Genomic DNA, 144,179 nt, shown 5'->3' on the forward strand with positions numbered 1-144,179 from the left:
TGTGGCAGTAAACTGCGCATGCAGGCCCCGCGCTAGCATGCCTGACACAGGTTTGAGAGGCTACTTCTGTGGGTGGTGCAAGCAGCGTTGCAGGCCCACTAGTAGCATTTAATTTACAGGGTATAGAGATACCACTATACAAGGGACTTACAGGTAAATTAAATGTGCTAATCGGGTGTAAGCCGATCATACCACGTTTAGAAGGGAGAGCACATGCATTTTAGCACTGATCAGCAGTGGTATAGTGCCCAGAGTCCTAACATCAGCAAAAAGGGCCATAACAAATAGAAGGAGGAAGGCAAAATGTTTGGGGATGACCCTGTAAAAAGGGCCAGGTCCAACACCAACAAAGTTCCTAAAGTGAATGATAGAAGAAGATAAGACTGTGAAGATCAATTGTGGTTGTAATTTGTTGGAACTAAAATGAGTAATGTTTTTTCCAGCTGCACCAGTGTGCTGGATATAGCAGCTGGTGGAGGGGGAGAACCGGTGGCAGCAGGGACGGGCACTGGTAAGTCATATTGCTCTTGCTCATTGACATTTACTAATATACTCACTGCAAGGGCTTTGCTTGTGAAGCATCTGGTTTAGCAGGTGCAGCAGGGATTGAGTTCCTAATGGCCTCTTCTCTCTGCAAATCAGCAAACAGAAGCTCATGCTGAACACACGCTACAAATGATGGCTTAATGGAAACGAAAGATGGATGGCTAAAAGAAAGAATGGGTGAAATGGTATATGAGTGAATGGAAGTGTGAGTGAAAGGAAAAGATGCATAGGTGAGTGATAAGAGATGTATGGGTGGGTAGAAGGAATGATGAAAGGGGTGATAGGATGCTTCAGTGGGTTAAGGGTGGATAGGTAAAAGCTGATGCTTGGAAGGTGTGGGAGCTAATAAACAATATGTGGGTAAATGGATGGATGAGTGAAAGCAGGGTGTTTGAAAGGGTGGATACTGGATAGGTGAGTGTATGTGTGGGCAGGTGGATAAATATGGATGGCTGGATTAGAATAGTGAAAGACTGGACGAGAGAGTGTAAAGCTTAAATGCTGTGTATCAAAGGGTGAATAGCACAGATAAATGATAAGATGAATGTATAATTGCTTGGATCAAGAAATAAGGAAGCTGTTGTTTACAGGGATGTGTCTGCTGTTCACCTACTTCTCTTGGTTTGCAAGGTTATCAAAGCATTGGTTCAAAGCCAGGTATTTCAAAGAAAGACAGATATGTATCCTCCCACCCATCATCCTACCTCCCTCCCCATTGGTCACCAATGCTACTATAACTTAACTGCAGCATGGTTCAGTACAGCAGTACAACAGATTTTTCTGTGCAATGTGTATCTGCTTCAGTTAATGCAGCATTAATAAAGTTGTCAATGCATTGCAAACTTAAAATGTGTGTTCCCCTTGCCGCCCATTGACCGCTCTGTCATCTCCTAGTACTTCTGTCCTTTATCCTTTCCAAAATTCTGTCCCAGCCATCCAAAAACAAATTGAAAAATCCCCTTTAGCATGCACTACATTTATGTATAATTGATTAATATTTCATGGCTTACATAACAGATTCATGCCAGTTCAACTTGTACCCTTTTGTCATATGTTAGCTACAATGAGGCATGTGTGGGTGAAAAAATACCCCTGGGACATAATCAGCCACATCAAATTCCAACAGCCTTAGGGGACCTGCAAATTACTGCTACTATGCCACTGTACTTTTTGAAAAATTGTTTGCACAGAGCGCCATTTATAATTTGTCATTTTCCTTTTTCTTACTTTTTGTAGGTACTCTTGGTAGACCTCAGCCAACTCGCCAGGAAATAGCAGTCTGGCTATGGCAGTAGAGGCTGGTGGGCATCCAGAATGAATATCAGTGGCTGGTGGCCTTTCAGGAGGAGGCAGCAGCCAACATGGCCACTGGCCTTAGCTCCTCCAGCCAGCCGCCAGCACCTCTGGCCTCCCAGTGGCACCACCATCACAGCTGCCAGTTGGCATCAGGCCTGTCCCTGTTCTACCACTGCTGCCCCCCTCACGCTGGGACCGCATCTTCCAAAACCACATGCTGCAACACCTTGCGTGCCTGGACTGATGGGTGGCACACTTGGAGGCAACCCTCGACAATCACTGGGCCCATGTTGAGAATGCCCTCTTCTGACTCTTTTTTAACTTTTTTTGTTTTGGTGGGAAGGACACTTGAGGGTGGAGAGGGTGGGAAGGGATTTGGGATGTTCTTTTTTCAAGAACTTTAAATTTCAGACTTTTCGTTGGACTTTTTGGGGACGGGGCTATTTATTTGGGGAGAGGGTTGGGCCTGTTGTGGGTGGAAAGGTGGGTTTTTGTATTTGTTTAACCGCTGTCTTTTAGTGTAGCCTGTTTTTTAAATCTGCTGAACAAAGTGTATGTCATTTAGTTATACCCTTGCTCTATTGTCCTTTGCAACTATATTGACCACTAAGTGATTATTGCCATTGCCTATTTTCCCTACAAAAACATAGATACACATAGACAAGTAAGACAACATCTTCTTCAGTAGGAGTTAATTAATAACTAAGCAAGTTAAATTCAATCCATAATTCTTCTCTTACCTGAATAGATAAAGCGGCGTAGTCTTCTCACTGCAGGGTTTTTAACACAATGGAATTATAAGAGGGTGATAGGTAGTAGTAGCAAGCTAGCATGCTAACAGGGATGACAAAAGGTGCCACTCCCACCCATAGGAACTGCAGGTCTAATCAAAGGTTATCAATCACTGTCAACTAGATTGAAAGAAAACAGAGAGTTAGTGGGTCATAACTTTAGGAAGACTAATACCAGACTACCACAATGACAGTTTTTGAGACACAACAAGGAAGACCTGATATTTTAATAAAAACTAACAATATCAACTTCTTCTGAGCAATGGTGGGGAGCTAATATTTGAAAACTAAACTTAGGAAAGGAAATCATGGATTCAGGGGAAGTGGTCTCAGAGTCAAGAGTGGTTGGACAAGGTCAAGCGTTTATGCAACACACAACACAACAGGCCTTAAGGGTGATGCTGATGGGGCCAGTGTGGAATATTGCTCAGGTAACAGAAGGTCATGCAGTGTTGCTTTCACGACCTCAGCCCCAGCAAATGTTTGATCCATTTATGGTGTAACATTAAGTCACAACTAAATAACTCACACAGCCTAGGGGAAGAGGGTTAGGGGCCTTGATGAATGGATGGAAAGGGGATTTGAGGAAAGGTGTGACAAAAACTAACACTACACCAAAGAAACCATGACAATATTCATTGTTGTACCAATCGGCACAACATCATCAATCTGTTGTGGAAGGAAACGATGAAGGGATAAGTATGACACAGTCCAGTTAAATGCATTGCAAACAGCACTTCTACGCCAGAGAGAACCAAGATAGTATATCTCTAAATGTTATGTCTTCTAGGTTTGAAAAATTCAAACTACGGGGAATTGAAGTTAACCCACCTAGTTCTAAAAAATATGATTGTTAAAAGAAAAATTATACCATAATGCCTAATTGGGCAGTGTATCTTCATTCTTCTTGGAGTGTCTCTCACTTTTGGGTGCCTGGCTGAACCTGTCTGGTAGCTAAGCTGTAGTCTTGAGCTTTCACCAAGTTTTGTTCTTGGAGGATTAGCAGAAAAAAAGCACTAACTGTATTATAGAGTAAAGGAGAATGACAAAAGGATTGGAAGCAAGGTAAGCCTCATGAGGATTCAGGAGTGTACCAAGAAAACTCAGAGACAGAGCAAGAACATAAAGAATAGTTTCACATTTGAGCTAGCAATGCAGCAAACACACACACTTAGTATTGCCAAATCAACGCTCCTCTCCCCAGTCCACAGTGAGTACTAGGCCTCGGAGTCTTTGTCATCATTATGGATGTCTTTGAAGTTGATAACTTTCTCTTTCTAGCTGTTGAGGTAGTCACCCCCCTGAGTCTTTCCATCCTCCTCCTCCTGATTCTCAGGAACTCCATCCCAGTTCCAAACCGAGCAAGGTAGAGATGTGTAGACAAGTGCACTGATGTTGAAGAACAAATAGAGAAACAGAATTGTGGTATTTTGTGTAGATTTGGGTTTGGTTACTACAGTGACTGGTCTGGTCTGAGGAACCCAAATAAAGGGGTGGACCCTGTAGGTAAAATTCACGAAGTTTGAAGGACCAATCACATTCAGGAACAATTATCACCCATCACCCCCTAAATATTTATATTGCAAATCATCATATTCAAGTTTACAAATGTGTTGAACTCCCTTCCTCACTGCCAGCCACTACATACATCATCCATCATCACTCACAATCACTTCACCACTCATTGGTGCAGTAATTAGCAGTTACCTCTTCCAATCCAAGCATATGGTTGAACAAACTATTATCTCCTCCATTGGTAGCAAATAGCAACACATTGGAATTTGGCATTGGCTGTCTTTTGGGGCAGCCCTGTTGGTGATGTAAAAAAAAAGGATAGACAATGGCATGTGAGGGAGGCAGGCATCATCTCCAATGCCTTGAAGGGAATGTGGGGGCTTCTTCTCTGCACACGGGTCCGACTCCAATCCGGCCATATAATATGTGACTGAAAAATGGTGAGGCAGCATATATCCGACACAAACATAATATTCCATGAGCAGATTTTTGGCAAAGAAATAAAGAAGCTCAACGAGAAATAATGTAAAAGTTCTATGGTGGCACTGGCATACTCAGTCTGGGAAGTGGAATATGTCCTCAAACTCAGGTGGTTCACCCAGAAGTTGGTCAGCAAAAACACTTGATTCTGACCAATTATCCTCTTCTCCTCTTCCTTCTCCTGTGGTGTTTTAGGAAAAGTGTAACCAAGTGGTAAAAAATGCTGGTTCATTTTAATCATGGCTAAACTATCCATATTTTGAGGCAAGAGACTGGCCCTTCTCGCTGTAACAACTGCACCAGCTGCACAGAACAAACATTCAGCAGACATGCTGGCTACAGGACAAGCCACGTACTTTATTGCCAGCCTGCTGAGCTCTGGCCATTGGAGCATCTTCCCATACCAATACACCAATGGTTTTTGATCCACATACACCTCTTTTGGGTCATCCAGATACTCCTTGAACATCATCCGAAGTGTCATTGGTGCTGCCACATGCTCAACCTCTTTTGCCTTCGACTCTCATTGGACTGAAGACCTGCCAGTTTAAACCAAGCCAATGCAGACGTTGGGTCTGATTCTTCTCATGCTGTTGTTGCGGGTGTTCTTGTTGCTGGTGTTGGCTACTGTGCGAAAAGACTGCCCTCTCTGGAAGTTGAAGGCAGCACCCCAGAACTGCAGAGTGGGACTCAAAGTTTCAGCCGTTCTTCTTCCAGTTCTACAACGTGCTCAACAATCTACCTGTTGTATTTAGAAACATCTTTGAAAAAAGGAATGTAAGTGGTAAGAATGTTTTGTAGCGTGGATCAAGTAGGGTGGCACAGATGTACTCCAATATAATATCATTTTGCAGCTTTGCATCACAAGCCAAGCGATAGCTTAGGCTCTCAACCAAGGGGTTTTCATTCACACCCCTGAGTGCGAACCTTTCAGACACCTTCTTTAGCTGGCCCTGTAGCAAACGCAACAACGGGATAGCTTGGCCCATCGTACTGTCCTCCTTGCTAACATCCCACGTGAAAACCTCAAAAGGGAACAGCATCTCCATCAAGCATTTGACTAGGCCCCATTTGTCCCCATTTATGGTCATAGCTTTCCCAATTGCATCCCCTTCTCTTAGAATGACATAGTCATTGATCTGTCTGTACAGCTCAAACAGATTTTACAACATATAATAGGTGGCGTTCCAACATATTGGCACCACCTATATCAGTGCTTTAACTGGTAAGCTAAATAATCCGCAACTGGTTCCGGGCTTTAAAAGAATGCCTGAAACTAGTGGAGATTCTTCTACAGTTGTTCAGTATGTTCCTGACTACCCCTTATTTTTGAGAAAGTCTTGCACAACCAGCTTGATGCAGTGCACCAAATGCAGGACCCTCAAATAGCCACCGCCTGCCATGGCCTTGACTATGTTACTGCCATGACAACAAATCCAATTCAGAGCCCTCTGGGTCGTAGTCATTCAGACACCTTGCTATTAAATTCCTTTGAGATGTTTGCAGCTGTGTGTGATTTCTCCATGGCGAATATGGCTACCGTTGCATGCCGCTGTACGCTCTTAAGGCTTTCTTCAGGGCTAAGACTTGTAGATAGCTTTTGCTTTACCCCTAAAAAAGAGATCCAGTGTGTAGTGATGCACATGTAATCCATCGCCTGACAACTAGTCCGCATGTCTGTCGTCAGGTGGATAGCTTGCTGCAAAGCTTGTTCAACCAATTGCAGCACATCGTGATGCAGGGCTGGAACAGCAACTCTGAAAAAATAGGTCTGACTTGGAACCTTCCATTTCGGGCAGATAGCTTTGACCAGTTGTAACTGATGTTTCCTGGCTCTCCTCACCTTCACTACCATAACCATGTTCAGCAATTCTTTTAAGGTGCTGCTCCAACTTGATTATGTGATTTTTTTTCATATGGGTTGTCTGGCCTCAGGTACCATAATGTGAACCAGGCTTACCTCAATAAACACTTGCATGGCAAATGGAGCATATTGCAATGTTCTCCTCCTATTTGCTAATCGTAAAAAAGTCCCAAACTGGGGAGGAGTACCTTCTTTTTGGGCTATGCCAATGTCTGAAGAAGAACTGGAGGTAGGTGGGTGTGTCGATTGCCTCTCTGAGGTGCATACTTATACTGAGGTATGGGTTGGTGCAGGTCTATGCTGGTGCCTTACGCATAAGGGAACTGGCGGTACTGCCTGTGCCACATCCCTTGGAGCAGGTTCGATAGTAATGATGAATTTCTTCGTGCCAGCTTGCACAATGACTGGCTTGTCGTCATCATCCTCCTCATTCTCATCCCCTTCCATGTATCTAAGGCTTTCTAGAACTTTTCTTTTCTATTGCCTCTCCTAAAGCCTCCCGGACACTGCCGGTGTCTACTCCATGTCCCTATACTCGTCATCAAAAGTGGTGTTTGGAGGAGATGGTGGAGTAGTATTCTTCCTTTTTCTTGCTAGAGATCTGAGATACATTGATTCTCAAAGAGGAGGTTCTTGCTCGGCAGGAAGCTTGACCTCCTGTTCTGCTCCAACTTCAGAAAGATCTACTGTTGCTGGCTGCTGTCCACTTTGCTCTGTTTCCTGAAATGTTGGGGTACTACTTTACAAAAGGGACAAATCCAATTCACAGTCACTGCTCGTCAGCGTTGCCATAATTGCAGTGGCTGTCTCATTAACAGACATGGTCTTGGGCTTAGGTTTGGGGTGGGACTGTTGATGCAGGAGTCCAGGTTCCTCCCCACAGGCTGGTGTGGCAGGCATTCGTTTCCCGAAAAAGGTTGTGGTTGGCAACCCACTGGTGGAAAGCTGCTTCTTTTCACTGGCCACTTTCTGGGGAGCAACTTTCTTTGGGGTCATCTTAAGCTTCAAGTTGGCAGTGGCACTAAGATGCACAAGTGGAAAAGTTTGGAGGACCAACGTAACTGTAAAGCCTTCTCTTTGGCAGTACTGCGGGTGATGTGAGGTTTCTTCTCTTGTGCACTTAAAAGCAACCAAGCAAGAAAAACATGTAGTTAGTGAAATGTGGCATTGTTGCAGGGTGAAATAGTACAGACAAATGCAATCTTAGTGTGGTTGGTTACCTATGTAACAAATATCAATGTAATCAAACATTTTAAAGTCAAACCATGACCACCACACCATAAAATTTAATTTCAAATCAGGCAGCACTTATAGCTCTTTGCTTTATCTCCATCTGTTTTAAAGGGGACTCCTGGGGTAGTCGGAGAGGGGTGCCTGGGTAAATGGAATAATCCTTTAAACAACCTACGGTGGCAAGGTGTTCAAGGGGAAATTGGATAATCATTAAAAAATGAATTATGCTGCTGATTTGTCTGCAGTGATCTGCAGCCAGGGTATCCAGGTGGAAATGGAATTATTATACAGCTAAAGAAACCAAATGTAGTACTGCGGCTGTGCGTCTTTGGTGGATGGATGGAGGAATAGATGTGGATGGATGTATCAAGGCAAAATGCAGAATTAAATAAAATTAAAAAAAGTAAAACGTTTTTTTAAACAAATACAAATGTAAAAAACAAGCAATTAAAAAAATAAAATTAAAAAATAAAATTAAAAACTACGATAAAAAAATTTAATTAGATAAAAAAATTAAATTAAAGTAAAATAAAAATGAAATAAACAGCTGAATTACAAAACAATAGAATAAGAAATAAGAAATGAAAATAGAAAAAAAAGAGAAACAAAATAAATAAATCATCAGCAATTAATGTTTATATGTAAGTCTATGGTACAGACACGCTAGCTGGATGCACACATGGTCAAACAAAAACAACAAGGATCAGGGAGGCATGGGGAACAAAGAAAGAATACATGCAAACCTACTGCAAAGGAACAATGGTTGGGTGCACAAAATGACTGCAAGCCACATGGTCAGACAACAAGAAGGAGCAAGGAGGCATGGCAAAGAAAGAACACATGCAAGCCTTTGGCAAAGGAACACTGGCTGGATGGACAAAATGGCCGTCTGCTACATGGTCAAACAACAACAACAAGGAGCAGGGAGGCATGGGGAGCAAAGAAAGAATACATGCAAACCTACTGCAAAGGAACAATGGTTGGATGCACAAAATGACTGCAAGCCACATGGTCAGACAACAAGAAGGAGCAAGGAGGCATGGCAAAGAAAGAACACATGCAAGCCTTTGGCAAAGGAACACTGGCTGGATGGACAAAATGGCTGTCTGCTACATGGTCAAACAACAACAACAAGGAGCAGGGAGGCATGGGGAACAAAGAAAGAATACGTGCAAACCTACTGCAAAGGAACAATGGCTGGATGCACAAAATGGCTGCAAGCCACATGGTCAGACAACAAGAAGGAGCAAGGAGGTATGGCAAAGAAAGAATATGTGCAAGTCTATGGCAAAGGAACACTAGCTGTATGCTCAGGATGGCTGCTAGTCACATGGTCAAACAACAATAAGGAGAAAGGAGGCACGGGGAACAAAGAAAGAACAAATGCAAGCCTATGGCAAAGGAACACTGGCTTGATAGAGAACATGGCTGCCAGCCACATCGTCAAACAACAAGAAGGAGCAAGGAGGCACGGCAAACAAAGAACACATACAAGCCTATGGCAAAGGGACACTCGCTGGATGGACAAAATGGATGCCAGCCACCTTGTCAAACAACAAGAAGTAAGGAGGCATGGGAAACAAAGAAAGCACACTTGCAAGCCTATTGCAATGGAACACTGGCTGCATGCACAAAATGGCTTCCAGCCACATGGTCAAACCAAAAGAAGGCACAAGGAGGCATGGCAAACAAAGAACACATGCAAGCCTGTGGCAAGGGGACATTGGCTGGATGGACAAAATGGCCACCAGCCACATGGTCAAACAACAACAATAAGGAGCAAGGAGGCATGGCAAACAAAGAAAGAACACATGCAAGCCTATAGCAAAGGAACGCTGGCACCATGCACATAATGGCTGCCAGCCACATGGTCAAACAGCAACAACAAGGAGGCATGAGGAACAAAGAAAGATCACATGTAAGCCTATGGCAAAGGAACACTGGCTGCATGCACAAAATGGCTGCCCGCCACATAGTCAAACAACAAACAGGAGCAAGGAGAACAAAGAAGATCATATGCAAGCCTATGGCAACCACACAATGTCTGGTTGCAGAAAATGGCCACCAGCCACATGATCAAACAAGGAGGCATTGGGAACAAAGAACACATGCAAGTCTATGGACATAAACTACACAAAGTGGCCACTGGCCACACAGCATGGAGAACAAGGACAAATGGTGGACGATGACACACACACACACACACACACACACACACACACTGGCCATTAGGAGGCATGGTGGTAATACGGAAGAAAACACTAACATTAATTCAACAATGCAAAAGATGAAAATTAACTCAGCTATAAAAATACTGATAAAAACAGCACACACATCCTCTAATGTGATCAAATACTACCCCACAACATATACACTTTTTGCACACAAAAAAAGAAATGCAAAAAATAGCCAAAATGTGTAATTTAACCCAATGCAATCCCTTCTCTAAATGAAGTTTTAGAAATATATATCACTGAAACATTTATTTCATGCACTGATGACTACTAATACTGGGCCTACTGGCTAGATGTCCCTTTGGATATCTAGGTCACATAGTCAAATAATATTGCAAATGTTACAAACATGAAGAGAAGGTACTGAGCTGTACAACAATTTTCCTTTACAAAGGATGAAAAATCAATGCAATGCCAAATAAATAACTCAGCCCATCCTTAAACTTCAGGCCACCCACCACTATAACAATTGTAAAATAAAATAAAAGTACAAAGAAATAGTGGTGCATGCCCAAGCAAACAAACAACACCCTTATTCAATATTTTTAACTGTGTGATTTCACAAAAACAAAGTCCTTAAATCCAAAGGTAGATCCAGGAGACAAAGGGAGTGATCATTCCACCTTGGAATTCTAGTGAAAAGTGACCAGGAGATGGACATAGCATGGGGAGCGGCCTGCTGGACAGGAACACGAAGTTGGAGTCTCTGGGGTACTTCCTTCATGTTTGGAAAAAAAAGAAACAGGCTTCTCAAGCTAAAAAACAATTTAAAGGGTCCATTGGAGAAGAAAATCCACTCAACACCCACTTCAACTGCATTTAGATGTATCTGGAGGAGAACATCTACTCCAGGTGCATTCGCACTTGCAAGGGGGTCTGTTCAAGCCTGTGCTCATTAGCGGCCAGGGAGTATTGTGGCTCTCGCAAGAGAATGTCAAAAGCCAATTTTGCGCATGTGAGTGAATTCTGCTCTGTGACGAATTGTGGAATTTGGAAATTCTGCGCTATTCCGCAGAGCGTGAAGTGCCCGAATTATGCAAACTCCAACATCGGAATGGATTTCTATGCCTGGGCCTTTTCACCTGTGTAAGCCTTATAACTCAGTTATGCTGGTTTATTTCAGGGTAATCTGAAGATGTAGGTATGGAAACTGCAAAGGAATAGGGCACAATGTAAACCTTCATTTTGAGTTGTGTAGGATTTATGACATGTTTTTCTACAATAAATCCTCTCCATACAATTACAAGTTTACCAGTGCCTTTAGGCTCACACATGCTGCTTGCTGTAACTCAGAACCTGGATATTTTGTACCGAGAGATACTGCATCCAGTAACTCCACACTTGGAGGTACAGAGTGTGGCAAATTGAATTGCTATTAATCTCTGCAGTTGAAAATGCCTAAATTGCAACAATATTTTTCACAAGTGGTAAATTATAACAAATCCCTCCAAATTAAATTTTAATAAGAAAATCTAACCAAACGAGCACTATTCATTGTAAATCGAGTGTGGTAAAAAAGGTTGATAAGCCACTGTTTTTAAAAAACATTTAAAACAACTCCCACAACACATTATCCCATTCCAACACAATGACAGGGACTATAGCACATGGATCATAATGCATGCAGGTGAAACAAATCATTCAACCTAGCCATTATACAAATGCATGCCACCACTGTGTCAGACACAATGACAAACCTCATCATGGATGAAGCACAGGCTCTGCTTCATGCCAATCTTCAGCAGGATTTATTGGTTATGCAGTTAAACTAGCAACATATGCACTTGGCACACCATTGGCACAGGCTGTGGACCAATTTGATCAGAAGATCCCTGAATCCATTGAAAATATCCAGTAAAAAAAAATATATAGCCTATCATCTGGACCTGGACGCTATCCACAGACTGTTGGATAAACCATGGAATGCATTTTATACCAATATCGGGATCCATGCAGCCATCCCACCCTTCATCAACATGATGACAGTGCTACGTTTTTGTGCTGCAGGAAGATTTTAGAGTCAGGTGGGTGGTACATGCCATGCCACAGCTGATATTTTCAAAGGTGTTAAAGCTGGTTATAGTTGCCCTTCTGTGTCAGTGCCACAGTACATCATCTTTCCACCTGAATATCAAACAGTAAACATTGCTAAGTCCACTTTTATGCATAATGCATTTCCTGATGTAGCTGGTGCTCTGGACTATATACACGTGGCATGTGTAGCAATGAGCCATGGAAGATGCAGCACACCATAAATATGCACATGCAGCTTGATGTTGGCCTAAGCACTACTCACTGCTGTGCCCATTTGTTTGGGTCTACACATATTTCAATGATTCTCTATATCAGCACAATACCGCATACCATGTCACACCACCCACAAAAGGAATGTTCGCTTGGTGAGTACAAACAGCTCTCTCAACAACCTTGTTCTATGCCTCTGCATGTATTTTGCACACATGATGAAAATGAAACAGGCATTATGTAAGAAATAGAATTGGCGGTAAATACCCTCCTCAAACACCGACCACAATTCTTCTCACGGTGAAGTTACAAGCCAACCCTGTATTAACCTGTGCTCAACCTTCTGGTAACTTAGCATAGAGCACTCAGGGTTAACTTAGAGATGTTGTATTTGTGCATCACTTCAAACAGCAATAAAGTGAAAAGCACCACACAAAAAGGATCCCACACCTAGTTAGAAAAATAGAGTTACGCTTAATAAATAAAACAAGACCAAAACAAGGTATATGCATGTTTAAGGTTTATTTTTTAGTAAAAGCAGTGCCAAAAGGTACCAAGCACCAACTGTGGAAATCTAGTTGTACCGAACCGGGATAAAAGTCACAAGTTCAGGCCTACCATGATGGAGTGTGGGCTGGCTACTGGGACCTAGTTAGGCCCGCTGAACAAAGTATCTTGCGTCCTGGTTTGCAGAGCGTTGCAAGGATGTGTTTGTCACGGTCTGCATAATGCTTCTCACCTTTGCCTGAAGAACTTGAAAGAGCACCCGGTCTTCTGCTGGTTCTGGACTGACCTAGATAAGGGCGACCCTTTCTAGTAGCCACGATGCTGCTTGACAGGAAACGCCTAAGCAGACCCTACCCTCCAGAAGGAGTCCCAGAGGAAAAAACCCCAAAAATGCGGGAAAAACCTCTACACAGGAACTCCTGAAAAAGAGGAAAAACAAAGAATGAAAAAAGGGAAAAAAGAAAAAAAAAAGGAAAATCTCAATCAAAAGCAGCAGGAACTGGAGAAAATTACGACGAAATAGGAGCGAGGATCACCACGGAACGGAAATGTTTGCAACGCAAAGAAGGCCAGGACTGAATGACTTATATACCAGGAGATAGGAAGTGACAAAACAGGAAAAGAGAGCGACACCATCTTGAAATGGGAAAGGTCCATAGAAAAGAATAGGAAAAAAGGTAGCAGTATAAATGAAAAGAGCATGCTGGGAAAAAGGGACACAAAGAAGACAACATGGAGACCAGAAGAAAGAAAAGGCAAAGTGAACAGAGAAAAACAAGAAAAAAGAGAAGAAAAGAAGAGGAGTCCCCCCTCACCAGGTAGAGAAAGAAGATTTGTCAGGAAAACAGGCAAGGGTGGCGTGACCGGAAGCACAACATATGCTTCCCGAAACGCGCTGTCAAAGAAATGCGAAAATGCGGGCAGCGGTAAGGACGGCGCTCCGATACTCGAAGTTGCGGTCTGACCCTGGCTGGCAAAAGAGACGCTGCAGTTAAGCGCAGCGTCACAGTAGGCCCCCTTACCGAGGCCCCAGGTTTATCAGAAAAACAAGAATAAAAAAGACGAATCAAACGGGGTGCATGGACTGATGATGCATCCTCCCAAGAGCAGTCACTGAGAGGAAAACCCTTCCAGTGGATCAAAAACTGTAGTCTGTTCTGAAAAAATTGAGAATCACAGATCTCTTGCACCTCCTATTCAGGATGGCCATCCACAGAGAGGGGAGGAGGTCTTTGAAAACGTTGGTGATACAGATCAGGAATGAAAGGGTTTAATTGGGACACATGAAAAAATGGATGAACTCTCCAAGTATGAGGCAACTTTAGCTTAACAGCAACAGGATTCAACACTTTAATTATCTGAAAGGGGCCATAAAAGTGAGGCTTGAATTTGTTTTGAGAGAAAATGAGGGCAGAAATCTGGATGAAAGCCATACTTTGTGTCCTGGTTGATACAAAGGTGCCTCCTGACGTTGACGATCCGCCTTCCTTTTCATTGCTTGTTTGGAAGCCAAAAGGGTGGTATGGATAGTTTCTGGATATGGCCGATTCGTCGTGCAAATGAAGTGACTGCAGGAACAGATTAAGTTTTACGAGGAATAGTGGAAAAAGCCCTAGGATAGAAACCATAGGTGCACTAAAAAGGTGTTGCTCCAGTTGTGCTGTGTACTGTATTGTTGTAGGAAAATTCAGCAAGAGAAAGAAAGCCTGACCAGTTACTTTGAGTGGCATTACAGTAACATCGTAAGTTTTGTTGGAGTTCTTGATTCACGCGTTCAGTCTGACCGTTGGTTTGTGGATGAAATCCTGATGCCAAGGACACATCCATGTTTAATAAAGCACAAAAGGCTCTTCAAAATCGTGACACATATTGTGGACCTCTATCAGAAATAACCTCTTGTGGAAAGCTATGGAGGCGAAAAATATCTTGCATGAATATACGACTCATTTCAGAAGCTGTGGGTAATTTGTTTAGGGCTATGAAATGCGCTATGTTGGTAAAGGAATCCACAGTCACCATGATAATATGATGACCTTAAGAGGATGGCAGAGAACATAACAAAAATCTGTGGACAGGGTACACCATGGTGCTGAAGGAACAGGTAGGGCATCAATAATCCTGCATGTTTAGTTCAAGGTATTTTAGTTTGAGTGCATACAGGACATGCCGATACATACGTTTCAGTATCTTCCTTAAGAACAGGCCACCTTGTACTCTGATTTAACAAGATCCAGAAAGGATTGAGTGACCCCGATGATTCGACTGGATTCAATGATGTGTGGAGAGGAGATATTGGCGCTTTCAGATTACCGTCGGGATAATGCATCAGCCACAAAGTTCTGGGATCCGGGTATGTAGGTTATTAAAAAAACATATTGACTAAAAAAGAAAGCCCATCTTGCTTGACAACTGTTACGGCATTGGAAACTTCGAAGACATTGTAAATTATGATGGTCAGTCCTTGCTTCAAAAGGTTCTCTTGTGCCCATTAAGAAGTGTCTCCATTCTTTACATGCTACCTTGAGTGCAAGTATCTCTCCTCCTAATAGTGAGTAATTGCGTTCTGCTTCTGTCAGTATGTGTGAGAGGTAGAAGATAGGATGTTCCAATCCATCGCTGTCTTGTCTTTGAAGTAGAACTGCCCCTATGGCTCTTTCCGAACCATCTGTTACTACTATAAATTTCTTTGTAGTATCAGGGTGTCACAAAATAGGTGCTTGGGTAAAGGACCTTTTTAGATTTTGAAAGGCCCGTTCTGCACTTTCGGTACAGACAAATCCCTTCTTTAGATTGTATTTTTTAATAGTCTGGGTGATATAACTTTGTTGAAGGGCAATGTCCTGAATAAATTGTCAATAGGAGTTTGAAAACCCAAGGAAACACTGTGTTTCTTTTTCAGAAGAGGGAGAGGGCCAGTCTAGGATGGCTCTTACTTTGTCTTGATCCATGGCTATTCCCGTCTAATTGATACAGAACCCTAGATACAGTACTTCAGTCTTGTGAAATTCACACTTCTCTGGTTTACAATATGATGGATTCTGTTTAAGTCTTTCCAAGACCTGCAGTACATGTTCAGTATGCTGTTCAGGGTTATGGGAATATATTAGGATATCATCCAAATAGATCACCAAACTCTGATTCAATAAATCAGAAAACACAGAGTCCATGAATCGTTGGAAAATAGATTGCATTGGCTTTAGCCAAAGGGCATGGCTCGATATTCATAGTGACCAAATGGAGTACGGAAGGCTGTTTTCCATTCATCTCCTTCCTTGATATGCAAAAGATGATAGGCACCTCTTAAATCTTACTTAGTGAACATCTTGGCTCCTTGGATAGCGTCCAGTATATCCCTAATTAAGGGTAAGGGATAGAGATCTTTGTTATTTTATTAAGTCCCCAAAAGTCAACACAGGGACGCTGATCTTTCATCTTCTTAGGAACGAAGAAAAGAGGAGCCTCAGCGGGAGATGAAGAAGGAGCAATTAACTCATTCTTTAAATTGTCATGTAAGTATTCTTTGAGTACCTTCCTTTCCTGATCAGTCAAGGAATACATCTGACCAAATGGAACCACTTAGTCCGGAACCAATGGAATAGCACAGTCATAGATACGATGAGGAGGTAAGACGGGGTTGCAAGGCTTCTGGAAAACGTCAGAGTATTCCTGAAAACAACTGGGTGCACCCTGAACGTATTAATAGAGTTATCATTATTCTTGGGAGAATGATAGAACCCTTTGGGAGACCAATACGAGTTGGTAGAATAGCAATTTTGTTGACAAAACTGAGATGTCAAGGATATGGTTCTTGTTCCCCAATTGATATATGGGTTGTGCTGAGTTAACCAAGGTATTCCTAAAATCATTGTGTGGTTTGGCAAGGAAATGAGATCAAAGGCGATATGTTCTTGGTGTCTCCCAAAATGCAGACAAAGAGTAGGAGTAGACTCCACCACAGGTCCTGAGGTTAAGGGGGAGCCATCTACAGTGTGTACTTGTTCTGGTGTTTCCTTTAGACCATGTGGAATACCTCTGTCCTTGGCCCAGGCCTCATCCAAATAGATACCACTGCCTCCACAGTCCACGAGAGCAAAGACCTGCTCTTCTTGAACTTGTGAACATTGTAATGTAACAGATAAGATAAACAAGGTGAAAATAATTTGTCTGGAGGAACATATTGACAGTACTTCAGCTCCTCCCGACCCCTTCCTCCTCACAGGGGGCGTGAGTTGGCATTTCCCAAAGGCCTGGAAGGACAGACAGGACAACTACGAATCAGATGACCAGCCTTGCCACAATAAAGGCAAAGACCCTTTCGCATCCAGTCCTCCTTTTCAGAATCAGACAGAGGACCACAGACAAGATCAATCTGCATGGGTTCTTCCTCAGTAGACTGAGATGCTTCAGAATGGGCTTCGTCAGATCGTCGGCTTGTGGTACGGAGTTGTTAGACTTTTTAGTTTATGCAGGGTCATCCCCAATCTTTTTGCCTCCTGCCTCCTATTTTATGTGACGACCTGTTGCTGTTGGCTTTTGAACTCTGAGCACTTTACCACTGCTAACCAATGCTAAAGTGCATATGCTCCCTGTGTAAACTGTATTGTTGATTGGTTTATCCATGATTGGCATACTTGATTTACTAGTAAGTCCCTAGTAAGGTGCACTAAAGGTGCCAGGGCCTGTAAATCAAATGCTACTAGTAGGCCTGCAGCACTGTTTGTGCCACCCACATAAGTAGCTCTGTAATCATTCTCAGACCTGCCACTACAGTGTCTGTGTGTGCAGTTCTAAACTGTAAATTTGACTTGGCAAGTGTACCCACTTGCCAGGCCTAAACCTTCCCTTTTCTTACATGTAAGGCACCCTAAAGTAGGCCCTAGGTAGCCCCAAGAGCATGTGCAGTTTATGGTTAAGGTAGGGCATATAATAATGTGTTTTATATGTCCTGACAGTGAAACATTGCGAAATTTGTTTTTCACTGTTGCAAGGCCTGTCCCTCTCACAGGTTAACATGGGTGCTACCTTTAAATATGATTAAAGTGTAGATTCCATTTGGGAGCGGATAGACATGTGGATTTTTGGGGTCTCCGAGCTCACAATTTAAAAATACATCTTTTAGTAAAGTTGATTTTGAGATTGTGTGTTTGAAAATGCCACTTTTAGAAAGTGAGCATTTTCTTGCTTATGCCATTTCTGTAGCTCTGCCTGTTTGTGGATTCCCTGTCTGAGTCAGTTTGACAGTTGGGCTGGTTGCACCTCACACTAGACAGTGACACAAAGGGAGCTGGGGTGTAGCCTGCATATCCTGATGAGCCATCTGTGCTAGGAGGGTGGGGAGGAGTGGTCACTCACATCTGAAAGGGCTGTGTCTGTCCTCACACAATGCAGTCTCCAACCCCCTGGTGAGTATATGGGGCCTGGCCTGGGCAAGGCACGATTTCACAAACAAGAAAGACTCCTGCAGAGATATCCTGCAGTTGCTGCTTCTGCCAGAGTAAGAGGGCAAAGACTGGAATTTGTGTGTCTTCCATCTTGTGAAGATCTCCAAGGGCTTGATTTAGAGCTTGCCTCCTGTTGTTTGAAGTCTCAGGGACAGCAAAGACTTCTCTTACCAGCACCTGGAGTCTCTGGAGAGACTCCTACTCTGCCAAGTGGTGCCCATCCAGTTTCCGGGACCCTGAAAGGAGAAGCTGGCAGCCTAAGAGGAAGAAATCCACATACAGAACGCCGTACTGGGAAATGATCGACGCGACTCCGATCTACGGCTGAAAAACAATGCTCACCTGCAACGTGACCCAAAGATCGATGCACGGAGCTGGAGAAACAACGCGCAGCACCGCTGACGGAGGCTGGTGAGATCGCAACCCGCGCTGCGTGGGTTTGGGATCATTGTGGGGCTGGATTTCCTGTGGAGAGAAGAAATGACGCGCCTGACCCGATGAAAGGAGAAACGACACAAGGTCTCGCTCGTGAGTGAAATCAACGGATCGCAAGCCCTTTTTGACACACACTTGCCCGTACTGGGTTATTTTTGATGCACCCAATGTACATTTTCACTCAAACAGTGTTAGTGTGTGTTTAAAACTACATGAAGACTCTTTTTGCATTTTCAGTAATAACTTGACTTGTGTATTGTGGATTTTTGTCGTTTTGGTCTTGTTTTGTTTAGATAAATACTTCCTATTTTTATAAACCTGTGTTGTGTCATTTTGTAGTGATTTCATTAAGTTACTGTGGCGGTCATTCTGACCGCGGCGGTCGCCGCCCGCCAAGCGGTTCCCGCCGAAAGACCGCTCCGCGGTCAAAAGACTGCAGCGGCCATTCCGGCTTTCTCGCTGGGCCGGCGGACGACCACCAGAAGACCGCCGGCCGGCCCAGCGGGACAGCCCCTTCAACAATGAAGCCGGCTCAGAATGGAGCCGGCGGAGTTGAAGGGGTGTGACGGGTGCAGTGGCACCCGTCGCGATTTTCACTGTCTGCACAGCAGACAGTGAAAATCTTTGTGGGGCCCTGTTAGGGGGCCCCTGCACTGCCCATGCCAGTGGCACGGGCACCCGTTCCCGCCATCCTGGTTCTGGCGGTGGACACTGCCAGAAACAGGCTGGCGGGAAGGCGCTCGGAATCCCCATGGAGGTGCTGCAAGCAGCGCCGCCATGGCGGATTCCCTGGGCCAGCGGGAAACTGCCGGCTCCCCTTTTCCGACCGCGGCTTTACCGCCACGGTCAGAATCGCCCAGGAAGCACCGCCAGCCTGTTGGCGGTGCTTCCGCCGCACTCCGCCATGGCGGTCATGGACCGCCAAGGTCAGAATGACCCCCTGTGTGTGTTTTACAAATACTTTACAGCTAGCACTCTGAAGTTAAGCCTACTGCTCGTGCCAAGCTACCAAGGGAGTAAGCAGGGGTTAGCTGAGGGTGATTCTCTTTCCCCTGACTAGAGTGAGGGCCCTGCTTGGACAGGGTGACCTGACTACCAACCAAAGACCCCATTTCTAACAGGTGTGCTCTGAACTGGTATGGTAATCGTGTTCTTCGTCTTTCCATCTTGCGTTCTCATATTCTATATTCTATGTTCATTGCTTGTGTATGCAGTAAAAACCTCTACACAGGAACTCCTGAAAAAGAGGAAAAAAAAAAAGAATGAAAAAAGGGAAAAAAGGGAAAAGAATTGAAAATCTCAATCAAAAGCAGCAGGAACTGGAGAAAAATACGACGAAACAGGAGCGAGGATCACCACCAAACGGAAGTGTTTGCAACGCAAAGAAGACCAGGACTGAATGACTTATAACCCAGGCGACAGGAAGTGACAAAACAGGAGAAGGGAGCGACACCATCTTGGATTGGGAAAGGGCCATTGAAAAGAATAGGAAAAAAGGTAGCAGTATAAAAGAAAAGAGCATCCTGGGAAAATGGACACAAAGAAGACAACATGGCGACCAGAAGAAAGAAAAGGCGAAGTGAACAGAGAAAAACACGAAAACTGAGAAGAAAAGAAGAGGAGTCCCCTTTCACCAGGTAGAGAAAAAAGATATGTCAGGAAAACAGGCAAGGGCGGCGCGACCAGGAGCACAACGATACTCGGAGTGGTGGCCCGACTGTGGCTGGCAAAAGAGATGTCGTGGCTAAGCGCAGCATCACAGTGCTCTGCTGCTGAAGCAATGCGCCCGTTCAGAGATGAGACAAGGCTGCATCGTCATCAAGGATTCCACCGATGAGGGCTTGCAATGCAAAGTCCGGTGCAGGAGATGCATTGCGCAGCTGCGGTTCTGATGAGATGATGACCTGCGATGGGGTTCTTAGAGATGGTTCTGATCCATGCAGTGGTGGTGATGTGTCTGGTCAGCGCAGGGTTCCGTCACACAGCAGAGGAGATGCGTCAGTTTTGCTGGATCCACAGAGGCTGGCAGAGCACTTTAGGCCCACTCAAAGGGTCCAGGACTGGGGTGGCACTCCTTGGCAAGGTAGGCTCACAGTTGATGGGTTCAAGGTTGTTGGAACATTCTGTCCCGAGGGTCAAGTCAGGAAGCCAGCCAACTAGCCCTTGTAGTCACTTTGGGGTCCTGGGTTGTGTGTGGGAGTTTAGGAGGAATACACGAAGCTCAGCTGTTAGCTACACCCAGTCATGTGACCCAGAAATAGGCTACAGGCACCAAATGGCTAAGGCAGGAAAATGCCAACATTCTAAAAGTGGCATTTTCAAAACTGTATTTTAAAATCCGACTTTACCATAAGGATGAGGATTTTCCATTACAATTCCAAAGACACCAAACATGAACTGGTTACCTGTCCCCATTTGGAAATTACAGCTTATTAAATTTAACATGGTATCTCCCATGTTATTCTATGGGAGGCCTTGTAGTAGTGAAAAAGTCATATAAGGGTTTTTCATTACCTGGACAAATAAAATTTAAAATGACATGTCCTACTTTTTCAATACCCTGCACTCTGCCCTGTGGGCTATCCCAGGCTTATTCTAAGGGTGACGTGTACTGATAAGGAAGGTTTGGTTCTGGCAAAATGTTGAGTTTGCTACGTCGCAATGGCAGTTTAAAACTGCACACACAGGGTGCAGTTTCAGACCTGAGGCATATTTAAAGGGCTACTTAAGTAGGTGGGACAACCATTGCTGCAGGCCCACTAGTAGCATTTAATTTACAGGCCCTGGGGATATGTATGCCACTCTACCAGGGGCATACAAGTAAAATAAATATGCCAAATATGCCTATTGGGGATACGCCAATATAAATTGTTTTAAGGAGTGAGCACATGTACTTTGGCACTGGTCAGCAGTGGCAAAGTATGCAAAGTCCTAAGGCAAGCAAAACAAGATCAGCAAAAAAATGGAGGAGGAAGGCAAAAGGTTTGGGGTAAACCACCCTAAGGCATACAGGTCTAACACATAAACTTTCCTTCTCCTGTAGATGGCTCTGGGTATAAATTGCAGGACTGGTTAACTAAACCCTTCCATCTAACAAAACCATCTTAATTAGCCTACAATGAGGTACATTCCAGAACACAGAATGTCATTGAACAAGCATTTAGACTGCTCAAGAGTTGGTTCAAATGCCTGCAACAGAGTGATGGGATTATAGCTTATGCACCAGAAAAGTTGTGTAAAATCACACTTCTTTGCTGCATGTTGCACAACGTGGCAATAAGGCATTGTGTGCCCATGCCCAATGAAGAAAACCACAAACATGATGTTTTAAGTGATGACAAAGAAAATCAATAGGATTGACGTGGCCAACAGGAGCAAAATGGCAGTGGTGCAGTCATCCATGATGAACAAATTCTGAATTATTTTTATAATACCAACATTTGTCAAACAACTACAGAGGAGCAGTCCGGACCGCCAAATAATGAAGCAACTGAAACACAGGCATCCTAAAAACCACCCAACACCAGCAGAGGAGTGCCGACAACGACGGCAGAGGCCGCCCACAGGCCGACGGAAAGGCCCAACCTGCCCATTAAATAATGAACCACTAGACCACCGTCAGTTCTGGTGTGGGAACAAACTAAATATAAGGAAACACTCACCGGAGGCTCACACAACATGCTGAAGCAGACATGGATAGAGAGCTGCAGATCATGCCAGCCCTGCTCCTTGCCATATACCTCCACAACCTAGACCACCGACGAAGACGACGACGGTAAGTACCGCAACCTACGAAAAAAGGGAAAAAAGGGCACAATTACATACCCACCCACTCCACCCACCCTGCAAAGCTCCCCCAACCCTTCACAGCAGCACAAGCCATACACCCCACAGCAAGAGGTACTTACCCGGCACCAGGCAAATCCAACATGACCATGGTACATACAAATGTCCCACACCCACAAACAATGAAACAAGAGACCAGGGATCCAGAGTGTGCCACCAAAACACAGGCCACACATGCACTTTTAATGCAGCTCTCTCAGCAAATGATTCTCAAGTTAGGCCAATGGCCAGTCCATAGTGTCATGAGTCCCATGGGCTACAATGGCCCAACCTGACTCCCACAAGGGCTACAGGACTCCACCTTATAGGGGCAACAATGGGGCATCCAGGCACCCCAGGGAACAGGGGCAGGGAGGGGTGGGGATTTACAAAGAGGGTGGGCCTTGGATTTGCGTTCCGAAGGTGGGGGGGTTTGGCTTTGGCCTTGGAAGGTGGGGGAGTGTGCTTGGACTGGGTAGAGTCGGATGGAATTGGCTCAGCACGGGGCTTCTTCCTCTCTGGGTAAGGGGCATGGGAATGTGAAGGGCGGACAGGGGCGGGCTGTGAAGTGGAAGGAGTGGAAAGGGCAAGGAGGTGTGCACGTTTAGGGACGAGACGGGGTGGGCCAGTGGGTTGGAAGAGGTCAGCACAGGAGAGGGATTTTTTTTTGGAGCAATAGGGTTGGACCTGGAGGAGGGCGTGGGAGGGGAGGCAGAGGGTGTGGATGTAAGTGGTGTAGGGGTGCGTGTTGTGGGTGCAGGTGACTGGACAGTATGCTGAGGTGTGGTGGATGTGTGATGGGTGGGTGTTTTGGTGCGTTTGTGGAGGAGGGAGGTGGACACACTGGGAGAAGACAGGCTGCCAGTGTGAATGTATGTGGTGTGGGTGTCTGCAAGTCTGGTGAGTGTGCTGCATGTGTCCACTAAAGTAGTTGTGGTGAGTGCAGGTGTGGTGTCTGGGGTGCATGTATGGATGTCTGCTATTGTGGTGAGTGCAGGAATAGGCTCAGCAACAGTGAATGAAGGTGCAGTCCCTGGGGGATGTGCATGTAGAGGGGACAGACAGGGAGGCAGAAGAGGTGGGCACACTGGGGCAAGTGGATGTTGCTGTGTGTGCATGTGTATGTTGGGTGTGTGAATGCTTGGGGTGGGAGGTGCGGTGCTTGTGTTTAGGAGTGTGCTTCTTTTGTGTTGAGGTGTGTGCCTGCGTGTCAGAATGTGTGCTTTGGACGGGTGAAGGGAGTGGGGTGCTGGAAGGGGTAGAGGAGGTTGGAGGGAGGAGAGAATTGCCAGGGACACTGGCTGCCATCAAAGAGGAGACCAGAGCCTGAAAAGATCTCTGTAGGCCAGACAAGGCACCGTGAATGCCATCCAGATAGGCATTAGTCTGCTGCATCTCTGATGCTAGCGCCTGGATGGCATTGACAATGGTTGTCTGCCCTACAGAGATGGTTCTCAGGAGGTCAATAGCCTCCTCCGGGTGGGCAGCAGGGCTGACTGGGGCAGGGGAAGAGGTGCTCAGGGCAAAGGAGACGCCCACCCTTCTGGGTGAGTGGGCACGGGCAACTCGGTGGGGAGCAAATGGGAGGGCGTGATGGCATGGGGATGGCAGAAGATGATACAGTAGGTGTGGGCCCACTAGGGTCCGCCACCGCCAGGGAGTCCCCATCGGAGGAGGTATCGGAGTCACTACCTCCAGTGGTAGTTGCCTCCCCCGTGGTACTCCCCTCGCCCTCCAACCCACTGGTTCCCTTGGCGTTGGATGACTCGGCCTTCGAGGATCCGTGGGCCGCTGCATCCCCACTCACCGGTGCCTCGGCTCCCTCGCCAGATGATGCTGATGTACACAGACAACACAAGAGAACAGGGATGTGGAGACAAAACAGGAGAGACACTTGTAAATAGCTGAAAGGAGTGAACATAGTGGTTCATACACACACCCACCCAGAAGACCCTCCAACAGGCAGCAGCTTCCACTATACCCATGGCCATGCCCCTTACTAGTGTCCAGAACCCTGCTCTACACGCATTCCCTAAACAACTTAAGGACCTGACGTGTAGGAGACCTGACCAAAACGCCCCTACTCCATAAGGGGGCCATCATGTAGATGGACATCAGTCAGAGTCCCTGCAACTAAGCAGCATAAACCTGAATGCACACACAGACATCCATCAAGGGTCAAACATATGGTATGTGTACTCACCCCCTTGTGACTGCTGTGCAGCCTTCAAGTGCCCATCCAGGTCTGGGTACGCTACCGCCAGGATGCGTAGCATAAGGGGGGGGGGGGGTCAATGCCCGACGGGCACCCCTTCCCCGTTGGGAGGACTTTCCCAGCTGGACCTCGCAGATTTTTCACACCCAGCACCGCAGGTCCTCCCACCTCTTCCTGCAGTGGGTGCTCCGCCGGTTGTAGACCCCCGGGGTCTACGCCTCCTTGGCGATGGCATGCCAAAGTGCCCTCTTCTGGTGGGCGCTGAACTAAAAGGGACACAATGAAATGTAACACAGAGGTCAGGCACTTGGCAGACATATACAGCTGGGTATATGTCCACTATGGGACGGACAGTACAAACAGACTAACAGCACATACACACGCAGCATTTCAGGAACCATGGCCCATCCATGTTCAGAGGTGCACACATATATGCTGGCAACACCATCCATTACACACAACCATTGCCCACAATCCCCCTACTCACCTGTACCTTTGGCCGTCCGTAGAGCTTGGCGTACAGGGGCAGGACCTCGTCCACAAACCTCTCCAATTCCTCTTGGGTGAAGGCCGAGGCCCTTTCCCCTGCAACACGAGCTACTTTCATGACGAGAGGCATAACACAGCAGTACATTCAGTGGAGTACCTGCTTGCACGAGATCAGGTAGTCAAGTGAAGTTGGGGTGACGACTTTGCGTACGCATCGAGGCGGTGTGCACCATCACCGCCGGCGGCGATCATGATACGCTAGGATTCCCCATTGACATCCATGTTAACCAATGACTTTACGCCCGGCAGTAAACACCACCTTAGGCTGTTACGTCAACCGCTAGCGGTATGAGGTTACTTCCACCGCGACAGTTCGGGATTACAGGGGGCAGACATTTTGGCAATAACTATGCATTTATAATACTGCCATCTGCACAATGCAGGCCGTAATGTTCACCAAACACACATATGTATGTGACCATTAACATTACCACACCTGACAAGCCCTGATCAATAATTGTGGTCTAGTTGATGTTATGTCAAACACATTATGCATTTGTGTCCCTACAATCAAGTCAGCAGTGCTCAATGATTGACAATGTGTGCCAATGTATGTGTGTTCCTCACACGTGTTTCCAACTCCCCCTAGGTACCGACCGTTGTGGCGAGGAAGAGCCCCATCGGTGTACAGACAACTTGTGGATATGGGGACCATGGTGGAACGTCACATCATTATCAATTACAGACTCACCCGTGCATCTATTTTTTAACTTTGTGCATTACTGGATCCTGCACTGACTCCGGCAAATCGTAATCAGCATGCCATCCCTACTGAAGTGCAGTGCTCTCTGCACTCCATTTCCTGGCCACGGGCTCATTTCAAGTGACAGTGGGCATGGGTGCTGGATTTTCACAGCCAATGTTTAGCATGATACTGACAAAATTCTTGAATGCATTTGTATGACACCTGCAGTCCTATGTGAGGTTTCCCCAAAGTACTCACCTCCCAGCCATCAAGTCGGACTTCTATGCCTTTGCCAACATACTCCATGTGATAGGTGCCATTAATGGCACCCTTATACCTATAATCCCCCCAAGAGTCAGTGAACAGGTGTACAGAAACAGGAAGAACTTTCCCTCCATGAACATTCTGTTGGTATGTACTGCAGACCAGTACATCTCACATGTAAATGCCATGTTCCCTGGTTCAGTCCATGATTCCTTTGTGCTGAGGAACAGTAGTGTGCCACATAAGATGGAACAACTACAAGAGGACAGGGGGTGGATCGTAGGTAGGTGTTTCTGTCACTAACTGTCACCTAGCAGACAGCCAGGCTGTCTGCCTCTGAGGATTGTCAATGACAGTTCTGTTTTGCACCTTTTTTTAGGTGATTCTGGCTATCCCAACTTGCGTTGGCTCCTGATACCAGTGAGGAATCCTGGGACAGATGCAGAGAAGAATTACAGTGAGGCCCATGGACGTACTAGGAGGTTGATAGAGTGCACAATAGGTCTCCTGAAGGCTAGATTTCATTGTCTACATATCTCTAGCGGTTCCCTGGCCTATGTGCCTGAAAAGGTGTGTAGAATAGTGGTGGCCTGCTGCATGCTGCACAACGTGGCTGTGAGAAATTATATCCCCCTCTTGGAGGTGGAGGGTGCTGTTTATCCAGACCAGCTTCCTCAGAGAGGGGATGAGAGTGATGGTGATGATGAGGAAGGGGAAGATGTAAATTCCAGGACCCAACTGATACAACTCTACTTCCAGTAACTATGTGGGACTAAGGGCTGAGATTGGTGTCTGTGAATCATACTGTCAGTGTGCCTTGTCATCTAGGGGGGGTTGGAATGTACTAATTGCCACTGTGTCCAGGTCTGTATAGGACAGAATACAATGTTGTGTTTCTTTTTCTAAACATATTTATGCACAACAACATGTAAGGCGAGTGGGTCATTTCATGCTACGCAGGTACAAATAAAGTAGTTGTCAGACAGTTGCATCCATACTTCACTTTGTTCACACATTATGAAAGAGGACAATGTTACAGGTGTGATATGTGTTTTATTTGGTGCAGGGATTGAATCGTGCAAATTACAGTGATGGCAGTGGGTCAAGGGTGGTTATCCTAAACGCCAACATGGTGGCAGCATTGTTGTAAGTATTGGTAGGTCCATCAATGCTTACATGAGTTCTTAATTATTGTTAGCACTGTTTGGTGATTCATTGTGTGGGATAGTTGGTGGATAGATTATTGCAGAGTCACTTCTTTTAGGGGACCTTGTTCTTGGCAGGTGTTCCAGTCCCATATCTTGGCCTGAGGGTCAGTTTGGGCGCCTGTTGTTGGCCTATAGGGGATGAGATGGATGTCCCCTGTGTTTCCTCAGAGGGTAGTTTGTGTGAAGTTGCTGCTGATGCTCTCATTGCCTGGTCTGTCTCCTGTGCTGTAGTGGGGGCTTCCTGTACTGTGTGAGCCTCAGGCTGGGTTTGTACAAGCTGCAGCAGCCCACCTGCTATGGTGGCCATTGCGGATTTGTGCATTTTCCACTGTTCCATGGCCTCTTGGTGGTGTGCTTGCTGCATCCTCTGACTCTGCTCCAGGGTGGATACTATCTTGGCCAATCTGTCATGGTTATGCCCTGTAGGCTCCCACGTCCTGGGCTGCAGCATCCATCCTGTGGCCTCCCTCCTGGGCCAGTGATGCCATCCCACTGGGCCTAGCCCCCTGTGCCTGTGTCCCCTGCACAGGTCTGGCGGTGTCACTTGTACTGGGGCCATCGTCTTCCTGTCTGTTGGTTGGGGGCGACTGTGGCCTCTGTACCTGTGTTCCACCAATCTGTGGCCTGGATACACAGGTGTGTGGACGGTTGCCCTGGGCTGATGTTCTTGCCTGGGTGGTAGGGGTGTCAGTGGTATCCTGGGTGGGGATGCTGGATGGTGAAAATCCAGGACTGTGTCAGTGTCCAGGGTTCCATCCCCAGTGTCCTGTGAGGTGCCTCTGTCTCCCTGGGAGGCACTGGCACTCCTTGTCCTGTCCGTCAGGATGGCATGGGTGGTAGTGCCTGTTGGGGGAAATAGACATGTCTGTTACATTCGCATGGTCGGATGGGGTGCAGAGGCCTGGCGGGTTTGTGCAGCTTACCCACTTTGGGACCATGCAGGATGCTTTAGTGGGGTTAGCATTGCTTTTGGCTTTGTATGTGGAGCTGCACTGTGGGTGTTATAGGTCACTGTGTTTCCTTGCAGGGGTGGGTGGCTGTGCAGAGTGGGAGGGATGTGGGCCTGTTAGTGGGTTTGTGAGCATGCAGGGGTGGTGGATTCAGTGCCTGTGGGCTGGGTGGGGGTTTGGTCCTGGTGGGTGTTGGAGGGGTGGGATGGTGCATGCATTCCAGGTGTGATGGATATGGGGTAAATGTAGACAACTTACCCGAGTCCATTCCTCCAGTGAGTCCAGTGAGTCCCTCAGGGTGCAGGATGGCCAGTACCTTTTCCTCCCAGTCAGTGTAGTCGGGTGGTGTTGGTGGAGGTCCTCCCCCAGTCTTCTGGACTGCAATGTGGTGCCTGGATGCCATGGCCCTGACCATCCCCCGCAGGTCATTCCATCTCTTGCGGATGTCGTCCCTGGTGCGTGGATGGTGTCCCACTGCATTGACCCTGTTGACAATGGTCTGCCATAGCTCCATCTTCCTTGCGATGGGTGTGTGCTGCACCTGAGCCCCGAATAGTAGTGGCTCCACCTTCAGGATCTCGTTCACCATGGTACTTAGCCCCCTTTCTGTGAAGCGTGGATGTTTGGGGGGTGACATGGTGAGTGCGATGAATGGTGTCTGGGGTGGAATCTCGGTGAGGGTGCTCTTCTGTGGTTGGGTGTGAGTATCGTGGATTGTGGCATTCGGTGTCTGCTTCAGGTGGTCTTTGTCTTCGTTGGCCTACTTTCATTGCAACGATTGTGGGGTGTGTCTGTGAATGTTTTTATGGTGTTGTGGATGTGTGTCAGGTGTGTGGGTTTCTGACTTATCCAGTGTGTGCACTTCTTACTGTTGGGTCCACTTGCCGCCTGTGGCGGTCTGCACCGCCAATGGTCGTTCGGCTTCCACTGACCGCCAAGGTGATTTGTGCATCATTATTTGGAGGGCGGGATGTGGGTGTGCTCGGCGGTGGCGGGGTGGGAGGTCCAGCATTTCCGCCGACAGGGTCCTGGGGGAGACTGGTGGACTGGTGATTTTTGTCGGAAACTGATTTTTGGTTCATTATATGGTGGGTTTCTGTTCACCGCCAACGGCGGTCTTCTGTTCACCGTCACCATGGCGGTCAGGAGTGTTTACCGCCATGTTCATAATGACCGCCTATGTATGATATGAAAGACAGTGCCTGACCTACATGTATGTTTGGGTGATACATACGGTACACCCAATAGGTTTTCATTATTTTGTATATTAGTGTTTATTGTCATATAATGTTATGTATAATATGTATCCTTTGTCCTTGTTATGTAAAGGCGGAAAATGTTTATATATGTTTAGCTGTGGATTGTGGTATCAGATGCATTATATTTTTATGTGTTTTTGCATTGCAGCCCTGAAGAAGTTCACAACAAGTGAACAAAATTGGTTGGGTGTATGCTATATACTATTGGTGAAAATGATATGAATGAATAAAGGATTTATGAATGTACACTATGGGGCTCATTCTGAGCCCGGCGGGCGGCGGGAGCCGCCCGCCTGGAGGGAGCCGCCAAATGGCCGCTCCGCGGTCGAAAGACCGCGGAGGCCATTCTGGCTTTCCCGCTGGATTGGCGGGCGACCGCCAGAGGGCCGCCCGCCAGCCCAGCGGGAAACCTCTCCCCACGAGGAAGCCGGCTCCGAATGGAGCCGGCGGAGTGGGTATGTGCGACGGGTGCGGTGGCACCCGTCGCGTATTTCAGTGTCTGCAAATCAGACACTGAAATACAAAGTGGGGCCCTCTTACGGGGGCCCCTGCAGTGCCCATTCCATTGGCATGGGCACTGCAGGGGCCCCCAGGGGCCCCACGACACCCCTCACCGCCATCCTGTTCCTGGCGGTCAGAGCCGCCAGGAACAGGATGGCGGTGAGGGGGTCGGAATCCCCCATGGCGGCGCAGCTAAAACCGGCGGGAGACCGCCGGTTTTCCTTGTCTGACCGCGGCGGAATGCCCTGCCGGGCACCGCCAGCCTGTTGGCGGTGCTCCCGCATCCCCGGCGGTCCTTGACCGCCGGGGTCGGAATGAACCCCTATATTTGGACTTGAAGTTGAAATCAAAAGCAGTTATACCACATTGGTGCACCATCAATCATAAGGATTTCAATGAAATGTTGTTTTCTGGAATCACATGTCTTTTTTCATGCAGGCACGCACTTCGGGTGAACAGTCTTGCGAGACACCAGCAGGAGACTAGTTTCAGCCAAAAATGTAGTTTAGTGAGCTGTTTTCTGTGTGAACAAGTCTTACACGTGCAACAATTATGTGAATCTGCATAATGCAAAGTTTCACATAAGTTCTGGAATTTTGCCTAGCACTAAATTAGAGAATTGCAATATTACAAATTTCACATTCCTAATTATTAGATATTACTTCCGTTATGAACAGCCACTGTTTTGAAACTCTTTTGCATGATATTTTTTTTTATTTCTCAAGATAGTAAATTTATACAAAATACAAAAATGCAGGAGCTACAAATACACAAAAATATTTACAAAACATACATTGGGCCTATATTAAATATGCAATCATCTGTTATGAAAATACAAATATATATTAGTCTCTGGAAATAAAATAAGATTTGAAAAAAGAATCAAAACAGAACCTGAAATAGCAAAGAACACAGTGTGTACTTCTGATTAAGCACACATCTCTCTTTCTGATATGATGTTGTCAGTATTTAAGAAGATGAGAACCACTTCAAAAATGAAGAATGGCTTGTCACTTCTATTGCTGCTAACAAAAATCGTTGTTCCATGTTTACTGTATCTGAGAAGGAATACAGTTTCCTCGTGTCTCTCTCACTTATCGGATAACAGGAGCCCATCGTCTAGCAATCCAAAAGCCTGTTCCGGTTTTATTTCTTTTTGAGCGCTTCAGCAATGCAGATGGAAAGATGATGAGCAAGAAATAAGAAGATGTTAGTGTGAGCAGGAATACTTGTTCTGTGCAAGTAAACTCCCCAGTAAATAAGGTTCTCTGTCCTCCCAGCACGGCCATGGAAAATGTGATGATTTGTATGAGTGCCGGAATCTTACAATGTCCATCTGCACAGGCAGGCCATTAACGCTGACTATCTTGTCTCAACTGGTCCCAGCAGGATTTAAAGCTATCTATCATTTTCTTGAGTACACATATTTTCTGGTTGCATTTGTCCACGCTTCTTTTTTTTGCCTTGCACTTCCTCTCAGAAAGTTTAACCTGTAAAAAAAAACACAAGAAATCAGTGAAACTGTTAGAAGGGGATGGAGTTTTAAACCCCAAAAGATTTAACTGATCGTGCAGTAAGAATTTGTGATTTTGAAGACCGCAGTTGTAGCGTGTTTACTAGGCTACTGTTTAATTAAAACGTATGCACTAAACGGCATGCCTATCACAGATGTAATGATGACATCTGTAATTGATCCTATGTTCTGCAACTGTTTTATAATAAATAAGACTAAGGATTGCACTACAATTTAGGGGTGACCTTAGGAAATGAGGGACTCGATCTATCAAAGTGTCCTAATTTATGTTGGGTACTATTTGAACAGGTGTTGCCATCAATGTGCTGATTTACATTACAGTTCCAATGTGAAGTCCAGGGATAGAGCGCATTTCAAGAATGAAAAGCTCGCAATCGCAACTAGAATTTAATTCCATTTCAGCTGCAAGAATGTGTGGAGGGGAGAAGGCATTGAAATATCTCTATGTTGAGTGGAATTTGCTTCCGATGGTCCTTGTAGGCCCAAGTCTGTATATACTCAGGATTTACAGAAACAGCTGAGCTGTCAGTCGGATAGAAGATGTTCATTTACAGCTGAGATTCATCCAGTTAGACATATTGAGTGGCTTAGTTCAAGAGATATGGTATGAAGTTCGAAATCAGCTGCAGAGAGAACGGAATTTTGTGGTACTCCTTATGTGGCAGAAAATTACTCAGATGTAGGGTTGCAAGTTTTTTTTTGTTAGCTGTTTTCTTGCAGTAACAGGACAGTCATTTAACAACCAATCCGTCCATTCCCATAATAGTTGAGGATTTAAGACAAATAGAGTGATTAACTGTATGAGACATAGGTAATAGGTCGTCATAATCGTGGAGGTTTTAAGACAAATAGAGTGATTAACTGTATGAGACATAGGTAATAGGTCAAAGGAGGATCTGTAAACAAGAGTTACCACCATCATGACTACACTGTATGTTTTGTAATATTTTCAGTATGTCATTCTAAGTGCTTGGTCCAGCTCTGAAGCTCAATCGAAGGTCATGGATAAAATTATTCTCCGAAACTAACTATTTCAGCTGAGTCAACACAACTTTTGAGAAATTTTAAAAGGCACTACACATAAAGTTTCGTGGTAGAGCAATGCTGACAACTCCTAATATCCCTTCTCTGACTCTCCAGTCTTTAACCTACTAGCTACGAAACATCCCTGCACCCTCCCAGAAAACATTTCAGTGTGTGGGCGGGGAGTCCATGGCAGGAATTACACCCTGAGACACCCTGAGACTCTCTCTTTAGCTCCGGATCGGTATCCTTAGACAGAATACTCACCATGCAGTCCAGCACTTCCGGTGTGGACACACAACCCACACCAACGATTATGTCTCATGCCACTCTCTATGTAATGCAGGGGTCTGCCTGGTCCAGGGGCTCTTGTCTCCTGGACATCGCAGGCAGCTCTTCCAGGACAGAAGTGGACTCAGCAGTGCCAGTGTTTGGGTCTTCTACCATCAGAGCAAGTAACACCTGGCCCACTGGTCCTCCCATTTTCTAACAGCACCCACATCCTACAACTTACTTTCCTCTTGTATCCTTGTACCGTATCCTTATGATGATCACCCAACCTCCAATGGGTCAACATGGATGATTTCATCCACTCGTTCCCTCCCGATGGTGGTAGTTCACCACCAAGAATGCAATCTGTTGGTAAATGGTGACATACGGCTATCTTCCTTTGGGCAACTATCCCTTCCACTCTGAGGAGAGCATCACCATTGGATGGTCATCCCCATCCTCTTCCATGGCAATTACTTGCCCTACTGATCAAGTCACACATCTATCATACTCGGTCTAATCCATTTCATTTGTGGACTACACAGAAATACTATTCTCAGGTCTCAAATCTTTTTCAGTCAGTCAATGTGCATGTCACAAACGTATTCTTGGGTTCTATCAGCCAGCAAGGCCAGCAAAATGTCTCTGGTTAGGTACTTCTGACTTGACATTGTTCACTTCAAGGACAAACACACGGAGTAGGTATAAAACATCGTAGTGCACGGTGCACTGCTGATAAGTGTCAGGAAAAATGCTGGTGCTGCAGTGAATATTTTTACCAGTTTTTAGCTTGTGAGCAATGCACATTACATGAAAAAGGATCAAAATTCTATAATTGAATTTCTATTTATTGCCAATCTTATTCTCGAGTTATGTGGGGATCTATATTTCCATATGTATGCAGTGAATGCGAGATTGTGAGATGGTATTGTGGGTCCATGCGACTTTGAAGCTCCACAAAAAGAAGACAAATAGTCAGTATGCAATGCAAAACTGTGGTGAAGCTACATGAAGGGGCAATGAGAAAGGCTGCCATGGACTTTATGAGTCTGATGAAAGTTTTTTAATAAAAGGAAAACTTGATCTGATTTGGTTGAAGCAGAAATGGGAATGTGTGGGCACAAGCATCACGTTTTGAGGAGGATATATTGATGAGGCTATGTTGGAATCAAGGTACTCCAAATGAGTTTGTTATTGACAATGTGATACAGTTTTTCACTTTTGAAATTTAAGATTGTTGGGAAAGGTTCATGTGGTGACTCATCCTACCGCACAGTATGATCTCAAAGAGAATAGTGAGGTAAAAATTACAGCTGGAATGAAGTAATAGGATGAAATACAGAAAGATGTCAGAAGAAATGTAATGGGCAGCTTGATCAAACAGGAATATAGTTACATGTCAAAACAGACAACATATTGATTTGTGATACAGGGCATAAGAGAAATACAATAAGGTATGCAACGTTTAGAAAAGTGTGAAACCTCTCGGGATAAGGCTAGTTCACTAGGTGGGGATCACAAATACAAAGAGAGTAATAGAAACAAACCTCTAATTTCTTGAGGGAAGAGATGCTAGTAAAAATAGCAGGAGGTCATGCTCAACTAGTGGATGATCTTGTCAAACAAATAAAGACTAGTGAAGATAGAACTTTGCTAAATATGGTAGTTACGCAAGTGATACTGGGTTTACTACGTACGCATTTTGACAAAATGCTGAAGGATGTCAAATGGCCCAGAAGCAGAGATCGTTGCCAAACGAAGGTTCTGACATGTTCATATTATGCTAGGCCTCATATAGTGTTACCAATAATGAAAAGTCGTCTAATTTGTGGAGGAAATTCTAAGTCCGTGAGAGAATTCAGATGTGAAATGTATTGACAGAAAGTTAGTATTATAAATGAAATGCAGTGTGCAGATTCTCTCCTTATTAAGTATGTCCTCCACAAGCTAGAACATTTCATGATACCATACATCTCTCAATCAGGCCTTATGCAGTGTGGTGCTTTCGCTCAACATAGTTTTAGACTTTTGTTCTTTCCATACTCATACGGGGAAGTATGTGTTCATTCGGTTCTCATAGCATAAATATATAAGCTTCATATCATCTGGGAGAAGCCTGTGAAAAGTGTTAGTTGCAGATACCAATCTACGTTGCTGTGCAAAGGATGCAAGTCGCGAAACAATTTAGAAACTTACTTCGTTTACACATCTGCAAGACAGGAGCTCTTCTGTCTCAAATGAAAGTCGGATTAAGTTGCATTTTATATCTTGGTTCATTTTAGTATCATCAGCTAACTTTCGAAGTGCACATCCCATGTGACAGAGGGAATTAATTTCCTGAAAACGAAACAAACATTTTTAGTGATCATCAGTTTTCATGTATCAGATCATTTCAAGTCTAAGAGCTGAATCTTAAAATTGGTGCTGTATTAATTACCTCCCCAAAAAGATTACACACCGTGTACTTAACAGTGTTACCAAACTATGATACACTGTCAGACGCAGAGATAGAATGGTGGAGGGAATTGCACCAGTAGGTCACATTCTGGATTACAGCTCCTTGAGAACAGGAGGATTTTCAGTCACAACCTATGTCTTAATCAGCTTCAAAATCTTAATTTCAGGAGATTAAGGCCCATATTTATACTTTTTGACGCTAAACTGCGCTAACGCAGTTTAGCGTCAAAAAATTTAGCGCCGTCTAACGCCATTCTGAAGCGCCATGCGGGCGCCGTATTTATGGAATGGCGTTAGCCGGCGCTAGCAGACTGGCGCTGCCTGGTGTGCGTGGAAAAAAAACACGTAGACCAGGCAGCGCCGGCGTAGGGGGAAAATGGCGTTAGGGCGTCTTAAAATGGGGCAAGTCAGGTTGAGGCAAAAAAATCACCTCAACCCGATTTGCGCCATTATTTTCGACGCCCAGACGCCATGTAAATGACTCCTGTCTTAGTAAAGACAGGAGTCATGCCCCCTTGCCCAATGGCCATGCCCAGGGGACTTCTGTCCCCTGGGCATGGTCATTGGGCATAGTGGCATGTAGGGGGGCACAAATAAGGCCCCCCTATGCCACCCAATTTTTTTTAAAAAAAATAAAAATTATACTTACCTGAACTTACCTGAATGTCCCTGGGGTGGGTCCCTCCATCCTTGGGTGTCCTCCTGGGGTGGGCAGGGGTGGCAGGGGGGGGTCCCTGGGGACAGGGGAGGGCACCTGTGGGCTCATTTTGAGCCCACAGGCCCCTTACCGCCTACCCTGACCCAGGCATTAAATAGTGGCGCAAATGCGGGGTTTTTTGACCCGCCACCTCCCGGGCGTGATTTTTGCCCGGGAGTATAAATACGACGCATTTGCGTCGCCGTCATTTTTTTAGACGGGAACGCCTTCCTTGCATCTCATTAACGCAAGGAAGGCGTTCACGCAAAAAAATGACGCTATTTGCCCATACTTTGGCGCTAGACGCGTCTAACGCCAAAGTATAAATATGGCGTTCGTTTTGCGCCGAATTTGCGTCGAAAAAAATGACGCTAATTCGGCGCAAACGGAGTATAAATACGGGCCTAAATCTCATGATGCAGAAGAATCAAACGTCATTTCTCCTCATGAATAATGCATTATGAACTGCATTTCATAAACTACGCCGAAGACCACCTGCAGGCGAAAGGTACCTTACAGAGATTCCAAAAGTGTACCCAATCATGTTGCTCACACCTAGACCTGCAGTGCAGGCACCCGTAATCAAAGTGTGCACCAACACCTTATAGCCACTTGTGGCACCTAGGTTAGTGACCCTCTATCCTGCCACTTACTTGGGGTGTTGCCGCTGGTGTGGTATGGGGATTCCAGATCAGCCTTTAAAGATGGTGGCACACGTTGCATTGCAGACCTAGGCAGCTTGACTTCGCTGAGGTGCAACTGTAGGATGCACTGGGCGAGGAGAAAGATAATACTTTCTCTTAAGTTTGTTGAGGTTATCAGTAAAGGGTGACACTGAAAAGCATTACGGCAAATAGAAGAGGGATGGCGCGTCAAATTTCACTCCAAACAAATGTTAGCAAAGCATGTGAATGGGTGACAAATGTAAGCAATGCATGTGAATGGGTGAAGGGAAGTCCTTGTGTTTTTTTGTCAAAAGAATGTCTAGGCAGGGTTAGGCTTTCTCCTGGTTGCAGGAGTTCCAACTGAAATGATCAGCTTCCATATGTTGAAAAATGGATGGATATATGACTGGAATACCTAATGTAGGTAGCAAACTCAAGACCCTATGATATTTTCAGATTGATTGTCTCATGAAACAAGGAGGGGCAATACTAATTTGTCAGCCAGGGCAGGAGATGTGTATGAAGCCTAGCAAGAATAATGCTATCTCCTCAATGCTAGAGATCTCTTTCAGATGGACCACTGAGCTGAGGTTCATAAAAAGTGCAGTGCAGGTGAGATTTACTTCAGATTCTTGTGGTTTGTTGAGGAAACTGTGAAACCTCTTCATCAGCCAAGTGGAAAGCCTTAGGCCCATATTTATACTTTTTGACGCAAAACTGCGCTAACGCAGTTTTGCGTCAAAAAAATTAGCGCCGGCTAACGCCATTCTGGCGCCGTATGCGGGCGCCGTATTTATTGAATGACGTTAGCCGGCGTTAGCCGCCGGCGCCGTCTGGTGTGCGTTAAAAAAAACGACGTACACCAGGCAGCGCCGGCGTAGGGGGAAATGGGGCTTGGGCGTCAAGAAATGGGGCAAGTAAGGTTGAGGCTTTTTTTTCGCCTCAACACGATTTGCGCCATTTTTTTTTCACTCCCAACCCCCATAGAAATGACTCCTGTCTTAGCAAAGACAGGAGTCATGCCCCCTTGCCCAATGGCCATGCCCAGGGGACTTATGTCCCCTGGGCATGGCCATTGGGCATAGTGGCATGTAGGGGGGCACAAATCAGGCCCCCCTATGCCACAAAAAAAAAAAAAAAACACTTGCCTGAGCTTACCTTAATGTCCTGGATGGGTCCCTCCAGCCTTGCGGTGGGCAAGGGTGACGGGGGGGTCCCTGGGGGCATGGGAGGGCACCTCTGGGCTCCTTCAGAGCCCACAGGTCCCTTAACGCCTGCCTTTTGCAGGTGCTAAAAAAACGGTGCAAAAGCGGCCGTACGACATTTTTTTTGACCCGCCCACTCCCGGGCGTGATTTTTGCCCGGGAGAATAAATCCAACGCACATGCCTCGGAGTCGATTTTTTAGACGGGAACGACTACCTTGCATATAATTAACGCAAAGTAGGTGTCCACGCTAAAAAATGACGCTAACTCCATGGACTTTGGCGCTAGATGCGTCTAACGCCAAAGTATAAATATGGAGTTAGTTTTGCGTCGAAATTGCGTAAAAAAAAACGACGCAATTCCGGCGCAAACGGAGTATAAATATGCCCCTTAGAGTCATAAGAATTACCACATTACTCGACGGTAGCGTTCTTTCCATGATAAACCATGTTTGGTTTGATGTTTTTATTCAAGTAATAGGTTTGGTCCATCGCCATTTTGAAGTACCTAAATTAGTGCTGGGCTCGACGAGCCACCAAATAGAAAAATCTAATCAGATATCAGGATATTCACAATGAATTACATACACGGCTACCTTGCATATGATGAATTTCAACAGAGATGTACTTTGTTGTGTCATTCAGAAAACCCCACAGGATTTTACTATTTAATGCTGCGATGAGCCTGATACAAAGTCATACTCAACTATTTACTGGATTTGATATTTGCTTCCATGCTAGTTCCTCCATTGCTCTCAAATCTCTGTTTAATTTTGTTTAGCCAAATACACCACTTTTTGTCTATTAATTCAAAATTCTGGTTAACAGTGTTTTTGCGCCCGTCCAATTATTTAATGTTGCAAATGTAAGCTTGTCAATGTGTATTTAACTCATTGTTTATGTTTCACACATCTGACTGAAGCCTTATACTTGGCCACAAAGAAAGTGAGGCTTTTGCTGACTTGAGAAGCCTCTTTACTCAACTAGAGAAAGTCTAAGCTTTTTTTCTACATTTGTTATCGGGTCCTTCTCACGTTTTCTACCTTTAGATTGTCAAAACTTCTCTCAGTGCTGAAGTGATTCCACTGATATTTGGGACTGTTCCTTTAGCCCAATATTTCCACTAAGCACAGTTCACTAAGAATCAAAATAGTAACTACAACCAAAAGCTCACACTGGCCCATCATCTCCATTAACATTAAGGGCCCCATTACAAGCTCCCTTTAGGCCTGTGGGGAGATAACGGGCCTGGAATTAATTAAATGGATGGATTAACTGGAATCATCAGTTAAACTCCCTAGAAAATTAGAAAAAAACCTGCAATACCATGAATTACTGAGGTCCCTTATGCAAGTTTTACCCGATTTTGGGGGATTTAACCATGAGATAATGGGAATCTTTCCAGAATGTGGAATAACCTGCTAAACTTGGTAGACACAATACTACTTAGACAAGATTTGCCCAATTCCGTGGGGTTTACAATCATCATTTACCTTATTTTGAGAAGGTGGTGAATAGCAAAGAGGGTCAGTGCAGGGCGGGTAGCTGGTTGTGGCTTTGCCAGGCTCTTGCCCCATGGTGCTGTCACAGACAAGGCAATGGTGTGCCTCTGTCCATAGCCCCAGCATGTTTCAGTCTTTGGTTTTAGCATGTGCAGCTCTGCAGCAGGAAATACTAAGGCCCATATGTATACTTTTTGACGCAAACCAGCGCCTGCGCTGGTTTGCGCAAAACAATTTACCGCCGGCTAACGGCATTCCTACCCACAAGGCGGGCACCTTATTTAAGGATTGACGTTAGCTGGCGCTGCAGGCTGATCAGAGTAAAAACAAATTACTCTAACCAGGCAGCGCCGGCGTAAGGGAAAATGGGGGTTGTGTGTCAAAAAATTGTACAAGTCAGGTTAGAGTAAAAAAATCATGGCTCTAACCGGACTTGCGCCATTGTTTGACACACAAGCCCCATGGAAATGACTCCTGTCTTAGCAAAGACAGGCTTCAAGCCCCCCTGCCCAATGGCCATGCCCAGGGGACTTCTGTACGCCATATCTAAGATGCATTGCACCATAGCGGTAGTTTGGAGAACTAGCGTCAACATTTTTGATGCTAGTTCGGAGCTTTGCCGGACGAGGGTCAAAAATGTTGATGCTAATCCTGCAAAGCCTATTGAGGCCCATTGAAAACAACGGTGTGTCAAAATGACACAAATACATTTTTTACATTTCTTTGCGCCCGTTTTTCAGCCCCGCTAGTGGGGGACGCCCCCTTTGACTACATTATGCCTAGTGTAGTGCAAAGAGTTTGTGCCACTTTGTAAATTGGGTGCAGCAATTTTGGCCTTGTTGGGCCACATTAGCGTAAATAAATTACGCTAATGTGGCACAAGGAGGCTAGGGGCTCTGAAATCCGCCCCTTAGTTACTAAGCCATTATTATATGGCACTACATGTAATCAGGGCTTGGAAATGTCTGTAGGGCAGGGGACATTGCATTAAAGAGTAGAACATATATTTTAAATGTTTTACCTGTCCTGAATGTGAAAAACCTCCAAAGTCGTTTTTCACTGTCAAGTTGAATTTTGCATTACTATTATGAAAATTACACTTTCAGAAAGTTGCCATATTTCTCACTAAAACCAAAAGGTTTTACTGCCAGAGTCCAACTGTCACCTGACCCCTGAGGGCTTCCCTGAGGTGAGATGTGTATTGATCCTAGACAGTGAACAAAGGGCTCTGGGTGTTGGAAGGGGGTAGATGGACTGGGGCTGTGCCAATTCCCTTCCTGAGCTTCAAAGCATGCCTAGCCTGTCAATAGCAGATGAAGTTCACACCTAGGTCTGCCTCTTTTTTGTTCACTAGTCAGACTCACTCCAAACCAAGTGGGAGGGGAGGAACTGAACTGAGCTGGTTTAGGGGGTAGAAAGGCTAGCCCTGCACCCACAAGCTGGCACTGCGCATAAGTGTGGAACCCAGAGATGTCCCAGAATATACCCAGACCTGTGAGGAGTCAGAAGAAGGACTGCCCTGCTGTCTGAAGAACTGTAAGGTAGACTGGACCAGCTTGCCTTGAACCCAGGATCCCAGAAGTGACTCCAAGTGTCCGTTGACTGGCCTCCTGTTTGAGCTACAGGGACACAAAAGCTTCCAGCTGCCTTTTCCTGAACTCCAGCTGACTAGTCCCAAATGGCCCTACACTAATCCCCTCTGGTGGCCCTTGTGGGTTTGACTCCTGACCCCAAGTATTGTTTCCAAAGTCCTGGACCCTAGGTTGTGGCCAGAGTGTACTCCTCCCTGCCTGACTGCAAACTTCATCAGATTTGATGCTTAGCATTGAAACAACAACCTTTGTCAACGTTTTACTGGATTCAATGCTGAGTAGCACCCGATCAATGGCTTCACCAGACTCAACGCCCAAAAAGCACTTCATCGATGCCTGCAACCTTCACTGACAACTTCAGCAGGGTTGACACCGAGCAGCTACTGATTGACTGTCACTTCGCACAGCAGCTTCCCTTCGTCAAGCCATTCCTCACACCTAGCTTGCTCTCCTGGTGACTTGTTGATGACTTCTTTTCCCCCAAAAAATCTTGTGAGTCAGATGGTAGACTTTCCACCATAAGGAACCGAGTCCCTGTATCTGACCGGTGGTCCATCACAGTCTGCTTTGCCATCTAACTTTGACACGTTCTAGCAAGACCAGATACCCATGGTTGGTGCTCAGAGCTTGTTTGCTCTATTTTTAAAGCAAACTTTAAGAATTCATACCTTTGGTTATACATATTGGATTTTTGCTGTTTTGCTGTCATTTTATTTATTATAATATTCTAAATTTTTCTAAATTGATTTGGGATTTTTTGTATGATGTATTTTCACTTTATTACTAATGGAGTACCGCATAAATACTTTACACATTGCCTCTTATTTAAGCCTGACTGCTTCACACTCCCTTCAACTGATACTCAAAAAATTAATGAAGCAAGCTAATGAGATGGGGTAGAAAGACAACCAGTGGTAAACAATGGGGTGGCCCAAAACCAACTGTAAGATTTGTTATTGCCCACAATAGGTCTTTCGAAAAGGCAAAACCTAAAAAAATTACATAGAGTAAGGAATTCTTATTAAATATGCCAATCATCTGTTAATTAGAGGAGGAGTTTGCTGATGCACTAGGATGCCAGCAGCTCAGTATTCCAGGTTGCTCACCAATAAGTCATCAAGGTTGTACTCAACAAACAACGTTGTTCCATTATTTGCCATTGGATTGCATGAATTATCGATTTGGAGCTCAATATGTGAAAATATAAATTATTAATAACAATGTTTTGCATGCTGTTAAATTAGAAATCTACTAAATTTAGAAGGTTGCTAATTAATATGCTACATTTCCCAACCTCTTGGAGATCCGACCTGCTAGACAATTGCAGGGTCAGTGCGTGGCCTGGAGGTCTGGAGACTCCCTGTGGGAGCTGTGAGGATGAACACATAGCTTTTGGCCCATCCATGAAACTCCTGATGACATAGGAGGTTATTTGGAGTTTGCTCGAGTGGAAACATCACCATAAATCAGTAATGTTTGTACCTTGCTAAGCATGTGACATCACCACTCATAAACTGGATGTAGAACCTCTGGGTTTCCATCAGCGGAGGTTTAGCTGGCTTTCCTGGAAGAAAACATTGAGTTCTTCTGTCTGACACAGGGCTGCCAGATCACAATACTGCTTGCTCTACTGTCAGTAGGACAGGTCAGGTTTCACTGTTTTTCCTTCCTAGGGTGCATGGGAAGCATAGCAGTCCCAACAAGGGAACTCACAGAACGCATGTACAGGAAGAAAGCTCCCTGGAAGTGATTCTTGTTTTTTTGCTTGGATTTGGGGGTTAAATGTTGCAAAGCAAAGGAGAATTGGAGTGACTAGTTTCAATATGGTGACTCACCCTGCACTCAAGGATAATTAAGCTACAGGCATGTGGGGATCTATAAATATGGAAGGCATGCCTCTCTCAGGGGAACTGACAGCCTACTCAAAACAGTCTAAATGACATTAAGGGCCTCATTCTGACTTTGGCGGGCGGCGGAGTCCGCCCGCCAAAGTACTGCCGTCAGAAGACCGCTGCGCGGTCAAAAGACCGCCGCGGTAATTCTGAGTTTCCCGCTGGGCGGGCGGGTGACCGCCAGAAGGCCGCCCGCCAGCCCGGCGGGAAACCCCCTTCCACGAGGATGCCGGCTCCGAATGGAGCCGGCGGAGTGGAAAGGGTGCGACGGGTGCAGTTGCACCCGTTGCGATTTTCAGTGTCTGCTATGCAGACACTGAAAATCTTGGTGGGGCCCTGTTAGGGGGCCCCTGCAGTGCCCATGCCATTGGCATGGGCACTGCAGGGGCTCCCAGAGGCCCCACGACACCCGTTACCGCCAACCAGGTCCTGGCGGTCAAAACCGCCAGAACCAGGCTGGCGGTAAGGGGGTCGGAATCCCCATGCAGCGCCGCCATGGAGGATTCTTCAGGCCAGGGGAAAACCGGCGGGAAACCGCCGGTTTCCCTTTTCTGACCGCAGCTTTACCGCCGCAGTCAGAATTGGCCTGGATGCACCGCCAGCCTGTTGGCGGTGCATCCGCGGTCCCCAGCCCTGGCGGTCCATGACCGCCAGGGTCGTAATGACCCCCTAAATGTCTTTGAGCCAGACAGTTTCAGGTCCATGGCTGTTCTGAAACTTTCAGCTGGAGAGCAAGTTGCTCAATAACAGCAGAGAACCCTAAATAACAATGGGGAAAATAAGGGAGGGGAGAGGCAGGATCCAACACCTACAAGTAACAAAGAAAAATATTATATTGAGAACTTTTTTTATGGAGAGCAGAACAGCTTGGAATGAAATAAAGCTCCATAGAAGGCTCTATGAGTTGCAAAAGTTTGGACAGGCCATGGAAACTGGTTGCACTGCTAAGTAGCCTACAGAAGGGTCTAGGTGTAGAAGGCTCTTAGTGAAAATGGCAGGACAAAATGTTAGTGCAGTACGACTTTCTTAGATAATGGGTCTTCTAACATTATTCTTATAACCGTGATCAGGGTTTAGGGCCTCTGTGAGTTATTAGAACAGTGAGTGAGGAGCAACCTTAAGGGGAGCATTCAAATTTAGTCTTGTGGTCTGGAAAGGAGTAAAGTCTGTACTGTCTGATGTAAGCCTTGTTTGGGTTTAGGTTTTTAGGGCCTCAGGTTTCAGCTTCTTCGGATCTTTCTCATGAGCCATGTTCTTGCCAGCTCATTTTTCTTCACAGTAAGTGTTTTCTTTTGATTGTTCATTGGGACTTTGGTTCAGCCTACTTTTTCTCTTCTTTGATACAGCTCTTCTCTACTATTTCAAGCCTCATGCTTGTCAGCTCACATAACATTTATTTCCGTAATTGGTATGTAAAGTGGTGGCTTTTGACAAAATACCACTATGTAGATTGATGACATTGTAGGCAGATGCCTGGAGAAATTGAACCCTACGTTGTAGAGAGTTGGATCATCTAGGTGGAAATTTAAGATCTGATTCTTATGGAGCAAGGGGTCTATTTTTGGTATTTGTATGGAAGATTTGGAAGTGTGCTTTGAAGTCTTATTTTCAAAGTTGCCTAGTTCATTTGTTTCTTCAGACCTGAACAACGAGCGTTCTGGATCTGAACTCTATCATAGTTGTATGTAAGAATACTGTTTACTAAAATATTGACTGGTATATATATATATATATATATATATATATATATATATATATATATAGTGTCCTAAATATAATTTACAAAAACACCATCCTACTGAATGTTGGTTTTCTATTGTTAATTTCAATGAGACAAATTTTCTGTAAGCAATATTTCAGGCACAATATTTTTAATAGACAATATTTAGTCCACAGTGTTCTAGTAGCATTACTCCAGAATGTAATTTGACTTTCCTTTGAGGATCTAGGTTAAATCGGTCCTGAGCGAGGTGAGATACATTAATAGATAACAGGATTTGTTTCAAAGAACACTGTAAAGAGGCCCTGTGTGATAGGAGATGGTGTCCTCAAACTTAAACAGCATTTGGCTACTTGATGATTCCAGCCCTAAATGTTTCACTATCTCCTTTTTTGGTGTTTTGAAGTAACAAATACATTTCAATAGTATGTTCTTGATATCAGGCTCTGGCCAGTTTATCGTGTAGAGGTAGCTGTTGCAATGGCTCTTTCTATGGACCTGGAAGTAGTTGCTTTTGACTGCAGCTGTGGTATGATGACAAAAGGAAAATTCCAATTAGATCCATATGTGGAGTTGTTTTGCAGCTTTGGGAGGTATCACCATGTCACATAGACCTTCCCGCCAGACATGAAGAAAACTCTTACAAGAGGATTCTCTAGCTCTAAAGATTCCATTCTTTTAGCTGTTCAGGCTAAGACAGTTCTCCTTTGTTTAATGGTAAACCTGATTCTGGCATGTTTTGTATTGGTTACTCTGACTGCCCAGACACATACGAAGCTGGATCAGGCGAACATCAATGTAAAAGTATAGGCCATATTGCAAGAACTGAGCCAGGGGTCAATTGCATAGGATGAATATAAGAAAGGTTGGCTGAAGGGGTCTCTTTAGGAACTCACATGAGAAGTAGTGTTAACAGTTAAAAAGGAGCAACCAAATCTGATTTAGTAGCTGTGTTTTGACAAAAAGTATGACATGATTGGAGATGTGTTTTGGAAACCTCAGCCAGTTTTTCCAGGCACTCTAATAATGAATTGTGATCCATGGTGTCATAAGCAGTAGACAGGTCTAAGATGGTTAGTATTTCTGTGTGATCCACATGCTAGATGGATAGCAGATATTTTCTGAGTTCAGTGATTTCTATCCAACACAATGGTCTGAAAGCAGATTCTGTGTCGTTCAGAATTGGGTTAGGCTCAATACATTTGTGCAGTTGATGCAATAATATATTCATAATATTTTACTGATTCAAATTCATGAACAGTGTATTGCAAAGGAGTGAGATATGTTGCTTACCAAATGTCTAATTTACATATTTGTTGTGGTATAGACGTTCAGGTTCATTTTGGTTTTCATAGCTGTCATCAATCATTAGTGGGGCGGCTCCTCCGCTAAGGCGCAAGAGCATTGCCCCACTGGACCTTAAGTTATTATCATTTTATTTTTCCTGGGAGAAGGGATGGGCAGAGCTGGGCTGGAGGAAGGGGGGCAGGAGGAAGGCTATGTGTACACAAAGTGTGCATGTCTGTTTGGCCGCCCTGTTGGGCTGGCCAAAAAGACATGTGCACTTTGCATGTTCTCTACCCGGCTGTATAGTACAGGCAAGTGAAGAACATACGCAGGCTCCTAATTCTAGTCTGAGCGGGGAAGCAAGCCGCTGAGACCAATCACAATGCTGCTATTGCTGGTGACAGCAGCATCATGATTGGCTGGGAACCTGGTAACAGAAAGAGGATGAGGACGGAGGGGAGACGAACGCGTCTCCCCCACAGGTAAGCTTTTTTTCGATTGTTTTTCACCCCTACCACCCTCGTTGGGTGGCAGCCCCCCACTTGTCTCTTTATAAATGATGAACTACAGTGACAACATTGTGTTAATTGGCTAGACAAGTAAGTACAAAGTCACTTTGCAATTCACAATAAGTTAATGTGCTGTAACATTTTATTTTATTAGTTGAAGATCTAAAATACATATATAAACTACTTTACTTTTTTTTTTTTTAAGTTTCATAAACCTTAATTTTTTTCTTACATTTTGCCATAGGGAATTTTCTGCCCTCGTGGCAGAGATCTTCACCTACATTTGAAAGTTCAAAGGCGCTACATTGCATTCATAAATCCTGTTCTAGGATGCTCCACCAGGGGGTGAAGAAATGTAAGTGTAAACAAGGAGTAACATTACGTATGAAAAATATTAATATTAATAGCAAACAAGTGTAAAATTACTCCTATGTAAATTTACCTTGCTGTGATGGGCCCTAAATGTCTAGTATGCACTGCTCTGTACGTTCCATCTCTGTCTTCCCGCTCATCCTGGTACCATGAGTGACATAGTCTAACATAAGCAGATCAATATAGGCCTCCATCCGTTATAACATTAGTAGTAGTAGCTCATCGGGACTGACTTATCTTAACCTTCTGCCTAGAGAGGAACTTGCTCAGGTTTCAGAAAACACTAAAAACATGTCTGTGTCCTTACTGTTCATTGAGCAAATGGCAACTGATTTGTGATTACCTGTATAGCACCACAATACCTCTGGTGTACGCTGTGCTTTAAAAGATCACAAATACAACAAACAAATGCTCCTACTCCCCTCCTCTTTGCTCCCTCCACAATAAATGCTAACATTATTTTTACCATTAATATCTTTTCAAAGGGTTGCTCCGTCCATGAATGCTGCTAATATTTGGTCTCAGCTATCCAAAACATCAGCATTTGGCATATGTATTCAGCCAAACAGTTCGGCAGATAATTAATACTAGAATCATATTTGAGAAGGCTCTAATGAACAGTTTTGTATAGCAAGCCTAGCCTTAAAACTGCAGACCAATGGACTAATCAGGCATGACAAGCTGAGTGTCTGAACCGCAAAGGATCAGTGACAAAGATGGTCCTAGTAGGTCATTGCTATAGATAACGAGTGCAGCAAACTAAGACCAGTTCATTTGAGGTCTACTGAAGTTTTATAGAACAAAGCTGGCAATAAACCTTTGACTCACACAAATGCATGCAACACTTTAAATAATGTGTACAGGTACCTCTTGACCTCGGTGAAGCGCAACAACAGCCTATCTAAAAAGAGTATGCAACATGTTTATACTTCAACAGCTCAAGGAACTGCACTCACTCTAACATTTACCATTGTATCATTGCACAGGTATTTTCTGAGCTCTTCAGGTTCTTCCTTTTTGCAGCAGGTCTGATTACGAAACTCGTACTCTGTCTATAAAAGATAATGAGCATTTTACAACATGTTTCAAAATATGACAAAATGGAAATCACATACATATGGTTTTCCTGCAAACCCAAGACATAACAGCTCTTTAGAATTGTTTCGTTGTGCTGTGTTAAGCAGACACATGCATTGGAATTATTAACATTTTTATTTTCAGTGTTTCAGTGAGCAATATACAGGTACAATGTGTGGGCATTATGTTTTACATAACACAACGGGTACTTGGTGGTGGAGTGTTGGACCTGGCCCTTTTTGCACGGTTATCCCCAAACTTTTTGCCTTCTTCCCCCTATTTTTTCTGACCTGTTTTTTAGGCTTCAGAACTCTGGGAACTCTACCACTGCTACCCAGTGCTAACGTGGATATGCTCTCTATCTAAAATGTATTAGTGATTGGTTTATACATGACTGGCATACATGATTCACTATTAAGTCTCTAGTAAAATGCACTATGTACGCCCAGAGACCATAAATCAAATGTTACTAGTGGGCCTGCAGCACTGTTTGTGCCACCCACATGAGTAGCCCTGTAAACATGTCTCAGACCTGCCACTGCAGTGTCTGTGTGTGCGGTTTTAAACTGCCATTTGAACCCATTAAGTGCACCCATTTGCCAGGCCCAAACCTTCCCAAACCTTTCCTTTTACTACATGTAAGTCACTCCTACGGTAGGCCCAAAGCAGCCTTGTGGATAGGGTGCAGTGTATTTAAAATGTAGAACATTTACTGGTGTGTTTTAAGTGTCCTGATAGTGAAATACTGCTACATTTGTTTTTTACTATTGCAAGACATATCTCTCCCATAGGGCAACATAGGAATTGTTTCAAAATATATTTTAAGTGTAAATTCCCATTGGGAAAAGATATACATATAGAGATTGGGGTCTCTGATCCCGCAATTTAAAAATACATCCTTTGGTGAAGTTGGTTTTAGAATTGTAAGTTTGAAAATGATACTTTTAGAACGTGGGCATTTTATGGCTTAATCATTGTGTACCTCTGCCTGTCTGTGGAATACACACCTGGGTCAGGATGACAGATGGGCTGTTTGTGAACTCACTCTAGACAGTCACACAAAGGGAGCTGAGGTGTACCCTGCATATCCTGATGGTCCATCACCAGGCTGGTTGGTCTCCCTGTGCTATAGGGGTCGGAGGAGCTGACACTTACACCTGAATAGGGCTGTGTCTGTTCTTACACAAAGCAGTCTCCAACCCCCTGGAGTGTGCCTGGGGCCAGGGCAGGGAAAGGCAGGGTCTTGTCCACTACAAAGACTTCTCTTTGAAGATTGCCTACTTCAAAGACAGAAATGGGTATAAGAACTGGATCTCTAACACCACATAGTTGGAACACTTCTGGACTGAGTATATTCTGCCGGAGTGAAGAGCTGGATGCTGCAGGAGGGACTGCCACTCTGCCTGTTGCTTTGTTGAGCTGCCCTGCTGCTTGCTACTTCTGTCCTGGGAGTGAAAGGACTGAACATTGCTTTCTACATCTGGCTTTCCAGTGTTCTCCAAGAGCTTGAACTTAGCTTGCCTCCTGCTAAGAAGTTTCAGGGCAATCAAAGACTTCTCCTACCAGCGCCTGGGCTCCCTTGCTGAGAGTCCTAACTTGCCAAATGGTGTCGAATCTAGTTCTTGGGCCCTTGGAAGTGAGGTCTGGTGCAACCAAGATGAAACTAAGCACATTGACTCCAGAGAGACATTGGAACTGGCTCCACTCTACACTTCAGTGCTGCTGTCTACACCAGAGCCATTGTCCCCGCTGAGTGCAACAACTGCGACCTACAACACAGGCCCGAAGTTTCTACAGCGCCTTCAAAGTCCTGCTACAGCATGAATCCCGAGTGCTGTGTCACCAATGTCCATGACACCTGACTGTGACTTCTCTGCCTTGCATCTTGACCTGCTGAATTTGTTGACCTCACCTTGTCGTAAGGAACTGATGCCTCGCCACCGATGCCGCACCCCCTCCCCTGCAACCGTAAGGAGCTGACACCTCAGCTCCCCTGCCTAGCAGTAAGGAACTGACACCTCACCTCCCTGATAGCAGTTAGGAACCGGCGCAACACCGGCTCCAGCGACACCTCACCTCCCGGACTCTGTGCAACATCTTTGTTTCCTAATTGTTTTCCAAGGTACTGTACCCAGGGTCTGTGCGGCTCCGTGACTGGCCTGCGCTTCCTCATCAGTCGCGTCAGGCTGTTGGAAGCGACTCCATCAAGATGCAGTGATAGCCCCAGTTGGAGCTATTGTGTTTCTAAGTGCTATACTAGGATTTAGGGCCAGACGTAGCAAAGGTTTTTACCCATTCTGTGTCTATGGAAAAAAGTGTTCGTACATATGGCCCTTAATCTTTGAAAATGTGTATCTTTACTTGTGTATGTTTGTTGATTTGGTCTTGTTTTACTCAAATAAATATTGGCAATTTTTCTAAACTGGTATGGAGTACTTTTGTGGTATTTCACTGTGTTACTGTGTGTATGTACAAATACTTTACACATGGCCTCTGAGATAAGCCAGACTGCTCAGGCCAAGCTACCAAGGAGGTGAGCAGAGGTTATCTTAGCTGTTTGACTCCTGTACCCTGACTAAAGTGAGGGTCCTTAATTGGACAGGGTGCAAACCACTGCCAACTAGGTACCCCATTTCTAACATGGAGTATATAATTGCACACTCCCTTTCAACCTCCTTCACTCTTGGGTAGAGAGCACATGTAGGTGCTCCCCGCCAGAGACTTTCCAGGTCATACATTCAGGGGCTTAAATAAAGCACTCCGCTTGCTCCTACATCAGATTGCATGTGTGTCTGTACTATTCTCCCAGTTTTCCCCATCCGATGGGGCAAGCAATTCCTGCTGCATAACGTCAATGCATTGGAAGTTCTAGCTCTAAAGGTTGAACTCAAACACTAAGATGTAAAAGCTACAGCTAGTTTCACTAAGTCTCTGATACTCCGATAGGCAAAACTCTCACTGGCCACTCATTTATCTCCTCCCCTTTCTGGTATTGTTTGATTCCCCCTCAATAGCTGAGTCACACTAATCCAGCCCTTGCTCACATTTCCTCACAAGTACATTTCTCTTATTTCTCTGCCTCAACCTATCTGACCGCTGGGTTCAATGTTTCCTTTCTACATTCCAGTCCTGCCTGTGCTCCTGCTTCTCCAACACACATGCCCCCCCGACATCCATGCAAGAGTCCTTTCTGCTCAGCTTCTCCCAACCAACTGACCATTTGATGCATGAGTATCTTGCAAATTTAATCTATGCTGTAAAAACAACCCCATCGAAGGCCATCTCGCTCTGCCAGTGGGTTGTTAGAAGCATTTGTTAAAATATTCTTCACTAGCCAATTAGAATCCCACTCGTCCTCACTCCACTGCACCACGGACCTCAATGCATCCCTCCTTCCTCCTCCTGGATCCACTTCCAGACGGTTCGTTATTGCTCTATCCATATTGTTACTTCCTTACCTTCCCAAACACATTATCCATATGCATGCCACCACCTACCTCAACCTGCTCCGCGATGACCTCGTCTTCATTCCTGAAACTCTAGATCTAACTCGAGCAGACACATTATTTCACACAGCTCTCTCTCTGTCTTAATACCTTACTTCTTGTATTTGTATTATCCTATTATACATCAATTAAGGCTGATAAGTGATGTTAATGATGAATCTCAGTGATGTTCGTAATCCTACGTTGCCTGGGACAGAGCTTGGCGGCAAAACGAAAGAGGAAGTATTTGTCAAATGAGATGCAGACATCAACCCTAAATAACTATTCTTGTGCTGCTTCAATTGTCTGTATCTGACATCTTTATCAAAAGCAGTTTAAAGTTAAATCTCTTTTCAACTGTCCGATTAGGATCTTTTATATATATTGCCTTATCGCTTTGACTCATTGTGTAGTTGCAAAGTATTCTCTTGAGGTAACGGTCTCAATGCACCCCTACCATTTTGTTAGGCAGAAAACCCTAGCGTCTTTCAACAATTCATACTGCAAAACAGGATCAAATGGTCAAAACAGAACTACTCCTCAACTGTACACTTCCACCTTAATACCGCTGTATTTTCAGTACCATCACCACAGTCTGTGCCCACAATTGTAATTGTAATCTTTCCAGAAATTAACCCATTTTCAACTTTCCTGGAGAATTTTATCTTATTAAACTAGTATGACCAACTTCCCAACAGCTAGAGGCAACAGAGTATTCGTACGTAATGGAGGACTAGATGAACTGAGATTGGACTTGAAAAAAACGGTTGTAAATTGTGTGCTTATTTTTCTTGCGAATCCAGTCTGATTTTGCAAACTAACCTATGTGGTAATATGTTAGTTTGCAAAAAAGGGCATTGCAAGGCATCAACATTTACGACTCACTGTGACCCACTACAACCACAGGGAGGGTGGACTCAAAGGACAGCAGACTACCATACCTGTGATGTTGGATACCCTTAAAAAAACTAAAAAACTTTGAATTCTGAAAACCTTCAGAGAGATTTGGCAGTGGTCCCCTGAACAACTGCCTACTGCCCCCGAAGTTGTCAGCCTGATTCTCAAAGGGTAAGGGGTCCAATAGGCACTGCTTCCCCTTTGCAAATCAATTACCACACCAACTTGAAAATCTCGTACTGGAAGTAATGCCCCTAAAAAGCTCCTTCCAAATTGCGATTCGGTAATAATATCAAATCCCCTTTTTCAATTCGGAAATATCTTTTATGAATTACAAGATGTGGTCAGTACATATGCAAAATTGTTTTTGAGTACGCAAGCCCTGCTTCAGATGGTTTGTAACTACAAAACCCCTTTGTACATCTGGCCTTTTCTTACTGCGTGGTGTGTCATATGTTGCAACATATGACACACCATGCTTGATGCCAGTAACAAAGGCCCGTATTTATACTTCGTTTGCGCCGAATTTGCGTCGTTTTTTTCGACGCAAATTCGGCGCAAAACTAACGCCATATTTATACTTTGGCGTTAGACGCGTCTAGCGCCAAAGTATGGGCAAATTGCGTCATTTTTTGGCGTGAACGCCTTCCTTGCGTTAATGAGATGCAAGGAAGGCGTTCCCGTCTAAAAACAGACGCACATAGCGGTGCGTGGTATTTATGCTCCAGGGCAAAAATCACTCCCGCGCGGCAGGCGGCGCAAAAAAATGGCGCAAAGCACGAATAGCGTGAAATTTTAACGCCTGGGTCAGGGCAGGCGTTAAAATGGGGCAAACACACCTGTACTTAATCAGAACACACAGAACAAACAACAGAGCAGCAGAGCAGCAGAGCAGCAACAGGGAGACATGGAGGTAATTTTTCTTCAACGTGCACGTAGACGCAGAGCCCTGCAGCAACAACAGCAGCCACAACAACAACAGCAGGGACCCCAAAGACAGCGCAGAAGGCAGGAGAGGATATTCCGCCCAAGAACAACCCTGCATGGCCTCAGGGAACGAGACATCATCCAGAGGTACCGGTTGAACTGGCAGGCCATTCAGCAGCTGCTGACAAATATTGAACAGCAATTGGCCCCCACTTTAGTGACTCCACGCACTATCCCAACAGAAACAAAGCTGCTTGCCGTACTTCACATGCTGGCAAGTGGCTCCTTTCAGACCACTGGTGCCCTGGTTGGTGGAATCTCACAACCATCTTTCTCCGCATTCCTGCCTAAAGTACTGGATGCCATCATTGGACTGACACCCCGCCACATCTGCTTCCCTAACACACTGCAGAAGCAGCAGGAAACAAAACAGGGGTTCTACGCCATCAGTGGCTTTCCGCACGTCCTTGGTGCAATCGACTGCACACACGTACGCCTTGTGCCATCTGCTGCGAGTGAACACCTCTACCGCAACAGGAAGCACACACATTCCATCAACGTGCAGGCCATAGTCGATCACCAAGGACTGATCAGCAACATTGTGGCCAAATTTCCTGGGAGTGTACATGACACATTCATCTTCCGTCACTGCACCATCAACCAACACTTCCAGGATGGACGGTATGGCAATGGACTACTTGTTGGTAAGGAGTAAAATCTACTTATATACTCACTGCACAGAAACCCTCTAGGATAAACAACACATACACCACAATAGCAACACCTAGACAGGGACACACTGAGGTACTCACATCACTAGCCATGTGTCACAAGTCACCATTGAACCTCTCACACATTTGAATTTACTCCACAGCTTAGTGTGAAGACATTCATGACTGTGGTTGCCTAAATGTCACCTTGCAAATTGGAAGTCTCACAATAACCTGTACACTAATACAATGCATAACTTTTAAGGGATGGGATGGCCTGGCTATGTTCATATGGACGTTTCTAATACCCTTTCATGTTTCAACTCTGCATGGAACTATCATCACACCCCCAGTGAGGACACACGGACACCTGTGTCACAAGTCACAATGCAAGGGAGGGCACACTGTACTTGAGAAACCAATACATCCTGCTGACAAACAGTTAGACAACAAACACTTGCTCAGCCAAGGAAAAAAAACAATGCCAAAGTTTCCACCAACAACCATAGGTTGTCACATTAGTACACAAAATAGTCACAGACAACACAACACAACTACTGCCATCAAAGATACGTACAACAGTGCCTCCTACGTCTAATTGATACCATTCTGTGTTTCTCTTTCAGCTGATGAGGGGTATGGCATCCAGCCTTGGCTAATGACACCATATGGGAACCCAAATACTGCTGCTGAGCGGGCATACAATGACGCCCACAAGAGGACACGCAGCATTGTGGAGAGGACCTTTGGGATCCTAAAGTCAAGGTTCCGCTGCCTTGACATCACTGGCGGAAGCCTACTATACTCCCCAGAGATGGTATGCAAAATCATACTCACTTGTGCCATATTACACAATATTTGTGTACAAAGGAACATTCCCCTCCTTGAACCGGACCCAGACATGCCTGAGGATGATGATGAGGAGGATGCTGGCCTGCAACAGGAGGGGGAACAACCTAACACCGCAGCAGGAGTGCGTAGGCGCCAACAGCTTGTGAACAATTTTTTTACTTAAGTCATTATAATCACTTGTATTCCACACTTGTAAATAAACACAGATCACAAACACCACATCATGCTTTGGCCTATTCATTTCTGACCACCTTTAGTTTGAAATAGCTGAAGATGAATGTCGTCTCATTGATCAAGAATGCCATTAAAATTCATCACACCAAAAATAAACATCACAACTGTATGCACAGAGGGTAGGATGTGACATGTTACATTACCATACACAGAGCCCAACAAGAGTACAAATGTGACAATTAGACATGCCGGATCCAAACAACTGAAACAGTCTCTCATCCAGCCCAAAATTGGAGATCATTTGAAAGTCACATCACACGTGTTCAGAGACAGGGTGGGACCATCCATGTGTACGTGAACATGTCATCAATGGCTTCTCTCAAGTGTATGATGTGAGCAATACACAATTGGAACAACATCAGCTGACACTAACTCAGGAGGAGACCTTGAAGTTACAGTGACAACATACACACAGACAGGTCATACTGGATCCACATTCCCACACACATGTACACATATGTCATACAACCAACCTAATATTTGAAAGTAGACCATCACAGTTGTGTCCCAGTTTGAACCGAGCAGGAAGATTGTAACATGACACTAAACCAGTTTATGCAGAAAGGGACACAGACAAGCAAAACAATCTTCGCATTATCACATCGTGAACGCTGAGAGTCTTGCAAACTTAGGGGGTCATTCTGACCCTGGCGGTAATTCCCGCCATGGCGGAGGTCGGCGGTAGCACCGCCAACAGGCTGGCGGTGCACCGATGGGCATCCTGACCGCGGCGGTTCAGCCGCGGCCAGAAACGGACTTCCCGCTGCCCTTGAGAATCCGCCATGGCGGCGGAGCGCGCTCCGCCGCCATGGGGATTCTGACACCCCCTACCGCCATCCTGTTCCTGGCGGGTCTTCCGCCAGGAACAGGATGGCGGTAGGGGGTGCCGCGGGGCCCCTGGGGGCCCCTGCAGTGCCCATGCCAATGGCATGGGCACTGCAGGGGCCCCCGCAAGAGGGACCCACAAAGAATTTCAGTGTCTGCTTTGCAGACACATAAATTTGCGACGGGTGCAACTGCACCCGTCGCACCTTCCCACTCCGCCGGCTCCATTCTGAGCCGGCGTCCTCGTGGGAAGGGTGTTTCCCGCTGGGCTGGCGGGCGGACTTTTGGCGGTTGCCCGCCAGCCCAGTGGGAAACCAGAATGACCGCCGCGGTCTTTCGGCGGGAACCGCTTGGCGGGCGGCGACCGCCGCCCGCCGCGGTCAGAATGACCCCCTTAGTCATATGACAATGGTATGCAACTTAGCTCCAAATCATCAATACTGCAAACGTCAAATGGGCTAATGAGATGAATGAATGGTCAACAGTCATTCATACCATATGGCCTTACATTCGCCCGCTGCTGCAGGTTTGCCAGGATATGATAAAAATACTCCATGGATACAGTAGCTATTCTGGATGGTCAAATCCTAGGGTGCTGGGGGCCTAACTCCACCTCTACCACCCCCAAAACATACAGGAATCATGTACTTGTGAACTAAACACATGCATAAGGCACATATGTGGCCTCCATGTCACAAGTCCTACACAAATATGAAACACAAAATCATAATGGGACATGGTCAGCCCCCTAAAAACTGAAAGTGACTCTCCCACTCCCTGTTAGGACTACAGATAAAAGCATCCCCATCATAAAGGTGGGGACATTTTGGAGACGGAATACATAATGGTATCAAAAACCTCATTTCAAAATAGCCATCAGCAATTACACCAAATATGTTGTCAAATATGGTCAATACATTAGTTAACGTATCCCAAACATCACAGTGTGAAGGCCGTCTATACATAAAAGTAGGGACATTTGTCATATACAAACACAAATGTGTCTCACATCGCACCGTTTTACCATGACAAATCACCTTTCCAAAGCTAAACACATGAAGACATTTGGATAAATTTGCTCCATATTCTACGCATACAGCATGGCCGTCATAATTTGTTCATGTACATGAGTGCACACAATGCAGAGTCAGATACAAATGTATCCAAAAGTGTCTTGATATTTCACCTTCAAATTATTATTTACATCCACAATATTTTTGACTCTGCATCATGTGCACTACTGTACGTGTAATAAAAACCACGCACATGATGTATGCGTGGTCAAAATGACGCTATATGCACAATATATTCCTCATTTCATGTACAGTATTAATTATTAATATTCATACCATTTTTTTTCACTCCGCATCATGTGCACCACTGTACGTGTAAAAAAAATGACGCCCATGATGTATGCGTGGTCAAAATGACGCTATATGCACAATATATTGCTCATTTCATGTACAGTATTAATTATTAATATTCATACCATTTTTTTTCACTCCGCATCATGTGCACCACTGTACGTGTAAAAAAAACGACGACCATGATGTATGCGTGGTCAAAATGACGCTATATGCACAATATATTGCTAATTTCATGTACAGTATTAATTATTAATATTCATACCATTTTTTTTCACTCCGCATCATGTGCACCACTGTACGTGTAAAAAAAATGACGCCCATGATGTATGCGTGGTCAAAATGACGCTACATGGACAATATGTTGGTCATCTCATGTACATTATTAATTATTAATATTCATATCATATTTTTTGACTCCGCATCATGTGCACCACTGTACGTGTAAAAAAAACGACGCCCATGATGTATGCGTGGTCAAAATGACGCTATATGCACAATATATTGCTCATTTCATGTACAGTATTAATTATTAATATTCATACCATTTTTTTTCACTCCGCATCATGTGCACCACTGTACGTGTAAAAAAAACGACGCCCATGATGTATGCGTGGTCAAAATGACGCTATATGCACAATATATTGCTAATTTCATGTACAGTATTAATTATTAATATTCATACAATTTTTTTGGACTCCGCATCATGTGCACCACTGTACGTGTAAAAAAAACGACGCCCATGATGTATGCGTGGTGAAATTGACGCTACATGCACAATATGTTGGTCATCTCATGTACAATTTGAAATATTAATATTCATAGCATATTTTTACACTCCGCATCATGTGCACTGTAATGCGTCAAAAAAATATGACGCACATCTGTGTATGCGTGAAAATATGACGCATTACGCGAAAATAAAAACGGCGGCCATTTTATGCAGGAAGTGATGTAATAGGATATCCTGTTTACCAAATCTGTACTGGGAGTTGACTTTCACTTTCACTTTGCAGTCTCAGAGTTATCTAGACTGTGTGGTTGTGTGAAAGGTGTTGTCCTGTGTTTTACTGCTTTAGTGTCCTGTGTGCCTTGTATTTTGTCTTTGTGTCAATCTTTTATTGTTGTCAAACATTGTCTCAGTCTGTTTAGTGTTGTTTTGTCTATACCTGTGAGAGTTTGTATTGTCTGTGGGAGTCTGTTGTGGGTAGCATAGTTTGGGGGGTTAGTTGGGCTATTTTTCTCCTTCTTCTTTTTCTTTCACACCTCTACCTTTCCCCATTTCCCACTTTTTCTTTCATTTTTCTTTGGTACTTTTTTTACACCTCGCATCATGTCAGGTAGGCCTCGCCTGTCCAGGATGGGTGAGGACGAATTGGGGGGCTTCATATGGCTCGTAAGCCATTTCCTCCCACTGATGCTGGAGGCTGGGGGCCGTGTGATACAGGGGTATCACACGGAGGCGAGGAAAATCCGTTGGGAGAAGGTGCGCCATCACCTGGTCCGGGTCTACGGGAGTCTGAGGAATATCCATCAACTCAAGCACCGCTGGGCAGATCTGATCAGCAGGGAACAGGACCTGCTGGACCACCTGGGACTCCGGATTGGTGGCTATGTTGGTGAGTAATAATCAATTACATGGGAATAATAGGAATGTGTGCGTGAACATGTGATGATTGGTAGCCAATCTGCAAAATAAGTAGCTGACTGCGTGTTATACTAGGGAAACCTAGGCCCATGGGCATACACATAAATCCCCATTTTTGCTACACATGTACACCCAATAACAGCAGTAAAATGCAACATCTATTTGTATTTTGCTAAGTAGCCCCCTCTCTGCGTCACAAAATGATGCAAATGCTGCGCTACAAAGGTATACATATGTGTCCAGATGTGTATTTGTTGCCGGGTGTGTATGAAGACCTATGCTACCAGGCCGATGCCTCATTTTTGCAACACATACCAGATGGCTGTAGCTGCATGGAATGTAGTGTTGCATTTGTGTCTGAAAAGCAACACGTGAACTGCTCTATTTGTACTCTACTGGTCATAATGGCCAGTGAGTACGTCATGTAGAAACAACATACCTACATATGTAGACGCCATAGCTAGACCGAAAATTGCAAACACATGATGATGCAACACCTGTGTGTTGCCTTCAGGTCACATGAAGTTAGTCATGTTGTCCACACATATGTCACATGTGTGTCTGGTTGCTGTGTGTTGAACCTGTCCACATAGCCTGTTTGATTGTGAGTGGTCATGCAGTCCTCAGGGAACCAGTTGTGGAATGTTTCTCTCTGGGATGCACATGCTGAGATGTATGGATCACATGATTGTTCGGGCCTACTAATGGAGGAGTAACTTGGACGACACATGACTGTCCTGGCCACTGCATGAGTGTAGTAGGGTGTGTCACTGGAGCAGGAGACTCATCCAATGATAATCTAGAATACAAAGTCAGCCAGGCAGGATGAGCATGTGTGAAAGTGTATCATTACCATGTAATATTCACACACTGTCATTGTAACAGAAATTATTTGTCTGTTCACCCAGTCTAAGAATAATCTTCCTTTCATGCTTTACAGGTGGACCAGCCCCGTACACCGTTGGTGAGGTAGCCCATTTTGACGACCCCGATACCTACAGTGAGTGTTGCCTAAGTGCTATTTACATTGTTTGGAAATGAAGCATGATGGATTACTGTGTGTTCAGGACAATTCATGATATGATGTGCTGGCCGTTCATTGGCTTTGTTGTTTTGGTGTGATATCAAATTGGAATAATGTTTCGGTAAAGCAATACCTAGTCATCTCTCAGATTGAGGGGCAGTAGGTCATTCAATTAGTGCGACAATTGGGAATAGCATGACTCATTTTGAATACACTGGTCAATGTTAGACTTGGTCAGGAACTTGCCATTAACTGAGTCAGCATATCAGACTGACAGTCTCCCAGATAGCTTAGGCACATGGCTTCGATGACAAGTGCTTCTTCCTAGTTGAGGATGGACTGTGTACACTGTAGGTCGGATCTTCCGGGGGCATGTACTTCCACAAGGTGACCTCGAAGTGTGTGTGACTTGAGTGCAATGGCCTAGGTGTTCTGTTGAATCATGTGAATGGGTGTTCTACCTCCTCTGTGTGTGTTGTAAAACATGCCTCACTAATAGTATGTTATGTTGGGCTAAGTCATATCATTTTGACATGTGTGGACCTGGGATGTGACAAGGTTGGGCTGACTCCAACGTGTTGCTAGCCCTTCATAGGTGTTGTGTGTGAAGGCACATGCTTGTTGAACTTTCTGTACACTCCTGGTTGTGCATTGATCATGGGATTGTTGTTTGTTCTTCCCACACCACCCACAAAGACTGGGATGTTACTGTGAAACAGGGTACCTAGGACTGTAGCAAACAATATGTTACACGTACTTAACACCTTTTGTGACTTGAGTTTGTACCTAGGTCCAGATGTAGCAAAATGTCTCCACATTGCAAATAGCATAATTTGATGTTAGTGAGTTGCAAACGTCTGTTTCCTAATCCAAAATGTTTTTGGTGGTCATGTACATATTCGCAAAATGCTTTTCTAAAGTAAAAAAATAAAGGAGTTTACCAGCCCTACTTGCAAATCACAGTGTTAGGCAATCCCATTTGCTAACGAGTACGTGGTTGCAAAGTGAGTAGCTGTTATCATCCACTTGAAGTGGCTGCTAACCAACTTGCTGACTGGAAGGGGTCCTCATTGTGAACCTTCACCTTTGTGAGTGGACCAAAATACTCCTGCACAAAACAGCCAGTGGTCTAGGGGAGCAATAATTATTGTGTAAATTACGAACAATCAATTGTTGTGAATTTAAACAAATCGCAGCTCATTTTCCTTTCAGATAAAGGGCCTACACTTGGTGAAAAATAACTTGCTTCATTTAAAAGCAGTCACGTCTATGGAGTTCTGCTGTTCCCAGCAGGCCTCCATCCCCGTGAGTGCCCATAGTTGCTAAGGTGGTGCAAGTTGGAACCCACATCATTGATGTTCATGAGGTGGGATTTAGGGACCCCATAGTGACTCGCAGACGGTGTCAGAGACACCGTTCAGCTTTGCAATTTGCTAGTTGATTTCCCATCAATTCCTACATCTGGCCCATAGTGTCGACATATGATTCATGGCCAGGGGTTCAATCTTAGCACACAACTCTTTCGAAATGCCATTGAGTGAGGAGTGTGATTCTTATCACATAGAATGACATATGTAGTGAAGTCAGTATGCGGACGAGCTGGTGCCATAATGTATAATGGCTTAGGTATGAATTGTAGGAGTAGTTTAGGGTGATGTCATCCATCATGTAGAGACATGGATATGCTATATGTGATATGCCCTTCAGTATGCATGATTCACATGTACTTCCTCTGAGCCTTCCCGTGAACTATGTTGTAACAATTGCTGCAACCAATACATTGCTAGTAATGGACAAATTACCCATTGTGTATTCAACCCACTGTAAATTCTATGCTCAATATTTGCCTTTTCCCTTCACAGCTGCAAACCTGAGTGCCGCAGCTCGCAACCAGTTTGAGCGCCGGGCAGTGAGGTACAGACACATCCTGCAGGTGCAGTGTGGGTATCGGAGGATGGCCCGCAGGTACAATTCGGAACGGGCCTCCGGGGCGTGGTATGCCACACCACAGGCTCCCCCAACGGTGCCCCCAACAACCCCCGCCACTACATCCACCAGGTCTGGCCAAGTGGACCCAGCAACGGACCAGGCATCCTCATCCAGACCTGGACCCAGCCGTGTGGTGGGAGCAGGGCAGTCCCGTGCCCACACCACTCCACCAACACAATCCACCTCCACCGGCACCCAGACCTGCACTGACCCTCCGATCAACCCAGCGGACTTCCACGCATTGTCAAGGAAATTGGACAGGTTGATTGCAAAAGTTGACACCCTGACGGAGGACATGGCTGAGGTGAAAAAGAAGGTGCGCTCCATCCGGCGAACAGTACGGAGGCAAAATCCGTAGACATTTTGCCCTCCAGAACTTTTACCCCTCCCCTCTCACCTCTTTCCTATTTCATACTGTTAGTTGGGTTTGGGGGGTTAGTTATAGGATAAGTGTAGGTAATTAGCTTAGTTAGTGTTAGGTAAGAGGGTGGGGGGTCCTTCTTCTTTATATCTTATCTTTTTGTGTGGGTGGGTGGGTGGGTGGCAATGTTGGGATTCCTGTTTAAAAAAAAAAAAAAAAAAAAAGTATAAAAACAAAAAAAATACAAAAAAATATATGTTTGTTTAGGATAGTGTAGTATGTGTATAGGTTAGTAAGTGTTGTCCTGCATGTGTCTTGTCTCATAATGGTGGGTGGGGGGTTGATGTTTAGATCGTTTCGTTACATGTGTAGAGTAAGTTTAGCTTAGGTTAGTTAGGGACAGTTGTGGGTTAGTAGTAGTCAGGTTAGATTAGTGTAGGTTTATCTTTCCCTTAGTTGCCTCTTTTCTTACTTATTGTAAATAAAAATTTTGTTAACCCTTTACCTGATGCGTTAGGTGCTACCTTTTCATGGCCTTGACATCAGTGTAGCAGAAAGTTTTAGTATGACATTTGTGTCCTATGCTCGCTATCCCCAGGCTATTGAGGTTTAACATGCCAGCTACCCGTGTGCTAACTTGGTAAGTATCCACCGTGTGGGAGAGCCACCATTGGTAGTGTGCATAGATCATCAAGATTTGGGGTTGGTATGTATCCTACTTCACAAAGAGTGCTTCCAGAGTTGATTTTGTAGGTAAATAGATAGGTCGGACAGCATTGTGAAGTTCAGGGAGAGCTTTGTAGATGAGTATTTGTTCACACTCTTGTCTTGTTGCTGTCATTGCTGACCTACATCATGTGTGTACTGCTTGAGCATGACTTTCCTTCATGGTAGTATACGCTGTAAGGGTGATTGATGCAGTGTAATTTGGTTATCATTCCTTTCATTTTACAGCATAATGTATTGGTTTAGTATCGCAAGGTGCCTACATTTCTCATCCACCATTAGTTGTCTCGAATGGCTATGGATGGGGCCTCATTCTGTCCAACACAGCATGATTGTGTGTGCTTAGTCCCTACATCAGTTATTTTCCTCAGTCTAGTAAAGCTATGATGCAATCCTGGCCACTGCACAGATGTTTCAGTATACATGAAATCAGAACAGTAGTATAGAGAATCAACATGGTTGCCACACAGCCACTTTGGAGTTATGTACTGCACAGTTGAAGTGTGAAATGACACAGAGACACAATAGGTGTGCAAGTGATATTTATTTTTAGGTGGAGTAGTGCAAAAAGTCCATTGACAATGTTAGGTGAGTCCGTTCTGGTGCATTCTTAAATGGTGATCCTATTTACAGGGTGTGGATGATGCTCCTGACATGCTGGGGTGATGTCACAGACGGTGCAGAGGAACAGGAATTGCCAAATGGTAGGAGAGAAACATTTACAGCCAATGTGGACAAGTTAAACAGTAGATTGCCGAACAGTCATTGAGGGTAGTTGGAGTGAGGCTGGCATGTGTCAAAACGTAGGACCTTGGTCAGAGTGGGGCATGGTGCAGGGACTAGGGCTTCCGGGTACTCTTGCGAGTGAATGTTATCTGTTCCATGTCTTCTTCTTCTGATGTGTGTGTTGCCTGGTGTGTCCTTGTTGTTGTTGGTTTTGAAGGGGCAACACACACCTCAGTGTCAGAAGACATGGAGGCAGACATCCCGGGGGCTGATCCCTGTCCAGTTATGAAGGGCAGTACTGCAGCAAGGAGAGCGTGCTGGTTTTTCAGAATGGCAGCCACATCCCGATGGTAGGCAGCCAGGTCTGCCCTGAGGGGTTCGATGTTGCATTCGTGCACACGCTGACTGGCTTGCTGTTGGAGTTGTTTGGTCAACTGGATGACAGCTGTGCAGATTGCCTTCTGTGTTACTAAAAGTTCCTCCAACAGCGATGTTCTGGCTTGCATTGCAGCTGCCTGATCAGCAGTTGACAGCATGCACGAACGCACCCCCTCAAGGCTGGCTGCCATAGTTTGCATCCCCACCCGCACCTCCTTGGCCAGCTCCCGCTGGACACCAACGACTGTTCTTTCGAAGCTGGTGCCAGTGTCGTCAGAGTCCTCAGCTGTGTTGGAGCTGGCAGGTCTTACAATTGGGGTGGCGGGTGGTTCTACTGTGGTGGCTGCTTCTTCTTGGCTCCTCCTTGTTACTGAAGGGGGGGTTTGGAGGCTTTCGAGGACCATGTCAATGGTCTCTTGTGTGAGGTTGATGTTCTCGTCATCCATGTCATCAGGGAACTCATGGACAGGCATATCGGCAGGAGATACGTGTTCCTCTGCAAAGAAACAGGGTACAATTAGTGTGTCTGTGTTGAGATCATTTAGCACTAAGATACAAGCCTTTGGATGCCTTAACTTTGTACTCTGATTTTGTCTTGGTATCTGCTGTCTGTCATAGGGCATTGTTGTAGGCCTATGGCCCACCTGTGTGTCACATAAATGATATGGAGCTATCAGACATGCCTGCCAGGTCATCTCTAGGTGTTGATTTGTAATTATTTCGGAATATGCATTTTTTTGTCCTACTCCTCCCTCGGTGTTTCACTATTGTTAGGGAGGGACATTTGTTTGGGTGGGCTCTCATTATCCTACATGTGATTCTTGGCTTTCTAGGCAGCAGGATAGCTAATGGTGTGGGGGACTAAGTTTGACCCACTTGTAAATAACTCGGTCACCCAGATATTCTATTTAGCTCAGACAGACTAGCAGTGCCTCTGGTCTCCCACAACAGAGGAATGTTTAGAAGTCCAAGCCCATGACATCTTTGGAACTTCTCAGGGAAGTGGTGGTCACTCAGGTCCTACACATTTCTATCTTTTCCGGTATGTTCCCATACACAAATGACACAGACAGTATTTGTTTGATATGAGGTTTCATTGTACAACTGACTTGTAGGAATTTAGGTGTGAGCCCCAATAACCAAAACAATACACACAGTTAGAACTGAAATAGTCCGCAGGAGAGTAATACATTGGTACACAGCTATCATGGTGCCTAACAGTTTCTACTCTCCCTCTGCTTGTTCTATATATAGCACAGCATGTTAAGTTTGGAGCTTGGCTGTCTGAATCACAGGGGAGACATCATCCCTCATATCAGAGGAATGGGCTGGAATCTGGTTGTGCATCAGCAGCAAGGCAGGCAGCATCTAGATGTGATTTTCTGTTTGTAAACTCCCCCATGCGTGTCTTGGGACGAGGAAGTGAATTTAAAAGACATATGTCATTGTGATGACAAAGTTTCCCTACGCAGGAATGGCAAACCTTAACCCCTACCACATCTATCATCAACGAACCAGACGGTATCCTTGACTGGGGCACAGAGTGAATATGTTCTGGCAAACTCCAGTGCAGAAGTAGGCAAAACAGGGTGATTTGACTAATTGCCAACACCTTAGGACTGACTATTTGCTACATTAACTGATAGGAAGGGCAATGAGATTCATTTAGTGCAAAGTGCTCTGAGGCACTTAGATGTGAGCAAATGAGTATAAGTACATTCAGGGTAAGATGCACAAAGGCCTCCAGCCTGAGGCTATTGCGCAAAGTATACGTTTCACTTGCCACGCTACACTTTGACTGACTGTGGGTGTTGTGACTGCCCTGCCAGCACACTTGCCTCACAGGCCCTGCACCATACACTTTTTATTCACATTGCATGATCTGTACATGTTAGGGGGCATGACCTATGTGTGTCAATGTTAGGATGTGGTATGGATGTAAACATTGTTGATGTTTGTATCTGATGGGGTCTCATGTGTGTCTTACTGGATTGGCCTGTTTATCGTATGAATGTCCTATTTTTTGGTTAGACTGTGCAGATGTGTTTCATTGACCAGTTGCCTGTGTCCCCTCGTCAATGTTGTTGTCAGAGCAGTATGACATTTGTGATGTAGCATTGTTAGGCAGGCACGTGAGGGACCCTGACGTATGCAGCATGTGTGTGTCGTTAGTGCTGTGTGGCTCCTATTGCTGTTTACTTAGGCTTATGTATGTGTCAGTTATGGACATTCGGCATTTAAGTGTACTGGTACCTTTGTCTTATTTCTAGGAGTAGTTGCAGATGTCATCCTCACCCCCTAATTTAGGAATGTATGTTCCAGGGTGGGGTTCCTGCCATTTGGTACTATAGCTGCCCAGAGATGAGAGGTGTTATTGTCAACTGTGGTGGCAGTTAAGTTGCAGTTGTTGTATTTGCTACTGCATTACAGGTAGGGACCTAGTTGATGGGGAATAGTTTGTGCAAAACAAGTGCCTGGATGTGGATTCAGGGTAGTGTCCTTCCCACTTGTCACTGGTTTCCCTTGGCTCTCTTGTTGTAATTACAGGATGTCCCCATGGGACTGTAGTGGTGGCAGTATTTTGTCGTGCCCCGGCTATGGTCAGTACTGGGCATTCCCCCCTGCCGTGCCCCTTTCCCCATGCCACTTCATATATGTGCTAAGTTACATGCATTGTGTAGTAGGTATCCCCCCCCTGCTTACAGTCCCCATTATTGCATTGTAATTCCCCATGCGACTTACCCTGCATGTGCGTTGTGTCGTGGTAGTCTGCGCTGTCCAGTCCTTGTATCCCTGTGACGATCTCCTCCGGGATGACGGCTGCGACCATCTCCTCCATGTGGTCCAGAGCCTCCTGTTGTGCTGGACTCCCCCCTCCAGTCTGCATTGCTGCCTTCCTGTTCCTGGCCATTTTCTCTTTGGTCCTACGTTTACAGTCATGCCAGCGTTTCTTACACTCGGTGACTGTCCGGCGTTCTTCAGCCACACTGTTTATCTTGTCCACAATTTCTTTCCAGATGGCCTCTCTCCTACTGAGTGGCAATTTTGAGGATATGAAAAGTTGGTGCTGGTGTTCCGTCACCTCTTTCACCAGGATTTCCTGCTCCTCTGCACTGAAGCGACACTTTCTTTTTTTCTTTAACATGTCCTGGTTCCTGTATGCTTCCTCCTGGCTGTGTCCTGGTCTGCTCTCATCCTCCTGGGGTCTGTTGGGGCATCTGGGATCCATTTTGGGTCTCCTCTCCTGCAAGTGCAGTTTTCGCGCTAAAATGTCACGCAATAGCGTGAAAAAAAACGGCGTTTTCACGATTGCGCTGTCGTAAATCGACCCACAGTGATTTGCGTCCCTTTTACGTGGGTTTCCCTTACGACAGACTGACGCTGTTTGCGTCACGAAATAATGACTCCCACCTGTTGGTTGCGCCGCCGTACGTCAAAGTCTAAATTTGACGCCCGAATGGCGCATCCAAATGGCGTTAGACGGCGCAAATTTTTTTGACGCAAAACTGCGATAGCGCAGTTTTGCGTCAAAAAGTATAAATATGGGCCAAAGTGTATAAAACCACCTGCTCACTAAAGATCTTACAGACGAAGCTCTGTGTTGTAAACCACAATTCAAATACTTTGAACAAGCGATAATATTAAGGCCCAGGTTACTTTTTGCATCGGATTGCATCACTTTTGTGGCACAGCCTGGATGTAAAATCATTTTAGGTATTTACTAAGCCATGCAAGCCACTCTGATTAGCTTAGTAAATGCAAGCTAACACATGGCAGCACGCAGTTACTTTACATTGGGTAGGAATTACATGAGTGGAGAATGGGTGTTCCTGTTCATCCACTCATATATTCTGAAGCAAACCCAGATTTACATATGCTTGTAGACCTAAGTTTGTGCCAAAATGGTGCACCTACTAATAGAGGGGGAACAAGGAAAAATATGTTTCTCATCTTCACGTCCTCTTTCAATGTCTGCTGCATTCCTCAGCACACTTGGAAAAAGGAATGTGCCTCTTTGGATTGTTATTGTGCAGAAAGGCATCCCCTACTGCACAAAAACAAACAGCCCCAAACGCAGGCACCATTATGTTATGGTGCAAGGGTGCCTGTCATGGTGCTAGGCAGCACACAGTTCACCAAAGCAAGGAGAGAGCAGAAATGCTCCATATCTTTGTGAATACGCAGAGCAGCACAGCAAGTTCCTTTGGTGCGCTGCTGCTCCCCGTTGCGGTAAATAATAATAGATTTGTTCCCACATTCAAACATAGGAAGTGTGATTTGAAAGTCTGCAGTTACTGATCCGCCATGCACCGTTGAAGTAAATTTCCAGAACCCAAGAAACACCTCCAATGTAAAAAGAAATGTGTCTTGATCACAGACCAAATCTTGGAAGACTAGCAGAATTCGTTAGTTCGGTCAGACATTTGCCAAACGTTCACCAAGCGGATTACGACTGCCGGGACTACCATGGCGGTATACTGCCGGTGATATTGCGGCGGCGGTCAAAATATGGTGTCCTGTACCGCCAGCCTGTTGCCGGTACGAACGCCACTATAGCACTGGCGGTCACCAACCGCCAGGGTTATAATGAGGGCCTATACGCTTATATCTTAAAAACATTTACAAAGGGCAATCAGTAAGGCATGCGACCCTCTACTGTAGATAACTGTGTCATGTGATGTAATGAATAATAATAATAAGTAAATTCCTTCCCCGAGGAAGGGTAAAAAACAAACCATGTTTAATCCAATCATCAGCTGAAGAAAAATAACCACTTTCACCTACGACTTGAGTTCCAATCACTCTAAACAAATTCCACATTATAAAATGTGTTGGACAACTACATCAAATCCACCAAGAAGCCCACAAATTAGCTCTGTAGTTAACCTATCCCCTAGTCTGAGCTATTATGTGATAGATAACACATGGAAAATGTTGATGCAGTCTATTTATACTCTGTCTGCACCCTGCTTGTTCCCAATGAACAGAAGTTTACTGGGTACCCTCTTTTGCAGTTGCAACACAAACCTTGCTCGCTTTCCCTCCAGCAGATCCTCCAATAAATTCTCAGCACTTAGTTGAGGAGTATTCTGCATTCCATCTCAAACCACTGTGCAAGATTAATATGCCTCGTTTGAAATGTATGCTTGCACAAGGCAAATTCCATCACAGAGAATAAGCTTGATCACTGTCTCATAAATGTATTAAGTTGAAGTTTGGTGAGACAAATTTATGTTAATTCTGCAAATCATGCAAACATATGTGCAGAATATTATCAGTTTTAATCCTCAGTTTTTATTTTAGTGATCCTGAAGACATAAGAGAAACAAGGAGCTCACATGCTAGTACACATAATGTAGTGATCACTTCCAGTCAACGTACCAGCCTCAAGGTCGCAATTCCCTTTTGGGTCTTTGTTAATGTACTGGATGTGACCCAAATATGTTTGGGGTGCATGACAACACACATCACTGTATGCAAACCGTGCTTTCTGTTTATGTTCCAATATTATTAAACAGCAATAAGTGACTATGCAGCAAATAGTTGGTGGGACAGTTCTCCGAACTGAAGGCATTCCGAATATCGAGACTATGGGCCTGACCTAGAGTTTGTCAGATAGCCTACTCCATCATAAATGTGACTGAGTAACCTGTCTGCCAAACCTCCGGTCAGCCTGTCCCATTTAGAGTCAGGAGGACCATCAGCTTTCATCAGTGGTGCCTACTTTGACTCTGTCAATAGAAAGTTTAGTCATATTTTCTGGCAGAGAGTAAAGGCATCAGACCGCTTGCTCTTTTTGATGTCCATCGTCACCATGAAAAACCTGGTGATGATTGACAGAAAAAAATTTATGATCCCCACACGGAAGGAAGAACTCCCATGGCATGGGCAATTACTGTTCAAAAACAAACTCCCCCTTTGGGTGTCTGTTTTAGAAAAGCAAAATGTTTGGTGGACAGCCATCGAAACCAGTGACGATCATCAACCAAACCTTTTTGGTTTTCTGTAGTAATGCCCACTGTCAACCTTACAGACAGAGTAAAGACCTCCATACTTTAAATCAGTGTCTCATACCAGATCCTTAAAGAGATTGTTGAATCTAAATGAATCTGGTTGTCTATGTGTCTGACCTCTTAACATTAGGTACACAGATTCTGTGAGCGGATCCTTGAGGAAGCAAAGGGCATCTTCTCCAATTTCAGTGATTTTAAGAGGTAGAAATAGCACTGATCACCCTATTTGTCTTCCCCTCACCTGGCCCTTCTGTCTGGGCTGGTTCGGGAAACTCACAGTTTGGTCCTTCAGACCTATCTATTATTAGTTATCTGAAGCATTTAATTGACTCCTGACTTATGCCAAGACTTTTAGCTTCATAGATCATTTGCGATCCCTGGACACCAAGCACTTTCAAACACTATAGATCATCTTGTACATGCTGGATTTGCTAGTGTGTGGTGGAGGTTTGAAATCCTTTTCCGTTCTTGTGGTGTAGGGAGATCATTTCTGACCTCTGTCTGCAAGGAGGGCAAAGTCCACTAGGTCAACCTTTATAGGTCTGCTATTTCTGAGCGCCCCTTTCTGGCTGACAACACCCCGTATGGGGAAGGAAGAAGTCCTAGATGTGCCACCTCTTGAAGAGTATTTGCTTGCAACACCATCCTCTTGATCAATATAATTATTTATGGGATGATACCTGCTTTTATCTCTGTTAGTGGCGTACTTTGCAAATTTCCATGCTGGAGGTTACAGTGAAAGCCTTTGCCCCTGAACCCTGGGAAGTCTGTTTTTCTTGACAAGGTGGAATAAGACATTGCGCTCCCTGATTTTATAACTACTCTTTCTGGATAGCCCCAGCAATGAGTTGTTCAGTGCCTCTGGGTCGAGAAACAGAGACTAGAGCCTCTCAGGTCTTCCCCACTGCTTTTGGCCTCCTTATAGCCCCCTCTTTCGGATAGTCCCTGTGTGGATCTTGGACTGCTGGATGAGTGCTGTACAGAGGTATGTTTAGTGGGCACTCTACCGACTTCATATGACATCTAAGGCTACAGTGTTAGGCAGTAACCTCGAGGATACATTTAAGGTAGCAGACTCAGCCCACATTAATTGAAACCAATTAATAGCACTGCTGCAAATATGACAAGGGCTTGAATTTGCCTAATATTAGCATCCATGGCTTGATGTAAAATGCCGATTTCACCTTTTTCAATAGAGAATCACAGTTTAAAAAAAGATACAAACCCTATTATCATCCCTCACTTTTTTCCTTGCCATTTATGCCATTGGTGTCTTTTCTTTTTATTCACAGCTCCTTCCACTAGCATTTCAGTGTATCCGTCACATTGTTGTGTTTTCTTTACTGATGCTGTAGTATATGGTGGTGTCCACTCATCCTGAAATTATCCTTGCTTACTCTTTTTCGTACCAAGAAAGAAGAGAACATCTTAATGAAGACTGCCCTTACAGGGATATGTTCAGCTTTGTGAAGGCATCCCCTAAACAGATTTTGTTTGCTGTGATATGCTATGAGGAATGCTGGTGGAGCACAGTAAAAAAAACGTAATGTGCATAATTTTAGTCTCCTTGTATTTTTCAAATCCCTGACTTTCTACTCAAATGGAGGAAATCTAGGTTACCTGCTATGGATAGCTAGATAAGTGTCTACCAGTGCTGAACTACAAGGGTGTCTTGGAAATCAATCAAAATGAACACTATAGTAGAAAAACAATGAGTTCATATGAGGATCTTAAAGTCCCAAAACATCCCTATTACCTGGGGAGTTCCCCAAGGTTCCGTACTGTCTCCTTTCATCGTCAATCTCTACATGGAGCAAGTTTGTCTTCTACTCATAGATAACAGCATCAGAATTCACCAATATGCTGATATGCACAGCTTTATACAATCTTTGCTTTAGGCGTTCAATCCCTCAAACACTGCCTGCACATCATCCAGACCTGGATGTCCAGTGGCTATCTGAAGCTCAACCCCACGAATACAGAATTCCTCTTAGTTCCCAAGAACAGCACAGTGTAAAGCTTACACAATGACATGAACCGTGACGGTTTCATACTCCAACTTTCTCTGAATGCCAAGTTACTTGGATTCATTCTGAACATCAAACTCACCCTGAAGGGACACATTGCCAAATAAAAACACAAAGGTACCAAATCTTATATAAATAAAGTCGAACTGCTTCTCCCAGAAAGCAACTTCAGAACTACAGTTCATGCCCTTGAACTCTCACACATCACACTTGGCCTCCCAGACTCCACATTAGCACCACTTTAGGGAATTGTACATGTCACAGATGGAACTCCACTGGGTCTCTTTGCTGGCCAGTACCATTTTCAAAACTAGCTGCATAATTTACAAAATCATAACGACCAGCACCCCTGCTTATTTTGAAGACAAGTTCACCATCTCTGGCTGTTCTCAGCACAGCCACTGTCAGCACACCATCAGACTGCAGACTAAGAAGCGTAAAGTGAAAACCAAACAATGTGGGAGGCCTATTTCCATCTATGAACACAGATTTGGAACAACATATATTTATCCATCAGACCACCACAACTGTGTCCCGTTTAGGAAATATTTGAAGAATCATCTCTTTAAAGGACACCATGTTCAAAGACATTAAGGCGGTCATTCTGACCTTGGCGGGCGGCGGAGGCCGCCCGCCAAAGTCCCGCCGTCAGGTTACCGTTCCGCGGTCGAAAGACCGCGGCGGTAATTCTGACTTTCCCGCTGGGCTGGCGGGCGGTCGCCTTCAGACCGCCCGCCAGCCCAGCGGGAAAGAGGCTTCCACGATGAAGCCGGCTCGGAATCGAGCCGGCGGAGTGGAAGCTGTGCGACGGGTGCAGTTGCACCCGTCGCGTATTTCACTGTCTGCGCAGCAGACAGTGAAATACATGTAGGGGCCCTCTTACGGGGGCCCCTGCAATGCCCATGCCAGTGGCATGGGCACTGCAGGGGCCCCCAGGGGCCCCGCGACCCCCCCTACCGCCATCCGGATCCCGGCGGTCGGACCGCCGGGATCTGGATGGCGGTAGGGGGGGTCGGAATCCCCGCGGCGGTGCAGCAAGCTGCGCCGCCGTGGAGGATTCAATGGGGCGGCGGTACACTGGCGGGAGCCCGCCAGTGGTGCCGGTCCGACCGCGGCTTTACCGCCGCGGTCGGAATCCCCATTGGAGCACCGCCGGCCTGTCGGCGGTGCTCCCGCGGTCCTCCGCCCTGGCGGTCTTTGACCGCCAGGGTCAGAATGACCACCTAACTGTCCAAGGGCCAGCAACCTCTCCTATCACTTATTGACTTTATGCTTGTCTTTGACCCTGTACAGCACTCTGCTGCCTGTTGGCTAGGTCTAGGATATAGAAATACCATTGACATACATATTTAGATACATACATATGGTGAGATGTCAAATTTGGAAGATGACCCTAAATGGGTAGTGAAGCTGTACACGAATTAGTCACAAGTCAGGGCTTGCTGGCATGTTATTGTATGTAGCCCTGTTCAACCATGCTTCATTCCTGAGACACTATTCCCCTAAAGCCTACACTGCGACAGTGTGATCACAAAATACCTGTATCAATAGACATATGGCATAGAAAGCACATCTTTAGGATGTGTGATAATGGCCTACAAGTTAATTAAGGGTATACAAAATACTGTTTGTGCCATATCACCACACACATAAAGTAAGAGTGCACAACCAACACACCAGGATAATTCTCAGCACCATCACATACAGAGATGTGGTTGCATAGGAGTGCCTTACAAAATAATTATAATTCTATACCGGTATAATTTAAGTGTTATAAGTGGAAGTTGTTGAGAGTGCTTGCAAATCATTTTGCGCTTGAAGGAGCCTCTGATAACATTCCTTGAAGACACCAACATTCTCCAGAGTAAAGATGCCAATCTCATTTAGATATGCATATGCAACACATCCACCAGCGGTCACCAAGCTTCCCAGAATGCACAGTTACTGCCACAGAGAGTAAAGAGTAGGCATTATTTGAATTAGCAACCTGTGGGAGGGAGATGCTCCTTTCCCAGGGAGTCCAGCTTCAAGAGTTACTTGTATTCAGCTTGGATTCGAGCACTGGGAACTCTGTAACACTGTAACAGGTCAGGATAACTTTCCAGGAAGTGGTAAATTTGCTGTGATGGGTAATTCTGGTTTACACTGAAGTTTGGTTTGCTTGCTCAGGTTGTATTTTATCTGGCAAATTTTTGAGGATGTTACAAGGTTTCTGGACAGTAAGTGAGATATGAACCCTAGCATTATTACTTGGTAAAAATAATCTTTAATTTTAAGGGAATTAGTGTTCCAGTGAATTGGAGAGCAATTTTGAAATCTCTAAAGGCCTCTCAGCATGATTATATTTGCGTACAGGAAATGCATCTGCAGAGGGGATCAGGAGAGAATGAAACATAGGGTGTTCTCAACAGCTGTGCCAAAACACAATGGAGTGGACATCTTCTTGAGAAGGGAACTGTCATTTATGGTGGAAGGCAGCAAAATAAGATAGGGAGTTCCAATTTCTGATAGTGACTGATTTTCGGTTTGGGTACTGTTGCAACAATATACTCCTTAATACTGCCCAAGACATGTTGCTGAAGGGTTTCTTGGAGATGCTATCAGGAGATTGGCATAAAGATCTGGATAGAAAATACATGTTAGACCTGGCATCCTTGGTGTGGTTTACCCTAACTTTTTGTTTTGAGGCCTTCTGTTTTTGCTGCCTTTGTTTTTGCTGACTTAGTACTCAGCACACTTTACCACTGCTAAACAGTGCTAACGTGCTTGTGCTCTCTGCTCAAATTGGCCTATACAAAATGTATTTACTCATACGTCCCTAGCAAAGTGCACTCACTACATGTGCCACGGGCCTGTTAATTAAGGGACACATTTACAAACCCCATACACCACCAGTGTCACTTTTCGTGATGCACCAGTGGCACAAAGTGCAGGCCCATATCTACAGGACCATGAAAAGCCACTTTGCGTGCCTTCTAGATATGGCTTAAAGAAATTCAGCCCAAGTCACTGTGTTGCCTTACACTGCATCAGGGAAGTGTACTCTGGGTGTTGCGGTGGGTGTTTCCACGTTACACCTATGGGTTTTGACGCATCCCCAGATTTACAAGAATCTGTAAACCTGGGAATGAGTCAAAGTTGTATGCATCACCAGGGCAGATGCAACAATGAGAAAGATCTTTATTTCTCATCGCTGTTTCTCTCTTTCTATGTGTGATGCATTCAGCAGACATATAAAAAGGAAAATGCCTCCCAGCATTGTTTTTGTGCAGGAAGGTGTCCCTTGCTTCTTGGTGCCCCTTGCTAGGCAGCAATGTGTTCGCCAGCGCAGGGGAAAAGGACAGAAATAAACTGTATCTTGTAAATACTGTGCATTTCTGCTCTTTCCATATGGCACAGGCCATCGCAGCAAGGCCACTTGTTGCACTGCCCTGCACCAAACGGGTTGTAAATATGCCCCTAAATGCTACTAGTGGGCCTGGAGCACTGATTGTGCCACCCACTTAAGCAGACCTTTAAATAAGCCTCAGAGCCGCCATTGCCGAGCCTGTGTGTGCAATTTACATTGCCATTTTAACCTGGCAAAGTAAACCTTTTGCCATACCCAAACCTTCCTTTTTAATATATATGTCGCCCATATAGTAGGCTCTGGACAGCCCCAAGGGCAGGGTGCAGTGTATCTACAATCCTGGGCACATACTTTTACGTTTTACATGCCCTGGTAGTGAAATACTCTAAATCGTTTTTCACTTCACCACAGCATTAACAGTGGGACCTTTTCAGAGGTGGAGAGAGGAAGAGTGTAGGATGATAGAAAACTTGCTTTAAGGGACATGGTGAAGTCCATTAAGAGATATAAGCTGGAATTTCAGGTAGACTAGTGGGAGAGGCTCTGCTATTCCCAACTGAGACAGTGGGATCTCAAATCAAGGGATATGCAGGCAGCCAGCAGAGACAGAGACCCCCTTGAGATCCTGGACCCTGAATTGATGGGCTCTAAAGGTGTATTTTTGCAATGCTCCGTGATGTGTTAGCCTGTTTTTTCAGGGTCCATATGTCAGCAATGGAATCATCTATGAACAAACAACCCTCAATGCAGAGGGGTACAATATCAATTTCCCACCGTACGCTGGCTTGACTTCATCTCATGTACATTAATGTTTGTCAGGAATTCAAAATTGATGCAGTGCGAGGGAGGATGCTTTATATGTTTGGGGTGGGTACCCCAAGCTGATGCAGTTCTGAAACGGGGTGGCAAAGTGTTACAATATTCTTTTGAATTCATCACCCCTTTCAATTCCTGTGTTGGGTCTGAGGCTGACAGGATAGCAGGATCTATTCAAACATTACTACCATTTGGTTTTGCAGTGCCTAGGAGCAGCAAAAACGGCCATATCTTTTAAGTGGAAAAGACAGAGCCTCCACTATTGACCCAGTAGTACTACAGGTTACGGACAATCATGGCACTTCAATGCCTGGTCGGTAACCTGGAAGGGACTCTTACGATGCTTGAGGGAAAGTAGAAACCTTTACTTGATCATATGTATCAAGGTCTCTTTAATATGGTATTCCCTTCAAGATGGAGAGCTTTGGGTCTCTTTCATGGTGTTATTATTGGAAAGAAATGGTCTAGCAAATCTTTTTATCACAGTGTTTACCATGGTTAACAAATGATAAATCTGGGCTCTTTTCACTTACACTTCTTGTACCTAAATAACCATATTAGGATTCTGTGACTTTGTTCAGATTCTTCATTGCTTATTGCTGTAGAAATTGTAGTATGTACCCACTTTGAATAGAATGTGATAATCCTGACTTTTGGGAGGATGATTTAACCCAGTGGTTCCGAGCCTGTGGTCTGTAGCCCCTAAGGGTCCGCAAATCCTCCTCAGGGGGTCTGTGACGTTTTAGAAAATTAAATGATATTACTAGTTTATTCAAGTGTATATATATATAAAGTAGCTAAATGTGCAATTGTAAATTTAAAAACATACTGTAAATGTCAAGGAATTTGAAACTGGAGGCTAAAAATGAAATTAGTATTTTTAGACTGATTCATGGGAGCAGTGCAGGTGCATCAAACAGAATTTAGTATGGGTAATGTGTGGCTTCAGTTGAATTTAGAAAAGCGCCACCCTCCCTATTAAAATTAAAATGTTTATTAATTATTTTATTTATCTGCAAATTTTTTAAAAAGTGTTATCATTTGTGTATGTGTTTGATAGAATGCATAGACTACTTATGGGTAATGTCATTACTCTAAGTCCAGACTTCCCTGTTCTGGTCAGTACATCATTTTGTAACGAGAGGATCAGGGAAGGGAACAAGGAGGTAATGCATAGATTACTTATTGGTAATGTCACTACTCTGAGTCCAGACTTCCCTGTTCCAATCATTATGAAATGATGTAATGATAGGAACAGGGAAGGGGGCGAAGAGGTAATGCTTACTTCTGTATTTTTGTGTACTGTTTTACAGTTAATATTCTCGACAATAATTAGGCTTGGGTCCAGTAATGACTCAGTGGGTGGGTCCCTGGATTCTAATAATGATTCATGGGCGTCCCCGGGTTCCAGTAATGTTAAAGTGTGATTCACAGAAGTCACAAGGTTGGGAACCACCAATTTAACCAATTGAAGTGTTATGTCTAGTAGAATATATTTCTAATTTATACTACATTCACATATCTTATTACTATTGACCCATTCTGACTCAGAATTGCCATCAACCAATTATTTTTCTTTTCCACACTAGTACTTTTATTTCCAGCAACAATATTCTTTTATTTTCATACTCTCTATCCTAACATGCTAATTTTTAACCACAAACTGTATTTTAGGCATTAAGATTTCTTATGTTTTCAAACTCTGCTTCAGTTCTTTTACTCAGATATGAGATGGAGCCCCATCATACCTTGAGCTGTTTCCTCTGCTTTCTCTGGGTTTTTAGAATGTACATACTGCTTAATCAAACACTGTTCAAACACATTTGACTATTTCCCCAATGGCAGGGGAGAGCGAGAAAGGCAGCCGAGCTAGAGCTCAAGATTTGATATAAAATGCACATCAATAACAACAAAGATGAACTCCTCAAACATATCCAGCACTACACCACCAATCAGTCGACCTTCTACAAGATAATGCCAAATTCACTGATCTTTTGACAAGTCAGGTTAACTGTCAGTCTTATCAAATTTGTGCCAAACCACTGAATTAAACTCATGTCACAGAGGGTGGTGAGGAAGCAAGAATGGCAAATGGGAGAGGGTGAGAAAGAGGAACACGTAGGTGTAAGTACAGAGGGGAGACTGCTGGAAGTCACAAACACTCTTGTAGAGTGCTTAAACAAAAATAAAAAACCATCACCTAAAAAATGAGCAGTGGAAGGACCCAAGTAATGTGTCCATGCTTCAAGAGAGGGACAAACCCAAGAAGAGAAAGGAAAGCCTACAGAAGCTGATGAATAAGAAACAAGCAAATTAGAGAGACAAAGAAGCAAACCAAAGGTAAGCAATAGACAGCCTCTAAGCCCACTGTTAGCTATCAACGTCTTGCAACAGATAGTGCATGCAATTTCTTAGGGAAGATCAAAAAAACAAGAACTTACTACTTAAGTAAAGGAAAATATTTGAAAAACATGGAAAAAAAATCTGAGTGAAAAAATAAGTAAAACCCAAAACATGTAGCATGGAAGTGAAATATGAATTTTTGGGTCATATTAATGAACAATTAGTACAAATATAAAGTCCTGTGCCCTCAACGCATTCTTCAGGTCGAGCGCACAGGCGCTCTGGCCTTTTGTAATCTGTCTGTGGGCTTTTAAACACACCCACCGCACGCCCATCACTATCACTCGTTTATGGGCTTGCCTTTCAAAAATCCTTTATTATCATTGGTAAATACTTTACGTTTGTCCCTCCTTGGGGCAGTGTTTTACCGCATTGGACATCGACCCTGTTACATGCATAACTGCACGTTTGCTGATACGTTTGACTGCGAGCAAACTTCTTTTTCCCTTTTGTGTATCTCCTATGCGCTCATGCTGTGGCTCTTTGAATCGGCTCGCGTATGTCAACTGTTTTAGTTTTCATTTTCAATTCATGTGGCAAGAAAAGTACAATTAGGAATTAACAATGCCATTAGCTCTAACTCGAGCAAATGCGAGACCCACTGCTTTGCAAATGCTTGTTAAATATTAAGCTGGGCATTTCAGGGACGATTCAAAAAGGTGTGTATCAGTATATAAAAGAGTACTTCTGTAGTACTATTCTCTGTATCCATCAGTGCTTTTGTAAATCTTTCCAAATATTCTATGCTTTTCACATCATTTTGGTTTCTACTGCCTATCCTTACCTGTTCCTATTCAAACAGTTCAACAGAAGAACGGCTATTTTCTGCTTGTGGAGTTGAACGACTTTTTTGGCAGTTTGACAGGCAAAGGGAAATACAAAAAGAGGAACAGTTGTTTTCCTTTTTTCTTTTAATGCAATTGAAAAGACACACTGCCAAGGGACGCTCTGACCAGTGTTTGTAATGAAAAATAGAAGTGCAGGTATCTCTGTATCAGAGTACCTGCTTGTTTCTGTGAAGTACTGGTACTCTCTAATTAAAAGTATTACGTTTTTCTTGAAAAGAGCAGGTTCTCTCCCTCAAAATAAAAAAGTGCCGGTACTCAGTACGGACAGTACCGGCGCATTTAAAGCACTGACTACGACTATTCAAACAATGCTTTACACGCAAGTGCTTAATGGTGCCATTTAGGCATGTCTTTATTTATAATGCTGATTGCTATTTTACAGAGTTGTGGACATACAGGTGGGTATCTTAAATGCTGCTCGGTATTTTGACAGCTGGCCACTTAGAAGGGCAAAGGGAAAATATATTAAATGAATACTGTAAAATAGCTCAGGGAGAATCAGTTAAGGTGGCCTCAGAATGTAGAGGGAAGGTAACATGCGAATGTCTATAAACCTTCATACACATAAATTCAACAAAAAATGGAATTCATCACTGAGGGGTCTGTTGTGGCACAGGACATGAACTTAATAATGTAATGATGTTAGAAATGGGAGGATTTATGCGCCAAAGGAAAAAGCCAGTCAGGCTTCTAAAGAGAGAAAGAGCCTTGTTAACTTAGGGCCTGATTCTAACTTTGGAGGACGGTGTTAAACCGTCCCAAAAGTGGCGGATATACCACCTACCGTATTACGAGTTCCATAGGATATAATGGACTCGTAATACGGTAGGTGGTATATCCGCCACTTTTGGGACGGTTTAACACCGTCCTCCAAAGTTAGAATCAGGCCCTTAGTGGTGTTTTTCTTTCATCTAGAGGTGCTTTTGTGCTCCTTAAACCTAGTTTTGATTCTCCTTGTTGTACACCCAAATCTTAGATTATTACATAGATAAGTAAAGGTACACATGATGTTTTGTGAGTTACAATTGGTATGTGATCTCAGTATCCACTGAGTTTTGAGTCCCAAGTTGTTTTCTTTGTTTTCTGTGTTCACAAGTTACAATTACCACAGGGGACGTGTGTAGTGATTTGTCCTGAAGGCTTTCATTTGTCAACTAGACAGTCTCGGCTGTCTTATAAGAACCCCATTCCTAAATGATTCAAAGCTTAATCAAATCGTAATAAACAATAGAGACTGGGAGTCACTTTCAGAATTAAAGAGCAATAATGAGCGAATATTTAAAAGGTAACGCAGCCCCAAAAGTCCTTATAGAAAGAAACTAACCCCAGAATTTTCTGGACAATGACTGGTTTTAATCATCAAAACATCTAGACAACGTTCAGATGTCCCACTGATTAAGATCAAGACAAGTGAGGAACTACTCAAACCTTAAATGTTGATTACTACTTTTATGAAAAAACGCGATCGATGAAAGCAAAAATAATATAACAGAGTTTAAAGATGTTCTTACCCAGTCGAAGAGCAACAAGTTCCAACAGGATTTTAAATGGTTCTCGCTATAAGAATTTTTTCCATATTCAAGAGTAGATTTCCAACCCAAAAGTTCACAATGAGGGAGTCAAATCTACGATTAATGAGCACAGAAGCACCATCAGGCGCAAAAAATAATATCTCTAAGTTAACTAGGCACTTTCTTGAATTAGGCTATTCTGAAAACAATTTGAAGTGGTTGGTACTAGAGAAATTGAACAATAACATGATCGGCATTGGCTAGAAGCTGTTACATCACATACAGTGGTGGACTTATCGCCTTCAGACATATAAACATGGCCTGAATAATGAAGCTGTTTTGATCCAACTGTAGAATTTAATATACTTATTCTTATAAAGTGGAGGGGCTCATAAATAATTATCAGAAAAAATAAACAAAAATATTACTTAGTACATTGGAGATACGAGAACACCCAACCCCTTCCTGGGGAACTGCTAGGATACAGTGACCATCACCCAAAAATAAAACCAGACCAGTAAAAAATAAGGTTAATCTAAGGTCTCCTTTGTTTAAGACAACATAATGCTATTAGTAAATCAATTCATTGACTGCGTGTACATATGATTATATATACATTTTTGGAGAAAAACATCAAGACATATATGATGGTACATATCATGCATGTTCAAAGTAAAAAAAGAGGGAGGACTAGGAGCCAATGAGGTTCCAGTAACTGGACTCCGTAGACAGTAATACAGTAAACAAGGAAGGTAGCATCAAATATGTGGGTTTAGTCAAGTTTAGTACATTCAGGTCGACATGTATAGCATCCTTGAGTCCCAAAAAGGATCAGCAGCACTTCTTCAGGACCTAAGAATAAAAAAGGAATATGCCCTACCCCACACCTAAAATGTGATGAGCAAGTGTAGGTATTCCCCGAGAAGAAAATACCTGGTCTAGTAGTTAAAAATTGATCGTCCAACTCTATGGATCAATCAAAGCAGGCCCCATAAATTGGAAATAGAGGTTAGAGCTCAGCTGCTAAGTGGCTTCTGCGCATGGAGCGCAAGAGAGCTACCCTTCTCTGTTTGCCTGGTGCAAGATTGCTTTGAAGGGCGAGAAACATGTCGACCTGACTACACTCAGCCTGACTACACCCATCGATTTGAGGCTACCCAGGCACATTACATACCAGATTGAGTGGTTCAAGTGGTTGAACTGTGGTTACTGGGTCATTAGAGATTCCGTGTGTGCAAGGCCGCTCACCTTAAGGTAGAATTACATAGCATGAGAAGAGAATAAATAAAGATTGCATTATGATTTTCTTCTGTTTTCAAGTGTTTGACTACATGGAAATGTCTCCTCCCTCTATGAGCTAGGTGCCAAAAACCGAAGATGAGTTAGTTAGGCCGCCACTTATGTATACACAGGATTAACCTACCTGCTATCCATATGTCTGCACTTGTAGCTGTGTGCATTTAGATTTATAAGTGATTCTTGGATTTTATATAGTGTGTTGTGTTCACAATAGTATGGGCTTTCACTGCAGTATGTGTGCTTTGCCGTGATCACAGGCTCGACGTGCGACAATGAAGATAAGCTGACAACAAGAACAACGAAAAGTCAAAAATTAACTATGTTTTTTACATTTCAGAGGTAACAATATATTGAACAAAATAGGTATGAGAGTATTTGGTCTTTATTGCTAAGTAAGTGCTTTCACAAACAACTGCACATAGGCAAGGATTATAGTGACTCTGAGAAAAGCCGGAGACCTTGTTTGGGCTTGTTCAAACTGGCTGAAACACGTAGGCAAGTGAACCATTGTCTGTTCATAAGACATACAAACTCTTTATATTTTATTCATGGCACCAGGTATCTCTGTAATAAAATGAGATATCTTGGTGGCATACCAATATTCATTGTTATAAAAACAAGCATTTGCAGTGCAATAAGTCTCGTCTTTATAAGAGTTAGAGCTCTTGGTGTTGTAAATGACAATGTCTTTTACCTATGTGTTTTGGTTTTGAGTGTAGTAGATGTATGAACAGATCTGCAGCTGCAGCACTGTCTAAAGGACTAAGAATGGGGAATTACCACTGGGAACAGACACAGCTGCAGCACTGCCTTGAGGACTTAGAATGGAGGAGTTACTGAGGGAACAGAGAAGCAGCTGCAGCAGTGTCTACAGGACTAAGAATGACGAATTACCACTGGGAACAGAGAAGCAGCTAGCAGCACTAACTAGAGAACCTAGAATGAGGAATTACCATTGGGACCAGAGAAGCAGCTAGCAGCACAGCCTAGAGGACTTAGAATGAGGATTTACAGCCAATCCCAGAGAAGCAGCTTGCAGCATTGTCTAGATGACTTAGAATGAGGATTTACTGACAAAATCAGAGAAGCAGCTTGCAGCACTTCCTAGTGGACTAAAAATGAGGAATTATCACTAGGACCAGAGAAGCAGCTGCAGGGCTGTCTAGAGGACTTAGAATGATGAATTACCACTGGAACCAGGGAGCAGCTGCAGCATTGTCTATGGGAATAAGAATGAGGAGTTACCACTGGGAGCAGAAGAGCAGCTAGCAGCACTGTCTAGAGGATGCAGAATGCAGGATTACCACTGGGACCAGAGAAGCAGCTAGCAGCGCTGTCTAGAGGACTCAGAATGAGGAATTACCATTGTCTCTAGACAAGCAGCTAGCAGCACTGTCTGGAGGATTTAGAATGAGGAATTACCACTGAGACGAGAAAAGCAGCTAGCAGCACTGCCTAGAGGACTTAGAATGAATAATTATCGATGGGGCTAGAGAAGCAGCTTGTAGCATTGTCTTGAGGACTGAGGGAACTGAGCACTCAAAGGAGGGACATTTAGACAAATGTACCAATAAAAATGAAGTATTTAAGACAAGCACAACAAAGAATGAATGGCAATAGTGGGCGTGGTTAAATCCCATAGACTGAATACAGCATATCTTGCAGACAGCGCAAGTGTGCTGCCTAGGCTTGACCTAAAAATAGATCCCTGCTCTTATCCAAAAACATATTGTTTATCACAAGCTCCCAAGTAATGGTTTTACCCATTTGAGTAATACTAATGAAGAATGCCACTATTAATCATGGGTGAGATGTCTTCTCCTAATATAAATATGCACCACTGTAATGGTATGAGATTCCAGAGTGAGGTAATCCCTGTTCATGAGACCACACACCTTTGTGTGTTTAGATGTTTGAGATATGGAGAACTTGTGTAGGCTCATTTCTCTCGCTCTCATGATTGGTGTGTATAGTATTAAAATTGGTAGGTGAAAAGTTCTACCTGCTATTGGCATCAAAATAAAAGCATAATATGTGTCAATAATGGCCTTACTGAGCTGCTGCATGAAGAAATAACAAGCAATAGTAAAAAAAAGTAGTGACAGATGCCATAAAGGGTTGCAAAAAGTGGCACTAAAATTAGTACCATATTTTAACAGACAATCTAACCTATAATGACATAAGGAGAGTTTTTAAAGAGATGTCATTCATCCTGAATAGGAATTCACCAACTGAACAAGATTTGCTCCTCATAAAAAGGACTAAAATAAACACAGGAAGTTGTTTTCAAGGTACTTTAAAACATAGCCTTGATTCTGAGTTCATAGGTGAATTGTGCTTCCTGTACAAATGGCGGTATGCCTATGGACTTGAATTATGAAATGTGTAGTAGTTATCAAACCCACAGCATTTTCCCCTGGTAGACTGGCAAACGTTTTAAAAGTAGGTGGGGCTCTGAGTTCTCCTTCTTTCTGTGTATGAGGTGGGACTGGGTTATTTACCACACATGGTACATACCACAACCCAGGATCTCTGAGTTATACAGGACACAGAACGTACACCATTTTGTTCCACCATACTCGGAATCACGCTCTAAGACAGGAAGGCAGAATACATTGATGTATTGTAATGGATGTAATCAATAACACAAGGTTATCTAAATAAATGTCACCAGCCAAAGGAGCGTACATGTGCTTTACAAACTCAGGCCCCAAGTCACATAGCTTTACTATGAGTAAGTGTGACTTACTCTTAAAAATCTGAAGCTATCGAACACCCAAGTAAGATCCAACTACTCAAAAAAATATTTTATGGACCTGGCCCTATGTTTTACAGTGCTGTTAGACATCCATAACATTCACTCTAATTCATGCACTTAGTGCAATAAAAGGTGGTTGTAGAACTAGCTTCCCATCTTATTGACCTAACCAGCCTTCTCAGCGTTGCCCAATTTACTTGGTTCAAAAATAATATGCTAAGGTTTTTACTCAAAGTGATCTTTTGATTCTGCCAAACCAAGTATCAACAAGATCCCAAAGGGAATTCAGTGGTGAACAGAAGAAACTAGACCATGGCAAGTCCTTTCTAATCATTTGAACCTGCAGTGAAAATGTAGCTACTTACTTTGCAATACTGACAGCGAACTGTGGAAAAGTACTGCTTCTTATATGAAAGCATTGAAATCAATCTATGCCCTAAGGTTTCTAACTATATTCTAAAATTGATATCCATTGAAATTTTCAAATGCTTTAAACATTCTTTCTAAATGTTCAGTTCTAAGTGGTACAGTAGATTATGTAAACATCTGTGGCTGCCTTCTCTGCTTGAAAGCTGCAAAATTTCAAATCCACTATAAGTATTGATAACTGGACAAAGAAAAACTGTAACTGAATTTGCTTATTTAGCAACTTGAGTTGTTCTGAGATCTCATCAAATATTTTAAATGCTGCCTTTTTTCTCACGTTGATCCCGAATAATGTGGGAACTAATAATGTGGGAACGACAAAGGAAATCAATATCCAAGGTTCTTGGCATGTATTACCAGGCTTATGAGGCTCTATAAAATTGTTTTTTTAAACAAGCAATCGTAGCTGAGAATTATGAAATGCACACCGAATATTTTGATTATTATGAACACTGTCAATTAACTAGTGGAATGTGAAATGTCTTGAGCTACGCCAAGTAAAATCAGTAAATTCAAAACACTGCAAATTGTCAAGCCTTTTCGCTTTTCATTGAGTCCTAGAGAGTCAGTAGTAACACTGACAGTATCGAACCTGCAGCATATTCCCTTCAATTTCCCCTTTCCTAAAGTGATCTTAGTCATTTGGAAACCTCCATGTAATAAGTGGGGGTTTTTGACAAGTCTTTTCTCCCATAGTCTATGTTTTTCTCTCTGGGTGTACACAGTTTTCACCACTGTCAGGAGAACTCTTTTCAAAATGGATTGAGCTACTGTCACCATGGCCCTAGTGGGGTGTGTATTGGAGCAAAACATGTACTAAAGTGATCATTCTAACCAGTGATGGGTAACCTGCCTGGAACTCACGTTAATTAAACCTATTTGACACCTACTCCCATGTAGACAGCACGAACTAATATCTTTCCTCATGAGAAAGTGGATTTCTTTTCTAAAACTCCACAATGGTTTAATTTATTTGAGTACCCTTTTCATCTCACAGTGACATATATGCATAGAAAGGCGCTCTTCGTGGACATTGGCTTTTGACATGTATTCCTACGAGCCCTTAATGTACATGAAACAGTGAAGTGTAGAAAACTCAGCAGGTTTTGCAGGACATGTTTAGGAAGGGTGGAATGTATGGGGAATTAATTTATTTTGAGAGAAAACAACGTAAAAAGAAACGAATATGTGATTTTGCTGCTCCCCCTAAATGTAGAATTGCAGACTGTGTGTCGTGGGTGCAATACGTACATATTGGCGTTACGAAAAATTATTCACTCAAACACGTACAAACTTCTCTTGCAGGCTTGAATCTCAAAGAGATGTCTCTGAACACTAAAAATAGTCCTAATATACAAGCGTAAGCATGCACAGCAAAAATAAATTAGCTGCGTCTCTTGCATACCTTAAAATAGTTTGTTCATAGTTATATATTAAGGTAATTTGAAGGCATTTATTTTAAAGTTACTTATATACATCTTTGAAAACTGATAATACACTGAAACACGTAGCTTTGAGGTGGACTGATGGCTACAAATGACATAACCTCTAACATATCCCTCCACTGCATGACACTTAGGAAGTGCTAACACCCCACTGATAAGCCAGTTACTACTGAGCTATAGTTTTCAGTTACTTGTATAGCCTGTTAAATAAACAATGCTCATTAGCTTAGGAGTATGTGAATATTACGCTTGGGCTATTTTTCATTTAGTTACTTCGGTTTCAGTAAGTCATGCAACTCAAAGCTTTAATTAAACACAACTTGCGCTCCAGTTAACAACCATAGACAACATCCACGAAAACAGTATTTTTTTTAAATAACTATACTTAAGAAGTCTTTCACGCTATGTACATACTTACCACTTTACCTAGTCTGGGAGACAGAACATTATCATAGCGTTTATATATGTCACCCATGTTATTCTGTTCACGTGTAGGTGATCCAACTGGCAAAAGAACAAGCATCAGTGGAGGAATTCCAAAGACATACCTGAAGAAAGCTAAAAGTAAAAACAGTTAATTAAAGACAACTGAACTTTGAATTACTCACCCGAGAAACAATCTTACATTACATTAACGAATGCTTAAGGAAAGACAACGTAACGGCATGCTGCAGGATTTCTGTACGTTTTTTTTTTTTTTTACTAGGACTCATGATGTGAAATATAAATTCTAATTACCATTCAGAAAACCATAACTCTATTAATATGTTTTCCTTTATTTAAGAGCAAATAAACATTTCTCCTTTAACCATTTATCGTCGTTACCAGCACCACTCTCACATTATTTCTATTAACATTCTTTAATGTACAATGGCTCGACTTTTGAGTGGGTCCTAATGTAGATCACAGGCATACTAATTGGAAATATATTAGTGTGTGTGTGTGCATGTGCATCAACATGTTGCATGTATGTGTGTGTTCATATCTTTAACAGAGAGTTCACAGTTTTAATCTCTCACAGTTCTGCTATTCCTAGTAGGTCATGCAGAATTATCGTTCTGCCCCATGAATTTGATTTATTTAAAAAAAGTCAAATCATGAGTGGAACAATGAAAGTTTATCGTAATTAGAAAAGATAACATCTGGTAGAAACTTTGATGAAGGGCAAATGTGGATAAGCAAGCTGTTGGGATGGAAAACTCCCTTGCATGTGAGGGACATGTACCCCTACCCTGAGTGTCCCAGCTGCAACAACGTCTGGATCCCTGGTGCTGATTTTTGTTGTCATGGGTGTAAATAGAATATATGTGTATGCCATAGCAGTGGCTTCTCTCATGGATTGCGGTCTTCTTGGACTGGGAGGGGCGTCCAAAGTGCTACCCTCACAATGGTAAAAGTCTACTACATTTGTCAGGAGTTAAGTAGCTCAAACACGTTTGTGGCAGCATACCATGTAGTGAAAAATGGAAGTGAAAAGGCCTTTTTTACCAGTGGGACTACAGTGAGGCCTGCAGGCTCACTCAATTAAAGTTCCGCTGCTACTTGTAACCCCACTCTTGGCCTACATCAATTTAATATGTAGAGCTGTGCAGTGTATGTATTTTGTATGCATCTGATTGATACATGTTTGCCTATGATGGTACAATACATGGAAGATTCTGAGCTCCCTTTGAGATAGGAACGGCTGACTGGAGGAGCATGAGGAGGTAGAGGAATCCCCCTAGAGTGATTTGTGGATTGCTTAATTTCTCTGAACTGGGTGGGCCACACAGGAGGAAGAGAGAGTCAGGCTCTTTAGTAAACTTTGAAGGATGTTCTTTGATTCAGAGAGAGGTCCCTGTCAAGGAGCCTAAGCATATCTCAGAAAGGAGAGGTGGTTGATAAGAGAATCATGACGAGCAGTACTGGGGCCCTGATGTAACCTTTTGATGCACATATCACTGTGGCTGACATTCATGTGTGAACCTCTAGTCATTTCTATGGCCTGTGTTGTGGGGCTAAAAGATTTGAATTTGCTCCTGCTGTGACTGAGTGTGTTCTAGATGAAGGGCAGGACAGGGGATTAGGCACTTCAAAAGGAAGCAGGCCCATAAAATACCCTTCTGCCTCTGACAAAGGCTGGAGGCTAATGCCTGCCAGTCTCCCAGTTGGGTGAGCGGACATCACCCAGGAAAATCTATGCCCGCCTGCCTTGCAGTCTGAAGCACCAGTGCCCGCTAGTATGCCCTGTGAGGAAGAAGAGTCCCTCCCTGGAGGAAGCGAGGTCCAGTGTGGCATCCTGGCAAGTGGCTCCCTGTACAAACGTATGATGATATGGCTGCTGCATCAATTGGAGTGGGCCCATGTGCAGTTTGAGTTGGTCACCCCATTTGCCAGAGGGGGCAATTAAGAAGTTAGCTGTGGTTGGTGTCACTGCTATGCCAAGTGGGCTGTAGCCTGTGTGCGGAGTGAAGTCAGCAACCCCATATGCCACAAGTGGCTGCTGTAAAAACCACTGCTGTGCCCATCAGGCATAAGCTCGTGTGCAGAGTGAAGTCTGCAATCCTGTATGCCAGCAGGGGCTGTGGTGAACATTACCCCAGTGCAATGGGGCAGTAGTCCTGCATAGAGTGAAGTCGGTGACCCCATTTGCCAGAAAGGGCTGCCATGAATATTACTGCTGTGCCCATTGGCCCATAGCCCATTGTGGAGTGAAGTTAGTGAACCGATATGCTAGAGATTACTGCTGTGCTGGTTGGGCCATAGCCTATAAGCGGTGTTGAATCGGTGACCCAGAATGCTAAAAGGGGCCACTGTGATGATTACTATCAGGCGGATCAGGCAGTTGCCCATGTGCAGAGTCACACTTTTTACTTGTGCCCCTTAGCGCCCCCCCTACTGCCACTATGTGTGAGCCATATCTAAGATACGGCGCGCCATGGCACAGGGTAAGGGCAATAGCGTCAACATTTTTAATGCTATTGATGTACTGTTCAGGGTTAGCACCAATATATTGGAGCTTACCCTGAACAGTACATCGGAGCCCTTTGTAAACAATGGTGTGTCCCCTTTTAACACCTGCTCTGAGCAGGCATTAAAAGTGCCGACAAAAGTGACACAAAGAAATCTCTTAGATTTCTATGCGCCATTAGTTCGGCCCCATTAACAGGGTAATGCCCCCTTTTCATACATTATGCCTGGCACATGCAAATTGTCACGCAAAAGGTTACAAAGTGGCACAATGCATGCATTGTGCCACTTTGTAAATATGGTGCAGGTAAAAGGCCACCTTAGCACCACCTTATCGTCAAAATAATGATGCTAAGGCAGTGCTAACGTGGAGCTAGGGCCTCTTTAAAATCAGGGCCTAAGGGCCATATTTATACTTTTTGACGCACAACTGTGCCAACGCAGTTGTGCGTCAAAAATTTTAACGCCGGCTAACGCCATTCCAAAGCACCATGCGGGCGCCTTATTTATGGAATGACGTTAGCCGGCGCAGCTGACTGGTGTGCGTCAAAACAAATGACCCACACCAGGCAGCGCCGGCGTAGGGGAAAATGGAGCTTGGGCGTCAAAAAATGGGGCAAGTCAGGTCTGAGGCAAAATATTGGCCACAACCCGATTTGCACCATTTTTTTTGACTCCCAACCCCCATTGAAATGACTCCTGTCTTAGCACAGACAGGAGTCATGCCCCCTTGCCCAATGGCCATGCCCAGGGGACTTATGTCCCCTGGGCATGGTCATTGGGCATAGTGGCATGTAGGGGGGCACAAATCAGGCCCCCCTATGCCACAAAAAAAAAAAATAAAATTACTTACCTGAACTTACCTTAAGTTCCCTGGGATGGGTCCCTCCATCCTTGGGCGTCCTCCTGGGGTGGGCAAGGGTGGCAGGGGGTGTCCCTGGGGGCATGGGAGGGCACCTCTGGGCTCCTTCCGAGCCCACAGGTCCCTTAACGCCTGCCCTGACCAGGCGTTAAAAAATGACGCAAAAGCAGCTGGACGTCATTTTTTTTTACCCGCCCCCTCCCGTGCGTCATTTTTGCACGGGAGTTTAAATAAGGCGCACATGCCTTGGAGTCATTTTTTAGACGGGAACGCCTACCTTGCATATCATTAACGCAAGTTAGGTGTCCACGCTAAAAAATGACGCAAACTCCAAGATCTTTGGCGCTAGACGGGTCTAACGCCAAAGTATAAATATGGAGTTAGCTTTGCGTCGGATTTGCGTAAAAAAAAACGACGCAAATCCGGCGCAAACAGAGTATAAATATGCCCCTAAGTTTCTACATGAGAGCAAGTAGCAGTGGTAGCCCTAGTTCACCCTTCTGGTCCGAGGAAGGAAGCCCAACCCCCATACCTGCTTTTAGAGGTGAAGAAGAGGTTGGTTAGTCTCCTGGGAGTCCTCCCGCGTAGATGGATAGGAACCAAAAGGTTACAGCAGAAACTGCAATGACGTGCAGCTCGAGATGGCAAGCTGCCTGGAATGTCCCCTCTAAGATGGTGTGTGCAGTGTGATGATTTATAATAAAATATCTGTTATTCTAAGAACTGCCCTAATGCAACAACATATATTTTTATGTGTAGGGTAGACAATGTACTCTTTGGACCGGAAATATGAGGTGAATATCGTTTACAGCCTTGGGTTGAGCAGAGGATGAAAATGTTGTGCAAAGAAATAAATAACAAATTCTGCAACTGACAAAGAATGAAAAACATCTCCACTAAAATGAAGCTTTGCTAAAAGAATAAAAAGAATAGGAGCAAAATGTAACTAGGTGAGAGGGCACAGGCCTCAGACCCAGAACTAAATAATGTGACCATGTAAATGCTAAGATAATTTCAGGACACCTCTGCAGAGCCACAAGTGCTATTCACCAACAGTAGTGACTGCTGCTCTCTGCAGAGACTCAAGTCATGTAATCCTTGCTGAGCCGAGTAGGACTGATCACAGGAGATTGAAGGCCCCGGGGGAACTTGTTCTGCCATGTAGAGCTTCAGGAGCTGGGACACCTGTGAATTTTATTAGAGTCATAGTGGGATTCCTGGACTCCAACTATTAGTGGGGCTTGACCTCAATGTTGCCTATAATGAATGGGGAAAATCCACTACCATTAGTGAGAGAGAAGTGGGGCTCAGGACCCAGCCTATTGAACACTAGAGCCCTGTCCTCAGGGAGCTCAGTGTATTAGTTGTGTATGCCGTATTTCACTTTGTGTTCATATATAAATACCCCTTTTGTCATTAAAGTAAGTATATGACTGGACAATCATTCATTGCTGCTGTTGGATGTATTTTGAGTTTTAAACTTGTGTTCACCCCTTTGTATCTTTCTCTTCCTGAGAAGTATTTCACAGCTCGACCCGCACTACTACTGAGAGTCAAGTGCTGAAGGTCTGCTCGGTCCAGTTGTCCAGGATCCATAGTAGGCTGGGCCCCAGGACATTGGAAGTAAAAGACCTCAACCCTCGAGGTTGGGCCCAGTAGCTCCTTGTTATAAATTGTGCTGTTGGTTGAGGGGTGTGTGAGCCCTTCTCAAGCAACAGCCACAATCCTTGTCAGCGTGAACTACAAAAGTCAGTAAATTAACCCATACTTAACCCTCTAGTAGCTTCAAACAAAAGACGTTAGCCTTAACTTTGAGACAATGTGTAAAGTATTTATGCAGCACACAATCAGTATTACCATTACAAGAAGAGAGAAATCCTACACCAACTTAGAAAACTAGAGTAAACAGTAGTAGAACCAGAGATATGCAATGTCAAAGATTTCAGGTAAGTACAGTGCCTGAAAGCACAAATCAATACTCCCGGTTATCTGGTTTTAGGAGACTGGTTGCAAATCATAAGTGCAGGCTGACTGTGATGGATCACTGGCCAGATACAAGTACCAGATTAGTCTTGTCGAAAAAGCTCCCTTCTGAAGTCCAGTGCAAAGATTTCCATTTACGATAGAGGAGGCCACAAGGAGCAGGGACAGCGTTGCAGATGGTCGCCGCTGCACCGTAAGATCAGACCAGGCAGCATGGATGGACGTCGCTGTAGCATGAAGATCCTGTCAAGCATCATGGACAGTTGTTACTGGAGATTCGAGTTGGTGGTCACAGTGGGTTACAAATTCTGTACCATGAAATGCAGACCTTGCATTGCCGGTTGTTGCTGGCCGTCATTGCAGCACAAAGAGTCTGCAACCAACCTTTGAACTGACGGTCAGTGGGGGCTGCAAGATCTTACCGTAAACAGGCCCATTCACCGCCATGAAGAGACCAAATCTTCAGGATTTCACCTTTCTTCGAAGAGGAGCTCAACTGATGCAACACCAAGGGTCAAGGACCTGGGAGGCACCTCCTGGTGATTAGAGGCTCACTCCAGCAGAGACCCACAGGGCTCAGGTAGGTCCAGTTACAGGCCAAGGCAGAGCCAGTTACAGCAGGTCAGCTGGGCACTTGTAAAGAGGCCTCTGGAGTGTGTTATATTCCTGTATCTCAGAACAAGAAATCAGTCAGCTGACCTTTGGAGTCACTTCAACCTGAGACAAAGGGTGTAGGTTCAGTCTTCCTTCTCAGTAAGCAGGGAAGGCCTCAAGCTGCAGGGTGTTCTTCTTCTGTAGTATCCATAGGTCCAGGAGTGTACTCAGGAGTGGGTCTGAGGGCCCTTTTTCATACTTGGTGCTCACTTTGAAGTGGGAGAAGCTTCTGGAGTTTCCCCCTACAGAGGTGCCTGGAAATTCCTGCCTCTCTGCCCAAAGCCCAGTCTGTCAGGGGGCACAATAATCTAATGTGAAGTCCTCTGTGTTTGAGCTGAGCCAGTGTCTTTGAAGTACAAGGGTGGTAGGTGGCAGCTCCACCTCACCATCCTGCAAATGTTGGCCCATCCTGGCAAAACCAAGACCCTCTGTTTTGATGCTGTCTGTGATCAATACACAAAGGCCAACTGCCAACTACACCTAGTAATGGGGCCCAGGGGCAGGCAGCAGACACCGAATTGTTAGGACAAGAAGATGCTAACTTTTTTAAAATGCCATTTTCAGAAATGTTACGTAAAACACAACTTTACCAGCTAAGAGGATTGTTAATTACAGTTCCCAGAAACAGCATGATTTTCCTGCCTGCCACCAATCAAAATTCCTCACATATTAAATGTAATAATGTAACTCATTGTTATCATATGGGAGAGGGAAGCCTTGCAGTAGTGAAAAAAAAACAAATGTAGGTGTTTTTAACCAGCAGGACATGTAAAAATAAAAAGTGCATGCCCAACTTTTTAAATACAATGTACCCTGCATTATCGGCTGTTTAGGGCTTACTCTAGAGGTGACATACATATTAAAAAGGAAGATTTAGGTCTGGAAAAAGGTTTATTTTGCCAGGTCAAAATGGCAGTTTAAAGTTGAACACACAGGTTGCAATTGCAGGTTGCATTGCAGGTCAAGTTCACAATGCTACTTGAGGGGGTGGCACAATAAGTGCTGCAGCCCCACTAGTATGATTTACTTTACAGGCCCAGGGAGACATGTAAGACAACTGTAATAGGGACTTACAAGTAAATTAAAAGTACCAATTGAATGCAAGCCAATGTTGCCATGCTTGAAGGAGAGACCACAAGCACTTTACTACTGGTAGGCAGTGGTAAACTACAAGGAGCCCTAAAGCCAACAAAACCAGGTTCAGAAAACAGGAGTGGGTGAAGGCAAAAAGCCCGTGGGTGACCCTGCAGAGAGGGCCATGGCCACCAGTACTGCTTGCCATGTGGCCCTCCGAAGAGGGTTCTGAGACAAGTGAACATGACCCAATCGCATTATTAATCTCAGAGATATTCTATCACCCTTAGCTCTGAGTAATGTTTCAATCAATAGACATTTAACAAAAAAATAACACGATTGGAAGTAGTTATTTAAACAAGCTTCAGCTGCATTATTGGCTGAATACTTGATTCAGAAAATGTTTCAAATCATTTGACTTACCATAAGTACAGTAATGCCCAGTTACAAAAGTGAACAATTTAATTCTGACATGAGCTAGTATTTATTAATTCCAAAATGGCTTAGCAGAGATCCCTTTTGGTATAAATGTGCACTTTTTTCGGTCCCTGCGTAGTCTGCATGAAAGAGCACCCCTTTTGAATACTATTTGCCTGTTCTGTAGTGACTGCCAAAGTGGATCTGAGAAAAGAATATCTGCCTGTTGTTTTCACATTGCGTGAAGTTCAGGAATTCAAAAATGTTATGATCTGTCTATACTGCAACACTGTTTTTAGCACCTTCTAAGTAATAACATTATTAGCCGGGTACATTCTCGGATGCTGACAGTTCACAGTCGTGTGGTGCTTTTCACTTTTAGTTACTTTCCTGGAGTGATATGCTGGCGGGTGTAACTCTTCTTTCTGGGTACAGTATTGTTACAGGAGGCCTCCATTGACCATAGATGATGCATCACTTTTTGGATGTAGTGGGTGGGTTAACACCTGGATGTTTTAGAGTGTGTGCTTACATGATAGATTGTCTCAGTAAGGCAGGGGCTTGGTCTTATTCCATTTCCCAAACCAATGAGTGCATTTCTGTTTAGGTTGTACCATGAGAGAAACAAGAGAACAAAAATAGTGAATACGCTTGTAATAAAAGTTGGGAAAGCCGGTTAATCGTTGTAAGCCCTTATTAATCTTTGCTAAGGGCCACTGTACTGCTTGCACGTTTTCTCTGTCCACACAATTACCAGAAGCCTAAATGACAAGTCTGAGAAAAAAGACTGATCTTGCGTCAAAGGAATATAATGGCCATGGCATGCAGTTTTCTTGGGAGATTTAACACTTCCTTGAAAAGTTGGCAATGCTCTGATAAAATAATGAAAAAATAATAATATCATCAAAGTATACTTCCACATAAGGATGAAAAGGCATGTCACAATATGTCAATGAGGAAATGCTGCAAAACCGCTGGCGCATTACGCAATCTGATTGGCATCACTTGATCGTTGCAGTGTCCTCACTTCATGTTAAATGTTGTTGTTCACTCATTCACTTTCAATGTATGCATGATTATCTGTGCCATGCAGATCTAATTTAGTGAAGCAAGCGGCAGTGCGCATTTGATTTAAGACAACCGATTTTAGTGGTATGGTATGTTGATTTCTTACGGTAATCCCATCTTGCATCTGTATTCTATACATAGGTGTAGCTCTCCATGAGGTTTAGATAGAAAGAAGACTGGGCCCAAACAGGCGAGGTGAAATGACGAATGAATTCTCAAAAGGGGCTGTTGCTGAAATGTCTCTGTATCGCCCTTTCTTCTTTGTGGTGAAAGCACTGATGCCGACACGGAGTATATTTGCCCCAAGAATTAGACTGATGATGTTGCCATATGGATGATGATTGTGGTAGGAAATTTCAAACAAAGAATATCGAAGGATCACAATATCGTGACCCGATTACCAAGGAACAAAACATCAAAGAAGTAAATGCAGAGCGGTATGGATTTACTATTATTAACTCTACATCTATGTACCTTGAATATATAGGTGTGTGTGTGCGTCTCACCAAGTTAAGTATATGGGAAGAGTGATACAGAAAATATACACAAACTTAACTTTCAGTTGTTTTTTTCTCGATATTTTGATATTGTGTGCCTTGATATACTGCTTTTAATATTCACAGCTCACACTATGACTGATACAAAAGACATGAACAAAATCTGAGTACATGTCAGGAATAAATATCTGGTGAGATTTGCAATTGCTTTTGGTCCTTGTTGTAATTTAAGACTTTATTAGATAATATTATTGCCACAAAGACGAGGATAAACTAATGGTTTCTAATGTCCTGTCAGTCTTTTTTTGTGTTTCTGTAACCATGGGGGATCCACAATAGTATCTAATGAAGGCACATTAATGGCATAAATTGTTTATCTAGGTGATCTGTAACAGATACCGTGATTAGAACTGCGGTTTCTTACACAAGGTCTGTAGGTGCCAATGATTCCCATCCAAGGTTCAACAGGCTTCGCAAGTGTTATATTTCCCAGTGAAATATTGTGTGGCATGCAAAGGTTAATGAATGAAAGAGCCCAATGCTCTGCATCTAAAAAGGCAGACTGCTAAAGGCATGCCGGGTTGAGGCCATGACAATAAAAAATATTAATAGCAGACATTATGGAACACAAGCCTAACCTACACCAGCTACTCATGATGAGTAGGAGAGTTTTCTGGGAAATATGGTCAAGGTTTCAAATAATGCTCCGTCTGCCTGACATGCATGCAGAGTCTGTCTTTTCTTCTCGTTTCTCTATCCTCTGGGGTAAAATTATGCCTTTCTACCCCAATCTGCACTGGTTCTTCAACAGAGTGTGCTGCCTTTGGTGTAGGTGGACTAGAACAAAAACCATATATTGCTCTACAGTTCCATTGTTTTCTTTCCCTCTTGCAATTCGCTATTTGGTGGTCAATCTGAAGAACCTGATATATGAGTGCCGCTACTACCATAGGATAGTTCACCACATTAGCTACAGCATCTTTTATGTCTTTGCATAATCCATGGTACACAGCATTTGTAGCCACCTAGTATGTCAATGCGGTTTCTTTTTTGAGTGTGTGGAAGTGAATGGCACATGCCACTAACTCCAAAGGGCCTTGCTTTATGGTGACAAGACCCAAGCGAGTTAAATGCAGCTAGGAAGGTATCTTGCTACGCTAAACAATGATCTTGTTTTAGTACTACGTGTTTTACTCAGGTTAATTCATCCTTTGTCAAGTAGAACAAAATAAAAGACAGCATAGAGTTGTCTGCTTCAAACTGTCATGACTTGCTCATTAAATGAAGATGACGCTGCATCAAGAAACCACAGAACCCCCCCTTCGAATCCCCTAACAATTCTCTGAGGGTGCCATTCCTAGGCCTGGCGTATCTAAGCTGAGTGTACACATGGGAAACTTGATCAAAATAGTTGTGACAGATGGCAGAAAACAATTTGCCATCTACTATGATGTGTGGAGGAACTAAGTGGCTCAAACGGACTTACAAAATCATTTATGCAATTTTTGCTGTTTTCATGCCCTTGTGCAGGTTTTGTTTAGCTGTTACAAGAGAGGCAAAGGGGTCACAGGCACGATCCATAATTTTTTTTCACTGGCCTAGTAAACTGTCATGACTCATCTAGGGTGGACGCACGCCGCTAGCACGATGTTTCCCCAGTCCACAGTAGACTGCACCTTGAAGTACTTGAGCTACTATGTATTTGTTGGAACAGTAAAATCCCCTGTATGATGTATGGTTGTGTTCCCCGTGCAGTGTGCCCAAACTGCATATACCTGCAATACTATTTTTTTTTATATTTGGTCATACCACAAAATGATCCTGTGTGGGAGCATTGATCTAGGCCCAGTTTTTGATGATGATAAGTTCTGGAGCTGGTCTTGAACTGGGAGAGGTGCACCACATGCACCTTCATATTGACAAACGACTGTGATCTCTGTTGCGGGTTTAAGGGATGGTTCACAGTGTTGACATTGCACCATGGTTGGTGAATTATAGTGACAGGCCTTTTTTGCCCATGAGACATGAATGCCTGCTTACATGCCTGTCCATCTAAGGTTCCTATGCTCACAATGCACCCAGTATCCTGAACACTGACATGCTGTGCATTGCACATGTGCATGTGTGTTAGGATTGACTGTGTGCCAGGAATGAGTGATACAGGGCTATAAGTCCCATTTTGGAAGACCACAGTTAGGCCCAGAATAGCATAAAAGAGAGGTTGCTTTCCACAGATAGCATATGTGCATTTTTGGCATCTCCTAGATGGAAGTGGGGCATGATACATACACTGTAGTAAGGGAAAGAGGATACAGGCTTTCTTTAGTAGTGCTAGGGCCCTTCCTGATACAGTGGGCTGTGTATGGCTCTCACTGCAGCTGCTGTTAGGTAGATGGCAGGGGGTACACGGTAAAGCTAACAGTATTTATTGTTGGGGAAAGGAGTCCTTTGAGGGATCACTGATTATTGACTTTCTTCTTGATCTATGTGTGGAGGAGTCATAAATAGGTGGTTGCATCCTGCTCATATTTCTTTTTACTTCTATGGTGGGCACTCCACCTAGAGACTGTCTCGCTGGGCATAACAGCTTTGCTAACAAAGGCCGGGTCTGGAAGGTGGCCTGCCAGGACACATGAAAGGGGAATTAACCAAAACCAGTTCAAAGGAAGCAGACCTGAAACAAACATTCTTCGTCTGCAAAATAGGTACAAAGATGAGACCCCAAGACCCACCAGTGTTTGTTGTTGTAGTATCCTCTATTGAGGAGAGTGTACTCTGTAGAGTACTGAGACTACAAAGCAACTCAGAGACTACAAAGCAGCCAAAGGTTGGTTGCACTGACAGCCAACTCCCCAGAGGTGAGGGAGCATCATTTGGAGTCCGATCTGAAGGAAGAACGACTCTTTTTTAGACTGTTTAGGGTGCTGCTAGAAATGGGGTCGTTAGTTGTCAGTGATTTGCAATCTGTCCAAGGTGTGACCCTAATTCTTGTCAGGGTAAGGGAGTCACACAGCTAAGATAACCCCTGTTTACATCCTTGGTAGCTTGGCTCAAGCAGTCAGGCTTATCTCAGAGGCAAAGTGTAAAGTATTTGTATATACACACACACACAGAGTAACACAGTGAAAGCACTACAAATGGACTCCACAACAGTTTAGAAAAATAGCCAATATTTACCTAATTAAAACAAAACCGAAACAACAAAAGTCCAACATACTCAAGTAAAGATATTAATTTTCAAAGATTAAATGTAGTATAGTGCTTAGAAACACAACAGCTCTCGGGCTACCACAACGGTTTGACAGAGTTGCTTCCAACAGTCTGGCGCAAACCATGCGGGAACAGAGGTCGGCTATGGAGTTGTATAGACCCCCAATTACAGAATCTTGGAAAACGATTAGGAAATTAAGATGTTGTACGTGTTGGGGAGGTGAGGCATTGTTAGAGCTGGTGTGGCATTAGTTCCTTACTGCCACCTGGGAGGTGAGGCATCGGCTCTTTACTGCTAGGCAGGGGAGGCGAGGAGCTGGTTCCTTACGGTTGCAGGGGAGGTGAGGTGGCTTTGGTGGCGAGGTGATGGTTTCTTATGACAAGGCAGGGTCGATGAATCCAGCAGGTCAAGACACAAGGCGTTGACTTGGTGGTGTCGCCATCACATCACGGGCCACAGGTGCTGCTGCAAAGTCGGAGTCTGGTGTCACGGATGTCAGTGGTACAGCCCTCTAGACTCATGCATTGGGTTGACTTCAGAGGTTCTATGGTAGCACCTGTATTGTAGGTCATGGTCATTGCAATCAGTGAGGACCACGGCTCCGGTGCAGGCAGTGGCACTGGGTTAAAGAACAGCCCTGATTCCGAAGTCGCTTTGGAAGTCATTGTACCAGTTTCTTCCTGGTTGCACCATAACTCACTTTCAAGGGCCCAGGAACTGGATTTGACACCACTTGGCAAGTCCGGACTCTCAGCCAGAGAGCCCAGGTACTGGCAGATGAAGTCTTTGATGGCCCTAAGACTTCTTAACAGGAGGCAAGCTGAAAGCAAAGTCCAGTTCTTTCACTTCCAGGACAGAAGCAGCAAGCAACAGGCCAACACAAAAAAGCAACAAGCAGAATGTCAGTCCCTTCTACAGCATCCAGGTCTTCTTCCTGCCAGAATGTCCCTAGACCAGAATCGTTCTATGTGGTGTCAGATGTCCAGTACTTATACCCATTTCTGTCTTTAAGGTAGGCAAACTTCAAATAGAAGTCTTTGGAGTACACAAGACCCTGCCTTTCCCTGCCCTGGCCCCAGACACAATCCAGGGAGTTTGAGACTGCTTTGTGTGAGGACAGACACAGCCCTATTCAGGTGCAAATGTCAGCTCCTCCCATTACTCTTGCTCAGGAAGACTCATTAGCCAGGTGATGCTCAATGAGGACATGCAAGGCACATCTCGCCTCACTATGTGTGACTGACTAGGCTGAATGCACAAATAGCCCAATTGTCACCCTGACATGTATCCAGCAGACAGGCAGAGGCACAGAATTGTTAAGCAAGAAAACGCCCACTTTCTAAAAGTGGTATTTTCAAATTTACAATTCAAAAACCAACTTCACCAAAAGATGTATTTTTAAATTATGAGTTCAAAGACCCCACAAACTCCATATCTCTAACTGCTCCCAATGAGAAATTACACTTGAAAGATATTTCAAGGCAATCCTAATGTTACCTTATGGGAGAGATAGGTCTTGCTATAGTTTAAAACAAAAATAGTAATTCACTATCAGGACATGTAAAATACACCAGTACATTTACTACTTTTAAATACATTGCACCCTGCCAATGGTGATGCGTTGGGCCTACCCTCTGGGTGATCTACAGGTAGTAATAAAAGGGTAGGATTGAGCCTGGCAAGTGAGTGCACTTGCCAGGTCGACATGGCATTTTAGAACTCCATATATACGGCAATGGCAGGCCTGAGACATGTTTGCAGGGCTACTCATGTGGGTGGCACAATCAGTGCTGCAGGCTACTAGTAGCATTTGATTTACAAGCCCTGGGCACACACCGTACACTGTATTAGAGACTTACTACCAAATCAAATATGCCAATAGTGCAGAAATCAATCACCAATAAATTTAATAAAGAGGGTATATGCACTGTAGCACTGTTTAGCAGAGGTAAAGCGCCCAGAGTCCTAAAGCTAACAAAAACAGGGCAGACAAAATAGGAGCAAAAAGGCACAACATTTGTGGGTAACCCTGCAAAAATGGCCAGATCCAACAGGTGCCAAGACATCTTGCCTTTGAGAAAGGGAAGGAAGTGCCAAACCTGTAGGAGGCGCTGATCGTGCAAGTGACTGTTGTAACTGACCCAGGCATAGTGTCCATCAGCAAAGACTCTCCCCAAGGAATCCCGATACTGCTGGAACAGGCAGTGTACTTTTTGTCACTTATCCCTGTTGCAGTTACCAAGGCATCTGGAGCTGTGTGTCCAAGTGGTAGACCTGACCAAAGCCAGAATAAGCACCTGCCGGTAGCCCTTGTTCCCCACAAGTGGACTGTGTGTCTGTGCACTGCCCAAGTGTGCCACTGGGTTGGGACCAGTCTGGAACACTAAGAGTCCAGAGAAGTGCCCATGGGGTGCCTTGTGAAGAATCAAGTTTGTTGCCTTGATGCACTGCATGCTGAAGATAGGGCTAGTGTCTGCTAGGCCAAACAATTATTTCAGGTGTGTGGCTGCTGCACTTAGGAAGAAGCACCAAGAACTCACCAAAGTGTCAGAATGAGATGCTCAGTGAGTCAAATAACCAGCAGAGTGTCAGAGTGAGCTGTACTGTGAGTCAAGTAACCACCAGAGCAAGCTAAGGCCAGATTCCCCGCGAAGAGGGCTGCCAACAGAAGCCTGTGCTCCTGCCATGACCCTCTGAGTGCAGGTCTGTGAAAGACTGCTGTGTGCCAAGCTTTCTGTTACCAGTGAAATCCTGCTGCTGCAGAAAGGACAAATGTGACCTAGCACTGCTCCTATGAACTGGGTGATAGACTGAACAGGCCCAGGCCTGAGAGACCAAAGGCCTGATTATGAAGCCATTTACCATTTATTTACCATTTTTTATGACTTTGGCAGTCCCTCCAAGGGGCTGCCAAATGTGGAGAGGACATCACCGTCATACCAGTAGTGCCCCCTCCCCCTAAGTGTATTTCAAAGTTCCTGCTGGGCTGGTGGGCGGGAAAACTGAATTACGAGTTCCCGCCTGGCTGACTGGCAGGAACAGTGCTACGGTTTTGACCTCGGCTCCTTTAAGCAGAAAGTGCACATTACGATGGTGCCGGGAAGGGGGCCCCCAGCACTGCCCGTGCCATGGGTATGGGAGTGCATGGGCCAACTAGTGGCCCCCAGCACTGGCTTTCTGCCAACCTTTCCATGGCAGGAACCCCACCAAAGAAAGGCTGGAGGAAAGCACAGTTGTTATCAGCCAGGCGGGGCTGAGTACAATTCAGATTTCCATCAGTCCGTTGGGAACGATGTTCCTGGCGAGGATGTCGGTCCCCTGGCGGGGCCACCCACCAGCGTTGTAATGTGGCACTCAGACCGCCTGGGGTGTGGTGGTCGGACCGTCACCACAAGTGTGGCTGTCCTTGGACCGTCACAGTTGTAATGAGGCCCTACGTGCTAAAACCAAATTAGGGTGGGGGAACCACAAGCTACACCCATAGACCTTATCTCGAACTCTGAACCTGAAGGGGGGGAACCCATAAAAGGGAGTTACCCATGAACACAAATGTGGAGGGGTAATTTCATTAGTTGGCAGAGGCCCCTAAAAGCACAAAGACTTGCACCTGTGAATCAGGTATTGTGCATTCCTGAATTGTAGGGTTTCTACAAATAACAAAGTACTTGTCTTTCCTACTAAGAGAAGCATAGTACTAGACACAGATCGTAATATACTGCTGGGGATGGTATTAATTTCTGAGCCTCAATGCCCCCACACTAACCTCCCAGAGAAACCTGTGACTGTTCTCCCTTGCTACCACAGTCAACTGGAGAAGGGGTTGTACTTGCCCAATTTGCAGAGCGATAGCAAGGCAGGCCTCAGGACAGCAGAGGCAAAAGGACTCAATCCCAATGGTTATAGCCCAAAAGCCCCTGCTTGCCCTGTGGAATACAAAATGTCTGACAGTATTAGGCTCGAGTGAAACAGGGAAAAGGGGTAGATGAGGAACAGAAACGTTGGTGTCACTTGTCCTGGACTTGTTTCACATCTCACTCTCAGTGCCACACATAGGTAGGTTGGGCTATAAACATCAATAGAGTCCATGCAGTAATAGCCATAACAATGTGCATTCATAAATATAATTAGAGTAAAAAAACGCCTCTGTGGGTTAAGGTGACCATATGACTCACAAGGTGTGTATTTGGTAATTCCTTTGAGAACTGACAGGGGGCTTGTGAAGTGCTGACCCAGGCCAAGCTACCATCTTAGATTCGGAAAGATGCTGGGCAAATTATACCACAGTTGCCCATTTTCAGTGTGATAGCCGGATGCCACAGAACCCGAGGTCTTCTCCACCATCTGTTATGCCTGCAACCCCTTATAGTTTCACCCTCAGCCTATCTCCTCCTACAGGCACAGGAGTGCTGGCCATCTCTGTCAGTAAATCATGAAGACCTGATGGGACACAAGCTCTATATAAATGAACAATTCTAAACCCTGGGCAAGACGTGGCTTCTAGTCAGTGTCATAGACTTTAAAAGCATCAAGCTACTCCTCCAGAACTATCACTTTAAGATAGTGGCTGCTGGGAGCTCCAAGACGGACTCCCTACCTATCAATAGTGGCTCCAAGACCAGTAAAAATGATCATAGCAGGGACATCACAAAGCCTTTAAGCATGGTAGGCAAACTTACGTTTTTGCACCCCATGTATTTATGTCTTTTGGCGTGTGCACTTTGCATTCTGCCTCTCCACACCCCCACGGGTTTCCTTTCAGATCCCTGGTTACACTATCTACTTAAGCCTCTCTTCCACCTTGGATGCAAATTCACGTCTTAAAATTATCGCATTTTTCCCTGTGGCTAACACTGGGTTCTCATAACCCATGGCAGCAAGTTTTTGATATGATATGCCTTCGAATTGCACGGTTCAAGAAAAGTGTTATGCTCAATATCATGAAGCATGGAATAGTAAAATTGGATTCCTGAAAGCAACTGGTGCGATGCTCATGGAGGAGCTTTTGACCTACGTGTTCTGTGGTTGAATGTTGCACTGTAGATGCCTTTGCTTTAACTTTTCTAAAAGTATGAGGAACACACAACTGCTGAACTGCTACACTGTTTCTCAGTGAGGGGAAATGAAACAGTTGTTGCTTAACCCATTACAGTATTAATAAAGAGAAGTGAAGGGCTCTAAAGCTTTTTTCATGGGGCTTGGTGCTGAATGGCGGCTTGCCAAATGCCAAGGGTGCCTTTTCCTGATTTCCCAAAATGAGCGGCTGAGCTCATTTCCTGCAACCACCGGTACATTTTAAGCACCGCCATGCTCTTGGGTATGATCCTCAAGGTTGTAAAAAGCTCTATGATCAAAATCCAAAACAAATTGTAATTATCAGTTGTTCTAAAATATTTGCGATTTAGCATGTGCGACTAACTCGCTTCCAGCATTAACAAGCAACAGATAAAGAGACAGCGCTCTCAGTAAATGTTGTTCTAAAATGACAAGCTAAACTACAATCATTATTTTATCAACTCTGTTTAAAAGGCTATACAATTAAACAAGACGTTTTTCTGCCTCATGGAGTGAGCACGCCTTTCACGTCTGGGCCGTAGTCAACGGCACAAGATAAGCAAACAAGAAAAGAAGTACGAGGAAACTTCCCAGACTCGCCGTATTTACCACTCTCTATGCGGGCTCACAGACATTTCCACTCTTGGAGGATCGCCCAGTGGTAACCCTGACTGTCTGGGAAATTCGAAGGGGACTGGTGTTGCCCAATATTTAGGTTACGTCCTCTGACCCTGCGGCAACCACCTGTTTCTACACGAAACGCAGACACGAGGTGCTCAAAGTCCACATACGAGTTTGTTGTGATAAGGTTGCAGATACCCAGACCGGCTGACACCTTTTTGTACCCCACCCACCACACGCACCTGGCGCACGCACCTGGCGCACGCTTTACTGCCTAAGCTCGGCTCCCGCGCGAGACAGCCGGAGGCTCGGGTAGGGCGCGGGAGCTGCGAACCCCGCCGGGAGTGCAGACCAGCACAAAAGGTGTCATCGGGCTAAAGGGCGCAGGGCGCAGGGCGCAGCCAGTTGCACCTGTTGTTCGGTGACTGCGGGGCTTTCCCAGCCCTCGGCTCCTGCTTAGGCTGAGTTTGGAGAACCACCCGTGACTGTAAATCACACAGGGAAGTTTTAGTTTCGTTGTGAAAGACGGGAATTCCCTGGTTTGTAAGCTCTATAAGTCGAGGCTGGCGACGCGCGGGTCAGTCGGGCGGCTGAGCTTCGGAGGTGACTGAGGACTGAGCTAGCTGCTCCACCGCAGCCGCGGAGTCTGGGAAGGTTAGAGGCAGGTGAGCAGCGGCAGAGACCGATTCGGAGAAAGTTGTTTGCTGGAGAAAGCAGCGGCTTAGCTGGCGCAGGACGCGTAGGTTTGAATTCCCTTCGCCCGCAATACCACAAAGAGGGCATCGCCCAGCCATCCCCAGCGGTGGCTAACTCTGCAGCTGAGAAGCCGAAGTGGGTAGTTCTGCCCCGTAGATCTCCCTGCGGCTCTGCACATTATTTTTCTTTGCTTTCCACGTGCTTCCTCTCAAGAGTTTCTACGCCATAAACCCATGCTCTCTCTACCCTGCAGCATCTGTGCCCTACGCCTTAACCCCGGTGCCACAACTCGACAGCCTCAACACCCCAATACCTCCAATCTATGCCGCAACGCCTCTTTGCAGCCTTCCACTTGACTCTGGCCTCGAGCCCCTTGCGCCCCTCCTGTGTCCTGTGAACCCACAGCTCTTCCCCCCACTCTGAACTGTGATGACAGCGCAAACCAGATGCCTCCGCGCCACAGACCCTGTCTAACACACCGGTCGTTCGTTTTTAATGTAAGAATGAATGTCACCCAGTGCCAATGCCACACCAAATTCTGCCGCTCTGCGCTGCAGCGCGGGTTCCGGTGCATGGCACCGCGCCTCTACCCTTATGACCCCCCTGACACATAAAAGAGTTACTACACTTACCATTTAACATTGTCTGGACGATGAATTGACGACCCGCGAGATTCCGTTCATGATGGAAGGCGACACCGGCACCAGCACATCGCCTACTCCACGGACAGCTTCATTTTGGAGGAGGGCAGGATGTGGTGGGGGTGCCTTGTGCACAGAACTTGTGCCGCAGGGGGAGGGACACGCTGTGTGCCTGAAGCTTTTTCGGGGCTGCTCGGCGTGCCATACGCTGCAAGACACACTTGGAGCCGCAGGGCTTTGCCCTTTTTCCTTGTGAACTTCCGTCTGCCTGACTGTAGAATATTACTTTCAGTTTCATAGTATCCTCTGACAGTGTGGCTATTAAGGATGCATTTGGATCCCAGATTAATTTTCCGGATGGCGTTGGCGGAGGTCACCCTTTCTACCTTAGGAGAGAAGTCTGCGGCTCTGTTTACGTCGTAAGGACAAGTGTGCCGCCGTAAGGCATCAAGGTATCCTGGCCGAGAAGTTTCAAAGTTCTCAGAGGCAAAGTGTAGTGCTTTCTTTCACAATTAAACCTCAAGCAAGCATGACGATTCCCCGCTGGTTGTATAGCAAACGACAGTCCTAATTGGGGTGCAGGGGGCCCTTCTTATCCCAAGGAACCGGTGCCACTGCACCTGCTGACGTACATAGCCACGCCTCTGCTAATGGGAATATATAAAGCCATGCATAGATTTAATTAAAAAAGCACACACAACAGAAGATTTTATAGTGGGAAGAAGCCCCAAGGATCAATGCACCCCTGCAAAGTGGCCCCTTCCAGTGATAAAGGAAACAGGACTAAAGGTGGACAACACATTAAAAGGGAGAGCTATGCCAAATCCAAGGCAATGGTCTAGCTTCATTCTAGGACTCCATACGAGCTGAACCATGAAAATGTGTAATACATACATTGTGTAATATATGTCATGGAAATATGATATAGTCTCTTAAAAAATAAAAAATGAGTATTTCTTTTACATGAAGAAGCTTTTTACCTTGGTACATCAGATTATATCACTGTTTATTAAGTGATATTATTTACACATACTTAGATACATTCCTGTCCCCTTCTGTGAAAATGCATTTAGCAAACTAAGGGACAGTCTGTTGTCGTACATTCGCTATATATGTCCTAGATTCTTATTCTAGATGTAACAAGATTATACTCTATTAAATCAAACACACAAGGTTTTTGGACAGTGCACATCCTGGGCTCACATATTTGAAGGTGATCTCATATGCATAGTGAAGAAAAAGGAGGCTCCGTGAAATAAAATATTTGCCTAGGATTATGCAATTCGAGCAAGCGTGGAAGCCAGGAATGATCTCAGGTTGTCTGTTTTCACATTATGTTATTCACCCACTAGATGAATATCTAATTTTCTCTCCTCGGGTTAATGCTTTGTCCTTAACTCATAGTGCACAAGTTTGGAGCTTGGGTGGCAAACTGTGGCCACATGAAAGCTTGGCTTGTTTTGGGGTCAAGGTTTGAAGAGGACCTTAAGCTGATCCACAGCCAGTCATATGGCTCGAACCTGCCTCCAGCTTTCATTGGCTCACCCACATCTTTACCTTCCACAGCTCCTTCAACTGGGTTGTTTCTTGGGCATGCCATATACCATACTTTTTAGCCCCTGTGGAAATGACTGCAAGAACCTATGACCTAAACGAATGCTTGCAGTTCACTGCCACGTAAACCTACTTGCACACGAGCTTCCTTTTTGGTGCTTCTTTAAAGCTATCTGTCTTGTAGGTCTCCCAAATTCTACACTTTCTTTCCAAGGAAACAATGGAGATAGGTGTTTGCTTGACACCCCTTCTCTGCCTGACCCAGAGCTTGAAGGGGAATAAAAGCAAGCATCTGCAAGTGAAATATGTTTCAACTCTAAAAGGCTGAGCTATTAGACTTCGCTATGCGTTTTCTTAACCGCAAGCGTCAAGAGGCCTGCCACACATGGCCAGTGATATTTCAATAGGTTTTATATTAAATAAAATCTATTCCAAGTGTATTGTCTACGCACGTGCATGCAACGTGATGCATGTGCATGAATGCACTATGACACATGCCACCTTTGCATTGTGACATGTGTGCTGTGATGTGTGCATGCTTATGTTGTGATGCTCGGTGGCCATTTTTAATTTACCTTTTATAACATGGAAGATGGCTATGCTAATGTTAGTGCAGTAAATTAAGCCTTAAAAAATAAATAGTGTGCGCAAAATGCTGAAAAGGAAGCAAGCAATTTCCAGCTGTGGGCACACATAAAACATAATAATACAATTTTAAAAACGGTAACATGGTGAGCGAGTTAAGGAGCACGATGGGGAGTGTGTCTGAGAGTACGGGTGAGCGGGAAAGAGAAAGTGAAAAGACAGCAAATCGGGAGAGGCAGAAGAAAAATCAGGTAGAGGGGAAGGATATGCATGAACTCCCATCGGGTGCTGAGTGCAAAATAAAACAAGTATTGGCAAAGCCAAGAGAACTAGGCTATTTTAGGGTAAAGTACTCTTTGTTGTGATGAAAGAAAGAATGCAGATTACAAATAAGCAAAAGGTATCAGTGTATTCAAAGTTTAGTTTCTCAGTATGTTCTTGAGAGTGAGTTACATTTCCGTGTGCACTTTGTGGCAGGCATTTCACTACTCTAATTTGTATACATTTTAATACTTTTTCACCATCACAATTCACTGTCTCGACCAGTGCTTTATTTGTGCTCGTGGTTTCCGGTGCTGAGCTCCGGCACTTATTTCTGGGGAACTGGCGCTTAGTATTCTGTCTCAAGCATTTGCTGCGAGCAAAAGACACGTGGGAAAGATGGAGGAAGAGAAAACGAAAAAGCGTCTGGAAGGGGAAAAGCAGGAAGCTACAAGAGTGAGCTGAAGGGGCAGGGAGTGGCTATAAATGGACTGAAGATGTGGCTTCAGGATTACGCTTCCTCAGTATTATGTGCTCACACTTTTAATTGCAGCAGCCGCATGTTTAGGAGGAGAGCTTTGAGCACCGGCACCTTTTTATTTACAAATTAAGCACTGGTCTCGACCCACTGTGTGTGAAGGTTGAGCCAACATGCCCAATGTTGGAAGGTGGGTCATTAGTCGTGTGGCCTGCACAAGTAACGAGTCCGCACACGACCGCCACTGGGAACCAAACACCCCATTGTAGCGCTTGACTCTCATAGGGTAGCGTTGCAGAGCAGTCCAAGGCTTACTGAAGGGAGGTGGTGTGGGCTAGTAATCCCCATTCACAAGCACACAAGCATGACTCTCAATAAATGAATGTCCAGTCTGTGCTTTTTCTTTTGATAAAGTAAAAGTACATTTATTATTCACACACACTACTCAATACTATGCAACATTCTACAAATATATACAAAGTGATAGAATCACTCTGGGCAAACATTATGTAATCTCCCAGGTCTCCTCAAGGGATAATATAATCCAACAATCTACATTGCAAAACAATCCCAGTGCCCCCCTTGCGTCATTTGAACATTTCAACAGTATTCAACAGTACAGTGCAATGATGACAGCTACATTTGTGATTAAATACTTTCATCTTGCCAAGAGACGACTATCAGCATCATTATTTAAATTGGTATAACCAGAGAACATAAGAGACCAAATTCTAGTATTATAACCATCAGGTTTAATTTAAGATTACTTTTGGATTACTCCTAATTAACCATAAAAAAACAGTAGAATACAGGGAGCCATGCCAACCTACACCTATGGAAAGGCACCCTTGCACAAACAGGAACAAAAGTTCACTGAAGCTTGTGCATCAAATATCCATCCAACCCTTGAGGGGTTATCTCTCATGTGTCCCACCCTACCTAAGGTGGGGACACCAACAGATGTTGGGGGGAGGCTGCGCTGTTCCTGCAGCTCCCCCCGTCTCCTAGTACTCCATTGGTGGTGGCCCCCATCTCCCTGGGACCACCACAGGCGTTTTGGGGGCTCAAACAGCAGCTCCCTGTCCCGCAAAGCATGCAGTGGCGGCTGCATACCTGATGAGCGGCTCTCCCGCTGTGCTGGGGAGAGCCGCTGTGCCCGTTTCTCCTGCCTTTCTTTCTTTGGGGGTGCCGGTCCCACGCGGACACCCCCGCTCCACAGCGAGGATCCCTCATTGGAGGGAGGCCCAGGGAGCCCACCCCTGGCCGCCCCTGCCGCCTACCCGCACGGCCAGCACCTCCGGGTGCTGCCGTTGGAGCCGGCCTGCTGAATTGGAGTCTGCCCGCTCCAGCGGGCAGACACAGGGATGCTTGCAGCTGGACGGGCCGCGCGGGGGGAGTGCAGCGGCGCTCCCCCCTTCCTCCTCGCATCTTTGGGGCCCCGGGATGGGGTCCGGGGCCCCTCCTCCTCCTGGCGGGGAGCGTGACGGCGCTCCCGAGGCCCTCTTCTGCTCGGGGCCCCGGGATGGGGTTCGGGGCCCCTGCCAGCCACCTTCATGGGGAGCGCAACGGCGCTCCACGACTTCTGCTTTGGCTGGGGGTGTGCGACGGCGCGCCCCCACTCCTGCCTCTTCTCGGCGCCCCTGGATGGGGTCCAGGGCCCCATTTGGCCATCTTCACGTGGAGCTCAATGGCGCTCCCTGACTTGCCTTCGCCGCCGGGGGCCCCTTTCCACAGCGGCAGGGGGTGCGCGACGACGCCCCCCCCTTTTGCTGTCCAACACTGGACCAGGCTTCACAGGGCCCCAGGATGGGATCCCAGGCCCCTTCCTCTTCTGCGAGGGGGAGTGCGACGGCACCACATTTGCTCCTCTTTCTCCTGGGTAGCCCCCAGGCCCTGGCCCACCCTGGGGGCACAGTCTTAAGCAGCTGCGGAGCTCCACGTGCTTCATAGCTGCTGTCCCAAAGGTCGCCATCCTTTGTCCTATGATATCTCGGGCCCCCAAGGGCCGATTTTCATCATTCTTGTGTCGTTCCGCTCCTGGTGACAAGCCCTTGCCACCAGGAACACTCTCCTTAGGCCTCCTGGCCTGGAAGGGTCCCAGATCCTCAGGGAGCCAGTCCCACTGACTCCTGCGCCAATCTTTCCTCTGGGTTCCCATTTTTCCTTCTGGGCAGCGCGCTCTCCTTGCGCTAGCCCAGTCCTTCCCCCAACTAGTCCTCTGGGGGGGTAAGGGGGCCAGCTTGCCTGGCCCTGGCATTCACCTCGCTGGCCTGGAATCCTTTAGGGGCAGAGTTCCTGCCCCAAGGGCAGTCAGGAGGTTCTTCCTTCCAGTTGTCCATGACGCCCATCTGCAGTCCCAGTGTCCAGCAGTGAAGCACAGCCAAGAGCGAGAGCTCTCTCCTGTGCACGACCTTTTAAGTGGGGATGGGAGTGTCCAGCAGGTCTGCACCTCTGGCCTATCCAGATGTGCCACATCACTTCCTTGCCCCCGTCCCCTCCTTCTTGCACAGTCTTCTGGGATAGCTCAAGATGGCATCCTCCAGGAGTTAGTTGCCACATGTGCTCTGAAAGTCTCAGCCCCTCCTTCCTGACATTCCTCGCAGGGCTTCTCCAGCCTGCTCCTGGCACGGAATGACAGCTGGCTGATTGATGCTAGGCCCTGCTCAAGCAACTGGACAGAGCAGTAATTGGCCCTAATCCTGAGCTGAGGCAGAGAAAGATGGCATCCCTGGATGATCCATAAGTTGTACAACTATGCTCTTGTAACCTATTGCATCATTCTTTTCTTACAGGTTACAGTGTACTTTGGTGTGACTCTGGTCTCGGTGGACCCCAGAGAACTGGAGTTGCACCCTAGGCCCTCCTTTCCCATTGACATTCAATGGAGTATCCCCCCAATGCAAATATCTTAAGCACACTGATATTGGCATTGAACTGGGTGTCCCTACAGTGAAAAGACAGTAAGCACACTGACTCTCCCTCACATGTATACACCCCTCTCATGAGACCTACTCCAGGTCACCACCCACTCTGCATAGTTTCTCCTGCAACAGGACTACCTAAGCGCAGTTCTTGGGCTGCGCACACTAGGAATCCTCCTACCACAGGCCTCACATGGGTGCACATCCATGCGCACCCATGATCACATGTAACCTGCCCGTGGCCTCCTGCCCTTGCTGCGCCACAGCAGCCTTTCCTTAGCACAGCGACACCAGCGGTGAACATGTGAAGTCCATTTTACCATGTGTTTATTGTGCGGGAGTCACCTCATAGGAGGCTTCCTCACAGTAAACAGTCAAAAACCAGGTGGTCAAAAATCGAAAAATCAGGGTAGACCTGATGGTCAGAACTGTCCTCTAACACACGCCGCGCCCAGCTGATTCCTACGGGGAAGACGCAGCCACCACACGTGGGTAGTCTTCACCTGGTCAGCGATAACAAGTGATGAGGTGTTCATACCAAACACCCTCCTCGCCAATTGTTCGTGACCTCTAACACTTGATGCTGGTCATCGGCCACTAGGACCACCTCCTTTGCCCAACCATGAGATCACCTTACATGGTCAGGGGAACATTAGGCCTACCCTTGCCCGGGGTCAAGCAGCACTATGCCCCCCACTCCGTTGGACAAGGGTACAGTGCCTCAGCACTGCTACCTCCACCTTGAGTAGGTGTAGAGCCTACTCCACGGGCCACTGGCTTGTTCCCCTTCTGGAGTTTACTCCACCCAGTACCCTCCTTCCTTGGGATCCCTGCATCCTGAAAAAAAATGCAGTCTCATCGGACCCTCTCCCTCAGCATGCAGCTGGGGTCTTTGCTGCCACCACCCTTTCAGGACGACTGCCTTCCCTCGTGGAAGAACAGCCCACTCTGAACTTCTTGGTACGTCTCCCTCACAGAGAAGCACCACTGGCCCTGGTCTGGCTCCCAGAAAAGATACCAGTCCGGCCTCACTACCGCACGGGTAGTGTTGGAGGAGGAGCACTGTGTGTACCTCGTCAGGCAACCCCCAGCTCTCTCCTCCCATCTTGGTAGCTCCGCATGGAACCCACCCGAGAACCTAGACCCTACCCTTGTTCTCCTCCGTGAGAACAGGGCCTACGCCCCCGCCGTCTCTAGGGAATGAGCTCTACCCCCTAGAGCCCCCTTGGAGTACCGTGAGCCCTGGGTCAGCTTCACCCAGGCCCACTTCCTTGGGCCCTCCTACGTCTCCCAGCCTCAAGTCAGGAGACCTTACAGGAGCCCTCCAGATTCCTGGCTCGCTAGCGCCACCCTGCACGGGAGCACAGGGTCCCTTCACTTAAGATAGGCCCCACCTGGCACCAGGTGACAGCTAACAGTACCACGGCAGGCGGACCTGCCTGTGGCACCCGGCTGAGGGGACACCCTCCCCAGCCCTTGCCACCTTACGGGACCCCAGGACGCACCCTGGGGCTGGGACACCAACGGTGTACCACGCAGGGGTCCGCTAAGTAAAGGCCTCTGCCGCCCGTCACTCATTGACAGCTCAGAGCGCCCCCTAACAGACGTGGCCCCCTGCCCCCTTCCCTTGTCCCGGGGCCTGACCCCACAGGACCTACCTGACTGGTCAGGCGGTTGGGCATCACCCCAACCACCACCTCAGGTTTCAACCCTCCTTACTCCAGGATGACATCTTTCCGTTTCCTTGGGTAGTCTCCTACCCTACCCCGACACCTCAGGGTCCACTGCTGACTCCCCCTGACTCTTCAGGGTTAGTCACCTAGGGAACCTAGGGGCTAACACTGCACTTCCTTTGGGGCCTCCCATTATCATGGGTCACCCCGGGGTCCCTCACCCTCCCCACCAGATAACCTAGGGGGATCAAGGGAATCACAACTTCCTTGCACCCTCCCACCACTATGGGAACACCTGTCTGGGTTCTCTCCTCCGGGAACTCTTCGGGGGTGTCACTACCTGTGGGTTTGAAATCTTCCGCCTCCACCCTTCCGGTGGATTTAGCCTGCGCCAATGCCAGGTAAACAAAATCTCTTCAGGAAGACTGACTAGCTGGGGCCCCCTTTCTTTGGAAACCGGTCTTATCCTTCGCAAGCATAAGAATTTCCCAGGGCCCCCCTAACCACTTCCTAACCCACGAAGTCAGGCCACCCTACCATCCCAGTCTGTGATGTGGGTATCAGTTGCTGTCCCTAAACCTTTAGAGAAAAAACCCTCCTCGTGCGGGCCCAGTGTGTGTAGTGTTAAGGGTTCAAAAGGATAACCTATGGCCTACAACACTTTGTGAACATTTCTTGGAAAGCTTCCTCCCGGCACCCTGTCACTTTGTGCAAACAAACTAGTCCTAACAACACAGTTAAAACCCTTACTTTTCATTTTATCACTTGACATCTGTGTGCACAGGGCTTTCCCTTCTCATACCTCTAGTTCACATGACCAAACCTTTGAACCCTTCGTAGAGCCTTACGCTCTCATATTTGCTCATTACTGCATAGGCAATGTGTGGTAAAACTGGGACTTATCAAGCGCCATGAATGCATACTGGAATGGGATACTATGTTTCCCGCCGCTGAACACCAAATGTTGGAAGGTGGGTCATTAGTTGTGTGGCCTGCACAAGTAACAAGTCCGCACACGACCGCCACTGGGAACCAAACACCCCATTGTAGCGCTTGACTCTCATAGGGTAGCCTTGCAGAGCAGTCCAAGGCTTACTGAAGGGAGGTGGTGTGGGCTAGTAATCCCCATTCACAAGCACACAAGCATGACTCTCAATAAATGAATGTCCAGTCTGTGCTTTTTCTTTTGATAAAGTAAAAGTACATTTATTATTCACACACACTACTCAATACTATGCAACAATCTACAAATATATACAAAGTGATAGAATCACTCTGGGCAAACATTATGTAATCTCTCAGGTCTCCTCAAGGAAGAATATAATCCAGCAATCCACATGGCAAAACAATCCCAGTGCCCCCCTTGCGTCATTTGAACATTTTGACAGTATTCAACAGTACAGTGCAATGATGACAGCTACATTTGTGATTAAATACTTTCATCTTGCCAAGAGATGACTATCAGCATCATTATTCAAATTAGCATAATCAGGAAACATAAAAGACCAAATTCTAGTATTAAAACCATCAGTATTACTTTAAAATTACTTTTGGATTATTCCTAATTAATCATAAAATAACAGTAGAATACAGGGGGCCATACCCACCTACACCTATGGTCAGCACCCTTGCACAAACAGAAACAAAAGTCCACTGAAGCTTATGTTTCAAATATCCATCCACCCCCTGAGGGCTTATCTCTCATGTGTCCCTCCCTACCTAGGGTGGGGACACCAACAGATGTTGGGGGGAGGCTGCGCTGCTCCTGCAGCTCCCCCCGTCTCCTAGTACTCTGTTGGTGGTGGCCCCCATCTCCCTGTGACCACCACAGGCATTTTGGGGGCTCAAACAGCAGCCCCCTGCCCTGCAAAGCATGCTGGGACGGCTGCATACCTGATGAGCGGCTCTCCCGCTGTGCTGGGGAGAGCCGCTGTGCCCGTTTCTCCTGCCTTTCTTTCTTTGGGGGTGCCAGTCCCACCCGGACACCCCCGCACCACAGCGAGGATCCCTCGTTGGAGGGAGGCCCAGGGAGCACAACCCTGGCCGCCCCCGCCAGCTCCCCGCACGGCCAGCACCTCCTGGTGCTGCCGCGGGAGCCGGCCTGCAGAATTGGAGTCTGCTTGTGGCCGGACGGGCCGCGCGGGGGGAGTGCAGCGTCACTCCCCCCTTCCTCCTCGCATCTCCGGGGCCCCTCCTCCTCCTGGCGGGGAGTGCGACGGCGCTCCCCGAGGTTGTCGTCTTCTCGGGGCCCCGGGATGGGGTCCGGAGCCCCTCTTCTCCTTGGGGGGGAGCGCGACGGCACTCCCCCAGGCCCTCTTCTGCTCGGGCCCCGGGATGGTGTCCGGGGCCCCTGCCAGCCACCTTCACGGGGAGCGCGACGGCGCTCCCCGACTTCTGCTTCGGCTGGGGGTGCGCACTCCTGCCTCTTCTCAGGGCCCCGGGGTAGGGTCCGGGGCCCCATTTGTCCATCTTCACGGGGAGTGCGACGGTGCTCCCCGACTTTCCTTCTGCTGGGGGGTGCGCGACGGCGCCCCCCCCATTCCTCCTTCCTTCACGGGGAGCGCGACGGCGCTCCACGTCTTGTCTTTACCACCTGGGGCCCTGGGATGGGATCCGGGGGTCCCCTTTCCACAGCGGCAGGGGGTGCACGACGGCGCTCCTCCCTTTTGATGTCCAACACTGGACCAGGCTTCACGGTGCCTCAGGATGGGGTCCGGGGCCCCTTCCTCTTCTGCGAGGGGGAGTGCGACGGCACCCCCTTGCTCCTCTTTCTCCTGGGCAGCCCCCAGGCCCTGGCCCACCCTGGGGGCACAGTCTCATGCAGCTGCGGAGCTCCACGTGCTTCGTAGCTGCTGTCCGAAAGGTCTTCATCCTTTGTCCTGTGATATCTCGGGCCTCCAAGGGCCGATTTTCATCATTCTTGTGTCGTTCCGCTCCTGGTGACAAGCCCTTGCCACCAGGAGCACTCTCCTTAGGCCTCCTGGCCTGGAAGGGTCCCAGATCCTCAGGGAGCCAGTCCCACTGACTCCTGCGCCAATCTTTCCTCTGGGTTCCCTCTTTTCCTTCTGGGCAACGCGCTCTCCTTGCGCTAGCCCAGTCCTTCCCCCAACTAGTCCTCTTGGGGGGTAAGGGAGCCAGCTTGCCTGGCCCTGGCATTCACCTCGCTGGCCTGGAATCCTTCAGGGGCAGAGTCCCTGCCCCAAGGGCAGTCAGGAGGTTCTTCCTTTCAGTTGTCCATGACGCCCAACTGCAGTCCCAGTGTCCAGTAGTGAAGCACAGCCAAGAGCGAGAGCTCTCCCCTGTGCAGGACCTTTTAAGTGGGGGCGGAAGTGTCCAGCAGGTCTGCACCTCTGGCCTATCCAGATGTGCCACATCACTTCCTTGCCCCGTCCCCTCCTTCTTGCACAGTCTTCTGGGATAGCTCAAGATGGCATCCTCCAGGAGTTAGTTGCCACATGTGCTCTGAAAGTCTCAACCCCTCCTTCCTGACATTCCTCGCAGGGCTTCTCCAGCCTGTTCCTGGCACACAATGACAGCTGGCTGATTGATGCTAGGTCCTACTCCAGCAACTGGACAGAGCAGTAATTGGCCCTAATCCTGAGCTGAGGCAGAGAAAGATGACATCCCTGGATGACCCATAAGTTGTACAACTATGCTCTTGTAACCTACTGCATCATTCTTTTCTTACAGGTTACAGTGTACTTTGGTGTGACTCTGGTCTCGGTGGACCCCAGAGAACTGGAGTTGCACCCTAGGCCCTCCTTTCCCATTGACATTCAATGGAGTATCCCCCCAATGCAAATATCTTAAGCACCCTGACATTGGCATTGAACTGGGTGTCCCTACAGTGAAAAGACAGTAAGCACACTGACTCTCCCCCACATGTATACACCTCTCTCATGAGACTTACTCCAGGTCACCACCCACTCTGCATAGTTCCTCCTGCACCAGGACTACCTAAGCGCAGTTCTTGGACTGTGCACACTAGGAATCCTCCTCACATGGGTGCACATCCATGCGCACCCATGATCACATGTAACCTGCCCGGGGCCTCTTGCCTTTGCTGCGCCACAGCAGCCTTTCCTTAGCACAGCGACACCAGCGGTAAACACGTGCAGTCAATTTTACCATGTGTTTATTGTGCGGGAGTCACCTCATAGGAGGCTTCCTCACAGTAAACAGTCAAAAACCAGGTGGTCAAAAATCGAAAAATCAGGGCAGACCTGATGGTCAGAACCGTCCTCTAACACCCAATCTTCCAGTACACCAGATAAAGACAATGGCCCTCATTCTGACCTTGGCGGGCGGCGGAGGCCGCCCGCCAAAGTCCCGCCGTCAGGTTACCGTTCCGCGGTCGAAAGACCGCGGCGGTAATTCTGACTTTCCCGCTGGGCTGGCGGGCGGTCTCCTTCAGACCGCCAGCCAGCCCAGCGGGAAAGAGGCTTCCACGATGAAGCCGGCTCGGAATCGAGCCGGCGGAGTGGAAGCTGTGCGACGGGTGCAGTTGCACCCGTCGCGTATTTCACTGTCTGCGCAGCAGACAGTGAAATACATTTAGGGGACCTCTTACGGGGGCCCCTGCAATGCCCATGCCAGTGGCATGGGCACTGCAGGGGCCCCCAGGGGCCCCGCGACCCCCCCTACCGCCATCCGGATCTCGGCGGTCCGACCGCCGGGATCTGGATGGCGGTAGGGGGGGTCAGAATCCCCGCGGCGGTGCAGCAAGCTGCGCCGCCGCGGAGGATTCAATGGGGCCGCGGTACACTGGCGGGACCCCGCCAGTGGTGCCGGTCCGACCGCGGCTTTACCGCCGCGGTCGGAATCCCCATTGAAGCACCGCCGGCTTGTCGGCGGTGCTCCCGCGGTCCTCCGCCCTGGCGGTCAAAGACCGCCAGGGTCAGAATGAGGGCCAATGTCATATGCCACATGTTAATGGTACAATCTTTATTTCAGGGATACACTTGCAGGGCACCTACAGATCCTCACTGAAAAAAAGCTTTGAGTGCAGTCCCTGTACTGGTATTTTTTTTACCCATTTTTGTTTAATCTTTACAGTACTGCTAACTTTCAATGATGAACACCATTCTTCAGTATGTTGTACCACAGTATCAACGATTAAATTATGACCTGTAACAATACTGACTGCAAGATATAGATTTTCTCAGTATCACCAGGTAAGTAAATGTGGATTTAGAATAGTAAATCTATGCTCCTCAAATGTATGCTTACCTTGACAGTATTGTGCAAGTCCATATCTTGCAGTCAGTAATGGTGCAGGTCAATATTTTATTAATTGATCATTTGACGGGAGGCTCTTTTTAGCTTCATTAATTGTTTACAGGAGAAAAGCTCAGAGTAACATAATCAGAATGCATTATGACATAAAATGGGATGATTGACAAAACCTACTGTCTTTATGTAGAGGATGTATGTTGTATATACTTCATCCTAACTTTACATAGTATACAACCCATATTTATTCATCTTTGCTATGTGTTGACTTACAGAGTAGTGAAGAACTGTCATGTTATCTAAGCTCTTATGGCCATATAGACAGACTTTAAAATGTTGAAGTATTTGGTGTGAAGTTGATAATGTGTGCACACAAGCCATTTTGAGTATTTGTTTGAGTGACATATATAGTGGCTATAAGTTTGATTTTTTACACCCATTCATAAGATTGGCATCATTCTAAGTTTTTGCTTGGGGTCTTTAAAGCCTCCAGTGAGTGGCATCTCTTTTAAATGTGAAGATTGCAGCTTCTGCATGGTCATTGATTCTGGGGTGAAATCCACGGATAGATTGTTGTCTGGAGGGATTGAGGGGTGTCAAGATTAACAGTGGCAAACATGTTAGAGATACTACATGTTGAGCTGCCCGTAAAGCCTTATAGCTTCAAAAGCAGGGGCAGTAAAGACAGTGGGCCTGATTCTAACTTTGGAGGACGGTGTTAAACCGTCCCAAAAGTGGCAGATATACCACCGACCGTATTACGAGTCCATTATATCCTATGGAACTCGTAATACGGTAGGTGGTATATCCGCCACTTTTGGGACGGTTTAACACCGTCCTCCAAAGTTAGAATCAGGCCCAGTATGTTGGAGCTGCAAATCCTGCACTTTTACTGTGGAGGGACAGTACTCAATGTATTTCAGCAGCCTTACTTGCACAGTCTCTTACTACTTGTTTTTTGTGCTCTGTGTAGATTACCAATACTGCTGAACACTTCCAAACACCCTGCTGCTAGATTATAAATCAGATGGTACTCTGAGGTGGACATGTTGCTAGGATAAAACCAGTTTTTTTAATTGTTCGTAGGTCTTTAACCAATACGTTCTTTGTGTGGTAAAAATTATACATAGGCTGCACAGGTTTTCTCCTGTCATGCAGAGACCTACTGGTGAGGCTGCACTTCTTGCCCCATCACAAAGTGTACTGTTACTATTACAATCTACATTAGGTGTCTTCTTAGTGACGAAGGACTCTTATGCCTTATAGTGTTGGATGGGGCTGATAGTTCCTAGGGACAGGGCTCTCCTGCTGCTGGGCATTATATATGTAAATATGAATTCGTCTTTGAAAGCTGGTAAGCATGCCAATGTGAAAATACCCTGTACAAAATTGCAAATCTGGCCAGTAAAGAGGCAGGTACAGGACTGCAATAACTTTGAAGCAAAATCAAAAGGTGTGAAACAGAAGGAGGATGGAAAGTAGGTTAGGATTCTGAGCAGCAAAGGCACATCACCACACACAACATTTTGCAGTCTGGAAAAGTGCAGTCAAAAATATCTATTGGATCTATTCTCCATTAAAGCTATTACATCTGGCACTTTTCTAAATTATATCAAACATAGGGTCCTATGACAAGTTTGGCGGATGGGAACACCCGTTTGCCAAACTCCCGATGGGGTGGACGCCACCATGCTGGTGACCTCTCCACAAGCCCCATTAAGACTTTCCCACTGGGCCTTTGTTTCCACTGGTCAGCTGAGCAGGAAAGTAGTAGCAGCATTGTCGCCGGCTCATAATTTAGCCAGTGGCAATGCTGCCCCACACAGGGGGCACCAGCAAAGAAGTGTGCATTTTGAGGGTGCTGCGGAGGGGGACCCCTGAACTGCCAATGCCACAGGCAGGGGCAGTGCAGGCCTCCCCCTGCCCCCCTGCACCTGTTCTGTGCCAGTCTTTTCATGCCAGTGGTACTGCCATGAAAAGCTGGTGGAGAACAAGGTTGAAATCAGCAGGTCAGCACTGAGTTTAGTGCCACCCTGGCTGATTACAACCTGCACCCTCCGTCAGCCCGTCAGGATCAAAGATCGGTAGTTTGGCGAGTCTGTCCACCTACCTCGTAATGTGGCAGTCGGACCGCCACAGCCATGTTGGCCGGACCACCAATGTGGTAATCTGGCCCATAGTCAGTTTTGCTGATAGCTGTTTTAAACAAAGAAACAGGTTATTGAGCCAAGAGCAAGTTCAAATCAGCTGAAATGCCCCACAGAACAGAATGTTAAGGTCTCCGGGTCTTTGAAACACATCAGTCTTGAATCTCTGTGAATAAGAACGTTTTTTCCACTGGTTCCCCCCTACCAAGATGTGGCCTGCCAAAATGTCTGGGCTGTAAGCATTAACCGTCCTGTAGACTTTCATGAGACATGCAAACCAAAGAAATTGCAGCTTCTGCTTATACTTACTTAGAAACATACCAGGGTTGGCTTGGTCAAAAGAACGTTCTCTTAAGGTAAACTTGTGTGCTCCGTTCATCTTATAAATACAGGCATGTGGGGTTAAGGCATATCAACTAAAAGAAAACAAAATAAAACATGCATTACTCTGAAAAGCAACCACTTTTAAATGGCAATGTAATAATGTGCAGTATTGATTCTTCCTAAAATAAGCATTATGGTCTCATTTAGAGTTCGGTGAATGGGATGACCCGTCCGCTGAACTTCCGACGGGGAGGTTGCCGTCTTTTTGGCAACCTCCCCGCTGGGCCTATTATGAATTTCCTGCTGGGCTGACAGGTGGAAACTAAGTTTTCCGCCCGTCAGTCCAGCGAGAAAGAGGCAGCAGCATTGTCCCTGCCTTGTAATCAAGCCGGCGGCAATGCTGCCACCTGCAGGGTGCATCAGCACCCTTGCAGATCACTGTCCGCTTTGCATTGCAAGGGTGTTGGGCAGGGAGACCCCTATGGATGGGCAGTGCAGGGGCCCCCCTGTGGCCCTCTGCACCTGTTCTATACCAGCCTATGGTGAAACCCCCATGAAAAGACTGGCAGAGAACCATGTATTCAGCAGGGTGGCACTGACTTTAGCGCCTCCCTGGCTTATTCTGACCTCTACCTCCATCAGCCCGATAGGATCACCGATCCCGGCAGAGATGGTGGTACCCTGGCAGTCTGACCACCAGGGTCGTAATGTGGCGGTCGGACTGCCACAGCAGCAGCGGTCCTGACTGCCGCTGCGAGTCTAGTGCCCGCCAAACTCATAATGAGGCCCCTATTCTGAATTCAGTTAGCCTGATTCATAAGACTAACTTGCACTTCTTTTTGGGAAGATTACATGTGTTACTAAGTTTAATACTTTTTGGTATTCACCAACTCTGAGTGTAAGTTACTAAAAACAAATGGTACTTCAGTGCCCTCTCATAGAAAGTAATGGAGATGAAGACTTCTTATAAAACCCCATAGGAAATAATGTTCAATTTAATTATAATATTTGAAATAGGTAAAAATATAAATAAAAGTACATTAATTTTAAAAACATATGAAAATAGTACATAGAACACCTGCCCATAGTAAACAAAGGAGGTGGGGACTTAAAATTATTTAAAACACTCAAAAATATAAATAAATAAATATAAATTAATGGTAAAATATATAAAATAGTACATATATTATTTGATTATAAAATATTTTATTAACCTATTTTGAAATAAAATCATGTAACAGTACAGTAAAATAATTAATTTAATTATAATTAATTATATATATCAGTTTTAACAATAATGCAATTTAAAATATGTTTGTATTTATCTATTTAAAACATAAGTTAAATTTTGTTACATCTTTATTTATTTAAAATTGTATATATTAATTTAATATTATTTCCCCTGTAGGGCTTTATTTTGAGCCTCTCCCTCTATTATGTTCTATGTGAGGATGTTGCAGTACAAGTGGTTGGCCATGTGTAGAGGTAGACTTACTTCACAAGGTTAAATTACTGTCAAAGTTACTATAAAAGTTACTATAAAAGAGCAATTTGTGAAAATCAAAAAAAGTGTGATCTTACTCCAAAAATGTCGTTTGTGAATCAGACCCAGTGTTCTTAGCCTTCTAGTAGGACTTGCTTGAAAAACCACCAGAAAGACTCCAGATAAATCATAAAAGTAACAAAGAAAACTTGCAGTTTCAAGTCGCCAGTAAATTCCTAATCCGATGTCCAGCACCCGTGGGAAGCCAAGAATCCAAAGGCTACAAATTAGCCTGTGACATGTGAGTTCAAAGTCACGCAGGTGATCCGATTCAGCAACCGTAATGTGTTAAAGACAATAGGGGTCAACACGTGTAGGCCTTGCACAGTGACTGTGCGTCTGAAGGACACTAAAGATAAGCATGCGAATTGGCAAGTAAAAGTGTAAGCGAAAACCAGAAACTCACGGGCTGCAACAATATTGCTGCAAGGTGTGGAGAGCAAAAGTGCTAGTAGCAGAAAGGACTTGACACGCAGGTCGCAGAAACTGTTTGAAAGAGCATGCATGCTCTTCCGAAAGCCTTTTATTCCCCCGGATTTATGTGACTTCCGCGGTCAGCGTAATTATTAAACAAATCTTGACACAAGCTCACTTAACTTCGTAATTATGAGTATCGGAAATCTTTTTTCTCCTTTCCAAAATAAAACAGGTTGCTGAGGGACCCCAGAGCATGACCTGCAATCTTCTTTAATGACGCATTGTGCAGCGATTCACGGAACTCCTCTGTTATCAAACCTCTCTTCAGGGACGTGAACATGTTTGAGGAATCAATTCAACAGGATGTATGTAAAATTCTACTTTGCAATTTTGAATTATTTGCAAAACCTCTGGGTCTGTCAAAATCAAACACCAACTGTGAAGACAAAGGGTGAATCTGCCAGCCAACCTTCTCAAGAAAGGAAGATTTGTTGGAAACTAACCACCCTTTTTGAGGTAAGCCTGTGTCTGCAGCACTGGAATGTGGCCCTTAACTGATCTCTCTGTGAGGTAAAAATCACAAAAAGGCCTCCTGTGCTGACAGACATCAAAGTCTGTTCATAAGTGGAAATCTCTTTAACAAAACAATCTCCAAACAAAACTTTCCGCAACCAGACTCAACTCCTTTTCTGCCATTTCTGCCAACTTCAGGTCAATCCTAATTAAAAGGGTCTTTCGCCTCTTTGCCACAAAGACTGCGTTTGCATGACCGATTGCTTCATCCTGTGAGGATAGGTAGATTGACCCATGTGCAGTAACCTTCGCATCCTCAGTGATTTTAATTTGGGCCAAAAGGTCAAATGCATCTAATGGTCTAATAGTGTGTCTTGGCAAAATTGAGGGTCCTTATCAATACCCTTCTTGGGATCTTTTCCTTTTTTAGCTAAAAAAGGCAAACATTGGCATATCAACAGGTGGAGTAACGGCGAGTTTTTGGGGGAGGAGAGTTGTTTGATATTTTGATCAGAGATACTTATATTGGCTTTGTCCATAGGATTCCATATCCTATGCACCATAGTTTCCGACATAAACAGGAAACTGGTGCATTTACCTGGCTAAACTTGTGTGAGCACCTCTGGATCAAAGTTCAGAATGCATGCCAACATGTCCAAATATACCCCACTCATACTCCCTGCAGGAAATCTAGTTTACGCCAAGATGTGTCCCTCTCCCATGTTCTCATCATCATCAGTGTCACTCGGAAGGTAAGGGATGAAGAAACCAACCCTATCCCTGAGCTCCCCAATACTTAAGAAAACTTGGCTGCCTGTCTTCCTAAAAATTTGTCTTCCACCAAAGTGGCTTTTCTTTTTTAAATTGTTTTGGGAACCCTTGTCTCCAGTACACAGTCTTCCTCTTGATGCCTCAGAACTTCACTTTCTGCATGAGCTATCTTGTGGATGCAAAGCTGGGAGCTGGAAGTGGTGCGTTCTGGTTGGCTGAGGTGAGGCCCTAGTCAAGCAGAACCTACCACTTTCGTCAGAGGTGAGTAAATACACTCACTGTATAACCTGAGCTCACCCTTGGGTAGCTTGGCATTGAGCAGTCAGGCTTATCGCAGAGGCAATGTGTAGAGCATTGGCACAGCACTCTTACACAACAAATACACTGCGTGCCACAAAATAGACTTCTCACAATGTATACGTAAAGAAGATTTGTATTCAACACACACATTAATTAACACAACATGTACATCATGTACTTTTGGTCATAAATCACATTCAGAAATAACACTAGCAGTACTAGGCCCAGCCGTGTTAAAACAACATCAGCAATATGTGCACTTGGTCAGCAAATACTACTTTCCCTCCCAACACCCTCATGGGGTGCAAAACATCCTAGTAATTATTCCAATTGAATACCACACAGTTATAGGGTGCACCCTGTTTCACAACTACAGCTGTGTTGTGTACACACAGATATTTACAGCACTTTTAAACAGCCTTGTAAGCTTAGGCCGCATGGACAAAAATCAATGTCAACCATGATTATCTTTTGGCAAGGAAACAAACTGTACAGCAACACTGCCATGTGGTGCAGTTGATCACAGGCAGTCACTCCCACACACACTCACTCCAGCCTCCTATGCGGTACCACGAATATCAGACAGGATCCCATAGCACACACTCGCACACACTCTCTCCTAGCACTCTAATATGGTGCACTGATGTCTGGCAGGTCAGTGGTTTACTGTACTTACAGTCCCAAAGCCCAAAGCACCTCCTCCACCCTTCAACTGCCCTCTTCTACCCTACTCCCATGGGCTGGTGTTGAGAGAAACCTTTCCCCAGGTAGTAGACCAATTGCGGCCAAAGTCACACTTGTTTGGGGGGGGGGGGAGTAGGTACCAGGCTGATCAGGCAGCAGTCTACAAATGGAGGTTTGACCCCTCTCAGGAAGTTCACTCAAATGTCTCCACACCATGCCTTGTTCTGCAAAGCATGAGGAGAGGTTCACTGTAGGACACAGTCATTCACAATTGCACCCCGCCAAGCTTGGCACTCCAGTACACAAATCTGCTCCTCTGCGCCCCCCTGGAAATGGGGTACAATGCCTGGTGTGCAATGACTTGAGTTGCACCAGACAATTCTGATTGCACATGAAGAGTTACCAATCCCGTACCTCCCTGGAAAGAGGCACAACATCTGGTTTGCAATGACTTGAGTTGCACCAGACATTCCTGGTCACCCACTAAGAGTTACCAATTCTGTGCCTCCTGGAATGAGGCATTATGACTAATTCACGATAACTTGAGTCGCACCAGACAATTCCAGTCACACACAAAGAGTTACCACTTCCATATCTCCCTGAAATGAGGCACAACATGTGGTGCGCGATGTCTTGAGCCACACCAGACAATTCCAGTCACACAAAAAGATGCAAGTTCATGGGTGCCACACGAGGTAGAATGCGGCACTGCTACAGGTACGCCCCCACCTCAGAGGGTTGCAACCTGTGAATTGGACACTGAACGCAATGAGCATGCAGTCGCCATGTTGCACAAGAGAAATGGCACGGTTGACAAAGCAGGCCGCATGAGGTCCCACAACCAGTCAATCCACTCACCACCAGCAAGATGCTTATGCGTGTCGAGGCCCCACTATACAGGGCCACATTCCTTGGATACGGGCTGTTCCTTTGTGGGCTTCAGACCAGGCAATCTGGTCACCAGGCAAAATGTTTGGTTCCACACTCACACCGCTGCTTTCAGATTGGATCCAGCAGATGATGTGGGATGCGGGCACTTGAGAGGGCACCGCTCTCCAAATGTCACAGGTAGAAGGTGTAGGTTCCTCACAAGAGGCCTTTGGTGTCCTCGAGACCTCCACAAAAGAACAGGGGGCAAGCCAACAAGCCACTGGAGAGCACATTTGAGGTGCCACACAGCAGCAGGCAGCAGCAGGCAATCAGCCCAGGCCAGCCACGATTCAGGAAGGGTGCACTGTCACTTCTAAGGGCAGTAATTACTCCATGCGCACAACAGATTACTCTGGCAGTGTGCACCATGCTGTGCAGTACCTCTGGTCCTACATCCTTACAAGCAAATCTCTAGTTTGCTGCACTGTGGCACCAATAGTTATACTGTAGTGTGCCTTTGAAGTTGGGGAGGTTCAAATGGTTTCCCTTTGAACCACAGATGTCTCCACTAAATTTTAGTCCTGTCTGCCATTGGGCCGTGGAATGCACATCTTTGGGCCTCTTTATGAGTTTGGCGGTCGGACGAGCCAACCAACAAACTCACGGGGAGGACACCACCATCAAATTGATTGCTTCCCCTAAGCATATTACAAGGTTCCCGCCAGGCTGACCGGCGGGAACATTGTATGACGTGTTCCGGCTGGGCTGACCAGTGGGCACAGTACTACAACATTGGTCTCTGCTCCCTTAAGGGAGCCAAGGCCAATACTGTAGCACTACAGCACCATCGGAATGCGCTCTCTCTGCAAAGCAGACAGTGTACATTCCGATGGTGCTGGGCAGGGGGGCCCTGCACTGCCCATGCCATGCCAGGGGCCCCAGGGCATGGACAGTGCAGTGGCCCCCCTGCCCAGCACTGGCTATCCGCCAGCCTTTCCATGGCGGGGTGACTGCCATGGAAAGGCTGATGGAAAGCTGAGTTGTAATCAGCATGGCGGCACTGAGTTCAGCGCCGCCGTGGCTGAGTACAATTGAGACACCTGTCTGGTTTGCCCTTCATTGCCATCTTCATCCAAAATGGTATCACACTCACGTTGGCCAGAATTTAGTGAAGGTTTTACAAGGAAGAGCTTAGTTATGCCACTTTTTTTTGTCACCTCTATATCCTGCCGGGTAAGCTGCACCTTCAAAGCAAAGGCAGGCAGCCATAAGGCCGGCAGGAAAGAAATTCAGGTTTATTTTCAATGTGAAACTTTTTTAGGATCAAATAATCAGATAAAACTATCAACAAAGCTAAATCCCAATTGAAATAAAAGGAAACAACCTGACTAAACTCACAAAGAAGGAGGCAGAGATAGACCAGGAGATAAGCCTTCCTCGTGTAAGTCAGGAAATCTAACTGCATGAACAAAAGTGGTGCAATGTTGCATGTGTCAATGGCTGAGGAAAGAAAGCACTCCACCCAGCTGAGCTGATACAGAAATCTTTGTGTTCCAAGAGGGGAGAGTGGGCACACCATGCGCCCTCTTCAGCAAGAGGACAGCGCACATCACAGAGAAGCCAACGTTGAGCTCAACACTACTGAATTGATGAAAACATCTCCCATGCAGCCACAGTTTAAATATACCTGTAAAAAATCTGCTTTCAAATGCTGTTTTATATAAAGTCACAAGACAATGAAGAAATACACAAAGGCAAAAGTGAAATCTAGCGGCCATCAAGCCAAAGGAGCATGGTACAGGCTCCAAATTAGTCACGTCAAGAATAGAGGGATTTGGAGGATTCGAGGTCCAGTGTATGTCCTCCTATATAAGTTACTAATAAAGTGATACACTGTTCCTGAAAGAAAACATATCAGGGGACTGTAAGGCACGTGTTATGGGGTCCTATTAGTTAGGAGCACGAGTCCTCACACACCCAGTTGGGTGTCATGCTTCATCATCGGACAGGCTCCTCGTCAGACTGGCGCTGCAATGTCTGACGGGCACCACCCAACGGGGGGCTCTTTGCCGGAGATCTTTTCTCGATGATGCCACACTCACCCTAAGGAGATCAAGGGGAAGACACTGAGGAGGGTTGAAAAAAGAAACTAAAATTGGTTCAGAACCCTAGCTATATATTTCACTTTATTCGATTTGTATAGGGTGGAGACCAAGATTAAAATATTAGTTACGAGAGTTGGACAGAAATAATGACCAGCCACTCTCTGACTAACTGTCTTATTATGGGGGTCAAGAAACTACAAGACCCACCTCAACAATCGGGTCGACATGTTTCGCGTCTTAGCGGTCCACACGGATCCAATGACGCTTCCTCAGGACCTAGTATAAAGAAACTCCTCCTACTAAAAGCTGAGTAAGCTATTAACATATCAAATTTGACAGTCAAAAAACAGGTAAGTAACGTCAGTCACTTACATCAGTCCATTATGACCATTGGTTTGCTGCCTAAGCGCGACCACGGGTAGGTGTAATCCACCCCCAGCCGGAGAGCTTCAACTTGCTATATGAACCTGGCTATAGGCTTGCGTGATCCCAGGAAGCCCTTACTTGAATTAGAAGGGGTGACGATTAGGCAGCAAACCAATGGTCATAATGGACTGATGTAAGTGACTGACGTTACTTACCTGTTTTTTGACTGTCAAATTTGATATGTTAATAGCTTACTCAGCTTTTAGTAGGAGGAGTTTCTTTATACTAGGTCCTGAGGAAGCGTCATTGGATCCGTGTGGACCGCTAAGACGCGAAACATGTCGACCCGATTGTTGAGGTGGGTCTTGTAGTTTCTTGACCCCCATAATAAGACAGTTAGTCAGAGAGTGGCTGGTCATTATTTCTGTCCAACTCTCGTAACTAATATTTTAATCTTGGTCTCCACCCTATACAAATCGAATAAAGTGAAATATATAGCTAGGGTTCTGAACCAATTTTAGTTTCTTTTTTCAACCCTCCTCAGTGTCTTCCCCTTGATCTCCTTAGGGTGAGTGTGGCATCATCGAGAAAAGATCTCCGGCAAAGAGCCCCCCGTTGGGTGGTGCCCGTCAGACATTGCAGCGCCAGTCTGACGAGGAGCCTGTCCGATGATGAAGCATGACACCCAACTGGGTGTGTGAGGACTCGTGCTCCTAACTAATAGGACCCCATAACACGTGCCTTACAGTCCCCTGATATGTTTTCTTTCAGGAACAGTGTATCACTTTATTAGTAATCCAAATTAGTCACAACAAAGTGTAATGTAGCAGTATACCAATATACCATGTGTGCAACAGTTTGAGCCTTTCAGCAAGAAAAATCAATACTTGTATCTGCTATAGCAGCAAAGAAGAGGACATGTGCTGTGCTACAAGTATACTTATGCACATGACTGTACGAGAATGGGTGGACTGGTGTGAAATCACCACACTAATGGTGTGAGGAGGTGGCTTGGTGTTGTACGTCGTTCTTGTGTTTTAAACTGTATATTTATTCCAGATAAAAGATTAATAAAGGAGCCCACAACCAACACTCCTTCCACCTTAGGTGGCTAATGAAACTGACGAAACCGACATGCAAAGAGTGCCAGCAGAACTTGGTAGAGGTTAAACAATAACATCAGGTTGTGGGTCACAAAAAAAAATCAGCATGAAGATGTACATACGAAGCAGGAGCATATAAACATGCGACGCACAACAATAAGCAGAGCACGTGAAAAACAACATGATCATGCATAAACCAGAATTCCAAATATTACAATAATTGTGTGGCATGTTCATTCCTTCTGCTTACTATCACTATTGTACTTACACACTCAGATGAAGTAGCTTGTTTGATTATGCCACTCGCAAACATTTTTTCCAGAAGAACTTTCAACTCCTTTCTAACGCTTAAGGGTTCTAGTCTCACCTTGAGAGCAACCAGCACAGCATTTTTAAAACCTAATGGAATGTACATAGTTCTTCACACAACCAACAGTAATATTTAAAATCTCAGGAAAAGCTTTAACAATGTCATCAGTTGTTCGCTGACTAACCACTTGAACAAGGGACACAGGAACATTAGAAATACTCACAGGTGGATCAGCCCCAGGCACTATCAAAAGACTTAATTTGCCATCGCACAATGTGTCTGCCCTTGATTGCCACATAGACCTTGGTGAACACCTTTCTTCCAAGGTACATGACAAACTCCTCGAAGTACCCTAGCATATCGATATCCTGATCTCCGTAAGCCTCAGGATAAATATTGGATTTCTTCACAACAACAGACACTCTCCAGTGTGTAATGAACAGCACATCCAAAATAATGGTTATAGGAACACCAGAATCACACATCATGTACATAGTAGGTGAGTTCCCTAAAGTCACTTGACTCATAGAGTCGTTAACCCTATCAGAAATAGGCAAGTCAACTTCAAGATTCAACACAAGATTACTGAAATTGAAAGTATGTTCACCACCCAACACCGCAACAGTGTTCACATTTGCTGTATGCACACCGTTCACTCTCATCATATGCATGCCCATTTTGCACACGTTGTGAAAATGTCCTACATTTTTGCACTTGTTGCAACATTTTCCCACAGTGGGGCAATGGGCAAAATTACTTAGGTGCACCCTGAACCACACTGAAACAAAACTGGTTAGGTTTTTTTGCGCTAGGTTTGGAAAGGGTGTTTTTTTTTGTCTTTTAAATGTATAGCATCTATATGCTCCAAAGCTACTACAGTATTCACAGAATTAGCAAGAGATAATGATGTTTTCTGACTCATCAAGCAAGTGGAAGTGATAGAGCTTTTAATAGTTTTAGCTAAGTCAAGAACTTCAGACAATGTGGGATCCCTGCAGCTGACCGGTCTCTCCTGAATCTTTTTTTAGTAACAACTGTAAACAAATTGATCTTGTAGATAAGTGTCAAGTGATGCCCCACAAATGCACATAGCTGCCAATAAATTCCTCTACTGATTCATCTACAGACTGTTTTTTTCTGAAATAAATAGAACTTTTCAAGTAACACACTTGGGGGCATATCTAAGAGCCCCTAGCACCACTTCAGCACTGCCATAGCATATTTTTTGCAAGGGAGCGTTCCAGCGCTAAGAGGCCTGCAATAATGGCGTGGTGAAATTTAACAGATTGCACTGTGCCATTTTTTGGCATAATTTTTAACGCCTGCTCAGAGCAGGAGTTAAAATGACTCTCCCATAGAAACCTATGGGCCTCCTTGCACTTTGCTACACTAGTGTCAAACGTTTTGACGCTAGTGTAGCAAAGCGCCACAATATGGTCAAAAATGTTTATGTTATTGTGCTAACGACTGCCATGGCGCACCATATCATAAATGCAGTGCACCCATGGTGTCGTTGGGCCCTGATTGAGGGCACCGGAAAAGTGGCAAATCAGCTCTGATGTGCCACTTTTTCTTAAATATGGGCCCAAGTTCCTCTGGAAACTTGCTTTGGAGGCGATAAACTCCCTGAGAATAGTCATTCTGTTCTTCACTTACACTAGCTGGCATCATTGCCTTGGGTAAGTTATCAAAAACGTGTTGCCCCTCATAGCCTAGGTGACTAAACAGTATGGCAGCTTTACGTTTGTGTTCAAAGTCATCAGCCCACATCACAACTAAATAATTATCAAAGGATCTTAACTATATGCACCTTTTTATAGGAGGTAGCAAAAAACTGGTAGCAGAAACAAATGCCATGGTTGACATGTAACTTACATAAACATATGTGCCTAGCTGAGCACAGATGACCATATGCAGGTAGCACAGCAATGTAATGCTGTGACCACTAAAGTAAATTTATATATTTGAAGTAAGTTTCTGCCACAATGATATACCTTAATACTGTGAGAAATTGCAGATTGGTGTGCCCATCACCGAAGGTGCAAGCATTAAACAAACGGCAGATAAAGGACCAGCAGGAAGCCGTTTTACCGGAAAGAAATCCAAACAGCAACCATTATGGCCGCTACGTGCAGATGTGTTATAATTAACAGCTTTGCAAGCATGAATAACCCAATACACAGTGCTTAATTTCAGCCGGTGGTTTCCGATGTGGGGCACCGGCAGTTATTTTTGAGGACGGGCACGTATTTTTCTGCCTCAAACATTTACTGCAAGCAAAAGACACATATGGAAAAGGCGGAGGAAGAGAAAAGCGAAAAAACGTCTCAAACAGCTGCAAGAAAGAGCTGAAGAGGCAGGGAGTGGCTATAAATGGATTAAAGAGGCCCGAGATGGCTTCAGGATTACGCTGCCTCGAATTCCGTGCTTGCACATTTAATTGCACCAGCCGCGTGTTTCATACGAGCGCGTTAGGCACCAGCAGGATTTTATTAAAAAATTAAGCCCTGCTAATACAAGAGGGTCATGTGATTCCGGGTGCCAAAGGGCCTGTGTGAGTATTCCAAGAAGTGGATCTGGGCTATACATCTGCCCAGGAAATAGCAATTGGCAAGGGAGCATGGTTGCCACACTCCTTCTGTATCGTCTGTAACCAGCCAAAGTACATGCACAGCAGCACTGAAGATTGCAGTTTCCAAATACAGGTTCCAGGTAAAATCTTCAAAAGCCAACAAATCCCTTGTCGTCAGATTGTTGCGCGTCATTATATTTGTTTCAGTAATCTTCTTGTATTTTAAATTGTATATTTATTACCTGTTAAAAGCAAAATAAAGGAACCCACAACCGACACTCCTTGCACCTCGGGCAGCCAGGGAAACTAATCCGATATGCAAACAGTGCCAGCAGAAATCGGTAGAGGTAAAACAATAACATTAGCGTGCGGGGCACGAGAAAAACGAGAAAAACATGAGGATGTACATACGAAGCAGGAGCATATTAACACGAAAGTGCGACCCACAACAATAAGCAGAGCACGTGAATAACAATATGAGCATGCATAAGCAGACTTCAAAATATTAGAATAATCGCGTGACTCGCAAATGAATAGAGAGAGAACAACATATACACTAGGTTACTGTGTTAAATTTCTTCCAGATACACAGTAAAAATATGAGCCAGACTTGGGCCTCCCAAGTTGTAATAGATTTGTAACATTAGGTTTTCCTAGCAGCTTGAGAGAAGCATAATCTTCACCTCGTCTCCCTTTATCTTTGTGACTGTACTGGTGGATCCAGCAGCCTGCCTAATAGCAGGGACATTTTAAGGATTTTGGGGGCCTGGGGCCAAATGGATTTTGGGGGCCCTAACAGCTTTGAATTTATGATCCAATTTCGGCTCTTTCATGCTCTCTCCGGCCAGGTCATCGACGGTGCACAGGCACATCCACATTCTAGATGTGTTCACATACAATATTCAGGGGCAGTGGCATGTGTTTTCAATATTGTACCACAACAGCTACTCACCAATATCACTGAAAATAATCTCTGTGACCCCCTCACATATCTCAGGTGAGGTGATGTTTTGATCTAAATGACACCTTTTTTATGAATGCTGCATGAAACAATCACATTTCTCTGCAAAGTGTCTGTAATAGACTCTCATACATCCCTCACTTTAAAAATAAACTAAAGGAAAACGGTATGTAAAACAATCTGTTTAAGAACTACGTGAAAGTCATCAGGGCAAAACTCTGCAGAACAGAGTTGGCTCTATCAGGGGATCCCCTGCGAGGCGGGGGCCCTGGGCCAGAGCCCTCCTTGCCCATGCCCTATAACATCTCTGCCTGACTGCGTGAAAAGCATCTGTAAACAGTCAGGCATCAAGCCAGAAAGGGAGGTGGCAGAGGTACCTGTTAACTACACTGTCATGAAGCTCTCTCTCTCTCTGCACACTGTGCTTGAACACAAAGGGTCTGGTGTAGACAGCTGTGTTATGTTAATGCAGTGGGATCCAAGCCCTGCAGTGTCCTGGGAACATAGACTCCGACACCCTTCTTTAGTGTAAAAGGCCATTTATTAGGACAGGCTTGCTCAACGATCATAACATGTAAAATACAAACAGAACTTTATAAGACCCTTTTTGAAATTCCCTTTCGTCCATTCGCGTTTCAAACCTCCACTTATCCTTCGCATCTCACCAAGTCTGCTTCTATTTCCACGCATCTCCCTTTCCCCTTTTACCCCTTGCCTGACGTTTGTCATCCTTTCTCTGCTTCCTTCTCCCCCCCCCAGGAAGGGTGGACAAGCCTGCATCTGACTCTCCACCCTCCCCCATCCACTGCCCGTACCGAGCAACCTGCCCTAAAACTGGCAAAATAAATGCCCTCTTCCACCACCCCCGTCCTACGTCTCTCCTTCACACTCCCTGAACCTTGCATCCAAACCTTTCCGTAGTGCAGGGCGGGTGGGTGGCCAACTTCCGCGCAGCGTGAAATTGCTGGCGCCGAAAGAGGCTGATCCCTCCCAAACCCCCCTTTTGTACCTTTCCCTTTGTCCCACCCCCGCCCAGCAAGCCACCTATCATCTCCCAGGCCGTCTACTTCCGTCCCGAGAGCTCCCGTGAATAGACTGGACTGCGTCCAGCTATTCACAGGGCCCTATCTGGACATAGACTCCGACACCCTTCTTTAGTTTAAAAGGCCATTTATTAGGACAGGCTTGCTCAAAGATCATAACATGTAAAATACAAACAGAACTTTATAAGAACCTTTATTTTAACCTTGTAATTCCCTTTCATCCATTCGCGTTTCAAACCTCCACTTATCCTTCCTTCGCATCTCACCAAGTCCACTTCTATTTCCACGCATCTCCCTTTCCCCTTTTACCCCTTGCCTGACTCTGACCACCCCACCGTCTGTCATCCTTTCTCTGCTTCTTTCTCCCCCCTGGAAGGGTGGACAAGCCCGCATCTGACTCTCCACCCTCCCCCATCCACTGCCAATCAGCAAAACCCACTTGGAGTTTTGCTGCCCCACCAGTGAACCCACTGCAACTCATGTTTCACCCTTCATGGTCCCCGCCAAAAACTTTCACCCCACAAATTTGTGAGTAAAAAATGCAGCTCCATCAAAAATGTGCATTCCCCATATCGGAGAGGTGCACACCGTCACTCCTGAAAAGCACCTGCTCCTCCTCCTTCAAACCTTTGTGCCTCAAGACCTTAATGTCATGTTCTCCGCCAAAAACTTGCATGGCCCTGTTCAGCTTTCTCCTCGCCCTCTCAATTGCCCCATGCTTCTGTGCCCCACGCCATATCCTTCGTGGCACAAACTCTGTCCACACTAAGCAAGTCCCATGCATGTTGCGCCTCATCATGACCAGATCTCGCTGCATGTGTTTCTGTAGGGTGAGCCCTGAAAGACGTACCAAATCATTTTCCCCAAGGTGTATCACCATCATATCCGGAAATCCCCAAGTCAGCAACAAGGAAGTGATAAAAGGAAGCAGATTACCCCACCTCATGCCATTCTTCCCCCACCACAGCACTTCATGCCGGCTACTCGGCAGTCCCAAAGATCGTCCGTAGATCTGTTTTTTCGCATACTTGGCAGCCCAGTGCATGAAAGTGTCCCACCAGCCACATGATTGACTTCATAAGTTCCGGGCCCTTCACACAACCTGAAACGAGAAACAAAATTAGCCTTTCTGCACATAAACCCCTGCCTTCCGTTCACTGCCCCCAGCCTTCTCAAAACGACACTCTTCCCTGAAACAAACTAGGTTCTGACATATCGTTTGTTGCACTTTGAGCGCCATCGTCCAATGCGCCTGATCTTATCCCAGTCCCACCCCACCCCAACCTGGCTGCCTCTGTCGCTGCCCCTATTCGAAAAGAGTGTGTGCCAAAGTTACACGCTTGCCTTCCCAATCGCCTCAAAGCCATCCTCAAAACACACAGCAACTGAAAAGCTGTAACCTTGGTGCCATTCTTATGCTGAAAAACCCACTCCCCCTGAAATTCACAGCATGCAAAAAACTTGTCCCATTCTCGAATCGGGCAGGCTTCCAAAACTCCCCCTGCTTCCAGCCAAATTCACTTACCCTTGCCCAATGGATCAGTTTTTGAGCGCCTCAGCCATATCCCCAATCTGCCCCCTGTGCGCCGTACCTCACCTCTTCTTACCCTGCATGCTGTGCCCACCCCCAACAATTCAGACACTCGAAACGCCCCAAAAACCATCCATATCATACATAGCCTGAACAGTGCCACCTCATTTGCATTAAAACAACACACCGGCAAAACATGCAGAATTTCTAACAGCAAATCGAAAGTAATAGCTTCCCGAGCCGAAACTGAACTAGAGCGAACTCTCCCCCAACCCTACATCATTTTCCCCAGAATATCATTCTTAGCCGGATCCCAACCAAAAACCAACTTCCCGTAAAAAGACACTCCTGCCAGCTTGCCCCCAATCGTAGTAGGCGATAAACCTTTGCGAATCAAAAACAGAGCAAAACGTACTCGCGCTTCCAATACCACCCGCTCCTGGCTCCAAAAATGCCCCTTATACACTTAAAAATCCTGAAACTCCAACCACGCCAGGCGGTAACTCATAAGGGTGAATTATGCTAGCAAACTCTCCACCAGCCTCCTGACAATCACGCCCCCCACTACCAAATGTCCGCCGGGACTGCTGTCTTGAATTCGTCTGCGCCGGGTGCCAATTGTCGGAAACTTTGCAACTGCAAACGAGATAAGGAATCTGCGATGGAGTTGTTTACCCCACGAATGTGTGCTGCCCTAAATAATATGTTCAGAGTCAAACATCGCAACATAAAGATTCTGGGCAATTTCAGTACTCTCACATCCCTTGCTTTCTGATTGTTGACCAACTCCACCACTGTAAAATTATCCACATGAAAAATCACTGTCCTGTTTGCCAATTCATTGCCCCATACTGCCAGCGCCACCAGCAGAGAAAAAAATTCCAAGAAAGCAATGCTCCTCCCTTGACTGAGCCATTGCACAGGCCATGACTCTGCACACCAGCACCCATCCCAGAACAGACCAAAACCAACTGCCCCAGCCACATCCGAAAAAATCTGCACCTGCCACACTGTATCCTCCTCTCAGAAAGCCATGGAGACCCCATTAAATTGTGTCAAAAAGATTTCCCAAATCCTGATGCCCTCCCGCAATCCAACCGTCAATCTTATCCTGTGATGCGGGAGCGATGCCCCTGACATCGCTAGGCCCATGCGCCTAAAGAAAGTCCTGCCACCACGAACAACCCGACATGCAAAATTTAGGTAACCCAGCAGTTGTTGTGCCACTCGAAGTTCAATTTTGCGCCTCACCCTGACCTCCCTTAAGAAAGACAGCATCTCCCCCACCTTTTCCACCAGCAAACGAGCCATGAAGACCGTTGTGTCTAATTCAATCCCCAAAAAGGTCAACACGCAACTGGGTCCCTCCGTTTTGTCTGGCGCCAAAGGTACGCCGAAATCCTGAGCCATCTGTTCGAACAGCCTAAGCGCCCTGCCACAAGAGCCTGACTGCGCTGTTCCCACGAAAAGGAAATCATCTAGGTAGTGTGACACCGTCCGATGCCCACTCCGTTGCACAAAAACCCACTGCAGGAACGTACTGAAGGCTTCGAAAAGGGCACACAAAATCACGCATCCCATAGGAAGGACTCTATCCACATATATCGCACCCCCCATCTGCATTCCTAGCAAAGAGAAATCCTCTGGATGGATCGGGAGCAGCCGAAAAGCTGCTTTGATGTCACATTTTGCCATTTCTGCCTGCCTTCCACACCCCCAGATGATCCGGAAGGCATCATCCACTGTGGCGTAGACCACCTTGGTATCCTCTGGTGCAATGAAGTCATTCACCGACGCTCCCTCAGGCCAAGACAAATGGTGTATCAGCCGAAATTCCCCCTTGCTCTTTTTTGGCACTACTCCCAAGGGTGAGATCATCAGGTCCTCCAATGGCCACCCGTAAAAGGGGCCCGCAATCCTGCCTTCCGCTACCTCCTTCTGCAATTTCTCTGACACTACCTCCTGCATAGCTTTTGCTGACTGCAGGTTCTCCGCCCATCTCTTCTGCCGCGGAGCCTGGTAACCCACTCAAAACCCCTCTCTAAAACCCCATTCCAATTTTATCGCTGTGTCCGTGTCAGGGTACACGCGCAACCAGTGCAATAATGCCTCAAGTCTAATTGGAGTATGTGCCCTTCAGTGCAGTAGCGCCATGACTCCCTCTACCCCTTGCCGCTTTCCACTGTTCTGCGGGACTATTGAGTGCGAAACACTGCGTGACTGGATGTTTACCCCCACATTTAGAACACTAGTGCTTAAATCTACAAGGGTGCCTAGAGCAGAATCCCTTGTTGAAATTCCAAAAGGCTCCAGCTGCAACTCCCTGCGTTCTCTGAGGTGCTCCCGCCCTTCCCTGAGCGGGACGCTGCTGAAAAGGCTTATACACTACTGGGAGACCACTAGCAGTATGTGTCGATGCCGCCAAATGCGACGATGCCATACATTGAATCCATAACTCAGAGTCCACATCTCCCCACGGCTTCTCCGGGTTAATACTAACTCTGGCTCGGAACTCCTCGTCGTAGTTCAACCAGGCAAAACCCACAAAATGGAGTTGAGCTTTTCTGATTATGTCCATGTATTTAAACATGGCAATCGCCCAGTCAAGGTATCTCTCACAATATATACTGGCATAAATGAGAAAAGCTGAAGTCCAATTGTCCATGGTAATTGGAACTCTGGGCCTCCGTGCCAATTCCCATTCTTCCTCTTTGGAACCCTCCTTAGCCTGTATATCCCTATGCAGGAGTTTGAAAACATCGACATACTCATGCTTCCAAATTCTTGCCTTCGTCTTTTCGTCCACATGGGACCCTAAAGGCATCGTGAGACCCATGTAAGGTAACCTCTTCTTGTGTCCAGCCAACCCTTTTTCTTCATCGTCTTTGCTGCCCTCCCCCCCGATATCCTGACCCCCTCTTTAATTGCCGCTACTTTATCTGTCCCTTTATCTGTTCCACTTGCAACACTGCTTCCTGCCTCCAAAAGAAAGTGCACAGAATCCTCCCCTACCCCTACTGACTTATATCGGGTTGTGCACCCTGGACCCTTCTTGGCCTCCCATGGTGCCCACCATTCTCCTTTACCTTGTAGCACCCGAACCGTCGCTCCAGCGTCTGTTAACAAACTTGCCTCTGCCGCCCTCCTTGCGTGACACCACGTGTCCTTGCCCCAACGTAGGCACCTGTAAAACAGAAACAGCAGAGGGGGTTGCGCCGCTCTTGCGGCCTTGCCCCTTCCCTTGTACCCGCTCACCTCTTTTTCCTGAATCTCGCCTTCCTCCCAATCATCCAGCTCTTCCTCGTAATCGAGCTCAAGCACCACTTCTCCATCCATCCCATACCTTCATTTACTCCACTCGCTTCCTCCATGCAGTATTCAGCCCCCGCTCTTAGACCCCTATGGCGCAAACCAGTCATGTCCTTCTTGTGTTTCCACGGTGTAGAGAAAGCCGCTGAGGACCCCTCTAGTGCCTCTGACCAACGTCCTGGGGCCGTCGTGCACCCCGTTGGCTTCGCCACCTTTCTGCCTGCCTCCGATGCAGGCATCGACTCTCTCTGCCGCAACTGGCCGTGTGCGCCAGGCACTGCTGTCACACTGCCAGACCCACCGGCCGCACCAGCCTCCTGCGCTATCCCCTGTTCTTCCTGCGGTATCCATACCCAACTACTTTTTTCTGGCCAAGTGATCTCATCTGGGCAACCCCGACTCCCCAGCCTTCCTCTTTGCCTTCTTGGACCTACCCTCCGCCTCGCCCCTGGCAATACATAACTGTTCCCACCTGTGTTCTGTCTCTTCCACCAACTGCCTTAGCTCCAGTATTCGCGCATCACCATCCACAGCCGCCCAATCCGCAAATGGTTGGTGGCCTGCCCCCTTTTTGTGTTGTGAGGAGCCAAAACTCACAGCACCGCCCTCCTCGCTCAAGTTACCTGGGCTACCTGCCGTGCCAACTGCACTTCCCTTAACTGCCACTGCCTTGCCTGCCCTTTGCACCTGTCCTGCACTGTCCTCAGTGTTGCCTGGCATGTCCAAGGTGGTCCCTCCCACAGTGGCCCCCACCCAGGTAAGGTCAAGGGGCTGTCCCGTCCCAACTGGTCCCACTGTCGCCTGTCCCGTTTGGCCTAGTGTACCCTGGCCCATTACCGCCACCCCTGAAGGGCCTGCTATATCCTCCTGCTGTCCTTCCCCCTCTGTGGCCCCACCTTCCTGGTCTGACCCTAACGGAGGCTCCCCTTTGGAGCCCTGATGCCGCACTAAAGGAGGGGGGGCAGCCGCGCCGCACCCCTGTCCTTTTTTGCTTCTTTTTTTGATCCCTTTCACTGGGGTAAAACAAGCAGCAGTCGCCGCTGCCACGCCCTCACCGCTGCATGCGGGGCGTGAGTCATGCCCACCCAGGCTTCATCCAGGATGCCGGGCCTCAAGAGGTCCCCGCACCCTGCTTCTCCTAAAATCCTTAAAGCGGCCTTGACCACTTCAATATCATGCCCCCCGGCCATGCTCCGAGTTATGCAGAGCCGTTCCGACACGCGAGTTCTCAAGCGCGCGCCCGGCACCAAAGTATGTGCAAAATATAATTACTGCTAAAAAACCCTCTCGACGAAAACAAAAACACACCCCGGGTGGTCGCCACACCAGCGGGGGGCCCAAACACTTGCCTGCCCTCCTACTAACGCCTGTTAAATGCCGTCCCTCCTCTCGGCCAACTTCCACGCAGCGTGACAATGCTGGTGCCGAAAGAGGCCGATCCCTCCCAACCCCCCCCCCCTTTTGTACCTTTCCCTATGTCCCACCCCCACCTAGAAAGCCACCTATCGTCTCCCAGGCCGTCTACTTCCGGCCTGAGAGCTAGAGTGAATAGACTCGACTGCGTCCAGCTATTCACGGGCCCTATTGTAGTTTTGTTGCCTCAGGTTACTTGATATAGCCAAAGAAGTTGTGAATTTTTTATAATTTGAAGTCCCTTTTGGTAGGTTTAGGGACACATTGCTGCAACCCAGATTCTGCGATCATATTTTCTGAGTAAAGGCAAGGATCATGTATTTAAACAACATGTAGACATCATTTTGAAAGTCCTCTTGATATGTGCACTGAAACACTATAAAACTCACATTTGCAGTTAGGACAGGATTGCTCAACCTATGCCCTGCTTGTAATTGAAACTAGGGACCTCATTTACGAGGCCCCAGCACCACTGAAGCATCACTTTTTGTGACGCTCTGGTGCCACTGTGCAGTGCACCATATCTACAAGGTGGCTGTAAGCCTCTTTTCCTGGCTCAACGTAGCCTTGTAGCTATGGGCCTCCCAACGCAGTTTTCTGTGGCTAAGTGGGATGCAATGGGTGTTGCTGTGGGTGTACCCACGCAACACCCGTAGCTTTTTGGCGGTGCCTCAGATTTATGAGAAATCGCAAACCTGAGGCAGCACCAAAAACGAACGCTTCCCCAGGGGAGGCGTTAGAGTGGCACAACGAGGAGAAATTATTTTATTTCTCCTCATTTTTCGCTCTTTCTATGTGTGCTGCATTCTGCAGCACACATAGAAGAAGCAAATTGCACATAAAGATTGTTTTTGTGCAGGAAGGTGTTCTTTTCTGCACAAAAATAATCTCCCATGCACCACAGCCATCGTTGCACCAGAGCACAAGGGTGGCTGCATTGGCACTAGATAGCTAATTTAGCACTAGAGTAGGGGAAAACTCTATTCTTTTAAATATGGCGCATCCCTGCATTTTTTAAATGATGCAGCTCGGCAAAGTAAGATTGCTTGCGGCACTGTGCTGTGCCATTTCCTTGGCATGTGTCCCGAGATGTATGAATCACCGTTTGTGCCGGGACCACAGTGGTGTCTCAGTGCTGGCCTCACTCAGTGCAGCTCAGTAAAAGTGAGGCAGGCATTTAATGCTGTCACACCTATTGCTTGACACAGGACACATCCAATGGGTGTCCTGTGGGCTGGCACAAAATATGAATTGCAACCAATGGGATGAAGTGGCTTGACCAACTGCCACATCTCTTGTATGCTGTCTCTTGGCTGATCCAGGATAACAGTGACACATTAAGGAGACAGATGCCTTTATGGTGCTGAGCATGGGAGTTGTCTATTTCAGCAACTCAGATTACTTTATTGAGGGTTAATAAAGGGTACCAGAAGTTTGTGGTCAATCCATACTGAGAATATGTTTCAACAGCAATATATATGGAAATGTGCTCAGCCCACTAACTGTGCTCCCCTCAACCTCTGGTACCCCTTGGAAAAGGGTACTGTACCAGAAATGTATGGTCAGTGCATACTCTGAATATGTTTCCATAGAGATATACCTGGAAATGCCTGCAGCCCCAGTGCACTGCAGTTTCTTCTTTTTGTTTTAGAATATCTTTACTCTGTTTCACTCAGGCCTCGGCAAGCATATGCAAGAGGTACCCAGATATCATGGTGTTGTTTTTGGCTTGACACGGCTCCAAGCCAAATGAGGCTGGCATCAATGATCAACTCACATTGGTTAGTGCAGTCCTAGATTCCATGGTGGTGTCTGCTGACAGGGCTACCGGGGTTTCACAAAATTGTTGTTGACTCTCCTTCCATGTCGATTGAGTTTTCAGTTTGAGTAAGTCTCCCAAACGTTTTGTTATAGCTATAAGGTTTTGTATGAACCTATTGCAGTAGGCGACCATGCCTGAAAGCTCCTCTCATGCAACACTTGGGTCAGCAGGCATGCCATTTGAGCATCTATAACCTTTGTGTGATATGATAGAACAACTTCTTCGGAGAAGTCATACCAGAAGGACTCTATATTGTTTGTAAGAAACTCAGGCCCATATTTATACTATTTTAGCGCTGCGTGTGCATCATTTGTTGACGCAAAAGTGGCGCAAACTTACAAAATACAATTGTATTTTGTAAGATTGCGCCACTTTTGCGACAAAAAGCGGCGCTAATGTGGCGCTAAAAAAGTATAAATATGGGCCTCAGTTCTCCTGGTGGAGAGTCAAATTACTATGGGAGTCATTCTGACCTCCGCGGGCGGCGGAAGCCGTCCGCCTTGCGTGAACCGCCAGAAGACCGTACCGCGGCGGTCATTCTGACTTTCCCGCTGGGCCGGCGGGCGACCGCCAGAAGGCCGCCCGCCGGCCCAGCGGGAAAGCCCCTTCAACAATGAAGCCGGCTCCGAATGGAACCGGCGGAGTTGAAGGGGTGCGACGGGTGCAGTTGCACCCGTCCCGATTTTCAGTGTCTGCTAGGCAGACACTGAAAATCAATATGGGGCCCTGTTAGGGGGCCCCACGACACCCGTTCCTGCCAG

The 144,179-nt window shown here is 45.6% G+C and overlaps 1 protein-coding gene across 3 annotated transcripts; it reads right to left on the reverse strand.

The window, feature by feature from the left end:
* Positions 1 to 30,746: 30,746 nt before the first annotated feature.
* IL7 (interleukin 7) lies at positions 30,747 to 106,981 on the reverse strand. 3 transcript variants are annotated; one of them, XR_011200977.1, is made up of 6 exons: positions 106,602 to 106,981; positions 87,304 to 87,443; positions 80,958 to 81,071; positions 47,735 to 47,818; positions 35,066 to 35,206; positions 30,747 to 31,532 (listed from the first exon to the last, which is right to left on the reverse strand). XR_011200977.1 is itself a non-coding variant. In XM_069220397.1 (5 exons), exons 1-5 carry the CDS (start codon positions 106,609 to 106,611, stop codon positions 31,395 to 31,397), a joined length of 513 nt encoding a protein of 170 aa, XP_069076498.1. In that variant the 5' UTR covers positions 106,612 to 106,981; the 3' UTR covers positions 30,747 to 31,394. The 3 variants fall into 3 exon arrangements, 2 of the variants coding, with proteins under 2 accessions (XP_069076498.1, XP_069076497.1); XM_069220397.1 differs by lacking the exon at positions 80,958 to 81,071; XM_069220396.1 differs by lacking the exon at positions 80,958 to 81,071 and having other exon boundaries at positions 47,723 to 47,818.
* Positions 106,982 to 144,179: the final 37,198 nt, after the last annotated feature.

Source organism: Pleurodeles waltl, chromosome 2_2 (assembly GCF_031143425.1).
Source record: "Pleurodeles waltl isolate 20211129_DDA chromosome 2_2, aPleWal1.hap1.20221129, whole genome shotgun sequence".
Lineage (NCBI taxonomy): Eukaryota > Metazoa > Chordata > Amphibia > Caudata > Salamandridae > Pleurodeles > Pleurodeles waltl.

What these genes read in the sequence shown, in the direction of transcription:
- IL7 (XM_069220396.1), bottom strand. An exon ending in CTCCCAGACTAGGTAAAGTG is followed by an intron (nt 47,819 to 87,303) that starts GTAAGTATGTAC and finishes TATCTTTTATAG; the next exon opens with ACAGAGTACGAGTTTCGTAA. An exon ending in CTTGCAGATGTGTAAACGAA is followed by an intron (nt 31,533 to 35,065) that starts GTAAGTTTCTAA and finishes TTTTTTTTACAG; the next exon opens with GTTAAACTTTCTGAGAGGAA.